Source organism: Coenobita brevimanus, chromosome 89 (assembly GCF_032717465.1).
Source record: "Coenobita brevimanus isolate Jiangsu-jjx chromosome 89, ASM3271746v2, whole genome shotgun sequence".
Lineage (NCBI taxonomy): Eukaryota > Metazoa > Arthropoda > Malacostraca > Decapoda > Coenobitidae > Coenobita > Coenobita brevimanus.
The window spans coordinates 21600930-21706090 of record NC_137042.1 but is presented as its reverse complement, the minus strand read 5'-3'; the positions used below and the strand labels follow the sequence as shown (position 1 = coordinate 21706090).

Below are 105161 nucleotides of genomic sequence, written 5' to 3'. Positions count from 1 at the left end.
TTTGAACTTGCCTAACCTACAGTGTTTTCATGACTGACAAGCTTCGAAATCATTCAAATCAGTGTAGTGGAGTGGCGTCTCCTCGCCCTTTTCATAGGTAGAACGTTTTTTTTTTTTTTTTCTATTTTTTTTTTTCTACGTGGAACTGAAATTCTATATTTAAAAAAAAAATCCATTGCCATTTACTGATATAAGCTTTCAGTAGACATTATATATATATATATATATATATATATATATATATATATATATATATATATATATATATATACACTATATTAAAGCTCCGTTCCCCCACGTTTTATAGACTACACTGCTCAACTCAAAATTCGACGTTGAAACGCTGAAGCACTGCAAGTCACCGTTATATAAACTAAAAATTCAATCACAGATGCGTTCACCAGCCTAAAGTGATGAATTTACCGATATTCCGATATTCAAAAATCATGAAAATTGCGTGTACTTGATTTTGCAACCTCTCCCCCTAGCAAAACTACACCAGATATACTAAAAATGCTGAGGCCTACTCCCCCCCCCTACCCTCCAGATACCATGTAATTTACTTTCCTACCACTTCCCACCTTTCTACCCAGATACCATTCACTGTACACCTCACCCAGTGACAAGGTTCTTCGTTCCAGCAACTTCAAACGTTTTCATTTCTCACAAATATCCATAACACATTGTGGCCTATATATCTATTTATAGCCAAACGCCATAATCCCATATGTGGTGACCGTTTGTCTTTTGTTTTAAGGAGGGGCAACAACCCTCCGCCTTTGCGCTAACCACCCACTTGCTGACACGTATGGGTTGGTTATATGGTTACCACCCAGCGTTGTAAATGGTTTCCTGACTTACAGGTGACTCAATGTCACTCAGTCTAAAGCCACTTGAAAAGGAAGGGGATAAGGGCTTAATCCCCGAGCTACACCTCATCAGATCATATAACCCTGCTAGGGTTACAGGAGAGCGCTACCCCTCCCTGCACAGCAGCCACTAGGCGGGGCGCGAACTCGCAACCTCACGATTACGAGCCCAACACCCTACCACCGAGCTACCACGCTCTCCTCATGACTTGAAAAGGAGAGTAATAAGAAGGACCGGAAAGATGGGAGAAATAGGAAGAAAAGAGGGCAGACACAGAAATGAATGATAAAAATGGGGGAAAAAGTAGGCAGCACTACATCAAGTGAGTGGATGATAGTCGCCACCACCTATCACCAAACCATGAAACTACCATTTCAGTACGATGATTCATCTTTGCTTACTGTCATCTTTTCGAGCTTGGGGAAAGTTGATAGACCATGGACGCGCGCGCGCGCGCACACACACACCTTCGCCGGTGAGTGGTAACGCTCTCGCCTAGCATCTGCTAAGACGGGGGTTCGCGCCTTGCTCGGGATGCGAAAAAGTTTAACTGACAAAGCGGGTGGTCACTGTCCTTCTTGAGCAAGAGGATGGGTGTGTGCGTGTGTGAAGGTCAAGGCTTTGCCCTTAGATCGGACTATATGAGCTCTCAGCTCTCTTCCGGTAGGGTAAAATGCCGATGATCACAAAACCATCACGTGATCCTGACCGACCCGGTGAATTACACGAACCTAATCTTCACTCAACTGCAGTCCTTCACTCCACCTCTAACTTGCCTTCTTGCAATTAATGCAAGCTACTTCATGGGTAGTGTAATGAGTAAGAATGGAAGTTTAGAGGATGAAGTGCTTAGGTACATCAAGGAAGAATGGTTGCGGGTTCACTGAAAGCTGAGGAAGGAAACAGGGAACTAAGCATGGGAGTTAAAAAGTAGCTGCATAATAGTACAGGTATTGTGATACCTAACGTAACATATGGGAGCTAATCTTGGGCCTTGTGGGAAGGACACAAGACAAGAGTGAGAGCAGTGGAAATTAGTTACTGTATCTGAGAGGAGCATGTAGAGTTGCATGGAGAGACGGACTAACAAATGAGGAAGTAAAGAAGCGTTGTGATGTGGGTATGGACATAAGAGAAAATGTTAGGAGAAACACACTAGTGTAGTTTAGCCATGTGGTGAGGATGAGGAGAGAGAGAGACTGATGAGAAGTGTGTGTGTGCGCGTGAGGTGGGGAGGAAGAGGAGACCGAGGATGAACTGGAGGGATGGAGTGGAGAGGTACATGAGTGAGGGCGGTGTAAGTTGGGAGGAGCACAACAGAGTTAGAAAGCCGGTGGTGCAAATGCAAGGAGAATAAATCCAGATTGAAAATATTTACCTTGCAGTGTAAGCCTGTGCTTAAATTTGCCTTCTAAAATAGTAACCAGGGAAATACACGATCGTTTTTTTTTTTTTTTTAATGGGACACTGGAATAAAGTTTAAATATTTTCAGCTGCAGTACTTGCTTAGCATTAAATTGTATGTTTAGATATGATTATCAGATGGTTTGACAACAGATGCTGCAGGATATGATAATGTCAGAAGCACAAACTGAAGAATACAAGTGTGAAGATAGGATTTGTAGTTAGGTAAAGAGCCTGGAATCTTGACTCCACCTGTCAGGTGGAACCAAGATTCTGGAGCTTGAATGGTGAGGGACTGGGAGTGTGGCTCATACAGTTGGACAAACTTTGTTTAATATCATTCTATCATTTTTCTGGCTCTCTGGACCCTACATCACCATTGGGTAGGAATGGAGGTCTGGATGATGAACAATAGTACTGTAAATTTGTAAGTGTGTTCAGTGGTCAAGTCTCAAAGGGAATTGCAGATATGAAATCCCTCGAGAACATATGGAGTTCAGGTACAGAGTGGACAATAAACATGCATGTAATAACCGAACTGAAACGCAACAAAGTAAGCACTGGTCTGACCGAGATTCGATTTCAGGTCCTCGCGCTTCATACGTGTGCACGTTACCACTGAGGCAAAGAAAGGATCCCCACTTTGCCTCTAAGCAACACAGGCTTTTATAGACTCCATTACATCATTCTTTTCTCCCTTTGGTGATTAATTTGGTCAGTTTCGAGCACACAGTTGTGTAGCATCAGAGGCCACCACTGGGGACGCTGTAGACCATACCGCACAGCTCATCTCCGGGATGATAGGAATAGGACGCTATCAGCTAACCATCATCATCATTGCCTTGCACGCCTCGCCTTACATCCCACACCGCTGCCATGCAATGTAATAACCGAACTGAAATTCAACAAATTAAGCACTGGTCTGACCGAGATTCAATCTTGTGCCCTCGCTCTTAATACGCATGCACATTACCACTGAGCCAAAGAGATGATCCCCACTTTGCTTCTAAGCAACATGGGCTTTTATATACCCTATTACATGCAAAGGCAGTCCTCATTAGAAGTAGGGGATGGGCTGCAAAATGTCACAACTTTTTACATAAAAGAAGGTAATGTTGGTAGAGGCACCCTTATGTGGTGTGGAAAAGGGAGTGGTCCAGTATACTGGTGAGAAGGAAGGAAGTGGAAGAGCAGTGTTTGTGAGAGTGGTACAGTATGTGATGATGATGTCTGAAGGTGGTTCTGTCATTAACATCTTTCTGGGGTTTCCTGTGGCTTGAGTGAGGAGTGGTTGGAAGATGTTCAGGGGGCTATTCCCTCTCCTGGAATTCAGAGGGCTATCCCTCAACGCTAATGGATCTTTGTATGTGGCATGTGTTAGGAGGGTAATGCTGTATGTTAGGGAGACCTGGGAATTAAAGGAAGATGATATTCATATGCTCAAAGGTACAAAAATTACAATGATTGGGTGCATGTGCAGTGTGTCCTTGAATCTGAGATCTGTGGAAGCTAGGTTTACGATGGAAGAATTGAGAGGAAGAATGGGACTGAAGAGTATTTGTGATGTGATGAAGAGGGGTAGACTGAGATGGTTTGGCCATACGGAGAAGATGGGGGATGACAACTGGGTGCAGAAGGTGAGAAGTGTGAATGTTTGGGGGTGGGGTTGTGAGAGAGAGACCGAGAAAAACCTGGGACGAGGTCAGAGAGAGACCTCAGAGATAAGGGACTGAATTGGGAGGCTGCCACAGATTGAGCAGCATAGACAGCCACCATTAGGTGATCAAGGCAAATGCATGCAAGCATGTTGGAGCCTTTATAAAAAAAACGAAATGAATATATATATATATATATATATATACTGTGTGTGTATATATATATATATATATATATATATATATATATATATATATATATATATATATATATATATATATATATATATATATATATATATATATATACTGTGTGTGTATATATATATATATATTCAATGAACTAATTGAATATATACATATATATATATATATATATATATATATATATATATATATATTCAATGAACTAATTGAGCCAACCCCCATTCCGCTACCTCGAATTTTCTACTAAACTGAGTTTCATAACCAAGGCTCAATATAAAGGAAAATTTTCTTGTACTTCAATCTATTTTCTGCTAAATCCTTGAAGGCAACCCAAACCTAGCAAACTATGCTATTTCTCAATGCTAAACACAGTAGTCTGAACCCATAATTAATACCCCCAGAAATGCTTTATTGTGTACAGAATTTTCTTAATGGAATTATGCCCATTTCATCATAAATTTTCTATTAAATAGGGCCAAAGTAGTGTACCGGAAAAATTTCCTGTAATCTCGGGCTTCTGTTTAATCGGTGTTCGTTAAAGCGAGCATCTACCGTACAGTATATATTAGTAATATTTGCAATGTCAATAATCAACTTCATATCAGCTTTATTTGCATATTACAGTGAGGATGGGCTGAAAAAGAAAAGACTGATCAAGGAAGCGGTGGACGGATAAAAGTCAATCAATTTCATGTGCAGAGGAGCAGACAGGGAGAGTGTAAAGGTCTGCTGCTGTGCCAGGATACAGCTGCATGGAGGTTCTTTTAATCACCCAAACTAAAAACTCTGGTATGATCTTAAGCAATACATATATGCACAGATAGTAAATAAACACTCACTCAAAAACTCTTACGTATTATGAATATATCAGATGATAAACTCTGGTCACGTAGTTACAGTACGTCCTTTATCTTCATATTCAAATAGATGAATACTGTACCATTAATAAGTAACTGTAATGACAAACACTGTATCTCAGGTCAGAAATTTCAGCATCATAACATTTGCTGCACTTCTCAAGGATTAGTTTTTGGTCTGAATTTACATAGCCTATGGTCAATCAACATAGCTACAATCCTTCTCTATCATTAGAATAACAAAACATAAGAAAAGACAAAGGATTAAATAATTTGCTAAAAACCTAATAGCTACATGAAAAAATACTGACAACATATTTCTGCCTACAATGCCATATCAAAACTAAAAACAATATTTTTGCTTAATTATGTGACATCCTTGAGTCCTCTTATGGATTATGTAAATGCAAAGCAATGACATACTTATTTATTTGTACTTTTTATCTATACAAGATGATTAATTTGAGCAGATAAAAAAAACCTCAACATGAAGCATGAATATGCATGGCTTAACTTGTGTCTGAGGATCCAAAATGTATAAAACTAAAACAGAATGAGGATCTTGAATGAAACACATTAAGACATGGAATAATCAACACATCTTATTATTTTCCTGTGCATTTGGTATAAAAATAAGTTAAAGAAATGAAATGATTCTAAACAAATGATTTCCTGGCTTTTATTTTTAGGACAAATTTCAAGTTTCATGAAACATATAATGATCAACTTTAGCACATTTTGAGCTGTCTAAAGAATTACTAGGTCCATTGGTTAAAACTGCTGCACTGCTGTTGCTTTCACTGTTTGACAAGCTGTCGTTTGTCCGAGTAGTTGCTGTGAACAATTTTTGAGACACCATATTATTTGTTGTTGCACTACTTAAGACGTTGCTACCATTATTTTTATTATTGGATTGAAGAAGTCCACTCAAAGCATCAGGCGACGAGGATTCTTGGTGTGTAGTTGTCAACACTTGGCTACCACTACCTTCACTGCTGGGACACTCACTGCCAACCTTTTCACTTATTACATTGGAGGAGGCACACTGTAAGCTGTTACTTAGACTAGTTGCTGAGGAAGTGGATAGGGAAGTGGATGATGATGATGATGTGGATGTTATGGAGGATGATGTTACAGATGCTGATGATGTGGAAAATGAAGAGGGTAAAGAGGAAGAATGAATCTCATCACCCGTCACATTGCTTGTACTAAGTTGAAGCCCCGATACTGCCAAGGGAAGCGTGTTAGTTGAGTCTAGCGTCACAAACTTAGATGTGGGTTGAGTGGTGAAATCTACGGAATGTTGCTGTTGTCTATCACTTGTACTGCTAAAATTTGATGCCCATTCACTATTGGAGAGATCATCCAAAGTCACACCACCACTCACAAGAGAACCATCATTGGCTCCACTACCACTATCACCAACACCACCACCACTTCTGGTTCCACTGTTGGTCTCTGCCACAAGGTCCACCTCTAAGTTCTCTTCTAGTATTACTCCAGAGTCACTGTTGAGAAGTGTGTCCAGGTCTGACGGTAATGACACTTCCAGCTCAGTGATATTTCCAGCAGCCTCACCCTCCAAAATCTCCGCAGATATGAAGACAGAGGACGGCAATGCTGATGTCAGGTTGAGTTCTTCTGGAGAGGCCGTGGAGCCAAGGTTGACATCTGGAGTTAACGTTACAGGGACTCCCACTGTCTCCACATCTATCTCAACATCTGTGTCGTTGTCCTCGGGTGGAGAACTTGGGCAGAAGTGTGGCCTGTCGTGCAATGAAAGATTAGCAGTCAAGCCAATTCTTTTTTTTTTTTTACTATTATTTAAAAAAAACAGTACTGTCATCATCCCAATTCAGTTTAAGCTTTCACCAGTGAAGGAAAATACACAAAAGTCGGAGAAGCTACCAAAAAATGCCCACTGAAAAGGGCCAAATATCCACTCAATCATTCAAATCTACAAAATTCTTAGTTCCATCCTACAGGTGAAACCATTACATCATCATCATCATCATCACCATCACCACCACCATCATCATCATCCGGACCTCCTTTCCCAGCCTATGGCAAGGTGAGGAGTAGCAACATCCTGACAGCCCAAATCTACCCAATCCAATGGGCCACGCTTCCATTCACTCAACATTCAAGCCCCCAGAATACTGGCTCTATCTGATACATCAAAAACATTCACCACATTCTGTAGCTTCACATAAACATATCCGATCGAGTCAATCCGGATGCTGCTGCATTAAAAAAAGGGTGCCAAATCCCTGATCATGTGCTTCTCCTCACAATATTCATCCAGCCAGCTCGATCTCTTGTCAGTCCCCTAGCCTCAACGACTTCCAAACCTCTCTTCCTCACACACTCATCCACCATATCCCTCCACCTTCTTGGTCTACCTCGCCTCCTCCTTCCTTCAAATTTGCTCAGATATACCTTTCTCACCATTCTATTGTTATCCATTCTCTCCACATGACCATGCCATCTCAGTACACCCTCTTCGATTCTGATGTCCACATACTTCCTCACTCCACATCTTTCACGAACCACATTATTTCGTATCCTATCCACTCTCTGTACTTCACATACATTCCTCAGCAGTCCCATCGCCACTGCTCTCACTCTTGATTTTTCATTTTCATGCCACACCACAGTCTCACATCCACATGTTAAAGTTGGCACTAACACTCCTTCATGTAAGCCTAATGCAGCTGCAACACTCAAGCCTCTGTTTCTTATCAAGGCCTTCATTGCACAAGCTACTTTCCTTCCTTGTGTCACTCTACTTTCCACTACTTTTGCACATCTTCCTCTCTTTTCGTTCACTGTACCCAGGTATTTGAACTCTCTCACCACTTCCAGTCTCTCTCCATTCACTGTACCATCACACTGGGAGTCACCTCTCTCGACTATCATCACTTTACTCTTTTCTACATTTGCTTTCAAGGCACAACACTCACAGACATCAGCAAACCTTTGCACTAGTCTACCAAGTTCTTGTCCGGTATTTGCAAGTAGTACTGCATCATCAGTATACAACAAATTTGAGATATTCCATCCATCACCATTCATTACCAACAGCATCCCAATTCTCCATTACTTGTGTTTTTACTTCTCTAATCACCCTATCCATATATATATTGAACAACAATGGGGACATCACACAACCTTGTCATACGCCCACACTGATCATGAACCATTCACTTAGATGCCCATTAACCTTTACACATGATTATGAAACCATTACAATTTCTTGTTTTCTGAGCAGTTCACATAATTTTTCTTCTATATTCATCATCATAATCATCCCCAAGCCAAATTCCCACCTTAATGATGGGGTGAGGTAGGATCCTGAAAAAAAGAAAGAGAAAATATGAAAGTGAGAGAACAATCATACGGCATGCCCAATGAAATGAGACAGATATTCTCCATAATTCAAGGCTTTGGAGTTCTTGTTCTACCCCACAAGTAAAAATTATCAGCACATTTTTTGTATCTCAATTTAGAGAAGATTTTCACACACAGCAAACAGATAAGTCATTCATGGGGCAATGTAGGATTGGACGATGGATGGTTGGATGGTCATTCCATCGACTACTTAGCTAATAATGGGGAGCCCAGCCTTTGTTATGTGCTTCTCCATATACATTTCATGCATCCATTTTAATCCTTTCTCAATATCTTTGCTGCATCAACTTCCATACCTTGTTTTTTCACACTCATTTCCAATTCTTCTTGGCAAAACATGCCACCACGCACCATCAAACTCAATCATACATTCCCTTTACCATCCAATTTATATTCCTTAGATATTATCACATAATTTAAGCAGACACTCCTCAACTCTTTCACTAAGAGACTTCTTTGCTCAGTTTTTTTCACAAATACCTCCACTTGTTTCTATTTCACTCTAAACCAAAAAAATGCATATTCCTTGACAGTCTCATTTCCATTTTTTTTTTTTTTTTTTTTTTTATAATAAAATAAATGCCATACCAAAGTTTTATACCCATAAGTTAATGTGAGAGCTAATAAACCTTCATGCAACTCTTTTCCACCCTCCATAGTCAATCCTTTATTGGCCTCTGTGGCACTTGCCAACTTTCTTCCTTATTCAATCAACCATCCACTTCATTATCAACATAATTACCTCCCTCTTCTGTTACTGCATGAAGATAATTAAACTCTTGAAGTTACTCTCAGAGTCTCCCACTATCTCAATAACCACATCTACTCTTTTCTACAATTAGAGGATTATCAAACTATACTACTCACACACATTTACCAAAGTCCAAAGTAGTCTACTGAGACCATCTTCACTTTCAGCAAAGCAACACAGCATCATCCACATGCATCAGACTTGAAATACTAAACTCTTCACCACATATCAGGAGCTCCACCACTTTTCCAAAAACAGCCATAAGAACATCAAACATCCTTGACTCACTGCATTTACTTAATATCCATCTCTTATTACACATGCTTCTGTATAACATAAACTCTTTTGAGCATTCAGCAGTTTTCCATTTACAACATACACATGTAAAATTTTCTGCAATACTTCACTATTAATTTCAGCAAGAGTTTTTTCCAGATTTACATATGACAAACACCAGTCTTTTGTACATTTTCTCAACTGTCTGTGTTACAGAAAATATTTGCTCCAAACATCTCATATCGCTGCATTTCCCCAAACTTTTAGCTGATATTATGTCAAGACAATTTCTGAACTCGTATCAGTTAACTGTTTTCTTGTACAACAGCACATCAGAGCACCATTTTCCACTCTACGTAGTTGTACAAATCTGCTTATCCCAGCATTCTGGCATATTTCTCATAGATACTGCACTTCACCCTCTTCCATTACATTTCATCATATCTGCATATATCTCAATACTTACTGCTTCCCCTTCTTCAACCAAATCACCAAAAATATCATTTTTGCCACTCACATTCTCAGGTAAGACATTTCTTCTTTGAACACCACTAAGAACACTTTTTTAAAAATGTAGATGAAAATCAGCTGAGAGTACACCGTGTATGATTATTTCACACACAACTTCCCCCCACCCAAAACTCCTCTAGCTCCTGAACTATTTGGTTTCTCATTTCTGTTTGTCCCAACATGTTCAGAGGCCATTTTTCTTTCTATCCATAATGGCTTTAAGAACATATATCAACTGGTAGCAGTGCAGGAGGTGGAAAGTTAGTGCTACTATGCAGTTTTGAATTTACCTATTGAAATGTTTTTATTATTGTCCTATTATATTTTTGAGGCATCCACGTGACAATTCAGCCTTTGCTACGTCTCACAACATAGGTTTCATACAGGTGTAACTAAATTTAAGAGTAGCCAAAAATGCTTGGCAAAAAGTTTTGAGTTATTTCTGGGCCAAACGCACAGCAAGTACCCCAGTGCAGTGTGCTGTGGTACAAGCTAAGTATGCAAAACTAATACTGTACCACCAAATGGTGTAAAAATGCATACAGTATATACAACCATAACCTTTTTTTCATTCCACTTATTGAATTCCAGTCTGTACAACACATGTCTCATGAACAGTTCACTGCAATTACTATAAAATTTCAAAGAAACTTTTTGTAAAAGCCCTGCCAAAATATTAATAAACCTGCACCCTGGGTTCAGAAATGTATGAGTGCTGTATGTCAACCACTCACTGTGATGCAAGTCTAAATTTTTTCTTTATCTTCCTGAGTAATATTTTCCCATACATCCATCACCTAAACCTGTGTTGTCCCATGAGGAGCATAGGAGCCCAGAGCTGACATTTAAGATGAGAGTGACCTGCCTCACTCATCCCTGCGTAGCATTATGCGAGCAATAAACCCCAACCTCCCCTTAGATATGAACCAACACGGGCTCAATCCAGATGAAGCACCTTAATTACCCACTAAACCACCAGAAGCCATAGTTTGGTTATATGGTTACCACCCAGCACAGTGAATGGTTTCCTGGTGTACAGGAAACCATTTCGCCTGTCACTCAGTGTAGAGTCACCCGTAGACAGAAGGAAGAGGAAAGAATGAAGGAAAGAACAACATAAGAAGAAGGATGGAAAGAAGGAAGGAAGAGAGGAAAGGGCAGCCACCCGAGAGCAGCACTACATCGAGTGAATGGATAAACTTAAAAATCAACTTCAAAAGTTAAAAGTACTGTCTGCTGGCTTCAGCCACTAAATATACAGCAATGACAAAACATTTTACATCACTAAACATACCTAAAAATCAGAACACACACAAAAATCAGAACACACACAAGTTAAAGTTACCTACAGCTAGGGATATTAACCAATACCTCTGACTTCACTATATTATAAACTTAAGGATAAAGAAACATGAAATGGAAGGAAAACTTACCATTCTGTTTTAACCTCATGGAGGAAATCATTTGTTGCTGTGAGTCCATTAGGCCCCACATCTCTAAAGTCCGTCTTGAACCATAAATCGTCAAGCGGCGTACTTAACCTATCTATCCACATTCTGTTGGAGAATCAGGTGTTACTTCAATCACTTTTATAATTACATGCAGATACACAGTAAAAGCTTTATATAAAATTAAGCTCCTACAAACACGAGGAGATCAGAGCAAAAATTTTAAATGCTGTGCTATTACTAAACTGAAAGACATTATGTACCCAAGCTTCTCACTCAGTTATTCCTAAACATGATTTCTAAATGGAACACACAACACTGCTTTCTGTGGCAAAAATATTTAATTCTTTCTTCATGCAGAACTGTTATAAGGGCATACTGATCAGCATGCATCACATATGATCTAACAATGTCATTTACATAATTTCTTTAGCTCTAAGGGTGTATATACATTTTATGCTAATACAGAAGAGGTACACTGAAATTTATATGCGTATAACAAAAACAAAGTATTGAATATTTAAAGCTCAATTATGCAGAAATATGGGTAAAGAAATATGGTGACAATTATTGCAACAAATTACCCTTTGAGGGGTAGGAGCGCAGTCAGTGTGTGTGTGTGGGGGGGGATGAAGGATAAGCACTTTGCATATACATAAAGATGCACAAAGCCTGATTACAGCCAACAAACATTAGAACTTCAGCTTCTCATTTATAACAGAATAGATCTAAGGAGGGCACAATCAAACTTTTGCAATGAACTACTGTAAATAAGAACCCATCTCTCTTGCCACATATACCCATGGCCTGACAAAAATGTTGGCATAATGACATCACTAACAGTCCATTCTAATATCAGAGTTCAGTATGGGTATCAGTGTTAAGCACATCTACAGTAAAGTTCACTTCAACTTGGTGCTGATTACTTCATTTGAAATACAGTATTACCATTGCTATCACTGTACGACATATTCACTTCAGCAAAATTATACACCAAGTTCATCCAAGCAAACAACACATTGTTCATAGTCTTTCACCTGCCACTGTGTCTACAGTGTTCACAATTTCTTTTATTGGATTAGAGCTTTCTATAAGCATTCTTGAACATACAGGGGCATTTAAAACTCCATAGTCATGTTTACCACTAATGAATTTACAGCATCTAGAAATATGTTCCATGACCCCTTATTACAAGTCTAGCTGTCTCTGACTGCAAGTGAAATAATTCTCTCTCTCTCTCTCTCTCTCTCTTTGCAGTATTCACCAGTTTCATTATTTCTAACATAATTTTGTCAATTATAATAGTTTCAGAACTTTCAAAATGAATACTGATGATAAATAATTTTTTTGTTCTCTCTATTTTCCTCTCTTAGCAGTATTCACCAATTTCATTATTTCTAATATAAACTTGTCAATTACAGTAGTTTCCGAACTTTCAAAATGAACATTGATGATAAACACAACAGAAAAGCATACACTGATAACGTAACATGAACTATTTCACACAATAGCAAACAAAACATTCAGGAACTCCATGGGATACCCGAGCCTACCTTTCTTCCTTTGCCTCCTCTAATGGATGAAATCATGAAACTCTCATTCTGTATGCTACTGAGCTGTATATCTACTCCTTGCCACTCATTAACTGATAATTCTACCTTTCACTATTCCACCTGTGTTCACCCAAACAGGTTGCTAAAACAATCATGATACGAGGCTTTAGTGTTCACCAAAACAAGTTGCTAAAACAATCATGAGATGAAGTTCTAACACACCTGACATGACATTTCTCCTGTTTCTTACTGGGATACAAGAAATCTTGCCCTTTAAATTGTCTTATAATTCCATCATCTTTTGATACAAACATGATCATAACTTTACCCTTACCTTCAACAACACATTTAATTATGTCCTTCAACTTGCAGTATCCCAGGTAATGACTAACATCTCCAGTCATTTAAATGCAATGTGTCCTAGCATACCAAAGTGAACAAATCTTGATTTTAGCTTCCTCTGGCTCAATTTTCTTTGGAAAGGACAAGTTTTGCAGAACCTGAGCCTTTGTTTTTTTCTTACACACACACACACACACACACACAAATAAATAATTGCCTTCACACACACACACACACACACACACGCAAACAATAAATGGATTGCCTTTACACACAAACACGCAAACAATAACGATACATAAATTGCCCTCACACACACACACACACACACACACACACACACACACACACACACAATAACAATACGTGGATTGTCTTCTCACACACACACACACACACACACACACACACACACACAATTACAATAAATAAATGGATTGTCTTCCAACTTCTGACAACAAAACTTTACCCACTGTACAGTATGCCACAAATAAACTTAAGGCTGCATCAGCACTTTCTGACATTGCTATATCACAGTCACTTGGCCATTTCACCTATGAAACAGCAACCCGGCCCATTAATGTTACTATCACCAAAAAACACATCATTACATCTACTGTATCAGGGGTAATTTTTGCCAAAGCTCTGATACAGTGCAATATCCAAAACCTAAATAACAAATTTCCAAAAATATCAGTTAAAAATAAAAAATAAATAAAAAAATAAATAAAAATCAAATAAACTTATTAAACAGAGAAATTTTCGTCACCGCAAAAAATCATGTTTAATTTCAGTGGTTACTGCCATGTCTTAGAAAGTGCAGCAGCAACACACTAACTCATTCTTTATCCAAGCTCATGAGCCAGCTTGGGTCAAGTGAAACTCTTCTTCAGGAAAGCTAATTAGCTAGTATGGAACAATCATTAGACAGGATAGCTCAAAAGCCTGGCTAAAGGACAAGTTACACATGTCCCCAAGCTAGCTAAAGTGCTTAGCTAGACTGGCCTTACTTGATCCATGTCACCCACATGGGTGATTTCATCCTTCTTTGCTCTGTCAGTGTGGACAAAATACTGCCATAAAAAATACACACTTAAACTCTGAAAATTACTTCAGAGAAACGTAGTGGCGATGGTAGTGAATGCAGTCATCAGAATCATTGAAAAACAAAAAAAGTGCTAAATATCAGAGAAAAGGTGAAAATTCTGAAGGAACCAGACAGAGGAGTTGCAGCATACAAGCTATGAGACGATTGTGGGGCTAGAACTTTGACTGAATGACTGCAAGAGACCTCGTGAAAAAATACTTAAATATTATGCTGCAAGTGAAAATACAGAATCTATGACAAACAGGAAAAAATTAAGTGATCCTAAATAAGCCGCGGTTGCCCAAGTGCTGTATGAATGGTTTAAACAATGTAATAGCTAAGAAACTGGTATTCCCAAGCTTTACAGACTCAAAAAGCCAAGGAATTTCACAAACATCTTAACATTCCTAACTCTTGTGAACATTTCATTAGCTGGCTGAACATATTTAAAACAACATCATGGAACAAAATGCGTAAGTACTTGTACAAAGAAAAAATGTCTGCCAATAACAAAACTGCCGAAAAATTTGTGCATAAATTTACGAACTCAGTGGCCAGCAAAACCTCAGCTCTGAAATGCTGAATGAAAAATATCAATTCAACCTCCAACATATCGGTATATCAAGGTGAAAAATATCTTGAGACCTGATAACTTAAAATCACAAAACACACATCTAAATATAGTATGTCCAGTAGTCCTCAAACTGACTCATCTGATCTCGGCTACAACAGGTAGCTGTACCAACACGATGGCGACCAGTGCATTACCGATTAGCTCTCTTGTAATTTGACAATGTTGTACAGTATAATACAGTAGACAGAACATTACTATAGTTCACATATTGGATAATTTATATGTGCCTATCTGGGCAGTGGGATGCCGGGAGTAAAATATGATCGAAGTTAGGCCTACAGTATTTATGGGAGGGGAGGACAGAGAGGATTGCAGTATGGGTACAGTGACTGCTGAAGGGTATAGAAAGGGAAATGTGGATGCCTATACATATGATTAACAGGAATGAAATTTTTCTAGTTTTCCAAAAGCCTCCTGATCCCAACCATTTCGGACTTTGGGAATTGCACTGTATATGCTCGAGCTGTCCCAGGTTTATATGTGGCAAACTTTACATCACCAGATGACTCATACTGCTGATAAACCTTCGACTGTAAATTAAAATTGAGGTGGTTTCATTATGTCTATCTATCTGTGTGTGTGTGTGTATATATATATATATATATATATATATATATATATATATATATATATATATATATATATATACTGTATATCATCATCATCATCATCATCCGGACCTCCCTTCCCACCCAAGGGCAGGGTGAGGAGTAGCAATGTTCATTCATTCATACATTGCCAGACGCCATGTATCCCAAACGAGGTGGCCAAGGGCTTAGAGTTAATTGTTTTACAGGGAGGGGCACTAACCCTCCACCAACCCCACTTGACACATAGAGAGAACGTTCTGCAACAGCATCTGGTGTTCCCCGGCAGTCACCCATCCAAGTACTAACTAGACCCAACGTTGCTTAACTTCGCTGATCGGATGGGAAGCGGTGTACTCAACGTGGTATGGCCGTTCCAGACAGCATAAACTTGCCCAATCCAAATAGGCCACACTTCCATTCACTCATCATTCAAGCCCCCAGAATCCTGGCTCTATCAGATATGCCAAAAACATTCACCACATTCTGCAGCTTCACACTGCATATCCGACTGAGTCAATCCGGAAGCTGCAATGCTCACAGGGGGTGCCAAAATCCCTGATCACTCACTTCTCCTCACAAAATTCATCCGGCCAGCTCGATCTCTTGTCAGTTCCCTAGCCTCACCGACTTCCAAACCTCTCTTCCCCACACACTCATCCACCATATCTCTGCACCTTCTCCTTGGCCTACCTCACCTCCTCCCTCCTTCAAATTCGCTCACGTATCCCTTTTTTACCACTCTATTGATATCCATTCTTTCCACATGACCATACCATCTCACTACACTCTCTTCGATTCTGCTGTCCACCGACTTCCTCAAACCACACCTTTCACAAATCACATTATTTTGTATCCTATCCACCCTCTCTACTACACATACATTCCTCAGCAGACCCATCTCCACTGCTCTAACTCTTGACTTTTTATTTTCATGCCACACCATAGTCTCACACCCATATGTTAGTGTTGGCACCAACTCTCCCTCGTAAGACTCCTGCAGCTGCAACACTCAAGTCTCTGTTTCTTATCAATGCCTTCACTGGACCAGCCACTTTTCTTCCTTGTGTCACTCTACTTTCACCTTCTTTTGCACATTTTCCTCTCTTTTCTATCACTGTACCCAGGTATTTGAACTCAATGCCAGTCTCTCTCCATTCACTGTGATATCACATTGAGAGTAACCTTCTCTCTCAATAATCATCATTTTACTCTTCTCTACATTTACTCTCAAGGCATGATGCTCACAGACATCAGCAAAACTCTGCACTAGCCTACCAAGTTCTTATCTGGTACTTGCAAACAGTACTGCAACATCAGCATACAACAAATATGAGATATTCCATCTATCACCATTCATTACCAGCGCCATCCCTCTCTCCATTACTCATGTTTTTACTTCTCTCATCACCCCATCCATATATATATTGAACAACCAAGGGGACATCACACAACTTGTCGCATGCCAACACCGATCTTGAACCACTCACTTATATGCCCATTAACCCTTACACATGCTTCGCTACCATCATAAAAACTCTTGACAGCACCTAACAGCTTACCATCTACATCATACATGCGCAAAACTTTCCACAATCCTTCTCTGTCTACTTTGTCGTAAGCTTTTTCCAGATCCATGAATGCCATAAACACATGGTCCTTCTCACAAGCCTTCTCTGCTACCTGTCTCACTGCAAAATACTTGATCCACACATCCTCTGCCACTCCTAAACCCACTCTGTTCATCACTCACTAGGACTTCTGATATCTCTCTTATGTTCTCTATAATAATTCTTCCATATACCTTCCCTACCACACTCAATAAACTTATGCCACGATAATTCTTGCACTCACTTCGCCCACGTTTATTTTTGTACAGGGGTACAATCACAGCCTTTTTTCCACTCTGCAGGCACAGTTTCACTCATCCATGCCTTCTTATGTATATCCAACATGCACTTCATTCCACTCTCTCCACTACACTTAAGCATCTCTGCATACACCTTATCAACCCCAGCTGCTTTCCTGTTTTTCAGCCGTTTCACAATGCTCTTAACTTGTGCGAGTGTCATGTCTCGTGGCACTGCATTCCTTCTCTGCACACCTCCAAAACCAATCACGTTTACAGCCGCTCTGCTCTCTCTATTCCCATTCATCAGGCTTTCTGGTCCTTACTTCATCTCCATGGGTTTACCTACCACCTGCATCCTTCACACCATCACATTTCTTTCCGCTTTCACAATGAAACATATATATATATATATATATATATATATATATATTTCATTGTTTTCTTACCGTTTAGGATTACACTGCATACTGCAATGTGTGCTTTGATGTCTAAAAACAGCCAAAAGAACTTAGAACACTCTCTAAATTAGGAGGGGTACTGGTACTGTACATATTCGCAGTTTTTTTTATTATTATTATTGTTTTCCTTTTTAAGGATCATATTGCATATTCCAAAGTGTGTTTTGATGCCTAAGAAGAGCCAAAAGACTGCAGAACACTGCCAAAACACTGTGCATATTGGCAAGTTTTCTTTTGCATTTTTGTTGTTTATGTACTGTTTTCTTAGTGTTTAGGATCATACTGCAATGTGTGTTTTGATGTCTACAAACAGCTGAAAACCACAGAACATAGCCAAAATTAGGTGGGGTACTGTACATAATGGTCAGGTATGGGTAAATTACTAAAATAAAGGCTATTACTCCATATCCAGACATTGTCTCCATCCGGTCATGCCTTTAGCTCTATTATGACAGATAATCGAGGGATTACTGTATATATACAAACATATATATACAGTATATATATACATGCTGGTATATATATACATATATAGATAGGTAGATAGAAAGATAGACATATAGATAGATAAAATAGATAGATAGACAGATAATGGAACTCCAACAAGTGGGCAATGTTAAGCCTGTAATTTCAATGATGATACTAGGAGACAAGGGAAGCATTTAGACAATGTGGACAACATACTATGATATGTATGGCAGTGCAAGTAATTACAATACCGACATTTCTCGTGTGAAAGTAAAATACAGGAAGTCCCCCCCAAACTTTAGGATGTGTGCTGGCAAAATGTCACTATATGTGAAACAACACCTTTTAGTGAAACATTATTCTGGTTCATTACTGAGATTAGAAGCACAAAAAATACTTACTTCTAATCTCAACACAATTTTCCAATGAATCATTAACAATTTTAAGTGAAGAACAGGCATTAATTCTCTGCAACATTATTCACGTGAAACAACTTTAAACAAAGACCAACTTTACAGTATCATCACCCTAACCCCATTTCCCACGAATAAATATGGTGGGAATAACTTTGCGGAAATATAAAAACAAAATTCAAACTGCATGGCCACGTACCTGCCCCCTCTCCCAACTCTACGGCGAGCAAAACCAATACATCGACGAGATGGGTGTGACAATGAGGTGAGGGAAAATCTAAATCTCGGGTCCCCGCCGCCACCTTCATCCGGGGGAACCCACGGCCAGTTTCCTTCCCTCGGCTGCATCACAAACACAATACATCATGTGCAAAAGATTAAAAAAGGAATCATGAAGAAGGTCTCACGATATCCAAAATGGTCAATATAGCTAGTGGTATACCAAGAAGATTAATCTATGATCATCTGAATGTGCATATTTTAAGTGAAAAAAAAAAAATACATAAAAAAAATAATCACAAAAAAGCAATTCATGCCTTTGGTTCCTTCTTCCTCACATAAAAAAAAAAAAAAAATGAAGCTAATGTGGAGTAGATCATCAATCATTCTGCAACAGCCATTACCTGTGCTGCCTGAGTGTTTCAAGCATGGAGCACATCAATACATTCTTGATCAAGTGTAAAGAAGCTGAGTTTACTTACAAAGGTATATCCTTTAACCAACTAAGAAGGGTGATGACACCTAGGAACTTCCTTTTAGTTTATGTAAGATGGCTTTAATCAGCTTCAGTACTCCTAGGAATCAAGATGGTTGTTAACTGTATTACCATGTACCTATTCTTCCCAAGTATTCAAATAAAATGAATATCAGTACCAAACTTTTTCCTTTAATCACTATGTCCATGATATTTTCCCCACAGTGTATACATCATATTTGTTACCAACAATGATTTTTTTTTCTAACTAACTGTGGTTGTTCAATATATATACGGATAGGGTGATGAGAGAAGTAAAAACACGAGTAACAGAGAGAGGGATGGCATTGGTAATGAATGGTGATGGATGGAATATCTCATATTTTTTGTATGCTGATGATGCAGTACTGCTTGCAAATACCAGACAAGAACTTAGTAGGTTAGTGCAGAGTTTTGCTGAGGTCTGTGAACATCGTGCCTTGAGAGTAAATGTAGAAAAGAGTAAAGTTATGGTTACTGAGAGAGAAGGTAACTCCCAGTACAATGCTGCAGTGAATGGAGAGAGACTGGAATTGGTGAGAGAGTTCAAATACCTGGGTACAGTGATATAAAAGAGGGGAAAATGTGCAAAAGAAGTTGAAAGTAGAGTGACACAAGGAAGAAAAGCAGCTGGTGTAATGAAGGCCTTGATAAGAAACAGAGGCTTGAGTGCTGCAGCTGCACGAGGCTTACATGAAGGAGTGTTAGTGCCAACTTTAACATATGGATGTAAGAATATGGTGTGGCATGAAAATGAAAAGTCAAGAGTAAGAGCACTGGAGATGGGTCTGATAAGGAATGTATGTGGAGCAGAGAGGGTGGATAGGATACGAAATAATGTGATTCGTGAAAGGTGTGGTTTGAGGAAGTCGGTGGACACCAGAATCGAAGAGAGTGTACTGAGATGGTATAGTCATGTGGAAAGAATGGATAACAACAGAGTAGTGAAAAAGGTACATCTGAGCAAATTTGGAGGGGGGAGGAGGCGAGGTAGGCCAAGGAGAAGGTGGAGAGATATGGTGGATGAGTGTGTGAAGAAGAGAAGTTTGGAGGTTGGTAAGGCTAGGGAACTAACAAGAGATCGAGCTGGCTGGATGAATGTTGTCAGAAGTGCATGATCAGGGATTTGGCACCCCTTTTAATGTGGCAGTGTCAGGATTGACTCAATCGGATACGTTTATGTGAAGCTACAAAATGTGGTGAATGATTCTGGTGTATCCGATAGAGCCAGGATTCCGGGGGCTTGAATGATGAGTGAATGGAAGTGTGGCCCATTGAATTGGGCAAATCTGGGCTGTGTTGACATTGCTACTCCTCACCCTGCCCTAGACTGGGAAAAGAGGTCCGGATGATGATGAAGATGATGAACTGAAGCAATTTTATTATGCAATAAACCTGAGTAACCATGATAATAATAGTTTTTCTGTTTTCCACATACTGCAAGTGAGAAGTAAGTCAGTCCTCTATTCTTATATGATTGGACTACAGTATCCTAGCCTAAGGCCCCTTGGCCATGAAAGGAGTAATATGGGTTGGCATAATGGAAGGAACCATTACAAAGAGGTTGTCAGGTGACCAGGATTTCATTAAAGTGTACAGGTGGGTTTTTTGTATGAAGTTTCGTGTTACCAAAAACAAGAAGCATTCCTTATGTCTCTTGGAAATCATTTGTGCTCAGCTGTTCCATCATTATCCAAACTCATCTTCAAACTACAAAAATGCAGTAGGCAGGTCCAGAAACAGGACAGAAATGCACAAAAGCAAAACTAAACAATGACGAACATAACCATTAATTCAGTATGCTTGTCTCAAAAATTTTTGGTTGACCGAATAGGCAAATATCATTCACACGCACATCTTTCTTTTCATGGTGGTTGCAAAAGGATTGCACGAAGATGTGCTGGTGCCCACAAAAGCATATGAGTGTAACATTGGAATGACATGAGTGTGTAAATTCAAGTGCATCAACTGTGAAAATAGGACTATTAAGGAAAGTTTATGGAATGTACTGAGTGAATAGGTTAAGAAGTATATCTAGTTATAGCCAGATATCTTCATCCTGGGGATGGCCACAAACAACCAAATGACACACTGTCCTCTCCTTTGCCATCAGGCTGCCCTCCCTTCAACTCACACCCCTCTAATTTATATACTTCAACTTTCCATCCCATACTTTCACCTCACCTTCTGTGTCTCTCTCCCCCTCCATCCCACCACCTAATATACATATTTCTGTACACAAGTGATACATATTCCCTAGGACAGGGGAAAACAGTACATCTCACATGTTCCCTGAATTTTGTGGAGGCAACTACAAGGTTTTCAAGGGGTTAGTGCTACATTATAATGTGCAGTGTATACCAAGCTTCACATACATCATACTCTTTTGTTCTTGTAAGGCTTTCACCTTGCGAAGCGTATACCATACTTTTATTTTCGAAGTGATATACCTTCACATTTCTTCAGGTTCATTGGTTATCTTTTCCTCTTTCTTTTTACTACTACTTCACACATTTATTTCATATACTGTATATTTTCCCTCTTGCATCCACCTAAATACAGTCTTCCTTTTTTTCCCTAACGGCTCCTTCATGCTTCATATCCCTAACAATAATCAGATATCCATCATCCAGTCCTAGACTGCCCCAACAGGTGTGTATGGGTCCATGGCTAGGATACTTTAGTTCAGCAACATATGGTGAGGGTGACGCCATTTAACTCGGAGTGGCATTATAGGACCAATAAACTTAAATGTTCCCTCAGTTTTAAACCATTAAGGGTCTCATCCAGTTAGAGCACATTAATACACAAGACCACCAGGTACCCACTTGGTGATACGGATAATGCTCAACTTAGTAAATGGTCTCCTGAGCTTCAATAAACCATTTGGCTTGTCACTGTACAGTGACCTGCAGGTAGCATTACATCCAAAAAGTAAGTGATGAGCATCCATATCATGTGTATACCAGGTGTTAATACACAAATTATTCACTCAGTGAACAGTCACTTAATCGCACATACATTCTACAGGATATTACAACACTGCAACTAATTTTGCAAAACTACGAGATAAGAGTTGTTAATGCCAAACTTCTTCCTGTAACTTACTACACATGGATTATCAAGTTTTGCACAGCCTCAGAATAATTTATGATCAATTAGCAAGCACATAATACAACAGCACTCACTGCATGGTAGTTAGTATATTTTTTCCTCCTAAATGTATAAATCCCATCAGGCTCATTCTCCTCCTCTGCTTCTGACTGCGAAGGAGATGCAACCTCGTCTTCAGAGCTAGGAGGCACATACCCAAGGGGGTCCTGTAAGGAGGTAAGAAACATCAGCAAGAAGCATACACCTCATACTATACATTATTTGCAATCTTAAGAATGTACTGTACATGCAAGTACTGATGACATGAGCCTCTACGTGAAGGTACCAATACCTTTGAATACATCTGCACACAGTGTATAGGTTCCAAACTTTCCATTCTACTATCAGTCATTCAGAAATGCATATCCTCCTTAGAGGGAGAGTAAGAGTCAGATATAGGTATAAACTTTTCCCTTGTGGTCAAGGAAATTATAGGAAGGGGGAAGGCACCAGAAACAAAGAGAAGGCACAAAATTAACAGAATTACCAAACAGAAGGGGAGCTGCAAGGCTTGGTGGATGAGTTTGGGAGAGTGTGTAAGAAACGGAATCTAAAGGTGAATGTAAGGAAGAGTAAAGTGATGGTCTTTGAGAGAAGTGAAGTCAGTGAATGTACAGCGAGGTTGGATGGTGAGGAAATGGAAAATGTGAATACGTTTAAGTACTTGGGTAGTGTGATGAGTAAGGATGGAAGTTTGGAGGGCAAAGTGCTTGTAAAGGTACAACAAGGAAGAAAGGTTTCGGGTTCCTTGAAACCAGTGATAAGAAACTGGGAAGTGAGCATGGAAGTGAAAAAGTTACTACATAACAGTATTGTGATACCAACTCTAACATATGGAAGTGAAGCTTGGACATTGTTGGAAGGACACAAGTCAAGAGTGAGAGCAGTGGAAATGAGTTATTTAAGAGGAGCCTGTGGAGTCACATGGAGAGACAGGCTGACAAATGAGGATATAAAGGAGCGTTGTGGTGTGGATGTGGAAGTGATAAGAAGCGTTAGGAGGAACACACCGAGGTGGTTTGGCCATGTGGAGAGGATGGAGGGTGAAAGACTGATGAGGAGTGTGTATGTGACTGAGGTGGAGGGGGGGAGAGGGAGGGGGAGGCCGAGGATAAGATGGAGGGATGGGGTGGAGAGGTATATGAGAGAGGGGGGTTTGAGTTGGAAGCAGGGCAGTGAAATGGCAGGGGACAGGGCGAGGTGGAGGTGATTTGTTTGTGGCCACCCTGTACGGGACTGAGGCATCTGGCAATAGATAGACAGACAGACCAAACAGCATGACCAGTGTAATGGACCCAAGTCACTTGACCGCATTCATGCCTAACAGATTTCACAAACAAAAACCATTCAAATACACTTCTCCTTAACCCGCCGCATGCCAGCTATTTTTAGCCCTATGGGTCACCCCAGTCCTGGCAATTTTTCTACTTTTTTTTTTTTTTTTTTGGCTAAAATGATAGATTTTGATGTGGTAACAACAAATTTCACCAATAAAATGCTCACCGAGGCTCGGAAATGAGTTTTATTGAGTCCTGCATATTGTGTACAGGTATAGCCGCTCTCTCATGTTCACCACATACGTGAAAGCCATTTTCTATGCACTGTCATGTATTCTCAGGTATTTATGCTGGGAAGGTACAGCAATGTTCAGTACACTTTTCTGATTACTTATTACTTCAGCATCTACCACAATTTGCATGTCTTTCTCACTGTGAATGCATTATCTTACACTTACCGTACTTGAAGATAGGTACAACCTGACTTCATTACGTACAGTCCTAGCACTTACAAGAAGGTATTTACAACTTGACTTCACAATACAGTCCTCACACTTACAAGAAAATATGAACAACTTACACTTACATGAAAATATTTACAAAATGCCTTCACTATGTACAGCACTTAGTGAGACACACAGGCAGAGTGAGCGTGAGGGGAGAAGCGAGTGAGTGTATGGCCTTGACAGCCTGAGGGATGGTAGAGGATCAGTTACCTTACATACCTGCCAATTTTTACTCGCAAATCTTGAAAAATGCGGTCACAGTGAAGTTTTTTATTTTTAACCGTTTTAACATGGCACTGGCATGTGGCAGGTTAAATGTGGTGTACAGTATAGTAATGCTTCAAATGCCAAGTTGTAAAGTAAGTTCAGTCCTTGTCATAAGCAAGTCAACACACAGCATTCTCCCACTCCACTGGCACAGCTCTATTATTCTTTCAGGCCTTCTTACATACTTCCCTGATTTTCTTTCCACTCTCAAATCAAATCAGATAACAGACACCATGCTTACTAGTACTGAATCCTCATACTAAACTTGGCCATGGTACAGCTAACACTGGGATCACATGCTTGCAAGATGCCATGTCCTGAAAGTTATCATCATAATCTAATTCATCACATAGCTGCAACATCCACTTGGGTTTCATACCTCTTAGTCACCCCTTATGCTCCACTTATCATGTACAGATGTCTCAAAAATGGGACTTCTACTGTACTAGCCCACAACGTTAATCCCTGACCCTTCACCTGTGGGTAAGCTGAAGCAATAGTGTAGGGATCAGGTGGGTGGGTGTAGGTGGGTGTGAGCTGGGGTGTTGGGGGGGTGGACGAGGCTGAGGATGAGAGCTGGCCGTGCTGTCTTCTTGGCCGCTTCTTATACGACCTTCGATCTCGTTTCCCATCCTCCTGCAGAATAAATAGTCATCAGAATCATTGAACATATGGTTATTATACGTTTACTGTACTGGAACTGCTAACACTAAATAGTGATGCATTGACATCTGACAATTGCAGATGAAATGCTGCAGTAAACAAAGGCAAGCCACAGTAAACCAGGAAAGTGAGGTACAGTAATCCCGCATATTTCGCGGTAGTTACGTTCTTGTAACCCCCGCGAAAAGTCAATTCCGCGAATACTCTATTAACAATTGAAAACTTGCACTTGTGTCCACCATGCTGCCCATCACACAGTCCATGTCCATACTGATTGCGAGACAATTCGCCGTCAGACAATTCCCCGTCAAAACATGGACGATTCCCCTTCAGAACAATTCGCACCCTGGACGATTCCCCGCCATTCTATAAATATACTAATCAATACTTTCATCAATATACTTATTATTAATTAATCAATACTTTAATAACTATATTTCAGGGGGATCCAGCAGTCTATGTTCAGTAGCGTAGGTTCTGGATATTATTTATTAGTTGCACCTTTAGTCAATAATTAACTTGTTTCTTCCTCGCTGTAGTCGCCTTCGAATTATATTCTAGCGTCACCCATAGCTATCTTCATTAATGAAGGCGAATTGTTTTGTGTTTGTTGTGACTACGAATTGTCCCGAAACCTCCATACTCATCCCGAAATACCTTCTTACAAGATTGAAAGCACATACTCCATTATGAAGGAAAAACGTAAACACCGTACTGTAATACACAATTATCTACACATTTATTAACAAAACAGTACAAAATAAAAAGATGCATTAACTGGTGATAGCAAACACTCGCACGGTCGTTTCTTAGCTTGTCCAGTAACACAATTTTCTCTGCTAAGGTCATAACTTGATCGTTTTGTCACTTTGGAGTTCTTACTAATTGTATTATTAGCCTTTGGTGAGGCTGGCTTACGTCCTGGGGCCATGTGGAAAGCAAGTGGGAGGCAAGAGGCTCATATCATAGTGTGGTTACAACCACAACAGCCACTTAAGGCAGTCAGGCGTGGACTGAAGAATGCGGGACAGAGAGCAGTGTTGCCATATCCAAACAACGAAATTATGCTAGGGCAATGAAAAAATTATGCTAGATTGAGCATATTTGTTCCAAGTAAAAAATGAATTATGCTAACTTGAAGCTAAATGATAAAATTCTACACATATTCGTGCAACATATTAATTATGTATTATTTACTATGAAAATATTAAAATGAACCTACATACAGTAAGAGGATAAATATCGGTATCTACCCATGCTGCTTTTTCCCACGAAACTTACGTTTTTCTGATGGATTTTGATGTGATTCGTTCGATTTTGAGCATCATTTCCGTCGGAAATAACCAGATTTTGAGATATGACCCCCCCCATCCCCCTGAAATAATGAGGGATCTTTGGGGAATCGGGGGTTATAGGGAGGGGGGAAAACACAGAAAATGGTCATTTCCGACTGAAATGAAGCTGAAAATCGAATGAATCATACCAAAATCCATCGGTAAAACCTAGGTTTCATGGGTAAAGTACAAAGCTCAAACTTATCCTAACCTAACCGAACCTAACCTAAAACCTAACCTAACCTAATCCAACCTAACCTAACCTAACCTAATCCAACCTAACCTAACCTAACCTAATCCAACCTAACCTAACCTAATCCAACCTAACCTAACCTAACCTAATCCAACCCAACCAAGCCCAAACTGAAAGTAACCAACTATTCAAACATCTTCTTACCTTATTCGTCTCTCTCTCTCTCTCTCTCTCTCTGATTTGTAGCTTTTATAAAATTATTCTAAAAATATTCCATTCCATTCTAAATTATGCTAGAATGATTCTAAAACTTCTAATATGCTAAAAAATATTCCAGACTCGAAAATTTGATCAAAATTATGCTAAAAGAATAAAATTATGCTAGATATGGTAACACTGGCAGAGGGGCCACGGGAAAGGGACAGAGGGTGGCGTGAGTTTACCGCGCTACAATTGGAAGCTGCGGGAATTTCAATTTTTTTTTTTTTTTTCTGTATATTCAAGGATATTTTTGTTGAACTTATTAATGCTAAGAAAATCCGCGAGAGGGCAAAACCGTAGACAAAAAATCCGCAAAAAATGCGGGATTACTGTACTAAATGAAAGATAATGCAAGTCTAGGAAACAATTTCATAAATGATGAAAGAAGAAAAAAAAAAAAAATTAAAGAATGCCTAAGCTATGACACCGATGCACAGGCATTATTCTTATATGGAAATGGACAATGGATGTGATGATGTCAAAAATTCCAACATATTAAATTAATAATTTGCAAAAATGTACTGCAACAGATAAGTACATTCGACCTGTAAGTCAACAGCTACATGTGACTGAATCACTTTAAGAATCTTAAAACATCTAAGCTTTGAAACTGGTCTGGTGAACAACATAATGGGTCTTAATGGAGTATTGGGGATAATTATCTTAAAGCAACTAAGCTTTGGCACTGGTCTGGCGAACAACACAATGGGTTGTAATGGCATACTGGGGAAAATGATAATGATCTTAAAGCATCTAAGCTTTGACACTGGTCTGGTGAAAAACACAATGATTCTTAATTAAGTGCTGGGAAATATGATTATGGAAGGTGACTGCGGGGTGTCAAGAAAGAAACTTATGCACTGTACCTCATAGTTTAAGCTAGGTACAGATAAATAAATATATATAAATACATACATATATATATATATATATATATATATTCTGTACATAGGCAATGGAGAAGTGTTGAAATACGTCTGACTTTTACATGCCTGTGGAGAGAACGATACTTGGAAGTGCCACGGATACAAGGGTTATGAAAGGATGATGTGGTCTACCTTCATCATATAATTGTGAAATGCAAGGTTAGACTGAGAGGAATAAGATGGATAAAGAAAGAAGTTAGGGGAAAAGACTACATGTGGAGAGGTTGAAAACCAAAGACATAGCAAATAAAAACCAGACTAAAGCAGTGCAAGACGAGTTGGAAGCAATGAAATAACAGCAACTGATCTGGGCAAACTGTGGAATGCAGAGAGAATGTGTTATGTTGGGAATGTCAAAGCAAAGTGTAGTCTCATGATGCTAGCAATTAAGAATGGTAGGGCATGGTGGAATGAAGAGATGGAAAGTGCATTGGAGAAATGAGAATCAAGTTGCTAGGGTGGATGCAGGTAAGAGACTCAAAAGAGGAGACCAAATTGATAGTAAGAAGTATGCAAAGAGACTAGTAAAAGGAAAAAGAATGAGGTAAATGAGGATCTTAGAAAAGAATAATAATATTAATGCAAATTACTCTGAAACAGGAATTTGTTCTGGAAAGAGGCGCAAAAATATGAAGTGAAAGTGGAAATCAAAGTGAGATTGAGCAATTTTAGTAGGAGAAACTAACCAGTGGAAATGAAGTGAGGTGCAGATGGAAAGAATATTTCAAAAGGCTGATGAATGTGACTGGTGAGAACAGAGTACCGGTAGCGGTAAATATGGCTGGTTTTGGCGGTGTGCAGAGAAGGAATGTAGTGACAGGAAACCGTAACACTGTCAGAAGTGAAGGATGTAGCAAAGTGGCTGAAGAAAGGAAAGTCACAGGAGTTGATGAGGTGTACGCAGAGATGAAGACATGTAGTGGAGAGAGAAGAATAGGGTGTTTGAGATATGTAAGAAGTAGACAGAGAAGGATTGTGGAAGGTTTTGCACATGTATGGTCTACATGGTAAGCTGCTAGATGCCATCAGGAGTTTTTATAATGGTAGTGAAGCATGTGTACAGGTAAATGGGCATCTAAGCGAATGGTTCACAATCAGTGTGAGCGTGCAACAAGGTTGTGTGATATTCCCATGGTTGTTCGATAAATATATATATATATATATATATATATATACAGTAAACCCTTTTTATCCACAGAATTTGCATCCGTGGATTTAAGTTTCCGCGGATCAAACTTATTTTAATACTGTACTATACACTGTAATTTAATTTGAAATTGGCGCCCAACGCGCACTTCTCTCGTCGCTACAGTTAACATAGTCGCACCCACGGGCATTCCCGCCACTCCGCCAGTCTTATTGTAAACACCAGTCAGTTCGCTACTTACGTCGTCGTCGCCCTTCTCGTGTTTACAAACCTACTGTACCGTACTTTCATTGTGCAAGTGAAAAATGGCTACCAAGAAAAAAGTAAAGGATAAAAGCAATCCTTCTAAGCCAATGAAAGAACATAAGGTGTTATCTGTTGTCCTGTCAGAAGGGTCAGACTAGACTCACAGCTTACCTACAGTGCCACCACACATCTCGTCACCTTACCACATTGGCATTGTAGGAACTGCGCTACAATCATCATCGTCATCATTCAACAGTCATCATCGTCTATACAGCAATCATCATCGTCTATACAGCAATCATCATCGTCTATACAGCAATCATCATCGTCATACAGCAATCGTCATCATTGTACGAAGGTTATAAAGAGAACACACAGTCTTTTGGTGAGTGTTAATATGTATTTGTAATATTCTAATGTATGTTTTTATTTTTTCAAAGATGTGCTTAGCTTATGTGGAAATAATATGCCATTTTGTGATGATGACTTCAGTGTCCGCGGAATTTGCTTTCCATGGGGGTCTCTGGAACCTAACCCCCGAGGATAACTAGGGTCTACTGTATATATGGATGGGATGATGAGAGAAGTAAAAACACGAGCAATGGAGAGAGGGATGGCATTGGTAATGAATGGTGATGTGGAATATCTCGAATTTGTTGTATGCTGATGATGCAGTACTACTTGCAAATACCGGAGAAGAACATGGTAAACTAGTGCAGAGTTTTGCTAATGTCCGTGAGCGTTGTCCCTTAAGAGTTAATGTAGAAAAGAGTAAAGTGATGGTAACTGAGAGAGAAAGTGACTCCCAGTGTGATGTTACAGTGAATGGACAGAGACTGGAATTGGTGAGAGTTCAAATACCTGGGTACAGTGATAGAAAAGAGAGGAAAATGTACAAAAGAAGTGGAAAGTAGAGTGACACAAGGAAGGAAAGCAGCTGGTACTATGAAGGACCTGATAAGAAACAGAGGCTTGAATGTTGCAGCTGAACGAGGCTTACGTGGAGTGTTAGTGCCAACTTTAATGTATGGATGTGAGACTGTGGTGTGGCTTGAAAATGAAAAGTCAAGAGTAAGCACAGTGGTGATAGGACTGCTGAGGAATGTATGCGGAGTACAGAGAGTGGATAGGATACAAAATAATTTGATTTGTGAAAGATGTGGAGTGAGAAAGTCGGTGGACACCAGAATCAAAGAGAGTGTACCAAGATAGTATGGTCATGCAGAAAGAATGGATAACAATGGTGGTGAGACAGGTATATCTAAGCAAATCTGAAGGAGGGAGGAGGCAAGGTAGGCCAAGGAGAAGGTGGAAGGATATTGTGGATGAATGTGTGAGGAAGAGAGGTATGGAAGTCGGTGAGGCTAGGGGACTAACAAGAGATTGAGCTGACTGGATGAATATTGTGAGAAGAAGTGCACGATCAAGGATTTGGCACCCCGTTTTAATGTGACAGCGTCCAGACTGACTCTGGATACATTTATGTGAAGCTACAGAATGTGGTGAATGATTCTGGCGTATCTGATAGAGCTACGATTCTGGGGTCTTGAATGATGAGTGAATGGAAGTGTGGCCCATTGGACTGGGCAAACTTAGACAGTCTGGATGTGCTACTCCTCACCCTGCCCTACGGTGGGAAAGGAGGTCCGGATGATGATGATGTTTACTGGCACAACAGCATTCATACCAAGAATACCTAAAAACACTACAATTCTAGCTGATGATGCTCACATTCAACCTTGACACTGTGAAGAATTTAGGTGTTTATTTCAACTGTCATATGTTGTCTGATGTACATATCACGGAAATTTACAAAGTTTCTGGTACCTTAACTCCTACACCGTGGGCATGTTTGCCAAAGTTTTACGTGTGCCGCAGGGTTATTCGGGCTCCAACAGACTCTCAACAAATATTTGCCAAAAATCAGTTATTAGTCCTAGAATATTAAAATTACATATGCTTATGGCACACACCTTCAGCTTTCTCCTGGAATGTTTGTTGAGCCTTCGTCGGTTACCATAGGACTTGTGGAGACCTCTGAAGTTGGGTAACGAAGTCTCCACTTTACACTTCCCGACAACCCGTAATATGATTACCACAGCCAGATATTAACACTATAAACACTACTCTATGATTTTCAAGTAGTTTGGGATCCATACTCCCAAAAAAAAACCACTGTGAAAGGAATGAAAATTACGAGCGCATCTGACCGTCACACTTGCGCTAGTTCGCTCTTGGTACTCTGTCATTTATTATTCATAAAACCCCTCACACTTTATATTTCTATTACTATATAACACTTATATATATCTGCAGTCTTTATCCATAAGTTTCCTTCAGTAGTATTAGTTTATTGTCACTGTAGGGATTCAATTTCTTTCAGTAAAATACGTAGCATTCACTTTCTCGTCCTGTATACTAGCATTGAGAGTGGCTGTCACTTTCACCTTCACTCTCATAACTCATAGTATTCAGACATGCTAGAGTGAAACTTTCACTTTCATTACTCCTAGGGTATATACTCGTGTTCTTATACTACTACTCATTTACATTTCTATTTACGTTCTCTATTTTATTTACGTTATTTACATTTCTATTTTATTTACACTGTGTTATGCACTGTCACTTGAAGTAACTTATAAAACTATTTTCCACTGTTCACGTATATTTACATTCATTACTTTCACTTGCTGTTTACACATTATTTACAATTCCACTTGCACTGTTTTACTCAATAGAAAGATCGTAGTCACTCTTTTATCAATTGTCAGCCCTTTACCTCTTTCCACACAAGGTTTAGTAGGGGGTAAAGGTCACAGGGCCCTTTGCATGGGAGTGAAAAGTCCCTGAAGCTAGCAAGAGCGAACTGACATACCTCCACGTTAGAAGATGAGAGTGAACTGATAAAGGTGGGCCGGGGTGGTGGCCTACCTAGGGAAATTCATTACTACCAATGTTAGCCTCTTGAAACAGCTATATATAGCAGTGAAATGATCGGCAGGAAAGCTAGACAATACATTATAAATTAGGTAGTTCCAGGTGAATGTAAATATCACTTAGGCTTCTCCCTTCCCCCCTTATATGTATATTTATTACAAAAACAGATTATACGGCATATTTCAAGGGGAAATAAACAGCGAAAACTAGCGAACGAGTGCACGTAAGGTGTTGTCAGGTGATAATTAGCCAATTCCAGGTGTATGGCACTCTCACTTACCTTATTTCTTTTTTGTATATATTATTTGGTATAAGAATAGGGCATAGGGCTTATTTCAATGGATGAAATCAGTGAAAAATTCCAGGGAAGATTTACTTAGCGTAGCACGGCCGGGCCGGCGAGAAGATAGGGTAATGGAGGGGGGGTAGGGAGGGGAGTCAAGAACGGGGAGAAATGGCTAAATTGTCAACAATGGATGGGAGTACAGATGAGATTAGGAGTAATGACTAGTGTTGGACATTGGCAGTACTGATAGATGATACAAGCCCCCACTTGGAAGCCCGGGTGAATTCAAAATAACACAGAATCACAAAAGCGACGCCCCGCGGTATGATCCCTTGCTCCCAAGCATCACGAAAGTGACGCCCCGCGGTTAAGGGGATAATGAACTGTATACACGGTGTGTTCAGTAAGAAAATCAGAACTACAATGGTTGGTCAGAACACTTACTCTCAGTTTAATTAATTATGCAATGATTAGAAAAGTGAATGTAAGGCGGATCGGGAGTGGAGATGGACATTAAGGATTAGATGGAGGGATGGAATGGAGAGATAGAGATGAGAAAGGGGTGTGTGAGTTCGAGGAAGGGCAGCCAAATGGCACAGGAGAGGACAACATGAACACGATTTGTTTGTGGCACTCCCTTTCAGGATTAAGGCGTTTGGCAATGGACAGATAGAGTGTAAACGTATCAGGAAGTACATGAATTTTGTTCACAGTGGCTGCCATTCCTTTGCCTCTGGGCTCAACCTTGGGGTTTGGGATGAGAGATGATGCTTAGCCTAACATGCCTTAAAATTTGCCTGATGTAGCTCCTTATAGAAGCTTTGTGGTATGAGACTGAAATGCCCACTTACATGAGGTATGTCGCAGCCCTTCGGCCCAACCTTAAATAAAGTATGTCACAGATCATGGGTTAAGCACTTTTTAGAGAGTTTAACTCATTGTAGTAAGTTATAAAGGGTTTACCATTACAACCACACACATGCAGTCAAAACATACTGTATATGGATCATCACAAGCAAAAATATCACTATATTCAAAGGCAGTAATAAAATATAAACATATGTGTGTATACATATCCATATATATATATATATATATATATATATATATGATAATCGGGCGAGAAGGTGACTCCCAGTAAGATGTTACAGTGAATGGAGAGACTGGAATTGGTGAGAGTTCAAATACCTGGGAACAGTGATAAAAAAGAGGAAATTGTGTAAAAGAAGTGGAACGTAGAGTGACATATGGAAGGAAAGTAGCTGGTGTTATGAAGGCCTTCATAAGAAACAGAGGCTTGAGTGCTGCAGCTGCACAAGGCTTAAATGAAGGCGTGTTAGTGCCAACTTTAGCCTTATGGATGTGAGACTACAGTGTGGCATGAAATGAAAAGTCAAGAGAGTGAGAGCAGTGGAGATAAAACTGCTGGGGAATGTATGTGGAGTACAGAGGGTGGATAGGATACAAAAGAATGTGACTCGCGGAAGATGCGGAGTGGGGAATCCTGTGAACACCAGAACTGAAGAGAGTACTGAGATGGTTTGGTCATGTGGAAAGAATGGATAACAATCGAGTTGTGAAAAAGGTATACCTGAGCGAATTTGAAGGAGACAAGGTTGGCCAAGGAGAAGGTGGAGGGAAATGGTGAATGAGTGTGTGAGGAAGAGAGGTATGGGAGTCACTGAGGCCAGGGGACTGACAAGAGATCGAGCTGGCTGGATGAATGTTATGAGAAGTGAATGATAAGGGATTTGGCACCTCTTTTGAACGTGACAGCATTGGGATTGACTCTACTGGATACGTTTACATGAAGCTACAGAATGTGGTGAAAGTTTTTTGGCATATCAGAAAGGGCCAGGATTCCGGGGGCTTGAATGATGAATGAATGACCCATTGGATGGTGCAAAATTGGGCTGTCAGAACGTTGCTACGCCTCACCCTAACCTAGGGTGGGAACGGGGGTCAGGATGATTTTATATATTATATATATATAGATAGATAGATAGATATATAAAGCATTTCTGATCAAGTAAGCATAAGCACAGGATACATAATTTGCAACACAGAAACTCTGGAAAAATAAAAACTAATAATATGTTATCTTTACTCGGCCATTACGAACATGTTAATGTCATGCAAACATAAAACAATGCTAACTTATAATAATGTAAAAAATAAAACCAGTCTGCCCAATCTGCAGCCGCCCAGCAACCAAAAACAGCGATACGTACTCTTTTCCTACTCACTTTGGTGGAATGTGAGAGTGGGGCCACCTTTAGCCAAGACGCAGCGGCTGCGACAGCAGTGGCAGCGGTGCTACCAGACAGTTGGTGGTTGGAAAAGAGTGGGGCAAAGGCTGGACGCTGCGCTCTCTGGGCACTCACCTCAGCCAGCACACTACCAGAGAAGTCTTGCATCTCATATCTGAAAAAGATTTTAGATCTCTGTATCTGAGTGACTCCATGTGATGTGCTGGTGCATGGAGAAACTTATACCGTACTGGTGAATGAGTTTAAGTGATTCAGTGCAGTAACGGAAATGATATGTAAATGTGCGAAGTAACTGGAGAACACAGTGGCTCAAGGAAGACACGTAGCTGGTACCATGAGAACCTTGATACAACACAGAGGTCTGAGTATAGAAGCTGTCAAAGCACTGCATGGAGTATTACTGCCAAAGGCAACTTACAGGTGTGAAATTTTGGCATGCATTAGGATGCAAATTCAAGAATGATGAAAATGTGGTGTTAAGGAAGTGTATGGATAAGAAAATGGCCATTTCACAAAAAGTGCGGAGCAAACACTTGTGATGACATCTGAGTACAAGTGTGTGTGCCTAGATGGAATGGTCTTTGGGAAAAGAATCTAGATAGGATGGTGACAATAATATCTATGACTGAGCTTAAAGGCAGGTGGAAGTGTGGTAGTCCATGAAGAAGGTGAATTCATAATAAAAATGAGTGTGTGAGCAGGTGAGGTATAGAATTTGAAGAAGCTACGGAACTGAAATAGGATCTAGCTGATTGGACGAAGTATTTATAGAGAAGCACATATGGGGCTGGCACTCCTTTTGTAACTTATTAGTCAACAGAAAAGTTTGAAAGGAATGAGAATGTTTCTGACTGAAGACATGAATGGAAAAGTAGAGAATGTGAAAGTGGATGGAGTAGTTAGTGAGTGCAGTGTGCCTGCAGAAGTGGATGAGAATGGCAATGCTCTAGTGGTCATCTGTGTGGGGAGGGGGTTGGTGATAGCCAATATCCTCTTTAGACACAAAATGACCCACAGGCATACGTGGCGAGATATGAGAAGGGCGGGTGGTGAACTGAACGAACAGAAGGCAATGATTGATTATGCGTGCGTGTGGATGACAGAATGAGGTGTGTAAAAGTTGCAAGAGCATACAGAGGGTGGGGGCATGGACTTTCTGACCACCATGCAGTGGTGGTGAAAGTCATGGCTCAAATGCAATGGAGAAATAGGAGGAGGGAAGGACAGGAAGTAGTCCATACATGGAGAGTAGAAAGGTTGAAAGAGGATGGAAAAAAGGCAGAATATAAGAAAGAAGTGGAGGAGCGATTGGGTAAATATGTTTTGGAGCAGATGGGGGAGGTGGAAGGATGTGCAAGATTTTCACAGAAGAAATATGTGCAGCATACGATGTGATGTGTGAGGTGAAGAGAAGACAAAAGGGGGTGCAAGGAACAGCATGGTGGAATGAAGAGGTAAGACAAGCTGTGGCAAAAAAGAAGGAAGCATATAATGAGTGGAAGGGAAGCAGGGGCATGAGGAAAGTTGGGAGACAGAAGAGAGAGTTATATTTAGAGGGGAAGAGAGAGGTGAAAAGATTAGTAAGAGAGAGTAAGAAGAAAGTGGATGAGGAATTTGGAAGGAATTTGTGTGTGAAGTGGAGGAAATGTATGAATATGTTCTGGAAAGAGGTACAGTGTGTTAGACAGGGTGATAAAGAAGTTATTCGAGGAGTGAAAGATAAAATTGATATATTGATAGTGAAGGGAGAAAAGGTGAGCAAATGGAGAGAACAATTTCAGGAACTGCTAAACACACAGAATGTAAGTGATGCAAGAATAAGTGGCTAGGGAATGGCTGGGAGGAGGAGAGAGGTGAGAAGAGAGGAAGAAATCAGTAAGATGGAAGTAGTAGAAGCAATGAAGAAAGTCAAAATGGGCAAAGCCCCAGGAATTGATGGAGTGTGTGGTGAAATGCTGAATCATGGGGGAGAGACTGTAGTAGAATGGATATGGAAGATATGCAGATTGGCCTGGAAGGAAGGCAGAATCCTACAGGATTGGAAATAAGGTATAATTATTTCCCTGTACAAAGGAAAAAGGGAAAAAAGAGGTGTGAGGTAATTATAATGGGGTTTTTCTTCTTGGTGTAATATGAAAAGTGTATGGTAGGATACTTACTGACAGAGTTAAGAAAATAACTGAGGAGTTAGTTGGTGAAGAACAGGGAAGTTTTAGGAAACGAAGAGGCAGCGTAGACAAGATGTTCAAACTTAGGTCTTTGGTGGAAAAGTTTCTAGAGAAGGAAAAGAAGTTGTATGTAGCCTTCATAGATTTGGAGAAAGCATATGACAGGGTGGATAGACAAGGAATGTGGAAAATATTAAGAATATAGGGAGTAAATGGGAAGTTGCTGAATGCCATGAAGAGTACCGGTATGTATAGAGGGGCCAAGGCTATATTGCATGTGGATAGTGAATTGCGTGAATTTTTCTATTTGAATGTTGGACTAAAACAGGATGTGTCATGTCTGCATGGTTGTTCAATCTGTAGATGGATGAGGGTTATAAAGGGATACAAAGCAGGGCAGTGAATGTTGAAGCAGCTTTAATGAGAAAGGGCAACGTTTTGAAACTCCCTGTACTGTTGTTTGCAGACAATGCTGTACTGTTAAGTGAAGATGATGGAGAACTGCAAGGCTTGGTGAATGAGTTCAGAAGAGTGTGCAAGAAACGGAATCCAAAGATGAATGTAGGAAGGAGTAAAATTATGGTCTTCGAGAGAAATGTAGTCACTGGATGTACATTGAGGTTGGATGATAAGGAAACGGAAAATGCGAGTGCATTTAAGTACTTGGGTAGTATGATGAGTAAGGATGGAAGTTTGGAGGGTGAAGTGTCTGAAAGGGTACAACAAGGAAGAAAGGTTGCTGGTTCTTTGAAAGCAATGAAAAGAAACAGGGAAGTGAACTGGAAGTAAAAAGGTCACTGCATGACAACATTGTGGACCTTGTTGGAAGGACAAGGCAAGTGTGAGAGCTGTAGAAATGAGTTATTTAAGAAGAAGAAAGAGGAAGAGGAGGAGGAGGAGGAGGGAGGAGGAGGAGGAGGAGGAGGAGGAGGAGGAGGAGGAGGAGGAGGAGGAGGAGGAGGAGGGAGGAGGAGGAGGAGGAGGGAGGAGGAGGAGGAGGAGGAGGAGGAGGAGGAGGAGGGAGGAGGAGGAGGAGGAGGAGGAGGAGGAGGAGGAGGAGGAGGAGGAGGAGGAGGGAGGAGGAGGAGGAGGGAGGAGGAGGAGGAGGAGGAGGAGGAGGGAGGAGGAGGAGGAGAAGGAGGAGGGAGGAGGAGGAGGAAAGCAAACAGCAACAATCCTTATGGCCCTTTCGAGGATGCCGGATACAGAGTAGACTTTGACTACGAGATCTAAGTCTACATGATGAAAGACAGGGATAGTAAGGCATGGAGAGGGAGGAGGTAGAGTGCAATCCCTATGCCCACCAACAGATCTACAGAATGAACATTTACTTTGCTCTATGACCTGGAAGTGCAACTGATTACTCTCAAAATAGAATTACTTCATTCCTGCCTGACCCTTAATACTTCTACCATATTTAGTCCAAATTAGATAAACTTTGCTAGGTTAAATTTTAAAATAACTCATTGACCTTGGCCTCTGACTTATTGTTCTTAAAAACTACACGTAAATTCCTTCATTAAGCCTCATCCCTTCCATCAAATTTGGTTAAAATTGGATAACAACTGTCTGGGCTATTTTTCATACAGGCGTGCGCACGCACACACACACACACTCACACACACACACAATTTAATTCACTTCACAATATTCATCTATCCATCCATCATCCAAACCTACGTTGCCCCACGAGGAGCGTAGAAGCCCGGGGCTAGGAAAGTTGGTCCTGGCATTTAAGATGAGAGTGACCAGCCTCACTCATCCCTGAGTGGCTTTAAGTGAGCAATAAACCCCAACCACCCCCTGGATATAAACAACAGGCACCAAATTATCACTTCCCTTCAGATCACATAAATCTTTTGCCTTTTACTAAAAAAAAAAAAATAATAATAATCTATCTATCTATCTATAGACCGACGCCCTAATCCCGCAAAGGGTGGCCGCAGACAAAACGCCTCCAAGTCACTCTGTCACCCACCATTTGACTCCCCTCCCCCCAACTCACCCCCCCCTCCCTCATATACCTCTCAACTCCATCCCTCCACCTCATCCTCGGTCTACCCCTCCCTCTCCCTCCCTCCACCTCACCTACATACACCCTCTTAGTCAGTCTTTCATTCTCCATCCTCTCCACATGTCCAAACCACCTCAGTGTATTTCTCCTAATCTTTTCAACCACATCCACATCTACCCCACAACGTTCCTTCACTTCTTCATTCGTCAACCTGTCCCTCCATGTCACTCCACATGCTCCTCTCAAGTAACTCATTTCCACTGCTCTCACTCTTGACTTGTTCCCCTCTTGCAAGGTCCACGCCTCGCTTCCATACGTCAGGGTAGGGATCACAATACCATCATGCAGTGACTTCTTAACTTCCATACTCACCTCCCTATTTCTCATCACTGCTTTCAGTGTGCCAACAACCTTCCTTCCCTGCTGTACCCTTTCACGTACTTCATCCCCCAAAGTTCCATCCTTACTCATCACTCTACCCAAGTACTTGAATGCACTCACATTCTCCATATCCTCACCATCCAACCTCACTGCACACTCTGTGACTTCATTCCTCTCAAACACCATAACTTTACTTTTGTTTACATTAACTTTCAGCTTCCTCCTCCTACACACTGTCCCAAATTCATTCACCAAACCTTGCAACTCCCATTCATCTTCACTCAACAATACTGTATCATCAGCAAACAGCAACACCGGAAGCTTCCAAATCTCACCCTCATTCATTAGGGCCACCCCCACATCCACTGCCCTACCTTGTACCTCCTTTACGACCCCATCCATATATATATTAAACAGCCATGGAAATATTACACACCCCTGTTTCAGTCCCACATTGAGATCAAAGAACTCACTCAGCTCACCATCCACTCGCACCGTAGCCCTAGCTCCCTCGTACATACTCTTCACAGCACTCAACAATTTCCCCTCCACTCCATATATTCTTAGTACCTTCCATAATAATAATAATAATAATAAAATAAAATAAACCCTCCATTTCCATTTTACCTTCTCTCCAGTATTATGTGCCATCCCAGACTACACCTGTACATTCTTTTTAATGGAAATATGGAAAAATTGGGGTTTTTATACCTGAATATTATAGTACAGTACTCCCCTTTAGGAAAAGAATGAAATCAACTGCACATTGGTAGCTTAATTATGCTTCTTGGGGCTACCAATTTGCATCTCTACAGTGCTTTTGGCCATTTTCATTGATGTATCACAAAGCCCATAATGACTGTTTTGTTATTCAATGGATGTTATTCAGTATGATGTACAGTCCACACTAAATATGATGACATCAGATACAATACTGTAAATGGCAAAAACATGGGTGCAACAGAAGTTTAAAGTTGTGGGGCTGCACCTCTGATGACACTTTTGTTTTAATGCTCCCTTTCCCCATGCTAATTTTTAATTGCAGATTTGTACTATACTTCATTTCAATGCACAGATAGGCAAACATATATATATATATATATATATACAGTGGGGCACCAATTTTCGTGCCTAATTGGGTCCAAAAATAATGCGCGAAAGTGGAATTAGCGAAAGTTGGGGCATTGTCTTTATGGCAAAAAGGCTAATTGGTTCCCGGTTATCCTAAAGTAACATCAGATTTTCATTTTCACTTGCAATACAGTACATCAAATCACTATTGTACATTGCATTGTGAGATACAAACAATAAAAACTCAACTATCTTCCTTTTCATTTCATTATTATACTGCCGTTTCTTCACTCCAACACGATACTCTCTTTTATCCTTGGCCTTTCCTCCCGACTTTGAATGTCCCGGCCACTTTTTATCACCACCACTGCCTCCCGGCCCTCCCCCCACACCACCAGGCTCTCCCCCCACACCACCAGGCCCTTTCCCCACACTACCAGGTATAGTAGAGGCCACTGAACCGTGAGAATCCAACACAATGGAGCTAGCACGCTCGTACACAATGGCGGGAATGGGTGGTCAGAGTGTTGACATGACGTCATTCAAGATGGCGGTGGGTTGCAGGCGGGCGGTGCAGGAAATTCAAAGTTCAAAATATTGTCCCAAACCCAAAATTTGTGCGCGAAAATCGATTTTTTTCAAGCGAAAGTGGAAGTTAGGGAATATTTGGTGCGTGCCGCGAAAGTGGATTTCGCGAATCCTGCTGTAGCGAAAGTTGGTGCCCCACTGTATATATATATATATATATATATATTTTTTTCTCTCTCTCTCTCTCTTCATCCAAATCACTTTCACATGGACAGCAACCAGCCAGCCTACATGGTAACAGTCAGTACACAAACATACTCTAAATAATGTAGGTCTCTACACATTCCATACAATGCGTATGCTCTTGGGCATTATCCTATCACTGTGTCACCCCACAGTGATGAAACAGAAGAGACACCAAGAGAGAGCTAGCACTCTGGTTTAAATGGCTGCACCTTCACACACAGAAAACAGCTCCAGACTGCCTGCTGGGATGGTGCAGTAGCACCCCATATTATGCCACGTTGCCCCTACCAGTGCACTTGAGACAACATAACACAAACCTGCATCCTCAAATTTCAAGGCACTCAGCCACATGATTCACAAATGAATTAGCACTGATGCACAATCATGCCAGTGTCCCTTAATGTAACCTTTTCTTCTCAATAATGGTGGATGTGTAATCATGCCTACATCTCTAAAAGTGTTTATTATGGTATGGATTTTTACTGTATACATATATTAAACATACCACATCCTGCAAAATAAGAAAAATTGGAAACCTTTGATTCCCAGCTTACCAGTTAAGGGATCAAGTACCTGTACTACACACTTCTTCATGAAGAACATCGAGTTTGCTCAACCACTAAAAAGAAAGTTACCTTCTTTCGAAAACCTCAATGTTCAAGTTGAGGAACTCTCTCTTGGCCTTCTCTCTCCTCTTGACCATTTCTAGCAAGGTAACCGCTCGGGACAGGTCTCGCCGCAGTTTCAGCATCTTCTCATAGCTGGATTCATCATTCTTGCGATTCTTTCTCGTCTGCATCTTCTCTGTTCTTTTTCTGAATGCCACATATGGATCACTGGAGTTGGAACCAGACCCCTTCTCTGTTTTCACCTGTAAAATAATACTATAGTTATTACCATAATTTCAACTTTAATTTTCATGTAAGAACTGGGGTAAGGTAAGATCTAGAAAACAAAGAAAAACACAAATGTAGATGTACAGTATCAAAACAAACATTCCCAGTAATATGGGTCGCACAAATATTCTATCTATCTATCTATCTATAGCCCGACGCCCTAATCCCGCAAAGGGTGGCCGCAGACAAAACGCCTCCAAGTCACTCTGTCACCCACCATTTGACTCCCCTCCCCCCAACTCACCCCCCCCTCCCTCATATACCTCTCAACTCCCTCCCTCCACCTCATCCTCGGTCTACCCCTCCCTCTCCCTCCCTCCACCTCACCTACATACACCCTCTTAGTCAGTCTTTCATTCTCCATTCTCTCCACATGTCCAAACCACCTCAGTGTATTTCTCCTAATCTTTTCAACCACATCCACATCTACCCCACAACGTTCCTTCACTTCTTCATTCGTCAACCTGTCCCTCCACGTCACTCCACATGCTCCTCTCAAGTAACTCATTTCCACTGCTCTCACTCTTGACTTGTTCCCCTCTTGCAAGGTCCACGCCTCGCTTCCATACGTCAGGGTAGGGATCACAATACCATCATGCAGTGACACAAATATTCACATACACAATTCAATTAAACAAATTCCTGGATCCAACTCTAAGGGAAAAACGCTTGCACATACCATTTTGTATCTGTAGATGTACTTCACGTACACACATGGAATAGTCATTCTGTCAATTAACAAGTTAAAAATTATCAACTCTTGTCATGTGCATCTCATAAAAATGGCATACACCAATTTCAAGGTCTTGCAAATATCTTAGGTTCCTCAACATCCATACCTCAATTTCTCATTCACTCCTCTGCCATATCCATCCATTTTCTTGGTCTACCAAGTCTTCTCTCATCTCTGAACTTACAAAAATATATCCTTTTTCAATAAAGTATTTATATCCAGTCTCTCTTTCCATGACAATATTGTCTAAGCACACAAGTATTTACTTCACATCTTTTACAAATTTCTGTTTCTTGTCCAATCCAAGCAAAAACCCATATACATTCTTAAACTGGAAGAGTTATGCTAGAGTTGGGGTTGGAGCAAGTAGTTCTGTGGCTAGGGTAAGGAGTAGTTGGAAGAAGTTCAAGGAGCTGTTGCCTCTCCTAACACTGAAAAGGCTTCTGATTTAGTGCTAAGAGACCTTTGTACGTGGCATGTTTTAGGAGTGTAATGCTGTATCTTAGTGAGACCTGGGCAGCAAAGGAAGAGGATATTTGTAAGCTAAAATGTACAGAAATGACAATGATCAGATGGATGTATAGTGCATCCTTGAATCCAAGGCCTGGAAGAAGGCTAGAAATACAATTGAAGAGTTGAGTAGAAGGAGAGGACTGGACAGTATTGGTGCTGTGATGAGAAGGGACAGATTGAGATAGTTTAGACATGTTGAGAGGATGGAGGATGACAATTGGGTGTGGAAGATGGGAAGTGTGAATGTTGGAGGTACAGCTGTGAGAGGCTGACCTACAAAGACCTAGGACAAATTTATAGTGTGACCTCAGGGATAAGAGAGTGAGCAGGGAGGCTGTCAGAGATCGAGCAGCATGATGAGCAACCATTAGGTGTCCACTGCCAACACATGTATGCATGATGGAACCTTTATAAATTACATGATTTTCAATGTTCATTCCTGATTCTTCATACTAACACCATCCCAAAGTCTCACACTGATAAATTAATATGGGCACCAACACACCTAAATGCCACCCTCTCACAACCTCCATTATTAATCTTCTGGTCTCGTTTCGTTTTCGTTTTTTCGTTTCGTTTTTAAAGGCTCCAACATGCTTGCATGTGTTGGCCTTGGTCACCTAATGGCGGCTCTCCACGCTGCACGATCCATTGCAGCCTCCCTGTTCAGTCCCTTAACCCTAAGGTCACACTTAATGACCTTGTCCCATGTCTTTTTCGGTCTACCCCTCATAACCCCACCCCCAGTATTAACACTTCTCACCTTCCTCACCCAATTATCATCCCCCATCCTCTCCACATGTCCAAACCACCTCAATCTACCTCTCCTCATCACAACACCAATACACTCCAGTCCCATCCTACCTCTCAACTCTTCCATTGTAAACCCAGCCCCTCCAGGCCTTGGACACAGGGACGCACTGCACATCCACCTAATCATTGTCATTTCTGTACGTCTGAGCCGGCGAATATCTTCCTCCTTCACTGCCCAGGTCTCACTGCCATACAGCATTACACTCCTAACACATGCTGCATACAAAGACCCCTTAGCACATAGGGAGAGCCCTCTCAATGTCAGGAGAGGCAAGAGCTCCCTGAACTTCTTCCAACCACTTCTCACCCTGGCCAGAGAGCTAGCTCCAGCCCCACCTCCAGCCTGGTTTATACAGCAAATATGGTACCATCAACAAAAAGGGATTAATTAATACAGAACTTATACTGATGCAGACAACAGCCACAAAGAGTTCCTTTCAGAGATGCTTATAGCATGATGCTTTGGGGACATCAATAATGATGTAGTAACTTATTACACAAGGACTCGTTAGTTAGAAATGGTCCACTTGCCTAAAATGTGCTATTTTTTTTAATGCACTCTGTCCATAAGGTGAATCAGGATGGGAAGAACCCTTCAAAAATGATTGTTCCAACTCATCTATGCAAAGACTGACATTCGAACCTTTAGCTACAACTTATAGCAACAGGGAGCTGTGGGCTTAAGTATCAACAGGTAACTAAGAAGGAAATGATTATTCCCATTAATATCTGCTGACTATATTAAACCAATCACATACAATGCAACATGTGGCAACGATGGAAATTGCGCATTACAGGCAAGTTGATTGTAGCCTCTATCAAAAATCTTCAAATCAATACCTTTCATGCACAGTGAAATCTAAAAGTACATTTATCATCTTATCGTTTAATGGCTAGTCTAGAGTTTAGGACCTGGAATGAGGCTACTCAGACAAGACATTTAAAGCCATAATGACCAGCTATTTGCATCCAAGTGGTATTATGGGAGCAACAAACTCCAACCACTCCTTACGTGTCCTTTAGGGGAACATCCAGCAGCAGTTATAAGCCAATGGCTCAAGAATTAATTGGTATCAGGTACAGTAAATGGGAACCACTCAACATAATCCTGCATATGGTTTTCTAGGCTACAAGAAACCATTTGATTGATCGCTCAATGAAGCCACCTGAAGGTAGCATTACATCAAGTGCATTGATGGTATGCAACTCCAACTACTACATGATTCGTGATACCTTCAGAAGCAATAATGGTTTGCACTCAATCCCAATACAGGTGGGTCTTTTTATATGCACCTTACTAGTTCCAGAACCCCTGTGCAATAATCTTAATTAAAAAAAAAAAAATTTCATATATAAACAACAAAATTTTTATTTGTTGCCATTCATGACTAGCTACTAAATTTTATACTTTTTCCATTTGGATATGGAAAATGAGTGTATATAAATAATGGTGACCAAATGCTCACCTTTGTTTATCTACACTTTTCTATTCCATTTCCCTTTCTTCAACATCTCATCACCTCTCCTTTACCTCACCATGTTCTTCCTTCCCCTCTCTGTCCCCTCTTCAAAACTTCCTCATGCTCTCTGGTGGGCATCCACTTCAGCTCTGACAAATGATGGATGTCCTTTCAAGTTCAGGCAACATATGCATGCACATACATAAGCACACACACACAAATGCATGCACATATGCACACACACACACACACACACACACACACACACACACACACACACAATCATAGTTGTCCTCTTAGCCCATTATACAACCCTTATCTCTGTATCTCTTCCAGTGTTTCTCAGTCTTAGTCTGTTGTATTGACACAACTGTGGTGGTCTGGCTGTACATTAGCTCCAAAAAGCACCATGGTGGAGGAAGGTGATGATATCCTAAATGACAAAACATAGCTCATGATGTCCCATGGAGACTAAGCTGTTACTATTTGACAATTTACATGATACTGTAACTTGACTATGAAATGTCTCAAGCCATCATCAGATACAACACATCCTCACAAGAACAAGTTTATCAATTTGGGGTGGATTCACTGGGCAGAATGTAACAGCCACTGCCTGTGGTATCAGACTGTCTCAGGGAAAGTGTGCACCAATAATTACTGCAGCAAGCATACAGTACCTACTTATGAAGGGAAGAAGGCAACTCCAGATTAATGCCTTTTAGCTACAAAAAGGTCATTAAGGAATACAATCATTTTTAGCTATGTTCCAATCTTCCCCCGGACTAAGATACATGACTGTCAAGTTTACAATAAGGCCTCTACTAGTCATGAATAAGTTTGATTACAGAAAACCTTGTCTAACGGCATCAATGCTGGCCCAGATATCAAAACAAGAATTACCCTAATGCAGGGCAAGTGCACTTCCAATCACACCACTAATAATCCTATTACTAAGGGTGTCAGTGGTTCACAAGGACATAGGAGGACTGCACTGTACTGACTACTGACCTGAGGGATGAGTGGATGTGCCAGTCTGAGCCTCTTGTTGAGCCAGTAGTCATAAACGGCGATAATGAGGTCATCATCATCCTTCAGCAGCACCTTGGCTTCCTGTAGGGTCACTGCCTTCAGCCCTGATGCCTGAATGAAAATAACCATATCAGCACCATACTCTGCACTATAATTTTCAGCATATCACATACTAGGCAAACTACAAAGAAAAATTTTTATGAAAAAATAATAAATAAATAAATGAAAATCATACGTGGTCAATGTCTGAAGCACAAATATCACATTATCCTTGCTGAAAAGCAACTACCACATATTTTTGGCATATAAGATGCATTTTTTCCCCCTTAAATAATATATACACTCAGAAATCCCCATGCACCTTCAAAGACAAAAGTCACAAGTTTAGACTGAAGCTGGCTCTGGCTCTATTCAAAACAGCCACATATACAGGTTGTTTTCCTATAAACTGCCTACCATTAGAAAAAAAAAAAAATCTTCTGGCAAAGTTAGCATAAAATGGGTGTAGATTTCATTATCAGTACTAGAATATGCTATTTTACTCATTCATTTTCCATTGTGCTTGAAATCCCACTTCAGGGGGGACCACCAGATTTACCAGATTATCAGCTTTATCAGATCAGGCTTCCCACCAACTGATCCAGTATAGAGAGGTTCTACTGTATTTTCAATTACACATATTGTAATGCTCATTTTTGTGCTACGTGGTGGCGACCATTATCCACTCACTTGAAGTAGTTCTGCTTCTTTCTTTCTTGACTTTTATAATTTTTTTTTTTTTTCTGTGTCTGTCCTCCTCTCTCCATATTTCTCCCATCTTTCCTGTCACTTTTTATTAGTTCTCTTTCCTTTTCAGATGGCTTTACATTGAGTGACAAGCCTAATGGTGTCCTGTAAGCCAGGAAACCATTTACAATGTTGGGTGATAACCACATAACCAACCCATACATGTTCCCTACACGTCAACACGTGGGTTGGCAGAGGGTTAGTGACCCTCCCCACAAAACAACTAACTCAACAACAAACGGCCACCCTTTACGGGATTATGGCATCTGTCTATAGATAGACAGATACCTTTTGTGCTTAATAAACTCCTAATATTTTAAAACAGTTCCAGATAAAATACAGTACAGTACTCAAATAATTTTAAAAGGATAAAAGCATTATACACTACAAGTGATGATGATTTAACCAGCTTTTGTTTACAGTCACACTCGCCACACAAGGTCACAGACTTCCTAAAGCTAGTTTAACCAGCAGACATATCATACTGATTCACTTCTTCCTCTCCCTTGTTGTTTTCTATATTATTCTAATTATTTTTATGGTAGTAAATAATTGTTTACTGATGATTTTGTTTTGCCTGTTCTTTTTATCACTGTTCATCCCAATTCACTCATGTTTGTTTATCAAGGGTAATGGCAGACTTCATAAAACCTACTCCATCCATCCATCCATCATCTAAACCTGTGTCGCCCCATGAGGAGCGTAGAAGCCCAGGGCTAGGCAAGATGGTCATGACATTTAAAATGAGAATGACCAGCCTCACTCATCCCTGTGTAGCATTACGTAAGCAATAAACTGCAACCACCCCTTGGATACAAACCGACACAAGCTCAATCCGGTTAAAGCACCTTTATTACCCACTAAACCACCAGGCATCCACCTCAAATCTACCAAAATTTATCATTACACACCCAACCTTCCATATTCATGCCTTACCTACCCTAAATTGTCTAACCTAACAAAACAATATACTAAAATCTAACCCAACAAAAAATTACCTAAACTAACCAAACCTAACCTGGCACAGTCAAAACTAACCTTACTTAACCATAACCTACAGTAACTCAATCTAACCTAACCTAACCAACGGTAAATCAACCAAACACAGTGAAATGGAAACCCAAATGAATTTCAATATAATCTTCTGGGAGACATGGTACCACCTCTTAAATACTGAACTGTACAAACAAATATCTTCACCAACCTTCGAACTGATTCTGTGACTGAAAAGGTGTATAGAAGTGCATTTTCGAGTATGATGAGGATCCATCAACAAACAAGGACAACACGATTACCGGTACATAAGGTTTGGGGGGGGGGGAGTTACAATTATATATGGTTGGCATAAAATAGGGCAAGTTAAGCTAGGATAAATTATGTGGGCCTAAGTTACAAAAATTTAGGTTAGGTTTGGATAAATCAACGTTGATATGGGTAATTTTGTGCCAAAAATAAAGATGGCATCCATCTGCCTTGCCCCAAGGCATCCATGTTTTTATCACCATTGGGGATTGTAAACATTATTTACCACCTTTGTTGCAGTCATGTACCACTAGAAAAATAATCAGAAAAATATGGAAAACAAACTTTAAGAATAAGAACCAAACTGGTAAGGTCTTGTTGCTGATAAACTAAGCTGTACTGTTACCTCAACAAGTCTACAGACAGGGGCAATGTGAGTGGCTGTTAACCAGTAACATATTAGATATTCTCCCTTATTATGCTTTTTTCATCTCCTTCTATAAACCTAACCATGACTATGTGTGCTTCTGGTACTAACCACAACATCACGTAACTTAGCTGGTGGATTTAAAGCCATAAAAGGGAAAATTACAGCTGGAGCTTGGGTTAGGTTGGTAGAATAAATTAGGCTGGGTTAATCTACAGATTTCTTGGTTAGGTTTGGATAAATCAGCAATGATTCGGGAAACTTCATGCCCAAAATAGCATTCTAAGATGGCGTGTCCATATGTCTTCAGAGTTCAGAGCACCACAAGATGGCATCTGTCTGTCTATGGAGTCGATAGGCAGTGTCAACATCTTTTAGCACCACTGTGGCAATCACATACTACCACATAAATCATTCATCATCCTTTCATTCATCATCTAATCCTGTTTTGCCCCATGCAGAGCGTAGAAGCCTGGGGCTAGGCAAGTTGGTCCTGACATTTAAGATGACAGTTACCAGCCTCACTCATCCCTTAGTGGTATCATGTGTGCAATAAATCCCAACCACTCCTTGGATATAAACCTGCACTGGCTCAATCTGACTAGAGCACCTTAGTTGCCCACTAAACCACCAGGTGCCATAATTTGGATACAAGGTTACCACCCAGTGTAGTAAATGGTTTCCTGGTGTACAGGAAACCATTTGGTATGTTACCTAGTGTAGTCACCCATAGACAGAAAGACGAAGAAAGAATGAAGGAAAGAAAGATGAAGGATTAGAGGAAAGGGCAGGCACCCGAGAGCAGCACTACATCGAGTGAGTGGATGGTGAGGGCCCCCACCAATCAATAACCAAATAAATAACCAGAAAAATATGGGAAACAAATTTTATGAATAAGAAGTGAACTGGTACGATCTTTCTGCTGCTTACACTGAACCATACATTTACCTCAACATGTCTACAGTCAGGGGCAAGGCATGTGGCTGGTCGAGGGTACAGTAACTGATTAAATATTCTCCTTTACTGTGCTCCTTTAATTACTTTCTATTAACATTCCTATGTGCATTTCTGGCACTTGCCATAACATTATGTACTGTATTTAGAGGTCTATATTGCCATATGGGGAAAAAATGGGATTTCAGGTGCCTGGAAATACTTGGGATGAATCCCGGAGAGGTTCTGTGCATTCGCTATCACATAATTCCATTATCACGTGCCATGTTCAGAGTCAACTAAGGACGATAACCAAGGGATCAGTGTATTGTGTTATTAAACAATAAAGGTAGACATTAAATGCTCATGTCTTTGTAAGATCTTTATGTCCCAGTCTTAAATAGTAATTCCACTGTACCATAACACACTGGCAACATTTTTTATAAGGTGCTCCAATTTAAATTTGAACAGCTGACCAAAATGAAATCTATCTTTGAATAACAACAAAGACCACCTTCTAATGATTAAGAAAACTTAAGCTTCACTACCAACATATCCATTTTTAAATGCAACATTTACATTCCACACTTTTATGAGAGTCCTGCAACAAACCCTCAAAAGATATTGAGAATTCATTATACTTGCCATATTTCATACATTATAATGCCCTCCAGCTTACAATGCATGCTCATGATTTGACAGGAGGTAGAAAACTACTCAATTTATTAATTGTTCATAATTAACATCTACCAGTAAGTTGTGAATGAAAATAATTTTGCTTTAATTGATTTATTAAAGTGGAAAGACATGAATATACTAATCTTGCACTGCCTCCCTGTGTTCGTTAACAGCTGACCCATTGCTTTTTGTTCCCAATCCACTAATGCGTTTGGTGTGACGCAATTGCTCCACGTGCGGGCATATCTAACCCACAGAATGCTTACTTCATGTTTGTTTATGATGTATTTAAAATAATGCACTCATCTAAATCTGCATTACTGAAATCTTAATTAGTAAGACCATGGAGTGATTTGCTTCTGACTTGGTGGTCTTGGCTCTTACATTTTGGTGTTATTTTCATCATTCTGGCAAACAGGGTTTTGTGGGTACCAATCACCTCAACCCAAAGGCCTATCACAAACCATGCCCTTCATGGGATAATGCACAGGGTGATTTTTGAGGCAAAAACTTTTTGAAAAAAGTGTGCACTATATGGCAGGAAATACGGTACCTTGCTTTTAATCTCTTCCGTCCTTGGATATCCTAAGTTCATTCTGGCTACCAACAAATGATTTTTATTTTCCTTATGAGATACAGAACATCCCCAGATCCCGGTCCATGGGTTTGCCTTTAGGACTAAAGGGGCAAACTCAATACAAATGAAAATCTATCTATCTATCTATCTATTGCCAGACGCCTCAATCCCGTTTGGGGTGGCCACAAACAAATCGCCTCCAAGTCACCCTGTCCCCCGCCATTTCACTGCCCTGCTCCCAACTCACACACCCCTCTCTCATATACCTCTCCACCCCATCCCTCCATCTCATCCTCGGCCTCCCCCTCCCTCTTCCCCCCTCCACCTCACTCACATACACTCTCTTCATCAGTCTTTCACCCTCCATCCTCTCCACGTGGCCAAACCACCTCAGTGTGTTCCTCATAACGCTTCCTATCACATCCACATCCACACCACAACGCCCCTTTATATCCTCATTCGTCAGCCTGTCTCTCCATGTGACTCCACAGGCTCCTCTTAAATAACTCATTTCCACTGCTCTCACTCTTGACTTGTGTTCTTCCAACAACGTCCAAGCTTCACTTCCGTACGTTAGAGTTGGTATCACAATACTGTCATGTAGTAACTTTTTCACTTCCATGCTCACTTCCCTGTTTCTTATCACTGTTTTCAAAGAACCAGCAACCTTTCTTCCCTGCTGTACCCTTTCAAGCACTTCACCCTCCAAACCTCCATCCTTACTCATCACACTACCCAAGTACTTAAACGTACTCACATTTTCCAATTCCTCACCATCCAACCTTGCTGTACATTCATTGACTTCTATCTCAAAGACCATCACTTTACTCTTCCCTACATTCACCTTTAGATTCCGTTTCTTACACACTCTCCCAAACTCATCCACCATCCGATTCCTCACCATCCAACCTTGCTGTACATTCATTGACTTCTCTCTCAAAGACCATCACTTTACTCTTCCCTACATTCACCTTTAGATTCCGTTTCTTACACACTCTCCCAAACTCATTCACCAAGCCTTGCAGCTCCCCTTCGTCTTCACTCAACAACACAGTATCATCTGCAAACAACAGTACAGGGAGTTTCCAAACACTATCCTCTCTCACCAGGGCCACTCCAACATCCACTACCCTACCTTGTACTTCTTTTATTACCCCATCCATGTACAGATTGAACAACCATGGAGACATGACACATCCCTGTTTCAACCCAACCTCCAAAGAGAAAAATTCACTTAGTTCACCATCCACACGCACTGCAGCCTTCGCACCATCGTACATTCTCTTCACAGCATTCAACAACTTCCCATCTACTCCATATATTCTTAACACTTTCCATAATCCTTGTCTATTCACTCTGTCATATGCTTTCTCCAAATCCATGAAAGCCGCATACAACTTCTTTCCCTTCTCTAGAAATTTTTCCACAAAAGATCTAAGAATGAATATCTGATCTACACAACCTCTTCCCTTCCTAAAGCCTCTCTGTTCTTCTCCAACTAATATGTCTGTTCTTTCTCTAACTCTGTCAATAAGTATCCTACCATACACTTTTCCTATTATACTAAGAAGACATATGCCCCCATGATTACCACACACTTCTTTTTCCCCTTTTCCTTTGTACAAGGGAATAATTATACCTGACTTCCAATCCTCCGGGACTCTACCTTCCTCCCATGCCAATCTGCACATCTTCCACATCCATTCTACTACTATCTCTCCCCCATGCTTCAGCATTTCACCACACACTCCATCAATTCCTGGTAATTACTATTACTAGCTGGTTGAACAGATTCTTGTTAATCCTCTAACACATGAAGCATAAGCTGTAAATATGTGGTTAATACCTATTCCACTGTTTTTAAGATGATTAACAATAGTGTCACTTTAAAAACTAGCACAAGGGCCAACCTTTTCAAGGCGGTCCATCATTTCCTCAAATTGTAAGTTGGTGAGAGGAACCTCCCCCTTGGCAGCATGCTTGCTGACCCATTCTTCATCCTCGGAGTCCATGTCATACTCGGGGATGTCCTGGTCCGCCGAGAATGGGTGGATGTGGATCAGCTGCCGGGGGGCCTGTCAAAATGTCCTTAATTAATAGTTCTGCTGGTCTGACTTTTCTTTCAGATACAGGTCATTCCATGTCAAATCAACACATTTTTACATTCTCTTTCAATGCGATTTTCTAAATTTAAATAATATATAATATACTGGGTGGTAACCACTGACCCATTACATGGACAAATGGTGATCAAGTGGGATAAGGTACTCCAACATTCAAACTGGATATGGCCTTTTTCAATGAGGATGTTTTGCCTCAAACCATTTTGCTTAGTTATTTAACTTTAAGCAAACATTTTACTGTACAACACATACGGTATATTACTGGAGATTCCAACACTGTGTGGGGATACTTTTACCTAACTTAAGTTCACCTAAAACACCAAATAGTGCCACTGAAATACAATGTAGCTAAGTACAGGTATTCAATGTACAATAAAGTATTATAAAATCAGATTCTTAGGGTAATGTGCCAGTAAGTTCTCACCAGGTCAGCCTGCACTTCTAAGTGTCATGATTTTGATTGTTTGGAACAGGCAGATCAGTTTAATAGGCAGCAATGGAACTTACAGCCAATTTTGCTACAACTTACTTAGGACTTCAAAAATAAATACTGGGTAAATACATTTTTTTAAAAAAGCATCTTATAATGAGAACTTACCATGGCTACTGCTAAATTCATAGTTAAAGGCAAACCGGAAAATAACAAACCTTGTAAGTGGGAGGGTACATTCTGTCTAGGACGGAGGAATCTTCGGCATCCAGGTCATATACCTCTGGCACCGGAATCACACGTTGGTGGAAGATGGCCTGTTGTAAGTGATGTTCCTGAAATAAAAACACAATATTTTCACAACTGAGTAGAAAGCTGTACCAGAGAGAATACCACATGTAACAAGACTGGCAGCTGACCAGATTGGATACATTCATGTATTAAGTTTAATAAATTCTTCTGGTTGGAAGCTAAAATCACCAGCATACTGAATGGCTTATGGTGATTATATGTAACTCTTCACTCTGAGGTCTCAGCATAATATTAAAATAAACACATTACAGTATATAGCTATATGCATGTTATTTGCACACATACACACACACACACAAACACGATATACTGGTATATATATGAAAAAACAGACAGAGACATACCATATACTGTACAATACAGACAGGTGAATATAGATACATACAGTGTATGATAAAGGCAAGAAGACCATGAGGCAACTAGAATCAGACGGCCATAAGCACCATAAAAAAAATAAAAAAACATAATAAATAAATGATCCCTAAAGTTTCCCAAGAGCTGTTCAAAAATTAATAAAGATATCAATATGGAATTTGTTTCATTGTAAAGCTTAGACTTCCACAACTTTTGTGTGTGCATAACACTGACTGCTGCAAGCATGCGCGTGCCGTGACCCACATTACTGGCACAGCTTCATTTTTGACTCAATATACCTGTACATAATACCTGTAGTGGTACATTTACCAGTATATATCATTTACAGGCAAATATGGGTGAAGTTAATAATGCAGCACACAGGAAAATGCCTTCTACCTAAACATCAGTTACATAAACATATAAAACACCAGGAGCTTATTTGTTTGCTTTATTTGTTGCAAGGTTAAGGTATGCAGTAATACAGAATAAAAGTCCTAATACACATGGTATGGTACTGTAACAGGTCTCAATAACCATGCTAAATGAAACAATGAAACTAGTATCAATAACAAAATGTACCATACGGGGAATATTAATAATGGCATAGTACATACCAAGTATTGAAACAAAAATAATGAAGCATGCTACTGGAGAAGAGGTTACTCGGGGGGGGGGGGATTTACAATTACAGGGAACACCTAAGAAGGATTTTATTTTTTTATTACAAGTATTACTTTTTTTAATTCTGTAAAATGTTCAAATTTTCTGAAGCTGAGAACAAGATTTTGATACAATCTTCCTATGCTCTGAAAAATTATTACGGTATTCAACTTAGAAAAGCCAAGTGAGTCACTGGTTAAAAAGGGTTCTTACAGAACACAAAAATTAGCAACCTCTACCCCACTTTATTGTTTGAAATACTGTACTTGCATTAGAAAATCCATCACTTCATTCAGGTCCCATTTTTTCTTTTAGGTATCGTATTAAATACACTGGTTCAGGAACTTCACAGCTTTGGTATTTTAAATCGTCCCTCTCCTTAAAATTTACACTTTCCCTAACCATCATTGCCATATGAATAGATAGTCATTATTTAGCAGTTTTTTTAACTCCCTTTGTGCATGAAATTATCACTGACCAGTGACCCAAAACCATTATTATTTCTCAGATAACACTTCCCCATTTACAGCTATCGAAGTTAAGCAACGTTGGGTCTGGTTAGTACTTGGATGGGTGACCGCCTGGGAACACCAGATGCTGTTGGCATCCCTACGTGTCATGTGGGGTTGGTGGAGGATTAGTGCCCCTCCCTGTAAAACAATTAACTCTACGCCCTTGGCCACCCCGTGTGGGATACATGGCGTCTGGCAATGAATGAATGAAAAAAAGAATACACCCTCAGTTTTCTCACAATACAGTTTTTGTCAGTGGGGTAGTAGTCCGCTGACTCTGGCTCCTTAAATGTAATGAAATCTTCCTCTTTGTTGTCTGTAATCCTTTAATATTTCACCATGAACATGTCATCTTCCTCACTGATCTCCTAATTTGTCTTTTGTAATGCGTACGCCTCTTGCACTTGCTTAGCTGAATACTGTCAACACACAGGCCTAGACCCCTTTCTTTAACTCCAAATCTTTGGTCATCATAGTCTTAACTCTACATTGCCCATGTTTTGTCCCATATTTCTGGTTAAGCAACGTTGGATCTGGTTAGTACTTGGATGGGTGACCGCCTGGGAACACCAGATGCTGTTGGCATCCCTACGTGTCAAGTGGGGTTGGTGGAGGATTAGTGCCCCTCCCTGTAAAACAATTAACTCGAAGCCACTGGCCACCCCGTCTGGGATATATGGCGTCTGGCAATGAATGAATGAATCTGTCTCTTCTTGGCTTTGGACCTCAGAGACTAGCTACTACAAATCTGCCTTTTCTGTTACTGTAATTCAATGATTGCCACATCATCTTCAGTATCACTCTCTGTCCTCTCCAGATGTAAACAAGTTTACAAATTAGTACCGTCACAATCACTAGTGCACTTAATTTACCTACCACTGGCAGCAACTCATTCTTTCAACTGGTGTGGATGTGTATGTGATAGAAAGCGTTGAGGAATACACTGGGGTGGTTTGGCCATGTGGAGAGAATGGAGAGCGAGAGATTAACAAGGGAAGTGTATGTGAGTGAAGGAGAGGGGGAGGCTAAGAATGAGATGGAAGGATGGAGTGGAGAGCTACATGAGAAAGGAGAGTGCGAGTTGGGGGAAGGGCAGTGAAATGGCAGGGGACAGGGCGACATGGAGGCAATCTGTTTGTGGCCACCTCTTACAGGATTAAGGTGTCTGACAATAGATAGATACAGATGACAGAAACTGATCCCATTATTACCTCACCTTGGAACAGGGCTAATAAGTCTACACAGTATATTACATAATATCGGCTAACTGTTTATGGGCAAAAGTTACCTTATAAAATTTGTAGCATACAGGAGATACAGGTTTGCCCCAAGTGGGCTGTCCAGGTGCCACACTTAAATTTATTTCCCAGAGCAATTTTCAGTCTTTGGAATGTCTCTTGTACCAGTATTTCTTTTTTCAGTCAACGGTCTGCAACATAATGAACTCAAAGATGGTTTCAAACTAAGCAGAGTATATCATCATAAAGGGCACTGTCGTGATTACGAAAAAACATTTGAAAAGTACTTCTTTGTTAATGCTGGTGTCCCTGTTAACTGGATGGAGACACAAATGAGACATCCACCCAGGAACCAAACCTCCACACTATTCTCTGCACCTCACTGTGCCAAGGCACTGTCAGCCACAATGAAAGATCAGTTCACTAAACAGGAGTGCCCTCTAGGAGCAGCTGCTTGCCTCCAGTTGATAAGCCTGCTCGATCAGACTGACTAGGGTACCATACCAGTAACAGCTCTGTTTGTCTGCTTTCTGCAGCATTACATTATCAGTCTGGCTATGAACATATCCTGAGTGATATGTTGTATGTTTGTATATATCTTTCTGAAAGCTGTAATAATCACATATATGTCCATGGTATCTCCAAATTCTAGAAATCTCATAAGCTGAATATTATCTTCTAAAGTCATCTGGAAATAGCTACCTGTTAAAAAGAATGAAATCATCCAATTGATGGGTTAATATAACGTGATTTTTCTATCACAACACAAGCAAAACTGTACAGTTTGCCAAGGAAGCCCAACTGACCAAGCATTCTGGATAAGTGCTCAAGCTGCCTATATCTTTAAGCTAGAAATGGATTCTAAAATATAGGTACCATACCATACAGTACTGTATGGTACCATGAAGTACAATATATATATATATATATATATATATATATATATATATATATATATATATATATATATATATATATATATATATATATATATATATATATATATATATACATATACATATACAGTATATAGTAATCCCTCATTTATCCAGATGTGCAGTATCCGGACCTGTTCATTATTCAGACGCTGGATCCTGGCTCTATTAACCCATTATCCTAATTAAGTCCCCGAGATATTCAGCCAGCCAGTCGACATGTTCAAACATCGGTATCATGGCCACTAGGCTCACACCACGAGCAGGAAGTGAGCCGTAACCCACAACCAGAGCTAAAATGTTTGTCCGCCTCTGTACTGAATGGTCAAATTCACGTACTCATCTGATCACTCCTAACAAACCTCCAGCACCTGAGTAATATGACTGTAACCCACAAGCAGTGTCAAAACATCCGTACGCCTCCCCCGAATGTCCAAAGTCGCGCGGCCACCGGGCTAAGCCTTTCCTAACTGCCACCGAAAGTGTAACACAGACTGCAAACCATGAGTGCATGTTTGCAAGAGCGGCCATCCGCCTCTTTACTGAACATCCAAAGTTGCCCAGTCACTGGAAGTTGTGTTTCTGCATGACCAACGCGCACCCAACAGACCACAAACCACGAGTAAATGAATGGTAAAAGCGCCCATCCACCTCGTGACACAAGGGTGAAAATCCTGCTCACAGCCTCGTTTCCCCCCCCCTCCCATCCCTCCTCCATACACTCCCAGCTCCCCTCTCACTCTCCCCTCCTTCGCACAGACAACACTGACTCGTGAGTTTTTTTTAGTTTTTTTGTCATCTATTTGCATACTATTGGTCGTATCAAAAATCCAAAGTGACCACGAGAAAGCTCATGAAATTCTGCATCTGGACATGTGCTTAACTCTTGGAAGGTGCTGGCAAAATTCCACACTAGGACAGTGAGAAGTTATATGAAGGTAAGTTTTACTCCAGAACACTACCATAATTTTCCTCACTGCATTTCTCTACTTTTACTCACCAGTTACCTGTGTTTTTATTAGCTCATAGTATAAACAACAGCGAAGATGATGGTATACTATTCATACCAATTCAACCAACTTCCAGTGGCATATTTGGCCGTGGAATTTTTTTGTGGCCTGTGGACCACTATCACTGGTGTCAGATATATGATTTTCCAACCATCCTGAGACTTTTTAATTTTTTCTTTTTTTATGCAGTTTTTTGGTGTTTAGCATTAATATGAATAATCCTGTATGTGTTCTGATGTCTAAATATGGCAGAGTGACCTAAAAACAGTGCCAAAATTAGGAGGGGTACTGTAGATACAGTAATGTATAGGTAGGGTGTTTTCTTTTTTTTCCCTTTTTTTTTTTTTTTTTTTCATGGTTTTCTTGGTGTTCAGCATTACTTTGAATATTCCTATGTGTATTTTGATGTCTAAATATGGCAGATTGACCTGTAAACAGTACCAAAATTAGGAGAAGTGCACACACAGTATAGTAGTGTTAGCTATAGTTTTTTTTTTCTTTTTTTTTTTTCATGGTTTTCTTCGTGTTTAGCATTACTTTGGATATTCCTGTGTGTGTTTTGATGTTTAAATAAGGCAGACTGACCTGAAAACAGTGCCAAAATTAGGAGGGGTACTATACATACAGTGGTTAGTGTATATGTACGGTGTTTTTTGGTTTTCAATGTATTTCTGCATGGTTTTCTTGGTGTTTAGCATTACTTTGGTTATTCTCGTGTGTGTTTTCATGTTTAAATATGCCTGAATGACAGGAAAACACTGCCAAAGTAAGCAGATGTACTGTACAAATAGGTTAGATATAGGTTGGAGGTTGGGTATCGGTAGGGTCTGGGCATAGTAGAGGGGATATGGTTCATTATCCAGACATTGCCACTACCCAGACATGCCTTTGGCTCTATTACATCAAATAACTGAGGGATTACTGTATATATATATATACACACACACACACACACACACACACACTAAAATCTCAAAAATCATGTTTCTAAATGGCGAATTCATAATACGTGGCAACATTATGCAACAGTTTGTAATATCAATAATTCACGTATTATGTATATGTAATTTGTAATTGCAACCTCAAAAGTAAAGGTTTTCCGATGATTCTGAACATCTGCTATGACATGTTTGCACAAATGGTGCTTCCTTAATAAGCAAAGCTGTATAAAAATGCGATTTGCCTCTCTGTAACAGGTAGATAAGCTAATTTTGAACCATATAAAGATCTGGGACGAGATACCGGATGATGCCAGATCGATTATCATCAGTACCGCTTACTTATTTTGCCTGCGGCTTTTAACTCTGATGGAGTTTTGGTTGAATGTAAAGATTGTTCTTCTTGGTATCCATAGCTGTAGTAAAGTGGTTTCATAGGGATATTACAGTATCTAGATTTACCTCCTTATGTGAACGTGGGCCAAATAAAACTTGCCAAGCAAAGCCGACGACATTCACTCACAGACAAGCTAGTTTTCTTCACCTTAATATCCCATAATTTCCTTCCTGGTGGATCACAAGAGTTGGAAAAGTCACACAGAAGCTCTATCAGTGTTACTGCATCCAAATGCTGCAAAATCAGACCATTAAAAAGGGGCAAAATGCATTAGTAAAAAATCACAGGAGGCGGAGGGTTAGTGCCCCTCCCTGGAAAACAGCTAACTAAAAAGACGAACAAGAAGCCTCAGACAAGGACTGACCAAAAGATGACGACCAAGGACCTGACAAAGGACATGGTACAGATCACGATGTGGAATGTAAGGGGTGCGAATGATGAGGTGAAAGAGAGAGAGATTGTCCAGGTACTTGAGGGTGCAAAAGTGGATGTATGTGGAGTAACTGAAACTAAATGGAGAGGAGAGAGTGTGAGAGAATGGGAGTATGGATGGGGTATATGTGCAGGAGTAGGTGAGAATGAGAGGGCAAAAGAAGGAGTGTGTACTGTTGTGAGTAAAAGATAGAAGAACATAAGAGAGTATGGATCAGTTGGCTCAAGGACTGTGTGAGTAAGATTGAAAGTTGGAATACAAATGTGGGCGACTGTGTTTGTGTATGTGCCAACGCAAGATCGTGCAAGCAGTGAGAGAAGAGTTCTGGACAAATGTGGAAGTGTGCATGGAAAAGTTTGGAAGGAATGAGAGAGTGTTTTTGATTGGTGATATGAATGGTAAACTAGGGAATGTGAAGGTGGATGGAATAGTTCATGAGTGGGGTGTGTGCCTGCTGAGACAGATGAGAATGGCAGTGCGTTAGTAGACATTTCTGCCGGGAGGGGGTTGGTGATAGCCAATACCCTCTTCAGGCACAAAATGATCCACAGGTATACATGGCGAGTGATTACAAGGGTGGGTGGTAAACTGAATGAAAGGAAGGCAATGATTGCTTATGTGTGTGTGGATGAACGGATGCAAAGATGTGTAATGGATGCAAGACCTTATGGAGGTTGGGGGAGTGGACTTTCTGACCACTACTTGGTGGTGGCCAGAATCAAGATCGAAGTAAAATAGAGAAATAGAAGAAGGGAAGGACCAGAGGAAGGAGTGGTTGCAAGGAGAGTGGAAAGGTTACAAGAGGATAAGAAAGAGAAAAGGGCAGACTATAAGACAGAAGTGGAGAAACGATTGGGCAAATATGAATTGGAGCAGATGGGGGACGTGGAAGGTGTGTGCAAGATATTCACAGAAGAAATATGTGCAGTATGTGACGTGGTGTGTGGGGTGAAGAGAAGACGGAAGGGAGTGCAAGGAACAGCATGGTGGAATGAAGAGGTGAGACAGGCTGTGGCACAAAAGAAGAAAGCATTCAATGTATGGATGAGAAATAGGGGCATGGAAGAAGTTGAGAGGCGGAAGAGAGAGTTACATGTAAAAAGGAAGAGAGGTGAAAAGATTAGAACAAGAGAGTAAGAAGAGAGTTGATGAGGAATTAGGAAGGAATTTGAGTGCAAAGTTGAGGGACTATAAAAAAATGTTCTGGAAAGAGGTGAAGAAAGAAAAACAGGGTGGCAGTGAAGTTAGTAGGGGAGTGAAAGATAAAAATGGTAGATTACTAGTGGAGAAGGGAGCAAAAGTGAGCAGATGGAGAGAACACTTTAAGGAATTGTTGAACACAGAGAATGGAAGTAATGCAATTATAAGTGGCTGGGGAATGGCTGGGAGAAGGAGGGAGGTGAGAAGATAGGAAGAAAATAGTAGGATAGAAGTTGTCGAAGCAATGAAGAAAGTCAAATTGGGGAAAGCCCTAGGAATTGATGGAGTGTGTGGTGAAATGCTGAAGCATGAGGGAAAGACAGTAGCAGAATGGACGTGGAAGATGTGCAGATTGGCATGGGAGGAAGGTAGAGCCCCACAGGATTGGAAGTCAGGTATAATTATTCCCTTGTACAAAGGAAAAGGGGAAATAGAAGTGTGTGGTAATCATAGGGGCATTTGTCTTGGTGTAATAGGAAAAGTGTATGGTAGGATACTTATTGACAGAGTTAGGGAAATAACAGAGGAATTAGTTGGAGAAGAACAGGAAGGCTTTAGGAAGGGAAGATGTTGTGTAGATCAGATATTCATTTTTTGATCTTTAGAGAAGGGAAAGAAGTTGTATACGGCCTTCATGGATTTGGAGAAAGTATATGACAGGGTGGATAGACAAGGATTGTGGAAAGTATTAAGAATATATGCAGTGGATGGGAAGTTGGTGAATCCTGTGAAGAGTATGTATGATGATGCTAAGGCTGCAGTGTGTGTGGAGGGTGAACTAAGTGAATTTTTTTTTTTGAAGGTTGGGTTGAAACAGGGATGTGTCATGTCTCCATGGTTGTTCAATCTGTTCATGGATGGGGAAATAAAAGATACAATGTAGGGCAGTGGATGTAGGAGTGGCCCTAGTGAGAGAGGGTAGTGTTTGGAAACTCCCTGTACGGTTGTTTGCAGATGATACTGTGTTGTTAAGTGAAGACGAAGGGAAGCTGCAAGGCTTGGTGGACGAGTTTGGGAGAATGTGTAAGAAACGGAATCTAAAGGTGAATGTAGGGAAGAGTAAAGTGATGGTCTTTAAGAGAGGTGAAGTCAGTGAATGTACAGCGAGGTTGGATGATGAGGAATTGGAAAATGTGAGTACGTTTAAGTACTTGGGGAGTGTGATGAGTAAGGATGGAAGTTTGGAGGGTGAAGTGCTTGAAAGGGTGCAACAAGGAAGAAAGATTGCTGGTTCCTTGAAAGCAGTGATAAGAAACAGGGAAATGAGCATGGAAGTGAAAAAGTTGCTGCATGACAGTATTGTAATACCAACTCTGACGTATGGACGTGATGCTTGGACATTGTTGGAAGGACTCAAGTCAAAAGTGTTAGCAGTGGAAATGAGTTATTTAAGAGGAGCATGTTGAGTCACATGGAGAGACAGGCTGACAAATGATGATACAAAGGAGCATGTTGAGTCACATGGAGAGACAGGCTGACAAATGATGATACAAAGGAGCATTGTGGTGTGGATGCGGATGTGATAGGAGGCATTAGGAGGAAGACACTGAGGTGGTTTGGCCATGTGGAGAGGAGGGAGGATGAGAGACTGACGAGGAGAGTGTATGTGAGTGAGGTGGAGGGGGGGGGGTAGAGTGAGGTGGAGGGGGGGTAGAGGGAAAGGGAGGCCGAGAATGAGATGGAGGGATGGGGTGAGTTGGGAGCAGGGCAGTGAAATGGCGAGGGACAGGGCAATGTAGAGGCGATTTGTTTGTGGCCACCCCGTATGGGATTGAGGTGTCTGGCAACAGATAGATAGATAGATAGTTACTTTCTCTCTTTTCTTTTTTTCTTTTTTGGAATGAAAGTTGTGAATATCATATGGCAGATAATGCTGACAGAACTGGTAAAAAAACAAATCTTGACTTACAATAGCTCAGCAGAGCAAAATACTGTCACTCAGCAAAGACCTCCACATCACACGGAATGAAATTTGCCCCATTACAGCAGCTGCCCACTAATAACGGTGCATGGGGCGGGGGAAATCCAGTAGAGCAGTTATTCTCAAACTATGGGTCGCGATCCAATGGTGGGTCGCAAAAGGAATTTTGATGGGTCACAGGGATATAGAACACGCCTAATGCTTTCAATGTATTTTATTTACGGTATTTAAACGAAATTGTAATTATCCTTGTTACACTATTTGCATATTCATAATAACTACGATAGGCTATATACGGTACTGTACCAGTTTTTTTTTTTTCTCTCTCTCTCTCTCTGTAAGTGTGTGTGTATTTACCTAATTGTACTTACCTAATTGTGATATACAGGAAATGAGCTACGTTTATGGGGTTCAGTCTCTGTTTCTCGATTAGTCAAATTTGGCTTTAAACTCATTAAAGTTTATAGACTGGACGATCTCTTTGTCCAAGCTATTCCACAGGTCTATGCATCTATAAGGAAAACTATATTTCTTGATACGGTATCTTTCGAGCAGCTTGGCTTCTTCAATTTCAATCTGTGTCCTCTTGTTACTCTCTTATCCCATATAAACAGATCTTCTCTGTCAATTTTATCTACTCCCATCATGGTCTTGAACACTGCAATCATGTCGCCCCTCTCTCCTTTCCTCTAATGAAGGCAAATCCAGTTTTTCCAGTCTCTCTCTGTATCGCATCTGTCAGACTGAGGACCATCTTGGTTGCTGTTCTTTATATCTTTCTTTTTGTGGGAGACCACACTACTGCTGCATATTCTAACCTGGGGCGGATCATGGCCACAATCAATTTTTTCATCATCTCCTTATCCATGTAATGAAATGCTACTCTTATGTTAGTCAAGAGTTTATATGTCTCTCTAACTGTCTTGTTGATATGTTTCTCAGGTGACAAACTATCCTGGACCAGCACTCCCAAATCTTTCTCTTCTTTCGCTTTTGTGACTGGTGCATTACCGTACCCATCAAATAATTCAGTGATGGCCTTGGTACTTTTACCCATTTCCAATATTTTACATTTCTTTGCGTTAAATTTCATTTCCCATATACGGCTCCAATCATGTTTCCTAGTCAGATCCTCCTGCAGCATTTTAGTCCTCCTGAACCTCTGCCTTCCTCAAGATCTTTGCATCATCAGCAAACAGAATTGCATAACTGCTCACTCCATCTACCATATCATTTACGTAAATCAGGAATATTACTGGCGCCAACATCGAGCACTGTGGAACTCCACTTATTACTTCCCTCCATCCAGACATCCTATCCTTTACTACTGTCCTCATATGTCTGTCTCTCAAAAAGTCTCTCATCCATACCAGGAGTTTCTCTTCAGTCCTCCTATATGCTCTAGTTTCCACATTAGTCTTTTATGGGGTACCTTCTCAAAGGCCTTCTCCATATCTAAATACACACAATGCACCAAACCGTCTCTCTCCTATAGCACGTCAATCACTCTTGAGTAAAAGCTCAACAAGTTGGAAACATATGACCTTCCACTTCTGAATCCAAACTGACTTTCAACCAAAATATTTTTCTCTTCCAGATATTTTATCCATCTATCTTTCAGGATTCTCTCGCACAATTTTGCGACCACGCTGGTTAGGGACACTGGTCTATAATTCAGGGGTTCTTCCCTCTTTCCTCCCTTATAAATTGGTACCATATTTGCCCTCTTCCATTCTTGAGGCACTTTCCCCTTTTCCACAGAACACACAATTAAGCTGTGAATCTTATCCGCCAGTTGTTCTCTGCATTCCTTCAGTACCTAATTAGAGATTCCATCTGGTCCTGGTGATTTTCTTACATCTTGAGTTTCCAGTAATTTATACACTTCCTGTACTTCCACTTTTATATCTTTTATCACTACATTTCTAGTCACTCCCTCCCCCCTCTACAAACTCCTTTTCATTAGTGAAAACCAATTGGAAACATTTGTTCATTATTTCAGCTGCATTGCCGCATCTTTATAAACCTCTCCTTCTACTTTCAGTTTGGTGATTCCTTCCTTTTGTTTCAATTTGCCACTGACAAAACTATAAACAGTTTGGGTTCATCCTTACATTTGTCTGTTATACCTTTTTCAAAGTTCCTTTCTTCCTCTCGACGTACTCTTGTATATTCATTTCTAGTTCTTTTGTATTCTTCCTTTGTTCTGTTATTACCTCTCTTTCTCCAGTTGCTCCACGCTGTGTCCCTCTCTTTTTTTGCTATCATACACCTATTAAACCACTCCTTTTTCCTGTTTTCTTTCCCCCTTACTCTTGGCACATATTTTTCCACTCCCAAATTATAGAGGTCTAGAAAGATATCCCACTTCCTCTGTATCTCTCTTGTTTCTCTGAATTTTCTCCAATCTGCATTTTCGAAAAATTTTCTTGATCCTGTAAAGTCTGCTATCCCAAAGTTGTAACTTCCCTGCCTATAAAGCTCGTCCCTTGGCACCACGTTTCCTATTATCATCTGGAACTCAATGACCACATGATCACTTTTTCTGATAGGACACAGATATATCAAAGATTCAATTACATCAGGTTCTTTGATTAACAGTAAATCTAATCTTGCTGGTGTGTCCTCACCTCGGAATCATGTCTCTTTTCTGACCCACTGCGTCATCACATTAGTCAGTGTTATATTTAATAACATAGTGCCCCACAAATCTTCGTTGCCTCCTGAGTCCCATTCCTCCGAGTTCACCTCTTTAAAATTAATGTCACCCATTAAAATTATATTGTTGCTTTTCTCAATCACTTTCTGTAGCTAACTAGCCATGTCTGACAACATCTGGAATTCGTCGTCATTCCTTGCTATTGTCTTAGGGGGAACGTACACTGCCGCCATATCTCTCTTGCCACTCTCTCCAGTTTCTAATTTCATATTTATCACTTCAGCCCTGTCCTCTCCCATTTCCACAGTACGGTACCCACACTTACGTTGTTCTTCACTGCTATTATCACTCCTCCTCCCATTTTTTCTTTTCTGTCTCTTCTCCACAGTTTGTATTTACCATACCATCTCCCATATGGACATCAATATCTTCTCTTTACTTCGTCTCTACAAAGGACATAACATCAGGTTCATGTACCCTCAAGAAATCGTTGATTTCTAACCTTGCCGATATTAAACCATCAACATTAGTATACCGTAAACTGGGGTGAATTCGGACGATTTTTTCATTTTTTTGTGCCATGTAATCTAGTTTTTAATTCAGTCCAAGATCTTAAGTACTGTATGTTGAGCTGGTCCACTAGGGTATCAAATCATAGCAGTACAAAATTTAAAATGTTTCATATATAATTATAGCAAATATAGTAATGGGTGTCCGAATTTGTACTCAAACTTTGGTGAATTCGGACACACTGTATAAATTCGTACATAAATAGAAAATGAATGCGTATGACTACCCTGGGTTCCCAGTTTAGTCTCAGACGTATGTGGGGCCATTTCGGACGCTCTGGGACTTTTAAAAAAATGTTCTTCCAGTACAAAAATAATGCCACTCCCTGACAAAATAAGTTAATGACCATAATGAGATATGAACACAAGAGCAATTTTATTTTTTTCCTTGGTTTAAATAAAACATATTAGAACACATGTAGATAAGATAAATCTAGCTACAAACCCTAGTACTGTATATGGAACAACCATTTCTTGACTAATAATTTCGTTTTTGGAAGACTGATGGATTATAAGTTACAGGTGATATTTAACATGATTATTTGGCTTTACCAGTTTTTTGCTTGCCTTTTTCACTACGATAAGGACCTTGATCTCCACCAGTTCTTTTCTTAAATGTTCGAGTCATTGGGTGACCTTGTTTAAACAGGTAATACTATAAAAGCTCAAGAGTATACCTGTCAATGATACATACGAACCCAATTACACACAGTATCCACATCTGGCAAATTATAAGCAATTGTACATTGTAAAAAGTGTTACTTTTTCGTTCATACTCCCCCTGTCCGAATTCACCCCATGTCCGAACTGACTCCAATTTGCATTAAAATTTTAAAAATTTCATTAAATGCCCAGTTAAAAGATTAACTGAGAAGATAACGCCAATTACTTACTTTGCACTTTCACACTACGCATGAAAGTACATCCGGGCACCAAAGATTTTCCTGCATCTATTCATTAACATTTCTGCCAAAGAAAGTTTGCCAATGTTACAAATTTTATTCTTTTTACATATGGTTGCTTTTTAGTATACTGTATATTTGGTATGTGTCACGTGATATATTAAGTATCTTTATACACAAAAGTAGAGTAAAGAATTACAAACAATTGGGAGTAAACAGATTTCTAATATGTTTATTCATTAATTATCAATTAATTTAAACAACTTTCAATTGCAATAATATCCGAATTTGCCCCGAGTCCGAATTCACCCCAGTTTACGGTATGTCACCTTCAAACTATTTTTATTGTTTTTTATACCCTCTTCTCTCCTTCTCTCCATCGATACCACTTCCTCAATTTCTGACCCATAACTCTCCAATAAAACAGTCTTCTCTTCCTCCGTTCTCTGTTTGTTTTTTGCCTTTACTTCCTTTACGTACTCCTTTATTTTAGCTCTTTCTTCCTCATTTGCATCTCTCCTTACCCAAACATTTTTTAACTCTTCTTTGTCTGATAATTTCCATGTTCTAATGATGATTTTGTGTACCATTACTTGTGTGTGTGTGTGTGTGTGTGTGTGTGTGTGTGTGTGTGTGTGTGTGTGTGTTTTTAAAGTTTATACTGTATTCCACTGTGTGTTTGATTTTTTTACCCTGTGGGTAGCGAAGTCTTGAAATATTCCATATAGGGTCACATACTAAAAAGTTTGAAAACTGCTGCAGTAGGGGAACTAGGAAGCACATAACAACCATATTGGTACCAAATGAGTGCCAAGTGAATGTAGGCCAAACATCCATTAGCCTAAATCCACACTCAAGTAGGCTATCTGAAACTTTTGCTCCACCTCACAGGCGAGACCAAGTACGTACAGTAGACTGTCCATGCATGTGAGTCCCATTTGATATATAGAGATTTCCAGAATGAGCATGACAGAAGTAGAGCCAGAAAAGTTGTACCAGGTATGTGTCAAAAACAATGCTAATTGCACAGCATGCTACAGCATACATTCTGCTAGTGCAGACTCCGCTTGCATGATTTCTCTCTGCCCCTCTCCGGGGGGGTCACTTCAGGGAAAATTATGCTGCTTGTATGATGGTGCTTGGAAATGGGTTCCATAACTGTTTAAACTACCTGCACAGTTAGTTTTTCCCACTTTAAATTAATTTAAATCTCTCCTCTCTCTCTCTTTTATGCCTGCTTTACTCCCATTCAGTAGGCTGTGACCTTGGATAACATATATATCTGAAGTTTAGTCAGGGTCATATATGGTGCCATACTATACCATAGGCTTTTAAATGGGCAAGTTGGGGACTATCATAAAGAGGTTTTCCTATTTTATTTGTTTAAACCTTTTTCATGTCACTGCCTTATGTCTATGTTAGTTCTATATGAGATGCTATACCCATAAGAAGCATATCTGTACTCTAGCTGGAGTAATTGAGAGGCTTTAGCTGGCAAGTTAGGGTCAGGCCAGAGGGCTGCTTATCACAGAGTCAGTTTGTGTGGTAACCGAGGTTAACAATTTCTCAGTGCAAACAAGATCAAATGTATTAATACACACTGTCCACAAGCTTGTCTTCCCCCAAAAAATCCCTTTGTAATGTCAATGTTTTATGTCTGCTTTACCTCTATTCAGTAGGCTATGCACTTAGGAAGAACATCTGTAGTCTAGCTGCGGTCATAGTGAGTTTTTTAGAAGGAAAGTTGGGGTCATGCTGAATGGTTGGTAACACATCGGAATTTATATTGAGTGAAAGATTTCCAACTGCAAGGAAACCTATGTTAACACTTAAGAAGAGCATACAGGGGGTCTACTGTACCAGAAAATATTGTTGACACCTGTTTTTTACATGCCTGGCATGTGATGCATTCAAGCCACATTTCACAGGTCTTGAAGGATAACTGATCCAAATGGTCAAAGACCATCAACTTCTGTCACTGAAGGAGTAACGCATACACATGAAATAGGCTTCATAATCTTTGAGGGAGGTAACTGCAATGACTATCATACTAAAATAAATAAAAGGGGTGCAACCCTTGCCGTAAACATGTCTACAGTCTAATCCAGGGTTGGTGATTTTTAATATTTTTAAAAAGCTAAAAAAAAAAATCAAAAAATTATTTTTTAATGTTTTTTTAATTATTTAATTTTTCTGTTTATTATATAGCTAATATTTCAAATGCAGTACCGGTATACTGAATACCCGGTACTGTTTTCATGTCCTGTCTATCCACGACGGCTCAGGCTGAAAGCCACTGCCCAAAATCCAGATACATATCTGTTCAAGTCCTGTCTGTATACTACTGGTTATGGCTGAGTTGGTTGCCAGTGGTAATCATGACAGCATATTCCAAAGCTGATTATATTGCCACACAGAAAAATCTTAAGCTGATATTATTATGACATAGCCTAAGTGACCAAGCATAGCCTACCTAGTCTTATGGCTTTGGTTTTGGATTAATGGCTCATTATGTCAGAAGTGCAAATAATTTCAATATTTAGTTACACAAATGTAAACATTTGGTGTCATACAATGTGGCAATTTCTAATGGCACCATTCCCCAAACTCTGCTAACTTAATGCTTAAGTATCTGAATAAATAAATCTATCTCTATCTATTGCCAGACGCCTCAATCCCGTTTGGGGTGGCCACAAACAAATCGCCTCCACGTTGTCCTGTCCCCTGCCATTTCACTGCCCTGCTCCCAACTCACACCCCCCTCTCTCATATACCTCTCCACCCCATCCCTCCATCTCATCCTCTGCCTCTCCCTCCCTTTTCCCCCCTCCACCTCACTCACATACAATCTCTCTGTCAGTCTTTCACCCTCCATCCTCTCCACATGGCCAAACCACCTCAGTGTGTTCCTCATAACACTTCCTACCACATCCACATTCACACCACAACGCTCCTTTATATCCTCATTCATCAGCCTGTCTCTCCATGTGACACCCCAGGCTCCTCTTAAATAACTCACTTCCACTGCTCTCACTCTTGACTAATGTCCTTCCAACAACGTCCAAGCTTCACTTCCATACCTTAGAGTTGGTATCACAATACTGTCATGTAGTAACTTTTTCACTTCCATGCTCACTTCCCTGTTTCTTATCACTACTTTCAAAGAACCAGCAACCTTTCTTCCCTGCTGTACCCTTTCAAGCACTTCACCCTCCAAATCTCCATCCTTATTCATCACACTACCCAAGTACTTAAACGTACTCACATTTTCCAATTCCTCACCATCCAACCTCGCTGTACATTCACTGACTTCACCTCTCTCAAAGACCATCACTTTACTCTTCCCTACATTCACCTTTAGATTCTGTTTCTTACACACACTCCCAAACTCATTCACCAAGCCTTGCAGCTCCCCTTCGTCTTCACTCGACAACACAGTATCATCTGCAAACAACAGTACAGGGAGTTTCCAAACACTATCCTCTCTCACCAGGGCCACTCCAACATCCACTACCCTTCCTTGTACCTCTTTTATTACCCCATCCATGAACAGATTGAACAACCATGGAGACATGACACATCCCTGTTTCAAACCAACCTCCAAAGAGAAAAATTCACTTAGTTCACCCTCCACACACACTGCAGCCTTAGCACCATCATACATACTCTTCACAGCATTCAACAACTTTCCATCTACTCCATATATTCTTAATGCTTTCCACAATCCTCGTCTATCCACCCTGTCATATGCTTTCTCCAAATCCATGAAAGCCGCATACAACTTCTTTCCCTTCTCTAGAAACTTTTCCACAAAAGATCTAAGAATGAATATCTGATCTACACAACCTCTTCCCTTCCTAAAGCCTTCCTGTTCTTCTCCAACTAATTCCTCTGTTCTTTCTCTAACTCTGTCAATAAGTATCCTACCATACACTTTTCCTATTATACTAAGAAGACAAATGCCCCTATGATTACCACACACTTCTTTTTCCCCTTTTCCTTTGTACAAGGGAATAATTATACCTGACTTCCAATCCTCCGGGACTCTACCTTCCTCCCAGGCCAATCTGCACATCTTCCACATCCATTCGACTACTATCGCTCCCCCAAGCTTCAGCATTTCACCACACACTCCATCAATTCCCGGGGCTTTCCCCAATTTAAATTTCTTCATTGCTTCCACAACTTCTATCCTACTGATTTCTTCCTGTCTTCTCACATCTCTCCTTCTCCCAGCCATTCCCCAGCCACTTACACTCGCATTACTTCCATCCTGTATGTTCAACAATATCTTAAAGTGTTCTCTCCATCTGCTCACTTTTTCTCCATTCTCCACTAGTAATCTACCATTTTTATCTTTCACTCCCCTGCTAACCTCACTTCCACCCTGTCTTACTCTCTTCACCTCTTTCCAGAACATTTTCTTACAGTCCCTCCACTTTACACTCAAATTCCTTCCAAATTCCTCATCCATTCTCTTCATACTCTCTCTTACTAATCTTTTCACCTCTCTCTTTCTTTCTACATATAACTCTCTCTTCCGCTCCTCAACTTCTTCCACGCCCCTATTTCTCATCCATTCATTGTATGCTTTCTTCTTTTGTGCCACAGCCTGTCTCACCTCTTCAGTCCACCACACTGTTCCTTGCACCCCCCTCATTCTTCTCTTCCTGCCACACACCACATCACATGCTGCACAAAATTATGCACAACTTTTAGAAACTTTCAGATTTTATTTTTGTTAACTGCTAGATAAAAATAATAATAATAATAAAATCATGATTTTTTTTAATGCAAAAAAAATCAATGATTTAATCACATAATTAAATCAATTTTATTTAATCAATGCCAACCCTGGTTACTCTAATCAACACAAACTGCATCCATACACTTACGCTTCATCCATTTTCAGCTTACTCAAATTCCTTTTCCCACTTAGCCTATATACCCTGATTCTCATATCTGCTGACCACCCCTATCCACCTTTTTGACTTCCAAGCTTCCTCCTCTCTCTCTCTCTCTCCAAATAAATCACTTATTTATGCATGATTCACAGATATGCTATTACAGTATTCACAAGGAAAAGGAAAGACAAAAATGTCCCGAGCGCCTTCGTGCAATCACAACTTCAAGGGAGAATAATGTGGGTGAGGTTGAATATATATGCCTGATGTTAAAGCCAGGAGGTTGATGTCACATCACACATACACATACACACACATACTGATATTTATTGCATGTGTGTATGTATGTATGTATACTGGTATAGCCTACCAAGTACTCCAGTACGGTAGCTATTTACGGCACTGTAGAGAGAGAGAGAGAGAGAGACGTACCGTATACAGTATACTGTATACTGTACACATTGTATTAGGTTATATTATTTACATTACCATATATCATTATAACAGTATTCTATTTTATAAACATATACCAGTATATATACTCTATATATATATATATATATATATATATATATATATATATATATATATATATACACACACATATATATATATATATATATATATATATATATATATATATATATATATATATATATATATATATATATATATATATATATATATATATATATATATATATATATATATACTGTACAGCTACACCCACACCCACACAATAATTCTATGTGGAAGAATCCATGAAATGCTAAAATGATTAGGTAAACTCGCCAAATAATGCTACTAAAATGCTTCTAAAATACTGTACTAACACTAATGACTATATCTGGTGCCACAGGCAGAAAATGTCAATATGAAATTAACCTAACTAGCAGTAATAAAATGCTAGAAATCATTAGTTAGGCTATACTTGTCAATAAGTTTTAAACTGCCTATGAAATTGAAGGCTACCAGCATAACTGGTACCATACTACAGTATACACTACTGGTACCTGGTACTATGTACCCAGGCTAAAAAATCAATCAACATGAAAATAACTTAATTTACTAATGATCTGTATAGGGCATAATACAAGAACCTCTGAAAGGCTAGAAATTACTGCTGAAGCTATTCAAACTTGCATACTCCTCACTCCAGACTCAATGTAACTGAATTCACAACATAAAATGTACTGCGATTAAGAAAATGTACATTCCATGCCTGAAATATTCATCAAAATGAATTTTGAGATTTCTTGTTATTGTTCTGATCAATTGAAAACAGGAAATACTGCATTATACAAAGTGCAACAACAAATTGGCTTAATGTAACTACAGTACAGTACTGTACGTGTATTTAATGTTAGCATCCCGTTCCTGGAAATACTTGAAATGAATTTTCAAAGTGTTCTCATTACTGTTTTGAGCAAATTACAGTTTAGTTCAAGAAGTAAAAAGACCTTACCAATTCACTTCCTCTGCTGATTTTTCTATAGGTACGAGGAAAGCCTTTTTGTCATCACTTTATATTTAAGAGGTGTACCGGGAATGTTTAGTAGAGCTCTTACTGTAGTTGTAAAAACTAATCACAAGGATGATGGATATTTACAGCTGGCAGTGACTGTAAAAAGGTGTACGTGAAATTATAATCCCTTTAATTTGGACGAAGCTATACCCGTATATTTGATGATGTATATTTTCTCTGGTACCTGCATATTATGCTGGTATTCTCTTATGAATGTAAAGTTTAGATGGAAATGAATAGAAACATGACTAGATTTGTTTTGAGTGAGGCAGCGCCGGCTGGTGGCAATGCCAGGAAGCAGCAAAGCTCAAGGTTCAGTCTGACTCTGGTATGCAGCAACTAATTTTTATTTTTTCTAGACAGTAGTAAGCACAACTGCAATAATACAGGATAACCAGTCCCCACTGGGGCTACTAGGGTGGCTGGTGGCTAACATGCATTTACCGGTATGTGTTGTGTAGGAGACTGGAGAATGGGTGCCCTATGTTAGCTCAATCCTGTCAGGCTGTGATTTGGTCAACCTTGTGTACACAGCTAGTCTATTATGTACAAAGCTGTGATACTGATGCATTCTATCAAATGCTGTGAACTTACTGTCATTAACGGTATGTAACCTTTGCTTTAATTTGTGGTATGATGTACTTAATTGTGTTAAAACCTGACACTACCTGTAGATAGCTACAGTATACTGTATTTTCATTACAGAAAGGTGCATGATACAATGACAGTGTTATATGCTTGATAATGTACCCATAATGATATTCTATTTTTGTTGTACATATAAAACTAGGTAACTGGAAAGTTGTCACTGATCTCGCTTATTCTGGATAATGTTCCTGCTACCTACCTTGGGTGATCTTCTCTAGGGCTAAAGTTAGGCCAAGAAATAAAGACAAGGAAAGAACACCACTGGGTCTCTTTCTTCCTTCTGGTTACATATAATTTCCCGGTTATTTTTATGGTGGCTGGTAATTACTTCATGGTGAGTTTCTTTACTTATGGTATCCATGCTTTACTTTCCCAATGCATGTTTGTATCTCTGGCATAACAGCAAACACTTGCTAAAACCTACTCTAATCTACAGTACTAAAATTAATTGACTTTAGCTCCTCAGTGGGTGACATTTCTAATTAGGTTAGGTTAGTCTGGGTTAGATCTACATTCTTTGGTAAGGTTAAGTTGTTAGGTTTCATTTGATTAGGGTACTGTATATTATTTCATTAGGTTAGGCTGTTTTGTTGAGGTATATGCTGTATGTATTTTTTTGAGGTTAAGCTAGTACCAGTATTATATTAGGTTTGACTAGTTTGTTAGATTAATTCTGGTTTGGTTCAGTTCAGATAAGGTGCTGTACATTATTTCATTAGGCTACATTAATATCAAGTCAGGGTTGACAGGTTTATGTTACACTAATTCAGGTCATGTAAGCCTCGGTTATGGTCATTTAAGGTTAAGTTAGCCACAATAAATTTCAGTAGATTTGAGGTTTTAGTCTCTGCCATTATGTTTGAGAAACAAACATGCATTATTAAGCAAAACATGGATACTGTATAAACATGAAAACAGTACCAACTGACAATTATTTTCCATTAAAAATTAATAGAAAATTATAAAAACACCCATAACAAACAGGAAGTAAATTGGTATTTTTACTGCTTTAAACTGTTACTTTCCCCAATTTTCTTAAACTTTGGTAGATTTAGTAATACTGTACTTTTCTTCATTTTACTTCACTACAACTGTGTGCTTATTACATACCAGGTATATTTGTTGCGAATTACCCAGTTTTAAAAAAGGCTGTTGGTCTGGTTAGCTTATTTTTAGCTAGGTTAAGTTATATTGTTATAGACAGTTTAGGTCAGGTACAGATAGGGTATGACTGGTATGCTAGTTATAATAAATTTTGCTAGACATGAAAACCAAACAGAAGTGAACTGGACTGAGCACCAATACAAACAGCAAGAAAAGCAGTCTGAAGTAAACAAGCACATACCACCATAAAAATGACTGAAAATATTTAGAAACCTACCTGGGAGACAAAGTAACTCAATAAAGTTTCCTGCTGTGTAACTAAACCGTATGTTTACCAAATATATGGTCAGTACTCAGGGTCTCAAATCTACTTCACACCTGGTGGTAATCATTGATAACCTTTTGTTATTAATGGATATGTTAGCTATATTATCAAAAATTATCATTTAAATATAAACTATAGTACTTATCTGTGTCACAAAATACAAACCTAAATGTGTAAACAAGTGAGTGGAGGTATGCGGTAGGTACTGCGGGCATAATATTTTTAACTGCATAGATGAATCAATGTTTCCAAACTACCCATTATTTGAGTACTACTTATTCTGCTTATGTCACAAAATGTCAAGCTAAATCCATGTCATCGATGAGCAGAGGTAAGAATGTTGGTGGTGGTGAAGTGATGGTCGTGGTGCTGGGTGTGGGTGCACCTGTCAACACACCCACCACACCCACACTCTTTACATCGCTTGCGACTAACTTTCTCTCGTATTTCTTGTTTTATCGACACATATTAATTACCTGTGTGGTTGTCACAGGCGTTCTATGAAGTGACAATGGAAACAGGAAAAATATTGTATGACTTGATATGTTTTGAATTTGGCGGTGTAAATTAAAGATGGCGGACGGCGCAGGCCTCCAGCGCGCGAGCCTCGCCTCACCTACTCACCGTTTCTTCCTCCTTTTCCATGCCCGTAGGCATCTGCGGCACTGTCCTGTTGATTGCATTGAATTCAGCAAAGTCCGATATATCCTCTTGCATATACACAGGTATAGGTTTAGAGGCGTCGAGCTGCCTCGCACGAAACTTGCTCATTTTGGCAGCCCAAATATTACCAGCCCCGACCCTCAACAAAACACTTCATAATTCACTACACGGGGGGCTGAGCGGGCACCAGCCCACCGCTAAATGTGTCGGGCACCACCTATGATGTGCCCATTTTGCTAATTTTTCCTTTCGAACACACACAAAGAAAAATTTGGAGAAAAAACACAGATTCAGGCGCTTGGGAACCGCAGTACAATCATGGCGGTTCTTAACATAACACCACGCTCTGCGCGCCACGGCCACCTCACGCCATCACGCGGCGCTACAGTCTACTAATTCAACGCCAGTCTGTACCGTACCTCTCATATCTTCAAACTAATATTACCTTTATGTTATTATTATGTATCACATTTTTGTCCTGAACTTCATTTTGATAATGTGATGATCGCTCAGGTACTTGCAGCAACCAAAAACACATGTTCCAGTAACTAAAGATTCACCCGGTCTTGTAATAGCAAAATATTTGGTTAATTACTTTTTCAATTAAATGCGTATATGAAAACTTCTATACTCCTGATTATTTGGTAAATGCCAGGAGTTAATAACAATGAAAAGGAATATCCAGCTTAGGAATTCTAGCTTTTGAAATGATTGATTTTCTATTATGGGTCACTATTTTTTGCGTTTTATGAGACTATCAGCACATTGCATATATATAGAAGAGATACGCAGAATAACTATTTTTTTTTTTTTTTCCGGTCGCGTACTGAAGTAAACATTTATTTACGCGACTGTTCTTATAATTGAAGATACCGACGACGTGTGGAAGTTCTCTCCTTGGTGTCCATGGGTCAAGGTATCATCGGTGATAAGTCACAGAGTAAAAACATTTTCTCCCGTCAAAACTTTTTGGTACCGATTTTATATAGTTATGCGAGTGAAAAGATGTTCATTACATTAATTAGAAATTAAGTGATCTTTAACAAAATAACTGAAAGTTAACTAGTAAAAATAGATGTAAGGTTGAAATTTTAACGAGAACGTTTGAGCGCGTAGTGAAGCTGGCAGACTCCCCGTGCCTTGTGCCATATGACGATCATTTAATATCAATACCATGGATTCTTTTATAAACTACGGACATAGCCATGGTGATAACCAGTCAAACGTCACAACAAAATATACCTTATACTAGAATTTTATATATATCAACATCAGTCATTCAAAATTATCATCAGAAATGAGTGAACACAAACGCAATTATCAAATCGAGTTACACCCGGTGTATGAAATCTATTATTTCTAATATTTCCTCGGTGTGTTTCTACTTTCATGAACAGTGAATGACCTAGTGTCTTGAGTACTGTAAAATTTAGTTAGGTACAATGGAATACACTTTACAAAGATTATAAGAGTCCGGGTGAACCAGTTTCTCACATGGGAGGAGATTTACACACTCTTCTCAAGTCTGTTAATTTGCTTGAACACCAAGGAAACCAGTGAGTAACAACACTCGTCATGTGACCTGGTACTAATTACAATGGAACTTGTTCCATCACCTCTTGCTTCTGGCAGCGACGTAGGAGAGACGTAGAACGATTCCACTATTAAATATTTATTAAAAACTGGCATCTTTATAGAATTACAAAGTAGAACATAGAGTATGCATAGCGCATATAGAAGCTTAATGTAAATTCCAGTCTGAGGATCTTACTGCGGAAGTGTTTGCTTAGAGAAATCACTGTAGTATTTGCAACTGGCAACTGTACTTTAGTACAGGGCATTGACTTACGTCCTTCTTGCCTACGATAGATACATTGCAGAGACGAGCAGAATTATGATAAGTGGCTTCGTTTCTTTAGGAACTAGAGAGTAATATCACGCCAGTCTCAGGCTCACCTGAGGCATTACAGATATAATCACTGCAATATGCAGGCTAAAAGACAGAAATTCTCATGACAAATACATTAAGACTATATAAACAGTGAAACTGGTTCTAATCATGGGTAAGTATAGAAGATAAAGAAATGTCAAATGGTTGCACGTATAGTCTTTTAAGAAATATGACACCCCGCTTAAATTCCTCCTCGCTTAATTCCCAGCCAGGTGCGGCCACCCCCTACCAAGGCCCCGCCCGGAACAGCCTCCCACCCATGCCAACCCACCCCGAAGTCTGCGGTACCCTGGGTCTGCCTCGCCTCATCTCCCTCCCACTCCCTGTCCTTGTACCACCCAAAACGGAATTTAGAGTCTGTTCTTTCGCAGGAGTGTTACGTGTGTGTAACTGTTCGTATTATCAAACAACTGCAAAAATTAGCCAAATCAAGTGTACTTTTTTTTTTTTTTAAATCCCACACTAGACATGGGAAACTACTTTCCTCGTTCTGGTATTTCACCTACAACATACTAACAGAGGGTCCTCAACAGCTCTCCACGTCACCCAGCTTAACACTCTTATTGTGGGATATCACACTGGAAGTTAAAATTATGGTATAAGTGAAGGATATATGGAAGTGCATTGAACATGGTTATATCAAATTCAGATTGTGCTTTCTTGACTTTTGGTCGAAGGTATGGGCATCGGTGCGGGAGTGGGTGGCAGTGTGGGTATGGGTGCGAGTGTGGGTGAGGGTGCAAGTGTGGGTGTGTTGCTGTGTGGGTGTGTGATAGTACGAATATGTAGCATGAGGGTGTGCTGGTAGTGAGGGTGTGTTGGCAGTGAGGGTGTGTGTGGCACTTAGGATGTGTTGGCAGTGAGGGTGTGTTGGTTGTGAGGTAGGGTTGCCATACGTCCGGACTTTCCCAGACATGTCTCACATTTCGGTGTCATAATCTTCGTCCGGGAGGAATTTTAAAAATTCTCCAAAGGCTGGAATTTCAGCTTCCATCACTTCTCGAAAAATTTAATATACCATTACATTCTGTAATGAGAGAGAGAGAGAGAGAGAGAGAGAGAGAGAGAGAGAGACCTTAGTTGTTTTCGTCAGATGGTAAGTGTTCTCAACTTGATAGGTTAAGCGCTAGCAGCTAGCTAAAATGTCCTGCCTTTTCCAAAAACTTGTTCAGCCACAAGCTTTTTTTTTTTTTTTTTTCGTATTTAGTGCTGTTTTAGTCGTAAAATAAATGGTAATTGCACACAATTATTAGCTTAGTTTTCATTTTTATTCTGTAGCACTTGTTATTCTTATGATGTTATTTTGTACCTAAGGCGCTTTAGCATTTTTCAGTCAAACTTGACAATTCTGTACGTTGCCTGTTGCCCAGTATATTGTAAAAAAAAAAAAAAAAACTGTGGTACAGTACAGCAGTACTGGTGTGTGTATATATATATATATATATATATATATATATATATATATACATAAATATATATATATATATATATATATATATATATATATATATATATATATATATATATATATATATATATATATCAAGCTTTCATAGCGCCAAAGGCCCAAAGTGGCCGGGGGAGAGGACCATGGGTTTCAGCGGAGGCGTCCTGTATTTTGATCGTTCAGATATGGCAACCCTACAGTAAGGGTATGTGACAGTAAGGAAAAGTGTCAGTTGAGGGTGTGTTGGCAGTGAGGGAAAGTGGCAGAGGGTGTGTTGGTAGTGTGGGAAAGTAGCAGTGAGGGTATGTGGCAGTGAGAGTGTGTTGGCAGTGAGGGTATGTGGCAGTGGGGGTATGTTGGCAGTGAGGGTATGTGGCAGTGAGAGTGTGTTGGCAGTGAGGGTATGTGGCACAGGGTGTGCTGGCAGTGAGGGTATGTGGCAGTGAGAGTGTGTTGGCAGTGAGGGTATGTGGCAGTAAGAGTGTGTTGGCAGTGAGGGTATATGGCAGAGGGTATATGGCAGTGAGAGTGTGTTGGCAGTGAGGGTATGTGGCAGAGGATGTGTTGGCAGTGAGGGTATGTGGCAGAGGGTGTGTTGGCAGTGAGGGTATGTGGCAGTGAGTGTGTTGGCAGTGAGGGTATGTGGCAGTGAGAGTGTGTTGGCAGTGAGGGTATGTGGCAGAGGATGTGTTGGCAGTGAGGGTATGTGGCAGAGGGTGAGCTGGCAGTGAGGGTATGTGGCAGTGAGGGTGTCTTGCAATGAGGGTGTGTTGCAGTAAGGATGTGTAGCAATGAGGGTGTGTGGCAATAAGGGAGTGTCGCATTGAGGGTGTGTGGCACTGAGGGTGAGTGGCTGCGAGAGTGAGTGACAGTGCGAGTGTGTGGCAGCACTCGTGTGTGACAGTGCTGGTGTGTGGAAATGAGGGTGTGTGGCAGGTACTGCGCAGGGTATATATGTGTTTACTTATACTCATGTATGTGGGTGCTGGTGGTGGGGTTAACTGTTGCTGGATCACCTTCAATCCGATCACTGTTACATTCAAACAATTTTATTCAAATTTAATTCAGCTTTGGAGAGACATTTCAAACTCGATGAATTACACACAACCGTCACTAACCCCTTCAGTATGACAGACCTTTCCTAAACTAAGTATAACTGTCTGGTAGTAGTATTAAAAGTACGCTACCCTTATGCAGGGGATGAACTTGATGTGCCAAAAGAACATGAATGATTAATTTTCACCACACAGGATTTTTTTTTTCCACAGTTCAGTGATAAAAAGATTTACTGTGCTCACACAGTGACCCTGTGTTAACTTTAAGGATACACCTTCTCTCCGGTCTGGGTATTGTATAACACCATGAAAAATACCCAAACCGAACCGCAACAACCGTACCCTCACAGTCAACAATCTGGGCACTAATATTCTTCGATACAGTTGAGATCCTTTAGCACTATCATGAATATAAGTTGGCCTATAGTTCTCCGTCAGCACAGTCTTCTACTGTCTTCTCTTTCCTCTTTAAACATTAGAATATTCCTTCTCATACTCTTTTGTTGTGTGCTTGATGCCGCTATCACATAAAAATGCTTCATATATCCTCGCCTATAGCCATAGGCCGGCAAGGAAAGCGTCGCCGAACTTTTGGTTGTGATAATACACAGTGACGTGGAAGGGTAGGTGCTTCCACAGATGATGGTGCCAGTGCACAGCCAGGGAACCAATTATTTATCCCAATTTTATCTGAAGATTCTATAAAACTCACGACACAAGTCTTAACTGGTGTAGCGCGTGTCTCGGCTGTTTGGACTTTTCCTCCTATGTATTCACCACATTAACTTCACGAAGATGCTTCAAGGTCGTCTACTAAGTGGCTTTGGAGATTGCGTAACGCTTCTTCCCTAGCAATTTATTCTGCATATTCTACCTCAACATCCCCTTGTATGATATTGATCCAAACTATGTCGATATTATTACGACATCAATTATATACAAAAGGATGTTGATATGTAATACACAAAATAAATCGCTAAGGATGGGGTGGTGCAAAGCCTCCGATGTCACCATGCCTTCCCTCATTTCCCTGACTACAACACGAGAGTAGGTTCATGGGATGACGTCAGCAGCGTCCCGGTGTAGGTGCTGCAGGTGGAGCCGGTCTGCGTAGAAACTAGAGTAAATCACACCGGACCACTGTGCTGCTTCACCAACCTGCTCCTCCATAGTAACAATAATCCGTCCACTTTAACCTGGCCTAAAACTGCCGTCTATCCACACTGAATGCTGAACCGTTACGATATATTAAACGCTAGCCACGAAGAAATTATACAGAAAGGGTACAGAGCCGTATATTGTCTTATTCTGTTTCAAAGCTACTAGAAATAGCCTGCAAAAAGGGCGAAATCCTCTGCCAAGGTTGAACTATAAACACAGTGCTAAAGGCGGTGTAAGAGATCGATTTTTCTGGCAAGTTTTCCGTAGTAACTATTTTGGAGACATTTTCTTGGCGGTTTCTAAGGAAATACTGTCACACGGGCTTTACACTCGCAGTCGCCCCAAAAAAGTCGGCATCAATCTCGAAAAATTCGTCCCCAAGTTCGAGATCCTTGGGAAAAGTTGCCAGAAAAAATATCTTGTTTGACAGCCCCTTAACTCTGTGACTGGGTGATTACTGCAGGCACTACTAGGATATCCGTGTGCTTTATGAAAGTCGTTCATTTTAATGACATATTTCAAATTTTATTCGTGACATCTCCAAACTGTTTTATTTTCAGACTGGAGAGGTTAAATATACCCTTAACTTACTTCATTAATGCAAGAGGAATCCAAAAACAGAATAAAATCGTCTAGAGGCAACATGAATAAATAATTAAAAACCACCGCGCTAAGTTAATCCAGCCATACAAAGCGAAGGTAGTTCGATAAACAACAGGGTTAATAGGGGCAGTAATTTCGTCGGGTTAGGAGGCTTTATTAACACCCTTATTTCCCATTTAATTTTAACGCAAGGCAAGTTATTATTTTCCTCTGTGTAGGGCAGGGGTGGGGAACGTCCGGCCTCCGGGCCGTATAAGGCCCGGAAGACCATTTAATAGGCCCGCGAGGCAATTCATAAATGCAATTTCATAAACTCATGAACGAATAATATATATATATATATATATATATATATATATATATATATATATATATATATATATATATATATATATATATATATATATATATCATCAGCCGTTTGTGTGTCCACTGCAAGACCGGCCTATCCCGACCGAAGTGGGGACGATACAGCCAATGTATCTCTACCAAGTGGCTTAGGCTGCCTAGTAGAGGTTGTATGTAGGGTGAGAAGTGCTTGTAACTGCAGTGTTGTAGTGGCTTTAGATGTGTGTGTAGCCTGTGAACCAAGCGTAATCGGCTCGCACAAGCCGACTGGGTGCAAGCATACTTTACAGTAAGTGACACTGGTTCAACCACAGCATCCCTTGTGTCCGCCAACGCAGTACGTGGCCTAAAGAACGCTCCCAAAGTTTATTACCCTGGCGGGGCGCGAACCCTCGTTCTTCAGTGTACGAAATGAGGGTACCACAAAGGTTCCATATATATATATATATATATATATATATATATATATATATATATATATATATATATATATATATATATAATGTAATGGGCTACAGTTGATTTTAAGTTGATAATTCTATATGGGCCGCGAATGATGTTCAAAATATCCTAATGGCCCTTAATAGCAGAAAGGTTCCCCACCCCTGGTGTAAGAGAACCAGTGGTGCATTGTCAGCATCCGAGACTGGAAGACCCAGAGTTCGATTCTTTGCCGGTCAGTATAGTTGGGCTCAGTTTGCTTCCGCTTTATCTGTGTTCATTCAGCAGTAAAACTGTGAACCTGAAATACCATATTCTGGGGGAAAATTGGGACTAAAAAAAAATAGCCGTCTGCCTCAATATCCCTTGTGCAATCGATAAGTATTAAATGCTCTAAGCCTTCTACGTCTTCCCTGATATCAATGAACTTATGTCATCCAAAATATATAAGTAACGTACAAGAGTATATATGAACGTGTAATATGGTTACAGTACAGGACACAGGACTGGTATGCACAAACAAACTTATGGTCAGTATCCTACCCTAATTATGATTTGCTCCGGTAGGATGGACAAGCAATGGACCTACCCATGTCTCTCGTTCTTCCTGCAAACATGAATCACCGCTACGAGAGGAAAATTATCGTGTTAATATTTTTTTAAAGAATAAGGACAGGGAAATGAGGGTACCAAATCTTCCCATGTCTTCTGTCTTCCTGCATAAGCAAACCTTAGATGCGAGAGTGAACAGATCCTATATTTGCTTGTGTATCCAGACCCAGAGTGGTCACAGTGCGGAACACAGGATGGTACTGTGGATGGACTCAGTTACGAGATCACAGACTGATGGTTATGGGTGCATGGGTGGGTGGGGGGAAGAGGATGTTGTGAGTATGTGTGTGGGGGGAGGGGGAACAGAGAGGATGTGTGTGGCGGGAGGGGAGTCTGTGATGCCTGTCGACAGCACGACCAATTTTTTCTAAGCCTCAGTCTCAACCTAGTATACGGTCCGTAGTAGTCGATTTCCGTCCGGATCCCCAGTCGTAATGCTGGGTGAAAAGGGGCAAGGTGGGAGACAAACTGAGTTCACCAGTCTGACCGATCCGCAAATCGGACTCGCGAGATGGATACATATAGACAGAAGGACAAACACGCCATTAAGGTATGTAGATTAGTTAGTCCGTTTTTATCTGAGGGTACTGAGTCACTCCCACAACTTCAGTACTAAGTTGTGGTTGCAGATATATCGATTAGTCCTAACTGTGAGGTAGGAGTGGGTCTCCTTGGTTACTCATCATATCAATCCTTCAGTCTGACTACATCTAGCCATCAACCGAGCTGAAAGGGACTAGATTTCTGCCAGGTTAGGGGAAGTGCGCATAATAATTACAATCCTGCAGCGTCAGAAGTGTGCCTTTTATTAACATATGAGCAGGATTTGAGTGCAGGCATTTCTTAAACCCTTCACTACGATGAAGAATTTTTCGTTTTAATCAAGCTGCAACCAGACATCTGCAGTTGAAAATGTCTCCTTAGCTACATAATATCAACTGAGGGTACCAATAATAATATAAAAATCATGTCCTATGGTTGAGGGGGCTAGGAAATTAAAAAAAAAAAAAAAAAAAATGAGAAAAGCATCGTGGCCTAAACGACTGAAAACAATATTCTGGGTGAGAGTAAAGGTTGGGTGACTGGCAAAGAGATAAGTGATAACAAACCACATCCATGATCGACACCTTAACACCCATGACGTATCTTTTAGTTTATTCTTGTTACTTTCCGATGATTTTCTTCAATTTCAGACACAAAAATAGAGTGGTTAGAAATAACCTGCATTAACCCCATCAGTATGAGGGTCCTTCCTTAAGTGGAATACAATTATTTGTGAGTAGAAAAAAATCACCTGATTCAATGTTTAGAGAGAATACAATCGGCTAGAACAATGACCACATCGCAGGCAACTTCGTACGAATTCTTTCTAGGCACTGAACTCTCTCTCTCTCTGATTATAGTCTTGCTGTCTCCATACAACTTTATTCAGCTCTGGAGAGACTTAGATGGGACTCCCCTAAACTGATTAAAACGGCCCGACTTAAGCTATAAACGAAATGAAAAAGACATCCCCGAAATGAAGGGGTTAAATATGCATAATACGCATTCCTATTCTCTTGTATGTTATTTATATTTTAAATACCGATGTCGTTTGAATCAGTATCACACAAAAGGAAATTAACCCCTGCAATTCAACGACGTGTTTTTGTAGCTTATTTTTTGCTGCCACCTAACGATTTTATATAACTTAAGAAAGACCTCTGTTAGTGACGGCGTTAATAACGACTAAAACCAACTCCTGAAGCTCTAAAAGTCTCTCTTCAGCGGAATAAAAACATATGAAAGTGGCAAAAAATAAACACGGCCCTCGGAGTGAAGGGTAACAGGGGAAGAAAAAAAAAAATCCCTGAGACTTCCGAAATCAATAATAGGTCAGGTGAGATATGATTCGTAGGAGTATAGGCGCCGCATTTATAAAATCTCCTAAGCTTAACTTTTGGGTAAGATTCATTGTGAATGCGTTTGTGTTCAGTTATACTACTACTTAGCTCTTCATATTTAAATTGGAGTTCATATTAATGCGACAAATACGAAAAAAAAAAGGAATTAATATTTATCTGTTATGGAGACTTGGTTATCCTGTGAATTCGTTAGGATCATTTATAAATATTCTCCAGATCTCGCGACAGCCCAGGGCCTACGCACCCTATACTCTGGCCACTTTAAACTGGCCTAAAATTTGCCCTCTTTCCATCTTGTATGTTGAGCTGAAGCAAGAGGTTGCCGCTGAAAAGTGCTGCTGATCACGAAGAAGTGCTATGGAGAGGGTGTAGAGCCATAGTTTTGTCTTGTCCTGCCACTGAGCAACAAGAAGTAAGCCATCAAACGATAAAAATTCTCCACTACGATAAAAAGTAATAACAATGCTTAATAGATGAACATAACATAACTATAGTAAGGGTACGCATCTAGCCTATTAAAATCACGTACCATAACTAATAACAGTACGTAATAATAAATGTACGTAACTAATAAGAGTAAATAAGTAGTGAGTACGTAGAAGTATTTGACTAATAAGAGTACGTCACTAATAAGATTACGTAACTAATATGCGCACGTATCTAATAAGGGTACGTAACTAGAGTACATAACTAAGAAAAGTATATAGCAAGCGCACGCAACTAGTAAGAGTACATGCCACGTGAGTACCAGAAAAACACATTACATAACAGGATGCAACCCCTTCAGTCTGATAACGTATTATTTTATTACTGCTATTTCCAGACGATTCTATACAGCTTTGGAGAGCGACACAATACTGAAGGGATTACTGAGGCTCCACCTAACCACTAAGTCTCAAGGTAAATAAAATAATGTGTGTGTGTGTGTGTGTGTGTGTGTGTGTGTGTGTGTGTGTGTGTGTGTGTGTGTGTGTGTGTGTGTGTGTGTGTGTGTGTGTGTGTAAGACATCTTGGGTTGAATGGGTTAACGGGTAAGTACATGACTGGCGAGAAACTAGGAGTACATACATTACAAGCCAGAGTACGGTATGTAACGTAGCTAATAAAAGTACAAACCGCGTGACTTGCATGAGTACAAATTATGCGGCTATAGTTCGGCCACTTTAACCTGGTGATTTTCGCCCTTCTGCAGCTAATTTCAAGCATTTCAGTACCAGAACATAATATTGTAGTTCTATATACATTCCACACCACTTCTTCTTGACTACCACCACGTTTTAATGTTAATCTCTTATTACAGCTCATCATTTAAGCTCAGCATTCAAGATAAACAGATGTTTATTTTAGGCGAAGTTAGAATAAACAAACAGAACAAGACAGTTTCTACAGTGTGACATAAGTGTGCACATCATGCAACTGACTGATAGTACATATAATGAGAGAAACTTTCTGACTGACCGATAAGAATACATACCAAGTGACTGACTCATTAGAGCACAAACCATGCGACTGACTGACTGAAAAGTGCACACAGCATGCAACTGTGTGACGAAAGTACATACCACGTGACTGACTGACTAACATAAAAACAGGTCTACATAACACGTGACTAACAGGAATATAAAGCACATACTGTACTGTAATTAGTCGTGGCAGAGACCGGGGTGCGTATTCATAAAGTACGGCAAGTGTTGAACCTTAAATCTCGGAGGATAACTCAAACCTAGATAACACAAAACGATTTAACTCGCCGCAGAGAAACCTGCCGAGGTGTGAGGAATAACATGAAACATAACGCACGATGCAGGGGCAGTAATCACTCTAATAAGATTGAGAAATGCTTGGCTGTTGTGTGGGTGAACCTAAATGTATACACAACCGGTCTTGTAACAAAAGTTAAATGAAAGTTATGAATATGGTAGTTGGTGGCAGGGTTGTAGTCTCATCGGATTTGGAGATTTCCAAACACCTCTTCCTCAGCAATTCTATTCTATCTATCTACTGCCAGACGCCATAATCCCGTAAGGGGTGGCCATTTGACTTTGAGTTAGTTGTTTTACGTGGAGGGGCACTAACCCTCCACCAACCCACTTGTTGACACGTAGGGAGCACGTATGGTTTGGTTATATGGTTATCACCAAGCGTTGTAAATGGTTTCTTGGCCTGCAGGAAACCCATTAGGCTTGTCACTCAATGTAAAGCCACCTGTAAAGGAAAGAAAAACAATAAGAAGTGACAGGAAAGATGGGAGAAATAGGAAGAGAGGAGGACAGGCACAGAAAAAGAATGATACAAGCTACGGAAGAAGTAGGCAGCACTACATTAAGTTGTCTTCTTGTACGTGACTGATGCATGCCTTGTCGATATTATAACGATATAAATAAAACTGAGGAGAATGTTAAGATGTAATATATAATATAAATCGCCAAGGAAGGTATGCTATGAAGGCTCTTATGCCAAGTAGAATACGGGCTACAGTATAATGTAGCAGTCACTGCGCAGTCAAAGCCGCCTTACCACAGGAAATGTCAAAGCTTCATGGGAGTTGGGGGGGGGGGGATACTCTACATCATAGCTATCGGTCTTTTACCATTATTGTACCATCAGGAGAGTTGTGGACCAGGGATAGTGTTCAGTCCAGTGACCCTTCCTTGAGGGATAAACACACAAGCAAAGCTATTACTAGAAGAAATTTAACCCACAAAATGAAAACATGATTAGGATGTCAAGCAGAAAATGTATCTTAACACTAAACAGTTTCAGTGTGTGTGTGTGTGTGTGTGTGTGTGTGTGTGTGTGTGTGTGTGTGTGTGTGTGTGTGTGTGTGTGTGTGTGTGTGTGTGTGTGTGTTTTCCTATTTGAGCAGTTCGGGGCATTGAGACCCTAAAACATTATATTTAGCAGTTTAATTCGTGGTTCCTAAAGTCCTTGGATCATATGGGTCCATAGAAAATCTAATACTTCTTAACAAAACACCTTCCCTATGCCACAGAAAATCGTCTGGTAATATAAAAATATTGAAGAAACAAGAACGTTCGTCGACGGCGTGACCTGCGTCGCACTATGAAACCCTACAAGAAAGGGTTATGAAATGGGTGTGGTGAGCAAGGGAATGGGTGGGATGGGAAGGAAATTTGGCAGCCGGTGAGATTGGAATGGGAAAGTACACGTGAAAATGGGTGTTGTTGGATTAGTGGTCTGAATGTAGTGAATATTTATTTTAAAATGCGTATCTTCCAACAATGAGTATCGGAGGGAGTAATAGGCGTGGAGAACAAAGAAATAAGTAAAATGAGATGGAAGTATGGTGGGGTGTGGGCAGAAGCTAAGAGAGTATACATGTGAAAATGGGCGCTGTAGGGTTATTGGTCTGAATACACTGGATGTTTATATATTTATTTATTTATTTATTTTTAGGACGGTAAATTCACCCTTTTCAATTTAACTGGCCTTGTGACGCAGGCCAAAAAGCCGTTAGTGAAGACAGGTTCTAAAATTGTCCAGCGTGGGCTATGATAATTTGCACATTTTTTTATAAATTCATTTTCGTCGTTCTATTCAACATGGCTGTCGCACTATACTTTAAAATCAGTGACGGGATGGCTGCAGACGGTATTACCACATAGTGTGGCAATGGTGGTGGCAACCCACCAGTGACTAGGATATCTTACACTTTACTGTTTTCTCTCTTTATATATATATATATATATATATATATATATATATATATATATATATATATATATATATATATATATATATTTGTACATGGATGGGGTAATAAAAGAGGTACAAGGTAGGGTAGTGGATGTTGGAGTGGCCCTGGTGAGAAAGGATAGTGTTTGGAAACTCCCTGTACTGTTGTTTGCAGATGATACTGTGTTGTTGAGTGAAGACGAAGGGGAGCTGCAAGGCTTGGTGGATGAGTTTGAGAGAGTGAGTAAGAAACGGAATCTAAAGGTGAATGTAGGGAAGAGTAAAGTGATGGTCTTTGAGAGAGGTGAAGTTAGTGAATGTACAGCGAGGTTGGATGGTGAGGAATTGGAAAATGTGAGTACGTTTAAGTACTTGGGTAGTGTGATGAGTAAGGATGGAGGTTTGGAGGGTGAAGTGCTTGAAAGAGTACAGCAGGGAAGAAAGGTTGCTGGTTCTTTGAAAGCAGTGATAAGAAACAGAGAAGTGAGCATGGAAGTGAAAAAGTTACTACATGACAGTATTGTGATACCAACTCTAACGTACGGAAGTGAAGCATGGACATTGTTGGAAGGACACAAGTCAAGAGTGAGAGCAGTGGAAATGAGTTATTTAAGAGGAGCCTGTGGAGTCACGTGGAGAGACAGGCTGACGAATGAGGATATAAAGAAGCGTTGTGGTGTGGATGTGGATGTGATAGGAAGCGTTATGAGGAACACACTGAGGTGGTTTGGCTATGTGGAGAGGATGGAGGGTGAGAGACTGACGAAGAGAGTGTATGTGAGTGAGGTGGAGGGGGGAAGAGGGAGGGGGAGGCCGAGGATGAGATGGAGAGATGGAGTGGAGAGGTATATGAGAGAGGGAGGTGTGAGTTGGGAGCAGGGCAGTGAAATGGCAGGGGACAGGGCGACTTGGAGGCGATTTGTTTGTGGCCACCCCAAACGGGATTGAGGCGTCTGGCAATAGATAGATATATAGATAGATAGATATATTCACAGGAAAAAGGCGACTACTGTACTGTGTACCATTTCAGCATTTTCCCCTTGCTTTTTTTCTGCTATGCAAGTGAAAAAATATTATTGATGCTATTATACTTTTCAGAATTTGCAAAGTACTTATTTTCACTTTGACAAATTGCAAGAGCTCGTATGCATCAAGGTCAACAGCACGTTGCGATTCCGCTCAACTTACATAAGGTATATAAAAGGTGATATAAACTAGGTCATTGTAATGAATGGGTTAAGAGCCCGTAACCAAGGTCCACCAACACTCCAACAAATGATAACACACATCGTGCACTAGTACCCACCGATCTATTTTATTCAATGCTATGGTTCGTTCGCCATAACTTAGCAAAAATTTTAGTCATTTTGTTGCTAAATTAAGGTACGTCTATGACAGGAAAAGACAACACTACCGCTCTATATATTTTCCATCAAACGTGTTCCTGACTAACACCATATTATAGAGCTAAAATATTTCTATATCTCAGTATGCAAGAGGAAGAGATAAAGAATTTAGGCCAAGCTAAAGTATAGAAATATTATAGCGCACTAACGGGTCGATCGGTGGTATAATAGTGAATAGTAATAATAAAGCATAAACAGTATTCTTGTACATGACCAGACGTGTGACAGGTCAGAGGAAGAGAGAGAGAATCTTTTTTTTTTTTTTTAAATAACAGAACAGAGGAAGGAAAAGCAATTGAATTAAAAAAAATAATCCATACACCAGATTACTGACGTCCCCCATTCATAAAATATCTGTAGCAATTGGAATTGAACAGCTGTAGGTTGAAGTTTGGGGGGAAACAACTCCAGGGAAGAGAGTTCCAGAGAGTTGCAGTTCAGGGAATAAAAGAATTATGATAGGCAAAAGTTCTGCAATATGGCTGTGTGACGTTCCAGTCATAAGCGCTACCAGATGCACGTGTAGCACGAGGGATGGCATGGAGAGGTGGCACAATGAACGCAATTTCGTCTGAGCATTTGCCATAAAAACATCTGTAAAATAATGCAAGGGAGACAATATTCCTTCTTATCTGTAGGGGAGGCTGTTTATTTATAAAAGCAAGGTTATTAATAATTCCAACAGCTTTGTTCTGAATTTTGTCTAGTTGTTTTAGTGCAACCTTCCCACATCCATTCCACAAGGGTGAGCAATATTGAAGATAAGAGCGCACATGACTCTTATAAATTACAGCTGCATAGATGGAGAGATAAAGATATCTGCTTATCTACCGATTCTTTAAAAACATCTGCTTATCTACTGATTCTTTTATCACTTTCATGTGTTTTACATTGCCAGACCATTCTGTTCAACAACACAGATGAGAGAGAGAGAGAGAGAGAGAGAGAGAGAGAATCTGAATGAAGGATAGATATCTGCTTATCTATTATCTTGATTTTTTTTTCGTTTTCCTGTTAAAAAAGTCATTTCCATTTACCCCCCCCCAAACACACAAATCATACGCATCATAAATAATGGTTAGGTCAGATTCTGGATCTAGAATTAATCTCCTCTCTCTCTCTCTCTCTCTCTCTCTCTCTCTCTCTCTCTCTCTCTCTCTCTCTCTCTCTCTCTCTCTCTCTCTCAGTGACCAAAATATGCAGATTTTATTACCTAACCCAAAATTTTCAGTTATATCATCGCTCGTTTTTCTGAGCCAAAGGATATGTTTTTCTTTTTTGCTAGCCAGTGACAGGCGAATTGTGCTGAGGATCGTAGGTTAGTGCATGTCCAAAATTATCTATAGGGAGGCTACAGATCCTCCACAAACACACAGAGGGAAATATTATGTATAATTCTAGACAGATATGTCGATTCATCACACACACGAAAATACATGTAAAACTCTAAACAGATATGTCGATAGATACTCTGGGACAGATAAATAGATAGACAGATAGATAGACATGCTGACAAACATAAAATAGACAGACTAACAAGTACCCAGCGTTTTCGTGGGACTTTTAGATCAGTCTATACAAGTTCAGACCAGTCCCGTGACAGTTCTGGTGAGACAGTTCTGGTGAGATTGGGCTAAAGCAGTTCAGCACCTGAGATAGGACTGCTTGGACCATCAATCCTGTGTACAACTACGAGTATTCGCGGTAGTACTGGCCAGCAAGGACAACCACGAGCGTCCCGTGCCCGAGGATAAACAGCTGATATCGAAAAGATGGCGGAAGGAATACGATAACACACACACACACACACACACACACACACACACACACACACACACACACACACACACCAAGCAATGACATGGGGAGGTGATTTAATATACGTGATAACTGAAATGAGTACTTGTTTAAACCAAAACTGAATGGGTCATTAATTTCTGACTGAATTAGTAATTTGATTGACTGGAATGTGTCTTGCTGAAAAAAGTATACGATGTACACATAAAGCAAAACGTGGTAGATCTTGCCACACACCTCCTTGAGAAAACAGAACAATAGTTACATGCAGCAGCGAAAAAAAAAAAAAAGATTCATAATGTACTAAACTTACACAATAAATATAACGGCTATAAAATATCTAAAAAATACATTTGGAGTAAGGTGCACCGTCTGTGTAGTTTTATGGGTTTTTTTACGATAAAGACGGTACTTACAAGTATTTCCCTGCAATAATTCCTTAAGGATGACTACTGTATCCTTCTTCAGTATTTTTTTTTTTTTTTTCATTAACTGGGTAAGCTGTACGTGTATTTCATTTCAAGGTGTAATAAGACTCCTGTTGCTGTTGTGATGGTGAACAGACCCCCATGTTGTCACATTTTTTTTATGTTGAAGCAGTTACTGAATACGCTAACACGAACAAAGAGTTAAAGATATTATAATCCATTCCTTCTCCGTCCTCTCAATCTTTCAACCAATAGGAGCAGCATTAAAGAATACCAGAAGTATATATATATATATATATATATATATATATATATATATATATATATATATATATATATATATATATATATATATATATATATATATATATATATATATATATATATACATCGCCAGCATCAGGAGGTCCATGGAACCTGAACCGGACTAAACTGGTCTTTAAAAGCCTCAAAGGAACGCGGATATCGACAGACAGATTGACAGATACATGGGCAGACAAAAACAGACAGTGACACACATACACAGAAAGACACAGACAGACATATAGATTGATACAGATGGATGGATGGAGATCGCTACATAGATAAGATTGCTGAATTCATGACTGATATGAGTGATTTTACAGTAGCAGAAAAATAATGTCTGTGCATTGCTGATGCACAGATGGAGAACGTTATGCAGACACAAGTTTTATTACTGAAAAAGTTAAACATCTTCCAGAGAACGCATTTTTAAATTTTTACCGCTCGCCTTTAGCCAGGGAGAGCGATGATGTTTTTGCCCGCGTCTGTGTCTCGGTGTGTGTGTGTGTGTGTGTGTGTGTGTGTGTGTGTGTGTGTGTGTGTGTGTGTGTTTTACCATTATATCTCATGAACGGCTTGAGCTACCAACATGAAACCTTCAGGGTATGAAGATGTGGCCAAAATTTTGGATGTTCGAAAATGGGCATTCGGGGTCAAGGTCACTAAATGGCTGCCAAAGGTCAACTTTTTTTTTTTTTTTTTAACACGGTGACTGCATTCCGTAAAGTTTTGCGAATTTTCTTCACATTTGGTTTGTAAGTAGCTTGTAACTTGGACAACACCATACTCTGGCGGGCGATTAGCATTCGGCTCCCGAATGTTTTTTTCATTGATCAAGCTATCCTAAGACGACGTTATTTAGCACAAAATGTACTTTTCGAACTCGAGGGATTGCACAGAGCCTTCGTTAATCCTTTTGTCACTAGACTCTTCTATACCCAAGAAATCCGTCTGGCAATATCACTAAGCTACAAAATTGCGTCACGGTGCAGAGGTTGGGAATAAGTCTTACCCCCATCGTCAAACGATAGGACTTTTAAGGAAAAGGTTTATTCAGCAGGAAGTGTTGTGTCTGATGTCATGCGTTCTACTACCGTATTTACAAACTCTCCCAAGCTTTAAGTTAAATTTGAGATTGTCTGTATATTCGTCTAGCTTCACTCATACAGCTACCAAACCCTTTATGATGATATTAAGGTAAGTATTAATGTGACAAAGCACGAAAAACAAAGCGATCTGTGATAAATGCTAATTGGTAAGGGGAAAATCATGAAAATAGTTAAGGCTGCTTTAAATACTGGCTCTGGTCTTTCCCGCACCCCTACGTCAGCATCATGCACACACACCAGCCTGAACCAGCCGTCTCAAGGTCGCCGCAGATAGCAACGCACAAACGTTCATCGCAGTTTGAAACCCTTCCACTGACACTGTTAAAAAAATATGACATGGGATGTGGATAGTGACAGGTGAATTCATTAAGCAAACAGAGCGTCAAAGGAGCCTGAGTGAGTTCATATTGGCAACAATAACCCTCTCATGGTCGGACGATTTTATTCAGCTGAGAGTCATGAGAGACTGAGTGTTAAATTCTTTATTTCGAGGGTCTCACCTAAACTATTATATCGCTTGGTGGTAGCAAATACAGCTAAGTTATCATACTGAAGGAATTAGTGGAGATTATTATCCATTTACTACGAGGGATTTCTCCTACTGAATAAGATCCACAGTCGACAGCAAGAAAAAATGTCAGTAAATAAGGAGTTAATTCCAAAACTATCAGTGAATTCAGAGACAGGTTTATTCCATTCACTACGATGATGAATTATTTGAATTTATTCTTGTCATCTCCATACAATTGTTTTCAACTTTAGAATGATGTCTACAGTGAATGAATTAATAAAGGCTATATGTAACCCCTCATATTAAAAAGTAACCACAAAGCTCCACTTGCCTGGTAGTAGGGGAAAAAAATGATTTGGTTGAAGGAGTTTCAACTGCGTGCAATGCTTTCTTGCGTCATTTTCCATCCCATAAGTCAAAGAACTTTTTCCCCTTGCTGTGTGAATAATAGTTCTCAGCACTTGCGTCATGATTTCTTACCTTTGGTGCAAGAACCCACATTCCTATTAACAACTCTAATCTGATGACCTATTTTTGTGGTTCAATCTTGCCTCTTATTGAACTCAGAAAAAGCCTCTCGTACTGAAGGGGTTAATAAAGGTTATGTGTAACCCCTCCAGTTCGAATAGTCTGTCCTAAACTAAATAAAACCGTGTGGAAATAACAAGAATGAAATATACCGACCCAACACATCTAACTGATCATTTAACTCGTTCACCCGAAATTAGCCTTATTTTTATTGTCTGCAGACGATTTTATTCAATTTGGGATTTTTTTTTTCTTAATTGAGAGTTAGCCTTTACTTATCCCCCCAATACAAGAGATCTTCCCCTATACAGAACAAAATCATGTGGAGGGAAAAAAAAAAATTGATTCAATGGGGGGTCCATAGATATACATAAATCTATGGGGGAATCTGGGTCCGCATTCACAAACTCACCACTAATTTTGTCTTATTATTATCAGTATTATTAGTACTGTTATTATGAATGAATTAAGCAGGCTTTTCCCACATTTCTTGTTCTTCCTTAAAAAAAAAAAAAAAAAAAAAAGTAATGACGGAGTATATCTTAAGTTTGTTTGAGAATCCGGGTCCTGATCTGCACGTGTTGCCACAATGGTGCGTCTTTCCCATGTGAGAGGCCACTAGTCAACACGCATCCAGGGAACGTATTCAAGAACGTCCCTAAGCTTAAGCTGCCCATGAGTTTGCCTGGTTATACTTTAGCTTTACTCGTACAGCTGTCAGACACTTCACAACCGTACCAGAGTGAATATTAAACTGAAAAATTACGGACATTCTGACTTATGATAATAAACCAATGATATGGAGACTTGCTCAACGTAAAAACTAACCAAGATCCTTTATGAATACTTCCCCTGCTCTCTTCGCAGTTGTATCTTACTACTGCATATCGTTTTACTAGTTACATTTTCACATTTCTTCAGTTTCCTTTGAGTCACGTTTACATCACGTATTTCCGTTCATTTTGTACTTCTTGTTTTGTTCTGTTTTATTTCTTATTTATTTGTGTGTCCGTGTTTAATTTTGTTTCTTTTTTCTTTTAACACATGCGAGGGGCTTGGAGAGTAAATGCAAGGAAGAGTAGCCAATTTTTACGTGGAAATAAAAATCTCCCATTGTTATGTTTCAGTTTATCTTGTTGCTGAATACTACCCACCCCATTACAACAGTGGGAAATACGGTGTGAATAATACGACGATGGTTGCGACACACTCAGGCCGATATCTTGGTGTCCAGAACGTTCGCCTCCACATGGTTATTGCAGGTGTGTGTGTGGAGAGAGAGAGAGAGAGAGAGAGAGAGAGAATCTGCCGCGTCAACTTTTCAGGTAAATTACTTTGGATACAGTAGACCCCAAAATTAAAACCGAAATCTCAAAGACGTTGACAAGCTCTCAGTTTTTATACTACTCAAGCATGTGAAGAGTATGTATCTGACCTATCTGTATCGTTACTGCCTACACGCTGAAATGTGAAGCAGGGATATTACATCTAACATTTTCCATAAATTACCTTAAAAAGAAATTGTGTTTATGCTTTTGCTCCATCAGTTTCGGTAATACTGTTTATAGTACCCACCAACAGATGAAGGCTCACTTAAAAGCAAGGATCCAGTAATCATTATAGCTACAGTATATGCAATTCAGTATTGTACTATGAAGAAGACTTAAGCTGCACTCACGTACAGTACCTGTATACATTAAAGTATGCAAACATACTTTGTCAGAACACGTATTTACCCTTTATATCTTCACTGCACCAGCGAATGTGTGATATGTGAATATGTTTCATTCTGTATTTCATCGTTATTGTTGACTTTCCTTGTGTGCGTAACTGAAAAAAAAAGTGTATACAAAAAGAAAACGAATATCACTGTCTTCTGAGAATCGCTGTATATATATATATATATATATATATATAGATATATATATATATATATATATATATATATATTCCTCACTTATACCTCATAACTTTGTCATGAACCACACTGTCGTCGTTTTTGTTCATTCTTTTCACCAGCGCGGCCTTGCCCAATGCACTTGTAACTGAACTCATGCCCTGTCATGCACTGTATATTCTTGGTTTGTGCATTCGCAACCACAACCACACTTAGTGTTACACATGAATTTTACAATTTGACCCGTTGTGTACGATGGGGAAAATTTTTCTTTCATCTCTGCTTCTTCCACATGATTTTACTTTTATTACGAAAGGCCTCTCGTACTGATGGGATTGATGAAAGCTATATTTAACTCTTGCAGCTCGAATAATCTCTTAAACTGAATAAAAGCCTTTTAAGACAATAATCATGAAATAAGTAAGGCGTCATGGGAATGAAGAGTTTAATTGGATCTTATGATGCATTTGTCAAATTTTTTTTATTTTTTTACCAATAAATTCTTTGTCAGAATATTACATCATTAAGGAAGGATTTTGTATTTCAGGCAGAATTTAAACGCAACATTTAACGTCAATGGCTAATCTAAAAAAAATACCTGAGTTTTCACTTTTTGCTGCATAACCTCCGACTTGACCTAACAAAGGAGAAAATGCAGAATATAATGTGCAAGACAGGTCGAGAGATGAGAATGAGAATAAAAAGCTGCATAAAAAAAAAAGAGCAAAATACGAGGAGTGGGAAAAGTAAGAAAAAGTTGAAATTGTGAAGCATGTGAAAAACTGTTTTTGTGATCTACGCGATGCCAGTTATTATTTTCTTTTAAGTAAGTTTTCCATTGAACTTGGTACGGTAGTTACCGGTACTTTAATTTTCTTTTATCATCATCATCATCATCATCATTATTATTATTATTATTATTAACAACCAGTCTTTAAAACAATCTTAAAATGCGTTCCTGTGTTTCACAAACTGCTGCACACAGTTTGCTACCCACCTCATTTATGTTCACCAAACAATACAATTGAGGACCTGGACGAAAAATTCGACAGTTGCGTGTCGTATTCTAAAGGAAGACTAAGGGTAGAAATGTGTGCCTTTCATAACCCTGCTGTAGTCGACTGGCGTTAATCATAAGCATGCTTCTGTGTTTCTTAACTCATTTATCCCCTTGCTCTTTAACCCATTAACTATGATACGGCCCTATATTTCATTCCTGCTACCGACTGGCCATTGTAGTCACCTTTGGGGGAACATTTATTATTGCAGGGGTAAGATAAGTCTCCATTAACCCCTCCTTTATCATGACATCGTTAATTTGTTTCTTGCTACTGACAGATGATTTTACTGGTTAGTGGAAACCTTTCGTAGCGATGGGGTTACTGTCAGACTCCGCTAATACCCTTTTATCGACAAACTTTATCTTATATTTTTTATTTCGAAGGAATCAAAGGCTAAAAATCTGCAAAGTCCTTCCTACCAAGAAAAAAACATGCAAAAGCGAGGCAAATTCATGTTCATTTCGAGAACCTGCACACACTCCGTTGATACGATTGAAGGCCACAGGGAGAGGGAATTACAGGTTGAGGACGACAGTTCAAACAGTTAACTTGCTGCATACATGAAGGACTGAGATTAAGGGTTAACTCTTGCACTGGAAAACTGGACAGAAATGGGGTGAAAGTGCTCTGCTAGACGGGTGTTACAATCCCGCCATAATGGAGAAGGGATTCAAGCAGACAGTTCAGAAGAGCAGGGATCACCGAAAAGGCGATATTAAAGAGATAACGATGCAATAGTTCGGCGATATGCGAGAGGCTGAAAGGAGGGGAGTTGACGAGACGAAAAGCCTTTCGCCTCACCCTGTTTGGAAGGGCTGAATGTGGAGAGCCCCCCCCCCCTCTACACATACCCCAATCAGAGATATAGGCTAAGTGATTGTTGAAGTAACTGTTGTGATGGACGCTGTGAGAGCAGATGGAGAGGTGAAAGATGAAGTCATCAGCATATGAGTGGACAGAGTTAGATGTGCAGACTGCAGCTCAAATGGTCAATGATAAAATAGGAAGAGAGTTGGTGACGGAACACAACCTTGAGGAGCACCACTATCGATGGCTCTAGAAGAAATGTGGCCATCTACAACAGCAGTTACAAATCGACTAGAAAGGATGCTAGAGATGATGGGACAGGTAAAGGATAGAAACCGTAAGAGGATAGTATGGAGATTAAGGATTTATCCCCGACTCTATCGAAGGCCTAAGAGATGTTATGTGCAGTGGCAAAGCTTTCACCAAAGTCTCGCAAGGAGGAGAGAATGACCAGAGTCAGTGAGGGAAAAGATCACCAACAAAGCGTCCCTGGCGGAACCCAAACTGGCGATCGGAAAGGTTATGACAGGATTTTTTTTTTCTCTCTCTCTTTTAAGAATAGAATCGAAAACGATTGAAGTACACGATATTACTGCAACTGGGCGATAGTCAGAGGGCTGGGGACGGTTGCCCTTCTTCGGGACAGGCTGAATGAGAACAAACTTCCAGCAAGGAGGTTTGAGTTGACAAACAAAGGTGAAAGAGTTTACCTAGGCAGGGTGTCAGCACAAAAGTACAATTGTCAAGAATTAAATTTTTCTGCCCGAGGACGTCATTTTATATTTTTCTTGCTATGTACTAACAGTATTATTCTGCTTACGAAAGATTTTCCGAACAGGAGGGGTAGGATAAAGCCTTCATCAACACCGTCACTGATACGGAGCTCTGTTAAATTAGAATCGCTTATCACCAGAAAAAGGTAAAAAATGACGTTCTCAAGTTGTATGTGCTAAATTGTAACTGTTCATATACTCATTATCATCTGCCACCTCATGGTGCACGTCATGTCTATGACCTATTATCTCACATACAGTATATTTTTTTACAGTTATGAGTCACATTCTCGTTGCAATGCGAGACTTCGTAGCACCTCTTTATTAGCGATTTATTTTGCATATTACACATTAATATTCTCTATTCATATTTTTCTCATATCGGCACAGCTCCCATCAGTAATATACATGAGGATATGATTTTCATTGTGTCGTTTGGCCATGTGAAGAGGATGGAGGGTGAAAGACTGACGAAGAGAGTGTATGTGAGTGAGGTGGAGGGTGGAAGAGGGAGGGGGAGACCGAGGATGAGATGGAGGGATGGGGTGGAGAGGTATATGAGAGAGGGGGGTGTGAGTTGGGAGCAGGGCAGTGAAATGGCGGGGGACAGGGCGACTTGGAGGCGATTTGTTTGTGGCCACCCCAAACGGGATTGAGGCGTCTGGCAATAGATAGATAGAGATAGATAGAGTGTAAAATGAATCGCTAAGAAAGAGGCGTAATGGAATCTTCAAAGCCATGGAAAAGATGACGCTATAAGCTGTATTCTCGCTACCATAGGAGGCTTCGTTGCATGTCCTCCTCGCCACTGAATTTGCATATTATTGTATCTCAGTGCCCTCTTGCATGCTATTTTTATCGTCTGACATCAACATACTTTACACCAACAGCAAAACAGTTTCGTAGTAGCAATTGTAGTAGTAGTAGTATGAACGTGAACCCAGTGGACTGCAGACTGAAATAATCCGCCATCCTTCTTTCGGAGGATAGGGAGAGGACTGAGGGACATTTGTATAACCGGGCAGCTCCACCACCCACACATCGGTGCCATCTCGTGAAGGCATCCCTCTCCACCACCAAGATAAAACGTTAAGGTGAAACAGATAAAATATATCGTTGAGGATGGAGTGTTACAAAGTCTCACAAACCAACACGGCTATTACTATACTACGTTCGATCTGTTTGTATGTCGTACTCCATGGAGCTGAGAACAGTGCAAGTGGAGGACGTGTACCTGCTTACTAATACTGTGTTTGTTATGAGGTTACAACGTTTTACCACTGATCTGGACCTTAGACGAGATTCACAAAGATAACTTAGGATCAAGCACTTCTTGTAAGTAAAATTTGCTTCTGCATGAAGGACTACAGTAGACGGTTCAGAATCTTCACATGGCCCTCGTTCATTCTGCAAAAAAAAAAATAAATAAATAAATAAATAAATTCTTAGCTACCACGTGAAAAATTACATAAAATACTTTGTTCTCGCAGACTCTTTCCATATCTCACGTTGTTCCTGAGGGAAGAAGAAATGCCTGGGTTACGAGAGAAAATTTATCCTAAGTCTGTGAATCCGAGATCTTGATATAACTGTTCCACTTCTATACGGGTCGCACTCTCGTTGGTGTAGGCGGTAATCAAGCACCTTCTCCTTGGCGATTTATTTGACATAGTACACCGTCACACAGCATCCTCTCATACGTTGTTTATCTTTTGGATATAAGGAGGGAGGTGGTGGCTCAATCGGTAGAGAGGTGGCCTGCGGTCCTACCGGACCCAGGTTCAAATCCCCGCTGGGGCAGGGAACAGTTTAAGGATTTGACTTTCATAAAATCAGGCTTTACTGATCTACCAGAAGACCCGCCGACATGTCGTAAAAATAGCCCCGCTAATACCAATACACCAGTCCTGTATGAGACAGCCATAGCATGTACTCAATATGGACGGTGGGTGTTAGCGCCGAAGTGGTGACATGTACAGTAGAGGTGTATGGTAGGAGGACTACTGGGCCTCAGGAGCAGGCTGTGAAGCCTATGCCCAGAGTCGAACACACACACACACACACACACACAAACATTACACGAATATCGACAGAGAATATTAAAGCTAAAAACACAAAGACAGAATGGTAACGATAAGGTGATCGAGAGCCTCCTTACTAGAAGAAAATACGCGCCTATATCTACAGAATCTTGCATTCTGACGGGTTCATCTGGAGCAGCCGTAACGAAATGATGTCTGAGAAACGTTATCTTTTCTCAGCTGTAGTCTATCAGTCCCTCTAATGTGTGTGTGTGGTGTGTGTGTGTGTGTGTGTGTGTGTGTGTGTGTGTGTGTGTGTGTGTGTGTGTGTGTGTCCGCGTGCGTGCGTGCGTGCGTGCGTGCGTGTGTGTGTGTGTGTGTGTGTGTGTGTGTGTGTGTGTGTGTGTGTGTGTGTGTGTGTGTGTGTGTGTGTGTGTGTGTGTGTGTGTGTGTGTGTGTGTGTGTGTGTGCCTGCATGCAACTCTCTCGCCTTAGTTTGCATGCCTTAGCAGTTACACTGAAAAGCCACATCCGCTTCCTCATATATCAGCCAGTCCCTCCCACCTCCCTCTCCATCGCTGTCCATCTATCTATCTGACCATGAACGTGTGTGTGTGTGTGTGTGTGTGTGTGTGTGTGTGTGTGTGTGTGTGTGTGTGTGTGTGTGTGTGTGTGTGTGTGTGTGTGTGTGTGTAGGAGTGACAGAAGTGGGTGTCCATGTGTATTAAGGAAATTAGATTATGCGTGTATGCTGGTGGATATATGTACGGTATGTGTGATGACAACGGCAACCCAACATAAAGTATCTGTACAGCACATCGCACCACGTTCTTCCTAATCCCCACCGTAGTTCAAAGCAAAGCAATTTAGCAGTTTTCGTTTAAAAATATAAGCGACGTAAGAGAAAAGCGAACTAAACTCGTTAAGTCCAAGCGATTTTTTATTTATCAATTTATTTTTTACTTAGCTGTGGCACCTTTTACTGAAATGGTCAACGAAGAATGTATGTAATTCCTCCAGTCGGAAAAGTCTTTACTGAGCTGAATAAAATCATATGAAGGCTGCAAGACTGATAAAGAATGACGTCATCGGTGTGAAATGGTTACCGTCACTGCTGCTCCGACACACTTAGATATTTTATTTAGCTTGGCACCAGAAACTTTTTTTCAGACGGGAGAGAATTAAAAAAAAAAAAAAAACTGAGAGCGAACGGGCAAAAACTCGCCCACACTAACCCCAGACGATTTAGGTCACCCGAAAGATATCCCAAGTGTCAGGATGTTAACCCTATCAGAACGAGGGAATTTCTGCTTTTTGTCCTTATTTTTGCTGCGACCTGATTATTTAAGTTAGGCTGAGAGAACACCCTAACACTGGAGGGGTTGATGATGGCCGTAATTCATCTAACCGTCGTGTTCGAAAATTTTCTCCATTGCTTAATACAATTGTCTGGAGATAGGAAAAACAAAATATAAAAAACATACTCACCGTAAAGCAGTTCAGGCAATATATGAGAGAGAGAGAGAGAGAGAGAGAGAGAGAGAGTGGGGGGGGAGGTTGATAATGACAATGTGATAAGAGTATTCACATCTCTCTTATCACCGCCTACTCTCACCTGCTTGGTCCATCAATGTTTCTAGATCCGGGTAACAAACTGGAGTGAAAAAGTGAGTGACAGATATATATATATATATATATATATATATATATATATATATATATATATATATATATATATATATATATGTATCACCGCCTACTCTCACCTGCTTGGTCAAGCAATGTTTCTAGATCCAGGTAACAAACTGGAGTGTGAAAAAGTGAGAGAGAGAGAGAGAGAGAGAGAGTACACAATATAGTGAGTCATGTCCAACTACGATGTTAAGTTACCCCTGTGAGAAACTAAGTCAGGATAGGTAGGCTGGCTCAGAATCTAAAAAAAGAGTAGCTATTTCTTTTGTGCATAAAGTGATGAAAATTACACAGTAAAAATAAAAACTAATGGAATATGAAAGTTTTATGGGGAAAGATCTGGTGTAATGTAAAAACTTATTGCA

At 40.1% G+C, this 105161-nt stretch overlaps 1 protein-coding gene and 1 non-coding gene across 2 annotated transcripts; both read right to left on the bottom strand.

Moving 5' to 3' along the window:
- Positions 1 to 5465: 5465 nt before the first annotated feature.
- On the bottom strand, positions 5466 to 77534 carry LOC145411444 (enhancer of polycomb homolog 1-like). Its single transcript, XM_080281486.1, has 11 exons — positions 77207 to 77534; positions 54252 to 54368; positions 53391 to 53555; positions 46817 to 46948; positions 42026 to 42261; positions 34944 to 35136; positions 25197 to 25355; positions 22705 to 22836; positions 18983 to 19125; positions 11375 to 11497; positions 5466 to 6759 (listed from the first exon to the last, which is right to left on the bottom strand). The coding sequence occupies exons 1-11, from the start codon at positions 77351 to 77353 to the stop codon at positions 5691 to 5693; spliced, it is 2616 nt and encodes an 871-aa protein (XP_080137612.1). The 5' UTR covers positions 77354 to 77534; the 3' UTR covers positions 5466 to 5690.
- Positions 15853 to 15971, bottom strand: LOC145411494 (5S ribosomal RNA). Its single transcript, XR_013899435.1, has one exon. It is a non-coding gene; the product is annotated as a 5S ribosomal RNA (ribosomal RNA).
- Positions 77535 to 105161: the final 27627 nt, after the last annotated feature.

What these genes read in the sequence shown, in the direction of transcription:
- LOC145411444 (XM_080281486.1), bottom strand. Translation starts at nt 77,353, where the DNA reads ATGAGCAAGTTTCGTGCGAGGCAGCTCGACGCCTCTAAACCTATACCT. An exon ending in TGATGGACCGCCTTGAAAAG is followed by an intron (nt 46,949 to 53,390) that starts GTTGGCCCTTGT and finishes ATTTTCATTCAG; the next exon opens with GCATCAGGGCTGAAGGCAGT. An exon ending in CACATCCACTCATCCCTCAG is followed by an intron (nt 42,262 to 46,816) that starts GTCAGTAGTCAG and finishes ATTATTTTACAG; the next exon opens with GTGAAAACAGAGAAGGGGTC.